The sequence below is a fragment of the Anopheles moucheti genome, chromosome 3, assembly GCF_943734755.1.
Source record: "Anopheles moucheti chromosome 3, idAnoMoucSN_F20_07, whole genome shotgun sequence".
NCBI classification, from domain to species: Eukaryota; Metazoa; Arthropoda; class Insecta; order Diptera; family Culicidae; genus Anopheles; species Anopheles moucheti.
The window spans coordinates 84841293-84953516 of record NC_069141.1 but is presented as its reverse complement, the minus strand read 5'-3'; the positions used below and the strand labels follow the sequence as shown (position 1 = coordinate 84953516).

General features: G+C 43.6%; 9 protein-coding genes across 12 annotated transcripts; 4 read left to right on the top strand and 5 right to left on the bottom strand.

Annotated features, from left to right (window-relative positions):
- Window positions 1-4213: 4213 nt before the first annotated feature.
- Window positions 4214-36862, bottom strand: LOC128300972 (feline leukemia virus subgroup C receptor-related protein 2). The gene is made up of 11 exons (XM_053037244.1): window positions 36810-36862; window positions 35831-36394; window positions 25514-26667; window positions 24860-24974; window positions 22114-22216; window positions 19859-20083; window positions 7421-7562; window positions 7007-7197; window positions 6256-6380; window positions 6068-6178; window positions 4214-5971 (listed from the first exon to the last, which is right to left on the bottom strand). Exons 3-11 carry the CDS (start codon window positions 25653-25655, stop codon window positions 5701-5703), a joined length of 1425 nt encoding a protein of 474 aa, XP_052893204.1. The 5' UTR covers window positions 25656-26667; window positions 35831-36394; window positions 36810-36862; the 3' UTR covers window positions 4214-5700.
- Window positions 36863-42907: 6045 nt separating this feature from the next.
- Window positions 42908-82148, top strand: LOC128300599 (uncharacterized). 3 transcript variants are annotated; one of them, XM_053036723.1, is made up of 18 exons: window positions 42908-43078; window positions 45555-45843; window positions 58043-58135; window positions 58212-58429; window positions 58529-58678; window positions 58909-58995; window positions 70523-70734; window positions 71661-71784; window positions 72788-72840; window positions 72927-73723; window positions 73909-73973; window positions 74231-76141; window positions 76201-76486; window positions 76556-76673; window positions 78856-79770; window positions 80119-80133; window positions 80612-80838; window positions 81141-82148. In XM_053036723.1, the coding sequence occupies exons 2-18, from the start codon at window positions 45734-45736 to the stop codon at window positions 81346-81348; spliced, it is 5589 nt and encodes a 1862-aa protein (XP_052892683.1). In that variant the 5' UTR covers window positions 42908-43078; window positions 45555-45733; the 3' UTR covers window positions 81349-82148. The 3 variants fall into 3 exon arrangements, with proteins under 3 accessions (XP_052892683.1, XP_052892684.1, XP_052892685.1); XM_053036724.1 differs by lacking the exon at window positions 58909-58995; XM_053036725.1 differs by lacking the exons at window positions 42908-43078; window positions 45555-45843; window positions 58043-58135; ... (1 more) ...; window positions 58529-58678; window positions 58909-58995 and adding an exon at window positions 66396-66492.
- LOC128300600 (uncharacterized) lies at window positions 53940-55602 on the bottom strand. Its single transcript, XM_053036726.1, has one exon. It carries the CDS (start codon window positions 55476-55478, stop codon window positions 55140-55142), a length of 339 nt encoding a protein of 112 aa, XP_052892686.1. The 5' UTR covers window positions 55479-55602; the 3' UTR covers window positions 53940-55139.
- Window positions 82149-82300: 152 nt separating the features above from the next.
- LOC128304720 (uncharacterized) lies at window positions 82301-82838 on the bottom strand. Its single transcript, XM_053041933.1, has 3 exons — window positions 82707-82838; window positions 82497-82634; window positions 82301-82437 (listed from the first exon to the last, which is right to left on the bottom strand). The coding sequence occupies exons 1-3, from the start codon at window positions 82836-82838 to the stop codon at window positions 82357-82359; spliced, it is 351 nt and encodes a 116-aa protein (XP_052897893.1). The 3' UTR covers window positions 82301-82356.
- Window positions 82839-83448: 610 nt separating this feature from the next.
- LOC128304434 (uncharacterized) lies at window positions 83449-84412 on the top strand. The gene is made up of 3 exons (XM_053041623.1): window positions 83449-83540; window positions 83621-84093; window positions 84161-84412. The coding sequence occupies exons 1-3, from the start codon at window positions 83516-83518 to the stop codon at window positions 84359-84361; spliced, it is 699 nt and encodes a 232-aa protein (XP_052897583.1). The 5' UTR covers window positions 83449-83515; the 3' UTR covers window positions 84362-84412.
- Window positions 84413-84620: 208 nt separating this feature from the next.
- On the top strand, window positions 84621-85927 carry LOC128304023 (queuosine salvage protein). The gene has a single exon (XM_053041145.1). It carries the CDS (start codon window positions 84621-84623, stop codon window positions 85800-85802), a length of 1182 nt encoding a protein of 393 aa, XP_052897105.1. The 3' UTR covers window positions 85803-85927.
- A 123-nt stretch (window positions 85928-86050) lies between these two features.
- On the bottom strand, window positions 86051-95016 carry LOC128302191 (V-type proton ATPase subunit C). The gene is made up of 9 exons (XM_053038950.1): window positions 94777-95016; window positions 93745-93902; window positions 93503-93656; window positions 89064-89250; window positions 88889-88987; window positions 88550-88805; window positions 88366-88463; window positions 88165-88300; window positions 86051-88089 (listed from the first exon to the last, which is right to left on the bottom strand). Exons 2-9 carry the CDS (start codon window positions 93883-93885, stop codon window positions 87994-87996), a joined length of 1167 nt encoding a protein of 388 aa, XP_052894910.1. The 5' UTR covers window positions 93886-93902; window positions 94777-95016; the 3' UTR covers window positions 86051-87993.
- Window positions 95017-96254: 1238 nt separating this feature from the next.
- On the top strand, window positions 96255-98006 carry LOC128304335 (alpha-N-acetylgalactosaminidase). The gene is made up of 7 exons (XM_053041512.1): window positions 96255-96605; window positions 96664-96838; window positions 96934-97028; window positions 97100-97261; window positions 97327-97539; window positions 97629-97790; window positions 97875-98006. Exons 1-7 carry the CDS (start codon window positions 96255-96257, stop codon window positions 98004-98006), a joined length of 1290 nt encoding a protein of 429 aa, XP_052897472.1.
- Window positions 98007-100863: 2857 nt separating this feature from the next.
- LOC128303155 (hydroxymethylglutaryl-CoA synthase 1) lies at window positions 100864-106954 on the bottom strand. Of its 2 annotated transcripts, XM_053040017.1 has the most exons (2): window positions 106946-106954; window positions 100864-102735 (listed from the first exon to the last, which is right to left on the bottom strand). In XM_053040017.1, the coding sequence occupies exons 1-2, from the start codon at window positions 106952-106954 to the stop codon at window positions 101356-101358; spliced, it is 1389 nt and encodes a 462-aa protein (XP_052895977.1). In that variant the 3' UTR covers window positions 100864-101355. The 2 variants fall into 2 exon arrangements, with proteins under 2 accessions (XP_052895977.1, XP_052895976.1); XM_053040016.1 differs by lacking the exon at window positions 106946-106954 and having other exon boundaries at window positions 100864-104082.
- Window positions 106955-112224: the final 5270 nt, after the last annotated feature.

The following is a 112224-nucleotide window of genomic DNA, read 5'->3' as shown; positions in this document are numbered from 1 at the left end:
TTGAGCGGATAAAACTTTAAACAAGCGGAAGTGGAAAAGTGTTTTCTTATCATTTAATTACATTTGCTGCAACTGAACTGCAAATACAACCCAGTGTTCGATCGATACGGTATGCTAGCTACTAAGGTGCGATTTACAGAATGTAACATTAGATCGATTCAGTCCTTGCAATGTGGCTTAGAGCAATGCATCAAAACGGGAACAATCCACAATAAATCATGCAACAGAGCATACACGCAAGACACTGTCCAAGACATGAGTGCAAAAGCCGAAGGTCAAAGCCATGCGAAACGTATCTTTAGATGAACGATATTCGCTTCCGCCTTCCGTGCGACTTCTCCAACCAAACACTTGTAACTTGGTTGTCCTAGTGGCAACTCTATCCAGACCGGGAACAGCTTGCCAGAAACAAAGATCAAATAGTAGTCAGGAAGCGCGATACTTCATCTTCATTGTTTTCTTGGCGCCGAGGACAATAGGGATAGGAGACAGTGCTGAAGTGGTGACATCATTCACCTGCAACAACATACACGCTTCACTTCATCCCTGACGAGGCGTCCCTTTCGAGAGATCTTTACAAGCAAAGCACAATGAAGCAGGCCTACTGCGTTGTACGGTGATCCTTTTGCATAAGATTTATGGCCGAGCGAAAAGGGCAAGCTTTAAGCATCCTTACACGCATGCGACGTTCCGTGGTGGTGAACGGAAGTACTTCAAAACCGACTGAACAACTTCGGACCAAGGTTGGAATTTCGGATCGAAACAGTAAGCATGAAAACACTGAATGGTGTAAGGTTAAGGATTGATAAATTTGTTACCATGACGATGATTTTATTTTTAGCACACACTGTACGTTGTAAGGTTGCAATAGTAAAAGAGGGACATCGCTCTGAATGCGCGGATGGTTGGAACTTATGGAAACAATTTTAATAGCGCCTAAACGTGGTTTTTTGTTCAATTTTTCTTTACGTCTCTTTTTCATTGTATGTTATTGTTTTCTACTGTTTTGTTGTTATTTGACGGATCTGGACCAGTTACGGTTTACATCGAATGTATTGCCGCCGCTTTTCATTAGCATTGTACCGTCTTATTAAACTTCTACGAATGGTTTATTATAGTTCTAAAATGAAGTGCAGATATAGTTAGTTACTGATTTCGTATGCTTATAGTAATAGATTTGTGTAATGTTTCATGCTCAAACTGACTGTTTTGCCGTTACTAGACTGGGATAGCTAGAAGCAGTTAGCGAGTGTTTTTAAACAGCTTTCTTTTTCGTTTTGTGCTTCGGTTTTTTAGCATAGCAAAAGTTCTGGCCTTTCAATATAATACTGACGTAGGGATTCTTGCACAACACGTTGTCTTTCTTTCGTTTACTGCTTTGCTTTTATTGTCTTTACTTTCCTCCTTCAGCTAGTCTATTTTCACTCTTTCTAAACTGTATCTTTTAAATGTTTTTTTTTCTGTTTTTGTTTCTTTATTTTTATCCCCTTATTTGTAACATACTTTGGTGCACTTTTAAAAACAGATTACCATTTACCAATGCTTGTTTTATTGCCTTTAGCTACTTCGCTTACAATACAAAACTAGCAACATGTTATTTTTTTTGTATTTTTTTCAGTTTATTATCTTGTTTCAATACTAGTTTGGCACCTAGCACAACGCAAACACACATGTTAACTCTGTCGGGAGCTTTTCTTTGGATTATTTGATGGTAGCTTATTTTTCTCATCCGCTTTTCATAAATCTTGCCGCAATTCACTTACAGTCGGTACAAAATACGGTAGGAACGTTGAAAGCGTATACAACGGACCTTTCGTGATCGGAATTTTGCTCGTTCGCTCTCTGCTTTGCTTGTCACCGCTTTGCTTTTCATTCCTTAACAAGTGCATTTCATCTAAAACAAACAAAAACGAACACTCGCACACGTATAAATATCCGATACGCTTTATGTGTAATACTTCTTTCAGTTTAATGTTATTGTTGGTATTTTATTATCTTGCTTGTGGATACTCCGACCTACAGCTAACATTTGTAAGCATTTAACAACGGTTGGTTTCTTTCTCATCTAAATAACTACTCTAGTTAAAATCTGTGGGTTTTGCACGTTTTTAGGTATTTGATGTGTATTGTCATTGGGTATGTTTGGTGGAGTGTGCGTGTACATGTATCGTGTGGTTTTGCCCTCTTCTTACGCCTAATTCCATCGACAACCATAGTACACTTATGGGACTGGATGGGAAATGGAGCTACCTCAACTAGCTAACACCGCATCACACAAATTTTCCCGCTCGAGGTTATTATCATTCAATTCTAGTCTTTCCAGTTTTGGTTTCTATGTTTCGAAGCATTTTTTCCTCTTGGCACTAAATCTAAACAAACTGTAAATATAACATTCATATGTTATTAGTGTGTGGTTTAGTTATTTATTTTACATCGGCAATAATCGTGCAAGCACACCAGCATACTATTAGATGCCACGGTAAATATCCAACACGCCTGTAATAATTTTATTGTCCACAGTTCTACTGGTAATGTCTTTCGGTTTGGTTTACTTGGTTTCACTAGCTTCCTACACTAAGTCTAACATTTTGTTGTCTTTATTTCTCTATACGATCAACATTCATCAACAGCTTGCAGTTATGTGTGTGCTGCTTGTTTTTTGTATTTGTTTTTTTTTTTGTATTTTTTTGTTGTTATCACAGCTAATACTACCGTTTTACATCGCGAGGGTATAAACACGCTTTCGTGGATGTTGGGTTTTTATGTGCGCTTGGTTTTGTTTATGCGTGACAGCCGTTTAATGGGTATCGTGCACGTGCACTCTACAGACAAATTTGTTCCGTACTCATTGTTCCCAAGCTTGCGTTGCAAATATTGTTGTTAATTGGGAGCTTTTGGAACATTAATACTACATGTATACACCCTAATACCGATAGGCAGCTCTTCTACAGGGGTTGCTAAGCATACCCCTTATTATTGTGCTGTTACATGGAATTCGCTCTACCGATATTTAAATATTATGTTTGCTTTGTTCATTTATTCAAATCTTACGATCTCTGCATTTATATTCGTTGCTTAAACATAAATGGTTTAAATACACAACATAAAACATAAATTGTTCATCTTATGGCCAAGCCAAGCCTTTTTCTTCCAATCCGTTCTGTACTAAAGAACGATTTTATTCCACTCAAGTCCTTTAAAACGGACAGACTGATACAAACCGATCCCAGTCGGGAATCTTCTTCTCACTCGAAGTCAATGGCTAGGAAAATTAATTACACTCTCATTTTCTCAATCGCTTGACACTTCTGCCCTGGTCAGCGGAGGTATTGCACAGGGCTTGCAAATAGTACACGCCTGACTTAGCAGAAACTTGTAGCAAGCATCTTATCCGAAACGGAGCAGAGTGTTTGAATTGACTTGTTAATTATCGTTTCCATGGTACAATGGGAGTTAGTGCAGAACGTTGTGCGAGCTAGGGCAAACCCACTTGTCCAGCTGTTGGAAGGGTTACTTCAACGCAACGAACCATGGAAATAGGCCGTTTGGAAGAAATTCAATTTGTGTCACACTTACAGCTTGCCAGTATCGAACCTTTCACGACCAAAACCCCTTAATGGTATTAAATCCTGTTGCCATGGGAAAATTCTCCCAGCGACGGGCTGGTTTTGGTTTGAAACGATCGCATTGTGCAAGGTTTTGCCGCTGTTCCGAGCTAAATCCAGCAGTAAGGATTATGAAAGAAGCTTGCATTGTATCGCTCTTGTGGAGTGAGTTTCGGGCGAGGAGTTTTTGGTTCGCTTTTGTGGATAGTGGAGAGAAATATATTCATCGTGTACAATGTTTAACAAGTCACAACCGAATCGTATTGAAGAAGGTCCATTTGCTTAATTTTAATTCACAATTGTATTGAGGAGTTGTTTTTTACCGATTTCATGAATTAGAATTGTAATAAAAACAAATTAGTTCTAACATTTACGAAGGTTGAAAAGCGTCATTGAATGATTTAATTTGAGCTTTTTCTGAGAATTCTAATCCATCTGTTTTCATGACCCTTTATAATGGCAGTACGTTTATATCAGTATTTTCATTCAAAATTTTTTGTTCTGCGTATAATGAATCTTGAATCTTGAATGAATCTTGATAATGAATCTTGTGAAAAATCTATATTAAGGATCTATAATAAGCTCATTAACGCTCATACAATAGCTGAAGCTCATTGTATTTCAAATGTTGAACGAAAGATTGATGATGTTATCCCAATTACCTTCTTTGTTTAACAAAAATTTGTATAGCGATTATTTGCATGATAATCTTTTAGACCATCTTTTCTTTTATTCTCATTCATTGCTGAGAAATTTAAAGTGATGAAAACTTTCATAATTTTGTAGTGGATTGTTCATTTACAAAATTTAATGATCCCGCTTAAAGCATGAATTACGCTCCACAGTAAACACCATAAACGCCTCAGGTTCTCGTAAGCGAACCGAGCTTCCGAAAATCACAAACCACAACAACGAGAGCGCTATAAAATGGTTTCCTATCTTGAAAAGGATTTCCTTTTTTATTTCCCACCTCATTTCTCCGCTTCTGAAGGTTAGATTTACCCGCCAGGAAGGATAAGATGTGTAGAAGCAATAAAATGAAACAGGATGACCGCCGGAATATAAAAATAAACAGATGTTAGTATCACTGGCGAACGACATCCTATCGAAAAAAATGGACAGTCCCAAATCATGGCTACTTGGATGGGATGGAAAATGAGAAGAAAAGCTCCGCCCGAATACGGTCTCTTTATCCGATTGGAGCTGGAGTAAACTTCCATTACAAAATCCTTCAAAAAGTGTAAAAGTGTAACGACCAGGAACGTCCTTTTAAAAGCAGAACAATAGCAAAGCGTGAATGCCTGTGGCATTTCATGGGAGCGAATCGGAAATGTTGGCCAATCCGGAAAGAAAAACTTAAGGAGATGAGGGAGAAAAGTTCAAAATTCAAACCATCGACCGGATGGAAGACACAACGATATTTAGAAACGAGAAAGGAAAACCGAACTTCTAATTGACGCTTGGTGGATGGTGCTGAGCCGTTCAGTTGTATGGAAAATTAGCTTCACTTTGGTAACTTGCACCAGAGGGAAGCCTTTCTCCGTTACGCATTACTTGTGCTTATCAATAAAAAAAAATCCTATGCATTGATTCACATCATGAAAGTTGGTGGTTTTTCGACCGGAAATCAACAGTAAAAGAGTTTTCTTGTCACGATGGAAAGTGCCGTAACATTTAGCTTTAGCAAAGCAAAGGTTCAACCAGTCTTTAGTCATTGTTTAACATCGCACACCCATTCAACCGGAATCGCCATCCGGGGAAGTTGTACGACAACTTGTTCTTTTCCGGGTGATTTGTTTTTGATCCTTAATGACTCACCACGTGCTCGTGCTAAAGTGTTATTCAAGACGGTTATTCAAGTGAAAATGGCCCATTTCTTCAATACGATTCTGACATTTGACTTTAACATGAGGAATTTATACGTATAAAACTGATTAGGAATTAAAACACTTACATAATAGAAAACAATGTTAACAAATAGCAACGCCAACTAAAGAGGAAGAGTCATCTTCTTTCACCGTCCCAACAAGAACCCTAACCTATTGTTAAACAGTTTCACTTATCTTAGCGATGGGTTGTTCCGATGGCACGCAGCTTACGGGTTGGGGTTTTGGGCAGCTTGACGCCTCAAATCGGACCGTATGACGGCGGTTACGACAGAACCGACCAGCAGCATCACAGCCATCGTTACGTTTGCCACGATGTCACCGTTCGTGTTGAGCAGCTCCGAGTAGAGCATGGTGAAGGTGATACCGAACACTTGGGCCGCTGCGTTAAGCAGCCCGGTCGAGGTACCTTCCGGTTCCGGGTACGTCAGCTCGGCCGCAAACTCGAACCCAACCGGAAGGTAACCGGTCATGAAGAAGCTACATAGAGAGATGAAAACGGGAAAGGCAAGCGTCGTTACAACATGGAAGGCAGGACTTTGCCACTTAGTGGCTAGTGTTCATGAGAAGACTTACCCCAATAGAGAGGATGTAACGTAAACCACCGAAATGTGACCAACCGACAGGGTGAAGGTGTAGATCCACATACCAATCATGGTAAAAATGTACACGGCCAGTGTGGTTTCTCTGTTAAAGTAACACAGATGAGAGTAAAATTAATAGAACATATTAATCTCAACCCAAACTTTTGTCACTGTACTTACTTAAATCGATGTGTCTTATCAAGAACGATACCGCAGGCGACAGATCCAAGCATACCAGCGAACACGATACATACACCGATACGCCCAGCATCAACCTCATGTCCGGGATAATGTGTCAGAACAATCTGCAACGACGCGAAACGACACAAAAAAACGGCTAATGTTAGAATGCTGCTCCATGATGCTTTGGATACTTTTGCTTGGATGGAGATAATTAAAAGGTCCTCCCCGTATTTAACGCATTTCATCAGTGACGCTGTAGCAGATGACAACCGTTGAGTGTTTCATTCCCTTTAAATTAAGCTTAATCCCAATTATGAGCGATCTCCTCTTCACTCGTGACAGAAAAAGTTATTTCACTAATTAATGGTAAAGCCCTCCCGCGGATGGGTAATGGGGTGAAGTCTGATGGATCATTTATCTTGGAAAAAGCAGATGGTAGCTTCCGGTTAGAAGAAGATAGGCAATTTGCAACACACGTCACAATGTCTATTAGCGCCCTCTATTGGTCGGAATCGTTACTAATTTAAAATAAGCTAGCTGAAAGTATTTTCCCAGTTTTATATTTCAGAATCTAACCATTTTCCTACGAAAAAGCTGTTTTGAATGTTAAATTTCATCTGTTTTGTTCATTATAAGTATTACAGAATTAAAGTATTACTAAATTTAATGCAATAAATGGCAAATAGAATTTAACAATTGGACCTTCAAATAGAATCTCGCATTGTTCTCTTAATGTCCAAATCCGTACCTGATTAAGAAGCGTGGAGATAGCATAGAACACTCCCACATTCATGCCGTACGAGATAAGCAGCAGCACGTAGTTCCGGTTGAGCATGAGCCGTTTGATCGAGTGCAGGAACGGTGACGATTGCAGTGGGTTGGGCGTTTTCGTGGCTTCCTGTGCAGCGGACGGTGGTGTCGGTGGCGCTGCCTTGAAGACTGTAACCATGGAAAAGGCGAAGAAAAACAGGAAGATGTTTTTAATTAACCATACACACCACAACACGAACTCTTCCCCTTCCTGCTCCGTTTCGTCGAACGTTCAGGCCGGCACTGATGAATTACAGAACTACTGTGTTTTCACTGATTTTTTTGTGTGTGTTTGTGTACTGCTTTTTAATTACACCAGAAAGCGCGGGCCCACTGATGTAGGGAAACTTACAGAACAGCACCAGCACGACGAGCACGGTTGTGACGCCGGCCACAATGTAAAACATCAGCCGTAGGTCATCACCAATGAGGCTGATGTCGTCATGGTTTTCCACCAGCATCGGTGGCACAAGGAACCCGACCGCTATACCGAGCTGAAAGTAAAAGAAATAAAGCGAGAAAAACCCCGAATCAGACTTATAATTCCAATGGAGAAAGAACAGACGCCAAGCAAATTCTGGCAGACCGTGCGCGGTGCGTTGTCGAGAGTAGGACTTGCTAGTGGTGTACCATCTTCCTTTCCTGTGCGTTGGAAAGATTTAAATTAAATCGAATAAATTTGCTTTCCATCCTTTTTGTCGTAACCTCGCGAACCGTACGCTTCCGTAAGACCCTTTTATGGGTTTGGATGGAGTTTTCCGCAAGAGTGGAAAAGCTTTAGCCGCATGCTAAAACGCCCCGAAGCGTCCGTTAGCTTCGGTTTAATTTGTCCGATCGTCCGGTGTGGAAGGTTTTATTTTTCCACACTCGAACGCTTATTATTTCCCGGGGTTTTTTTTTCTTCTAGCCCCGCCATAACCATTGTGCTGGGTCATGGCAGGTTAAGTGTTTTCGGAGGATAGTGTGGAAAACTAATTCACATTCTCATTTGTATACGTGTACGTGTCTGACCGGGATGGGGATGTTCCATAGTGGGTGGTTTCCTGTAAAATGAGATTGATTTACAGCCGGGACGGTGTGACACAGTCATGCCGAAACCGTACCGAAGGGAAAATGTTCCCGAAGCATAACAGCCTTTCGAGGGATGTGCAGTGGATCATGATTCGTAAGTTAATAAATTATTTGCAACAGCCCCATCACAGCTTCAGCCCCGTTCGTGGCGCCTTTGCGCCATTTTCACGAACTTTCCCATCCTGGATGAGCTGGTAAGTGGAAAGTAACGATCGTTTATGGGACGCCTGTTGACGGTTGGTGACTGGGTGGATGGCGTTTAATTAAACATATTTTAAATTATTCATACAATGTGGCGGGCATGTAAAGAGGGAGGTGTAACTGTTTGATGAATGTGTGTATCGTGACAGCTTCTGACACGCAGATTACGTATGGGCCATGTGTGACCCGGCAGCGTAATGATGCCGAACCGGGTGCAATCGATATTTTCTGCCGAATGAGCTAGTTATGCGTGTGTGCGGGCGTGTTTTAACAGTAATAAATGACATTGGTTTTAATTTCCACGTGATCAATCATCGAACGGAAACGAAAGGAAATTCCATAATTTTAAATTATCGTGAGATATTTTGAAATACAAAATGAAAATCAAATCGATTATAGCAATACTCTTGTATCAAACGTAAACAATTATTCGGCCAGGTGTAAACATTGGTGCATAAAGATCCAATCAATTTGTTTCGTCGTGTGAAGCGATCTTCCTGAAAAGCGACCTTTTGTGAGAAAAAATCTTTCATTTAATTCCACGTGTTCACATCCGTTGTATTATATTCCAAAGCATGCTACGTGACGGCACTTAATTATGAACGACATTACCTCACTAATCATTGCATGTCCTGTTGAGCGACAAATAAAGAGAGCAAATAATATAATCCAACATGCACAAGAACAACCGATATCGAGAATTTATGAAATCACACGTTTATGTGAAGGCTCGCACGACATAAATCTGACAAACAAACAGCACTTCTCCCATGGTCGATGGCAAATTTGTGCTTTGTTTCGACTGTTGTCAAATTGGGAAAAGTTTCGTGCCCAAGTGTGAGTGCGAGAGCCGACACGATTCTGTTGCACTATCTACCGAGCGGCACCAGACCAAGCTGTGATCTTGAAAAGTGAATTCACAACAGGTTCATGAATATTTATTGAGATAACTTGTCCAACGGCAGCAACGGCACAACCACAAAACAATCGGCGCACGTGACTGTGGGCAATACATTGTCCTGCTATTGGAAAAATGTTTATTTTTGTTTTAAAAGTAGAAATAAAACTTTTAAAACTACAGCACATACGCCTTGCTAAACGATACATCGGGTACAAGTTGCGTTACAAAGGCGTTCGGTGTACGTTTGACAACCGATAAATCAAATCGATTTTTTCAACTGTGGATCGGGTGGAAACGGAATTCAAAATCAGTTACCCATGCCAGCACGATGGCTGGTGAGATCTGTTACTGACGTTTTGGGGTTTTTTACGATCCGTACAATATCGCCGACAGCTGACCGCCTTTTGGATGGAATTGAAAACCGATTTTCATGCCTTAAACCACCCTTTATCGTTCTCTCACACACTGCCGATACAGTGTGCGCTAGATCAGGAACTTTTTTTGGCAAATGAGCAATAAATAATGTTAAAACATTACTACATCCACGGACGTGTTGAAAAGCTTACACAAGGAGGAAAAAAAGCGATATAATTTCCTTATTTTGGGGGCGTGAAAAACGCCGACCATTACAGACGTCTGGGAGAGGCATGTTTTTCTGGCGTTTAATGCGTAGACCTTATGATGGACGGTAAGGCATCTGCGGAATTCCACTTCTCATGGTCATGGTCGCCATGGCACTCGAAAAAGGTCGATACTTTCAATTTCCTTCCACTTACCGGTCGAGGCGGTTTCCGGTTTCCCGCCCGTAAGGTACGGAAGAACGCAGTAACATGAATCAAGTATTACGTCTAGAGTGGAAGATCAACGGACCCTTCAATTACCGATGCCGATGGGCTTCTTTTTTTCTCCTCCCTCTACCATTTGTAATAGTTCGAATCGAGCAAAGGCCAACCGAAGCAGAATTACTTCAGGATCTTATTTCCTGCAGGGTTACTGTGTTTTTGGTTTTTGCTGTTGTGTTTGGTTCGACCGACCCAATCGTGATGGCTGTTCCGGTTGCGATAAAACGCATGGCACGCCTTTCAAAAACCGAAAGCTCCACAACTTTTTGTGCTTTTCGTGGTTGAATGAGAAGCAAAAACTGCATTGAAAAGTCCTTCCATCGCACGGTTTTACTAGCTTCGGGTGCGTAAGTTGTTTGGGCGACAGAAAACCTGCACCATTCCATTTTTCATCTCAACACTTGTCATTTGGGCTATTTCATGAGGGTGTGAAAGCTTACTCTATAGCATTTTTTTTTTAGAGAAAAGAACAAAACCCTTTCATCGCATTTTTTTGTTATGAATGCCAGTTCACATGGCACAATATACGGACAGGAACTGGCAATTGCAGACAGTAACACTAAACAATTGCTATTTGTCCGGTTCGGTACGATCCGAGAATGCGATAGGGAGTGAAACGGATACCTTTTGTCCAGTCCCAGGATCAAGCGTTCAACAGTGGAAAAGAATGACGATTAAACTGATGATTTATGGTCGGTAAATTTTCCTAGATGAAAATCTGTGTCCATTTTGGAAGCTGTATCCTCGTGCGTGGGTACAGTATGTGACGTAAAACTATGATCAATGAAGCACTTTTCATTCATTGTAGGTGTAATGGAATCCATTGAAGATATTAAACTCTATTTAAGCTGAAATCGTTCATCGTTGTCTCTTACTACTAGAGTTCTTTGCTGAACTAATTAAAAGTTCTTAAAAATATAACAACAAATTAAAAATCCAGTCGAACATCTAATTCATGTTGAGAACACTTTTAGCACACAAAATAAGTAAAAGATGTTGATTTATAATAAAGATTCAATACATTATACAACTATTATACCTTTCAAGTGGTAAACACTGTATGGTAAGTTCGACCCTCAGAAAGGAACTGATATGGATGCTGATGAAAAAGTGAAGAGAAAACTATCGTTGACAAAGAAAGTTTTCTCCTCTTTCGCATTAATCGTTCCGATTACGTTAACTTTTCTTTTCTCGTTTTCCTACAGTATCTTTACTACTTAACCCCGGGAAAACACCCCATACAATCGGGTGTCTATGTGTGTTTGCAGACGCGTGGTATCTTCTTTACGCTCATATTTGTCCTCGGTTGGATAATTTTATATAGTACCACAGGGGTTTACACTGGGCAGAAGGGTCTTCAAAAGGACCAACTTTTCCTCTTTTACTGTTCAGAACATGTTCAGACAACCGATAGATAGATGAAATCTTGGAACGAGTTGCTCCACACAAAGCGCCATGAAATGGCTGTGGAGAAAATGAAACTAAATTTACTGCCCATGCAGGCACAATTTGTTGCAAATGCACTTTGCAATTTGGACGAACGATCCGATCGGATGGTGTGAGTGAAGGGAAAGGGTCCACATTGGGTGGCATTGCATTAGCTAAATGGCTTTCTTTTCGTTGGTCAATTTGTTAAATAATGTCCCTTCATGCAGAGCCTTTCTCACCGGCTCCAATGTTGAGGTATGGGGCTACGTAAGGTTGCTTCATGACGTATTTTCTCTTGGTGAGTTGCCTTGGTAACCCGCATTAAAAATAAAACTACTACAACAAACTCAGCAGTGAGTTGTTCCATAATCGGCTTTGTGTCGCAGTCAAACATTGCCATCGGAAGAGAATAGAGCCAGAGTAAGAAAAGTTTCTTGAGGAGCAAAAAGACCCCCGCACACATACACAATTCATTTTGTGCACCTTTCCATCAGGAGAATTACTCGACTCAATTTGACGAACTGAATGGAGCATTCATTCTCATTCCACTCCGAAAACTTGGCCATAGAACTGTTGCGCGTATTCACTGACGCCGTTTCTGTTTGATTCAATCTGTTTGATAAACACCTTCGGGCTGTTGCATTCTACTGCGAATGATGCAAGAACCCCGTGCCAACATAGTGAGTTAATGCGAAAGAATTCGCCCCGTCTGTCGAAATCCCAGACTCAATCCTTCAATTGAAGGTAGATAGCCAAAAAAAGCTTCTCTTAATAACATTTCTCGCACGTACAAAAACCGAACTCCCATATAGACTCGTTTTAATGCGTTCCTGCATCAAACTGTTCCTCCAGTGGAGAATAGTTTCAATTGCCATGAATTGTGCCCGGGGATGAATGGTACGCCGTATTTACGGTGTGTAATAAAATTGAATTTTCGGACCAATGGCAAGCTAGTGCGTTGCGTTTGCGATGGCTTCTTTTTTCCTGGGTTGTGAATATTGCTGCGTTAGGTAGTTTCCTTTTTTTGTCATCGTACCTTTTCCACAGAAACGATCAACAGATCCTATTGCTGTCCAAAAGTAAAAAATAAAATGATTCGAGAACCGAATCCATCAGCAGTGGAGCGTTTTTCGTTGGGAAATGAAAACCTCCCGCCGAATGCGTGATTGTGAAATGGATGTGAAATGAAAATGGACATCAGGGAGAAACGTTTCAATGCGATAAACGGACACATAAAATTTCCAACCAAGTCAGCCAATCCGTTCTCCATTTACTGGATCCTTAATCGATTGGTAGAGATGCGAGAACGGCAGGAGAGTGACACAATGACTCAATTAGATTATAGCTGAAATGATTTTACGCAACGGTTATCCGTCAGCGTTATGGTGATTTTTTTTTCTGCCGAGAATCGCTTGGTTGTTAGGATTATAAAACTAACCGTATTAATCTAAGGGAAATTATTTTTTCTTGGTTTAAACATTAATAATGTCGCAACAAAATGACCAGCATCTTCATTAATGCATCTATTTAATAAAATACTTGACCATTTTTGCTAAATATAAGCTAGAAATTCTGAATCCAGTTCTTATGATCTGCTCGTTTAAAGCACATCCGGACCATAAAGCTGTGGCAGCTGAATCAAGGATAAGCTGCTTTAAAATGTTTGGTAAATTCTGGAAACGGAGAAACAACTTTTGGGCGTTAAGATGATCAAGAAACCAAAGACCTGAACAGTACACGAACAGAACGCATTTTCAATCAATCAAACAATGGTCGACTTCTTTAGTGCTTAGACAAATAAAACTACTACCCCACCTGGATGTTTGTATTTGATACAACCGTCATCGGTGATCCATTTGTTTGCTATTGTCCCTACGGTCAACATACGTCCATACGAAACGTTTAGCGGTGTACCGAATGGTGTTCTTCCCTAGTTCATCATCATAACCATCATCATCAGCATGAATGGCGAGCTATCGAACGCAGACACATTCATGAATGGATGATGTCAACTTATTCCTCGCTCCCGCCCACCATCACGATCAACTCACTTGGTTCGATAATCTGCTTAAGTGGGTTCCCATTTCCGGACGGAGCTGTTGGCCTTACGATACGTGTAGCACTTGAGATCCTCTCGTGCACCCATACCAATACACACAAGCACTCAAACGGTCTACAGGATGTAAGCAATTTTTACGCATGACGGAAAAAAACGCCGCATGAAGCAACAAAAAGTAAAATAATCTCCCATTATCGAAACATCCACGTCCACGTGGTCGCATTGTCGCAAGGATGGAAAGCTATCTGGCCGCGAGCATAACGCAGAATCTGTCGACTCTCGCACGTATTGCACCCGGTTCGAGTGAAGCGCACTTCTTTCGTCGTCCAATTGTTTGATTCCGCTACATTTATCAAAAACAAACGAAGGCACGTGTAGCCAACAAACGACGGGAAAAATGGGCATTATTTATGGCTCCGGGCTTATCTGAAACGCTTTCTGCCTGAGCGGAAGCAAAATGGTGTATAAAGCACATTTTGTACAGTGATGTATTTGCATCTTTCATTTTCTGAAGAACAGTTGACAGAGTTGGCAATCTTGTTACGTGTGAGGGACTATTACTTATTCAGTGGCAGTATTACTGCACCGATTTTCAGGTTCAAAGCTAAATACCTGAAGAATAGTTTTTTTCTCCTTTTCATCTATGTTGGACCCACTACAAGCACTTAAAAATGATAAATATCTCCCCAGTCAATCAGATCTCTTTTGTACAGCTCTAAAGCTGTATTGATGCGCCATGATTGGCATTTCATTGAGGCAACATGCTGACGCATACCGACGATCATTTCTCACCGATGGAGACGCCTGGTTGATGACGCCTGGCATTTGTTGCACACGCATTTGGGTGATGGTTGGTGCGATGTGATTGCTCCTTTTGCTAAAACAGCTCCCACACACACACACACGGCTTGTCACAGGCGACGGGGCAATCAACATATAGCGATAAATCAGCTTTACCCTCCCCAGCATCCCCTATTATCTGGCTCATAATATGCTTATTGAATCTGAACACCCGCTTCAAATTCTGTCTAGCTTCTCAGAGGTAATACACAGCCCGCACACTCTTATTGCTTATGCCGCGCTTATTATGCTACGCGTGCACTGGTGGCGAACGCGTATGGCGTGAACGAGGATCATGATTTGCTCATCCGTTCAGCCGTGCTGCCTGGAGATGACGCTGATTGGTTTCGCGTGGGCAACGTGGGTACCGAAGGAAGCAAAGCTGTCCGACCTTGGCAGCAAACCGTGCCGTAATCTGGTCGACTTTTGGATAACTTGTGCCGTTTAACCTCAACGTAACACCCACGAGTGGGGCTTAATTAGTGGGCGAGTGATGTGTACGGCAATGGAAGATTCTGCGAGTGTTAACGTATGTTGCTCGCATGCTTCATTATGCGGACAGCTTAATGGGGAGAAAGTTAATGTATGAGAAATGTGGAAGATATGTTCTTCCCTTTGGATAGTGTACGCACACTTTGGGGAGAGATTTATGCAGTTGAATAATTATTACGTAACGGAGTTGAAAGTGGAGAACCATGCCAGGTGTAAAAACAAAGAGAAGTAATGTGTAATTAAGGTGAAGCAAGCTTAGCACGAAAACTACCGAATCAGTCATGTCAGTAGATGGAATGGAATTTAACAATGAAATCGTAGTTTCGGAAACATTACATTACATATAAATTTTAAAGCAAAATCTTCATAATACTTCCAATTCAGTTATTTCAGTATTTCTAAATTGTTTTTGTATCATAAGTAGACGTTACAATAGCATCATCGATCCAGTATAATATAGTCTAATATGAAATATAAATAAAACAACCACTAATGGATGGCGAAAAATTAGTACGTAAAGAAAAACGCCTAAAGGTATGCAAAGAACTTCGTGTGTTTGTTATATTTTTCAATAATGACTCCTAAACAAGCACACATCATAATTAACAGCAGTATGTCCTATTAAGTTCTTGGTTAGAACCGTTCCAATATTAAACAAATGTCCTTATTTCATCCTATTCTCTCACCCCTGAGGTGCCATTTTTAACGCCCAATACAATGCTAAATTCAACATATAATGAAGCAATTTGAATTTCAATTGCACCGCACATAAAAAAGAAAACAAACCACGCAAATAAATTTTATGGCATCAGCATGACTTTCTCGTGCAAGATCTATTCCAGCTATTAAATCGAATAGTGTTTGTGCTGCTAGAAAAGAATAAAAGCAAGCTTCTGTGTTTTCCCCCCTTCCAGAAAATCAATTCTTACCATCCTAAAAACACATGCACAAGCAGTGCAGAAAACCAATTTTCTTTCCCGAAGCACGTGCAAATGAAATTCAATTTTCCGCTGCAAAACGATTACGGAACCGAAACCATTCCTACAGTCGGCGATGGTATTCCTGGAAAAACGGGCTACGACAGTGCGGGTTTCTTCGTACGAAGACTGCTACGAATATCGCGAATTCGGTGCGGATTTCGTCCTGTTTGTGCCCCCATCATCCATGGATGGATGGGAATTGTAGGATCATCAAATTAGCATAAAAGCCGCTTCCGCATCTTGATTATGCTTCTTCGCGGTACCGTCAAATCACGCTCGTACGCTTGCTCGGTTGCTTCTGACACCGTTAGCGACAGTCCTAATTCGTCCTGCAGGAAACAAACACCGCTGGCGTATGATGGCGGTGGTATGATTTTTGCACTCCTGCTAGACAACTCGTCGTTCTCTATTAGGCTCGTTCACCTCTAAGAATGGCTATGCTTCTATATACATTCCCCTCAAGCAAGCATGTAACGCATTCACTATCGCGATCGAAGAAGATTATGAAAGTGTGCGGCTAGAGTGGCGAAGTAGAGGGTTTAATAAAGTTTTGTGTGGTGTTTGTTTTGGGTGCGTTAATAGAAGGGTCCTGGGGGTTTTATTAGCGAGACGATATTAGCTCTTTGCGGACTTAATCACACATCAACACCACCCCCGCCCTGAGGTGCTATTGCCATGGGTTTTGATTAACCGAAAGACTAAAAGACAAACCGATACAGATTAATCTTTCTCGTATTAGTAAAGCTGTCAGTGACATTAAGTTTTCAGACACACGCCCAGCAACTGTTGACGTGACGTGTTGTTGCGCTCTTATCAACTTTAAGACAGGCAAAAGCGAATTAATCCTTAGGCTTTAGATTTGATCTTAATATAACTTAGCGTCAAATGAGAGTAAAAAACTATACTAAATGGCAAAAAGTCCAACCATAACATGAAACTATGATTCGCACTAAAACACACAACATTAGCTTTAATCATGGCAGAATCAAAAAGAAAACAGGATGATAACCATCTCATCATCTCCTCGACACTTTCATGATTGAAGATATAAACCACCATTCCGCTTAAAGGCACTCCGGGAAAACAAGCATCCTCATTGAACTATTAAGAACTCTAGACCTACTTTATGATATGCTCATTATACGTCCAATTTGTTGAATAATGTTCATCATCGTCCTGCTTCGCTGTAGAAAGTTCATAGAACTATGTCCTCAGCGCGGAGAAGTGAGACTTATATTTACCACTTTTTTGTTCGCTTACACTGTGTTCGTTTCGCTCGAAGTGTTCTACGTAAAGTTGGGTGATTAACCGTACACTCTATTCATGGCCCGTTCGAAATATATTTTTGCTCTTGTACTACTTCCGCTGTACTAGTACATCACTCAAATCAGAAACTAAATCGTTTGTAGTCCTTTTGGCAGCACCTTCCATTGCTCCTCACTGTGGTGTAGCGTAAAGGAGTAGATAATGAAAATGAAGCATCTCTCGTGTTGAACTTGTGATCAACAACTTTCCACCGGCTTGCTTCTTGCTGCTAAGACCTGTTCTTAGATCCTCCAGCCTTGGATCCAACCATCCAACCCCCACCGACAGCAATCAACCATCGGTTGGGTCAGTGACGAAATGCCTTCCCATTTTCTTCGCCATCTCCATCACGGGCTGATTGGCTTCACCAAGCAAGGATGATAGCTGTGGGAAGGAAAATAACATCACACAAGGGATCGATGATAGACTACGGAAAGAATGAAACTTTTGTGCTCCCGCACCATTAGGCCATCCAGCAGAAAAGTCAGTAAAAAACAGGCGAGCGCTTTCCTGCAGCGTAATTTTCCTTTCTATCCCGCACGAGACCGTCAGTTCTGATAGGATTTTCACTCGATTGAACAACCGATTTTTCATCGTTTACTACCGATCGAAGGAAATGGTATTTTGGAACCGAAGAAGATGATGACGATGATGGTGATGGAAGGCAAAACTGAACGCAGCGAAATCGGGACAGTGAATCGAGAAATAATTAGAAACAAGCAAATTGATCCACGCGGCGTGGATCATCCGTCCGGCGTGACTGGAAACATCTGGAAGATAAATTATCGATTCAGCCGGAACGATGCGGAAGGATAATTTATTTATTGCATCAATAAGAATGTAATGCATTGCTGTAGCTGTGGGTGATTTATATTCTCACGACCTAGTGCAAACGAAACACAAAGGACCAATAGACAACAAAAAATCTTCTTTGAATAGCTAATGGACAAAGCAGAAATTTCTATCCGTTCTATACAAAACAAACCGTAGGGCAACGAAAGCGATTGAAAGTGCATAAAAATGAATACTAATTATGTTATGGTGGTATTGTTTTAATGAACCAGAAACCAAAAAAAGGATGTTAAGCCCACGACCGTATTAAAAGCATTTTAATTGCCACGATGTTCGTTTGCTTTGTTCCGTTTTTGTTGTGCTGCCGTTCATCGGAATGCATTTTAATTAATTAAGACAGTAATGCAATTACGTTTCTACTAAAATCGATGCAGTTCATGCAACATGGATTTTATTTTTGGTAATGAGTACGGCACAGTTTCAAATGAATAGAATTAGAGCAATTACCGTTAGAAGAGACCGTCCGACAAACCAAAATTTTATACATATTTCCGATAAATGTCTCTTCGTCACGAAACTAAAATCAAGATGGCGAACCATCGACCAACAGCGGACATCATTTTTATAGAATCAGTTAAATTTCATAACGAAATTTTCACTATTATCGTGAAAACATGGATGTAAAATGAATTCGTTTCACACCAAATATTGTCGAAGCACAAAATTTGAGCTATTCAACACCGTATTCTAGCAAAAACTTCAAACGCGTTCCGTGCGCGTACCACAAAACAAAACCACCGCAGCTGCATTTAATTGTCTTTTATATTGTCTGTGTCACCATTTGTTCGCCATTTGCACATATGTTTTGTTTTACTTTCTTTTATTCTAAATTTCCTTCATCTATTGTATAACCCGTGCTTTCCAGATTTTATTTTTATTGTCCCAGAAAATTGCGTTCCGTATGAACTTTTTGTTATTATTATTCGTTTGTTGGAAACCTCCAACACTTCGCACGTTCTCACACACTCTAACACATCGCTCACGAGACGGGAACAAAACGAGACAAAGTTTATGCAAGCTTTTCGCAAAACGTGCATATATTTTTGTTCCGCACTTGGCGCTCCCAGCAATGGATCTGAATGGCGGATAATTGCTTTTCACACCCGTGCAGGGATGGAAGATTGTACGTATCGCCGTACCGCCTTCGACAGCTTCATTGAATCTCGAACGGCGCGAAATGTGCAGAACCCGAGCACCGGCACCCGGAAGCGAACTCAAAGTGGTCTATTTTGTGGAGAACATTGAGGCGAGACAGTTTTTTTTCTTTTCTTCTTTTATTGCTGCTTGCTCCACTCAACAAAGCTCAACGACCAACATGCTAACCTCCTTACACGCTGTGTTTCGACAAAAGTTTCGCGTGGCGTCTCCGACGTCCGGGGCTTATCCCGGTGGTAAAGTGCCAAAGACTATTCTACAGTGTTTCGCAGAAGATTTATCTTCGGTTCGTTCGGTTCGGTTGTGCTGCCGTGCGTGGAAGAGATTATCATTTTGACCCAACTTTGGTTGGCTAGTAAAGCTGACAACCAGGGACACATTTAAATGGTGGCTGTACTAATGACACAGAAACGGTAACTGTGTGTAAGAAACCGCGGGGAGCGAGCTTTCCATGGAAGACTGCATATGCAGTCGGTTGCAACGAAGTGTGGTAATATGGTTAAACTTGTATGCCTATTAGATGAAAATTCTCCACAGAACTGGTATGAAAGCTTATGAAAAATTCCCAAGTCCATTGTAAGAAAGGAACTCGCTTCCATGTCCGATACGATCTAGTTTTATACTAACCAAACAATTACAATGTTGAAGAATAAATATTACTTACCTGATTACCGAACACACCGATGCTGCATGCCGACGACACCTGATCCGGTCCGAACCAGACGGCCGCCACCTTTGCCGGAAGCGACAGGATAAACACCTGTGAGGCGGCCACAATCGACTGGCCCACAAAACCCACCCAGAACAGATCCGGGCTGACGGAGAAACACTTGACCCAAGCACCGAGGCACGTACCAAGCACACCGCTGATGGCAGCAATTCGAAGTCCCTGGTGAGGGTGAAGATACAGAAAAACAGAAGCATGAGTTAACGAACTGCACAGCAAATGGTGCCGAGACTGGAGTGTCGTTTTCATTTCTGCAGCGAATTTTCCACCAGAAGATTGTTGGAAGTGTGTGATACGGATGGGAAAAGGTAGGGTAAGGATTTACTAAGTTACAGTTATAATGATTCTGGTGACGTTCGTGGAATCGAAAAACTATGGGAGTATTGGTGATACATTCGGACAGAAATTGTTAAATTATTATTTTTTTCTGTACAATTTTGAGCCTATTAGGTGAAATAGAGTTAATCTATAATTATTTAAATTACTATCATTATTCATTCTCCACAATATTATCCATTTTAATATGGTTTCATATTTTTATGACAGTTGTACTGGGATTATGCGTCCAGTCCAACCTTCTAGAAATGAAAAAAAAGGATAACCAAGTAATTCATTACGCAGTGCAGTATATGTTAAGAATAATGTTTACAATATAGGCAAACCAACTGTTTCACTCCATTCACCACTTGTGCTTATTCATTCATATTCAAGCCACAGCTGCAATGAAAAATGGTTGTCAGGAAATTTTTCTCTGCAACATGCAATTCTGTGGCAAGCATATCAACCCTACCCCATTGCGGCTGGCGTAGCAAGACAGCAAGAAAAAATGTACTGATTCACTTACAATTTGCCCTCCACTACGGTACAATGCTGTCCATTCAGAAGCATTTCAATAGTAACCACACTTGTCGAAAACCAAAAAGTAAAAAAAAAGTCCCTTACAGAACATCCAACAGGGGCCGTTTGGGACAAATAACTTTTGCATCGCTCCATTCCGCTTCGACATGACGCGAATGGGGCAACTAGTTGTGCTGGGGCGACCCACAGATACGGGGAGCAAGAGACAGATTTTATCTCATTAAAATAAATGAGGAAACATTTTCCGGCAACAGTGCGCGGTGACAGGCGTGCCCGACAGACGTGGAGGAAAGTTAGAGTTCTCTAATCCACACACGAGAAGCTTTTCGCTGCAGCAACCAGCCAAGCGCGTTGTAACAGAATGTTCGCCGTATGGTGTGCATTTATTTGCATTCGACATTTTCCGGCAGATAAGCTACAACGGTGCGGAAACATCGGTACATGTCCGTGATATCGATACGGTTGCAGGAAAATGGCAGTCCTCTTGTTGCCGGACCGTATGTGTGAGGGTCGACGTTATTTGAAACATGCTGGGAAATGTGCGATCGTTGCTGGATTTGATCGGGAGACAAAATTTACGTCTTGATATTTTGCTGATTGGCGCATAGTGCATAAGCCTGAACACAAGTGTGGAGCTATTTGGCAAAATTAATTTCAAATTTTGTTGATTTAGACGAATAGAAGATTATTTTCCATTACAGTTTTACATTGTACATTGTACAACATTGTAAATAACAGGACGTCGTTTAACCGAATCCATGGGAAATAAAGAAAATGAACACATCCTGGATAGCTAAAAGCACTCCGATAAACGATGCTTTTCTCCAATTATTGGAAACAAATAATTAAATAATTCTTCAACTGTGTGAGCGTGGTGATCGATATGGTCAGTAAACGTTCTAATTGAAAACCCATGTTATTGGTTAGCTGGAATTTTCTCATCAACAGCCCAATAGTGCAATGGAATGCAAAAGTTTTAGTTTTTTTCCCTCGGTTGCTCATGTTCCAGCACTCGCGTTCCATAATTGATTTTACGGAATCGTAACGCACTGCCGAGTGTGAGGACCTTCGCTAATAGACCTACTACTATCTCGGCTAGGCTTTTACGTGTATCATCAACCAAATTGGAGTTGTTTCTCCTCCCGACACACCTGCACATGACGCATCTCGCCACAACTAACCACTCTTCCGTTTTAATCTATTTGCATACTCGAGTAAAAAAAAGGCCGAAACAATTTTGACCACTTCGTATAACATTTCTGGCACATCAAATATGCGGCGCTACCCCATCGGTTGAACAGTTGCACTAAAAACTCGCGGTACTCGAAACTTACCAATTTATCCAAAATCCAGCTGGCCGGAAAGATGAGCGGAATGTACAGGATCATGAAAATCATCGACGTCCAGTCGACCCAGGTGCTGGTGATGTTGTAATATCTGTTCGCCGGTTTGCCAGTTCGTACCGTTGCGGTCCGTTGCGAGCCGACACGATGCGCCATTCAGGTACAGATGACAAACGTGTCCATGATTTGGAGGAGGTTTTTTTGTTTGACGATTTCGGTTCGGTGGTTGCAGACCGCAGACCCGTTACGAATCCGTCGCCATTCCGCCACGGCATGTAATGAAACGGAAAAGCCGACATTAGTAATTACTTACTGTACGTCACGAGTGCGCTGCTGGGTCATGAGTGGTTTGAAGTTTCAAGCGGCGCAGGATGGGATTATGGACTTTTAATTAAAAGCCACACCGCTGCGGTGTGGTTGTCAAAGGTCAACAAGAGAGAACAAATCGATCTACTCTGCATAGCAGCCCCCCATTTGGTTTGTCCAGTAATAGCTTTCTACTCGGAAGAAAAAGCGAAAATTGGACGTGCTCAGAGCTGCCTCGGTATCCTATAATCTAATATACTAAGGGTCACCGTGGAGGGCAGTGCAGATAACTGTAGTAGTCAGGGAATGTTAATCGAATCGATTGCCAGCTTCGATTGGAAGGGCTGATCCGATGGAAAATTGCTTCATAAATCGAGTTGCTGCGAAGCGAACTGCGTGCACGGTAAACATAACCGGTTCATAACTTTCCGACCCAAACCACCCGCTCGATCCCGGTGATAGCATTTCCACCAAAGGGATGCCCAACAGGATCGTTTGATGTGTGCGAGAGTGACCTTAAATCTGTTATCATTGGCCAGGGTGCGAGAAGGATGTGTTTTTGCAATCCGCGAAGAGCCTATAATTTCATCGACAGGAAATCCCGAGCGCCCATTCATTGGTATTTGTGTGGAAGTTATTGCTTGACCAGTGCTGACCTATCTGATTTCCTGTTCCAAGCAAACGGAACGGCTGAAATCGATTCCATTTCGCGGAAAACAGCTTATATTCGATGGGTTAATTAAGCGCTGCTTATAACGAGGATTTGAAAAGTTCCGTTCGTACATTAAAGGAGGTTTTTCTATAGTAAAAATTTTAGGACTTAAGATCCATAAGTAAGATATGGAATATTTTATTCGTAATATCTATTTCTTTATTTTTATAATTTAGGATAGAAATTTATTTCCTGTTATAAATTAAACCAACAAATTAAACACAATTTATGTTATGTTTTGCAACAGGGCGAAATTTTCATATTTGCTATTCAAATCATCTTAAAACGCGATCTATTGTTATCAAACGAACAAAAGATAAACCATTCTCCACGAAACGATGTGATAAATGATTCTGATTCTTTGCTTCCCTTCCTTCGCACAAATGGTGTTTGTCTTATTTTGAGCACATTTATTAAGCTAGAAGATATAACTGTTTCTTCAACACACTTTTTCTCGATCGTCACACTGATGCCACCTTTCCGATATGTTTATTTCCATTCCATTCGCTTCCGGCAGCACGTGCAAACTATTTGCGTTCCATCCACCCATCCCACCACCAATGTCAGGCATTTCCTAATTCATGTGTAAATGTTTTTCTTCTCCTTCCCCATCTGTGTGGGTCGAAGGCTAAAACGGTTTGCTCTTCCAAAAAACTTCCTTTCGCCTCCATACGATGAAAAACTGTTTCGACACCCTGAAAAGAAATAGTTCACACCCAACACAAAAGGGCTCGAATACCTCCATCAGGTGGAAGCTAAAAGGTGAATTTTCACTGCCGATTTCGCTCGGTACGGAATGGCAATCTCGCATCGGTATTATATGGAAGAATTCGCTCTCCGCTTTTTTCCTGATGTCCATTCGCTTGCTCGCACACCGGTGAAGCTTTATTTAAAATTCCTCCTCACGTTCGTAGAGCTTATCTTTTAAACGCGACCAAACGACACCACGCTCTATGGCTGTCCTTTGCTTACTGGCGTGCACGTGCACTCACACACTCACGCCCATCTTGAGATAACACCGGCAGATGTGTAGGTTGATCAATGCAATCGAAACCCATCATGGGACACTGGCTTTCCCAGAGGATACCTTCCACCCATTCCGTGGATATTATCAGATTGTAGAACGCTTCTTTTTGTCGATTGTTGTTTTGTTTACCGTATACATTTTCCCATTCTATCCCGGAACGGAACGCGATCAGCACTTTTCACCGCCTGGTCGTGATTGCTTTTCTTCGTTCGACGGCGAAAACGCGTAGCCCCAAACAGGGACGAATAAAAAAAACAACGACGCTTGAAGAAAAGATCAAGCTTGCGTTCTGTAAGCGCAAAGGTAAACAATATAATCTCCCAACCTTTCCGTGATCTCTTTCTCACACACACACTACCACAGAGAAGAGTGGCCTGAAAAAGACAAGTTTCCATTGGGTCTCCCCAAAGGCTTTCCCGATGGAGACGCCTGGTAGCGTGTAAGTTAAGAAGAAAAAATGCGTCTCTGTGGGAATGGATAAAGCTTCACGGAGCGATAGAATTTAGAGTAAATAAAAAAATTCTCCCTCAAGTAGAGCTTGGATGCACACCATCTCGTAACTCTACGGATAAAGATAGCGTACAATACGGGAAGATAGTTTAAAGGTCAAACTAGGTACGAACGATATGAAGTATGGTGGATATAGCCTTCGTTCTATGGTTCTCACTCGTGTAAAAGACCTTTTAACTTACCGCTGCACGATATTGGCGATGATACTGTACTGGATCCACTGCAGTGCATTCGAGGCGGAATACATCACGAAGATGGTCAGCACTATCCAGCGCCGTTTGTACATCCGGAACTCACCTGTGCATGGCGCATGGTTAAAAAAAACACACGAAAAGTATTAAAGAAAACATTAGTTAAACGATCTGCTGACGTACGGTTATGAAACACTGCAGTACATAAAAACCGGATTGCACTTTGTGCTTGGAGGGGTTTTGGTTGGCTTTGAAAATTTTAATTGGGTCTTTCATTAATTACTTAAAATAATGAAATGACTTATGACTTATTGTAGAACGCAATTTCGATGAACCTCTGTAAATCCTAGTGTTTGCAATGGGCAAGATATACATTTCATATTGCATACTTCAAGGCGTCTAATCCATGACCTTTTGTTTCGAATTGAAATAGAGGTATTTGAATGTTTTATAGACAATTGAAGTAAATATATGTTCATACCTTTTTCCTAATACTCTTTTATAGCCAATGAAATGAACTATTCTAGCACACTTCAACATGGGTTCTTTACATCGTTTGTAATGCAATATTATATAATGGTAACACTAAATCACTTTTGTCATAATCAGGTTTAAAGGCAATAAAAGTAAAAGGACTCATCTTACCTGCGGGCAGGGCTGGTTTGTCGAGTGTCGCATTCGATCCATTTGTTGCCGGTGGTTTGATCAAATCCGACGACTTGCTACCGGGCATGTACGCATCTGCCACGACCGTCACTTCCGGCACGTTGGAATGCTTCAGATCCATTTCGATGGGATGGGATGGTGCACAATCACGATGGTGATGACTTTTCTACTTATCAAAACTTTTTCTTCCTCGAGCTTTCGTGCGAAACTTTGTTAGTGTGTTTGTCTCCGCTTTTGGTGGATTCGTTCGTTGAGCTTGTTTTATAAACTGCCACTTCGTGACCGCGGCTCAACACCGCTCGTGTTCCGAACCGCTCCAGCAGTAAAGTGTTGCAAGAGTTATATTAAAAGTTGTGGTAAGGTACTGGATTTATTGTCATGTTACGTTTCGTTATAAAAATTTTACTCTTCCTTCGCTTTCCCTCATCCAATGTAGAGCCTCGTTTTGTATAGAGTGTGGTTTTATTCCGCCGTGCTTCTGGCGACAGTTGCAACACGTTTCATCTGAACTCGATCGATTCGGTTGCTATTTTTCCGCCCTACATCAGCGGCTTCATTCATTGGCTCTAACTGTCGTTTGCAATCAATATCTTGCTCAGCCTTATCGATTCATACCCGGAGTGGGTATAATTTTCACGCCTCTTGATATTTCCGCTGGCGTTACGTTACGTGTACGATCGCTCCACATCCAACTTACATATCATCAAGCCACCAGCCAGAGAACCGGAAACCCTACGCTCACAAAAACCGGCTTATTAATAATGAAACAAGTCTATTGATTTGTTTTCCTTGTTGCTGTTGCTGCACTTTCTACACCTCGTTAGGTGGGCATTTGTTGTACGGCGAGTCGTGTGAACGTTCGCTTAAGAGCATAAGAGCGTTGTATACTATATGCTAATCCCGGTAATGCGCACGAGAGCACGGTAGCGAAAGGTAGAGCGAATCTATTTTGGGAAAGTGCACTCCGGGCGATGTAGTAGTGGTTGCAAATCGATGAAAAGCGTTCGTTGCATTTCCCCCAAGATGGGTCAGAGGTAACAGCGCACGTACGTTAATGGATTTGCTGTTTCGGTGGTTCAAGGTGGATTTGAGGATGAGTAAAGATGAATAACGAGAAGGTGGCTGCTCGAAATCTGTAGGGAAAAATAGGAAACACAAAAAAGCGCATTACATTATAGGTTTATTGCGTTATCTTTATCATAAAGAAAAAGAGTCGAATGGTTGAAATATTTCTCTTTCAATTTCTCTAACACTGAAGTCACAATGGGAAGGATCTCTACGGTACACGATTAAATAGAGATCCGAAAATAAAGATTCTTCCTTCACATTGCACTCGTTTCATTTTTGGTTAAGAAGCAGCAAGATCGCAATTACATAAGAAAGACTAAGAACAACATCATCGTCATTTCATTAGCAGGAATCATGTAATAAATTCTCTCGCTTGTGTAAATTTGAACAGCTCACAAAACAAGGCAACATAATCCATACGATCCAGGAAAACGAGGAACAAAAAAACGGGGAAATTCTGGACAGCAACTCTGTTGCAATGGCCGCTACACGAAAGCTGACAGGATTGTTTCCATTATCACGAAGCCCCGTCCGTACATAACCGGATACTTAAATTTACAGATTGTCCCGCTACAATGACTGTTGAGCAATTTCCAAAAACGAGCAAAAAAGCTCATCTTTCAACAAAAACACACACATACACGAAAAAGTGCACGAAACTCAGAACTGCTGGTGCGACCATTAGTGTCGCTGTAATTTGAACAATCGTGGCACGTGTCCCATGGCAGTGCAATTGCTTCCACGTGATCCGTTTACGAAAAGAAAATGATGGTGTAAGCGATGGTTTGCTCACGTTCGCCGATGGGTCGTAACTTGATTACTGCACGGACGCGAGCCAATTTCCGTGACAAGACGATGCAACGGTGTCATAATTACGAGGAATGGCAGTGCATTTTTCCCAATGATAAGAGCATCCTTGCCTGATGCCTTGTAAGGATGCTACCGAAATACTTTATGGGAGGCACTTTTTTTTTCTTCGCACTGGAAAGAGTCTAATAAAACTGCTATTACTTCTCATTCCCTTCAGCGCTGTCAACAGCTGTGGGTCTGGTAGGGTCATTTTTCCGAAAAAAGCTCCCAAACACAACACCAAACATCATGGACGAAAAGGGAACGATTATTAGAAGTCGCTTCTACACCAAGGACAGAAACGTGTGGCCAACGAAGTGAAAGTTTTTCAATTTTAAATCAAATAAGTATTTGCTTCCCTTTAGCTAGATACTAGCGGCAACGTTACGTGCTACCGAAATGTCGGACGATTCAAGTTTAGATTCGAGAAGAAGAGCACCTTATTTGAGCTATTTCTTTGCTTGCCCGTGTTTCCTTGGCCACTCAAAAGCTGAAGAGTCAACAGTGCTTAAGAACTTTCCGCTTTTTCAGCTAAAAGCCGAACAACAAACCAACGAGAGTCATGAAAATTGTTGCAAACAAAAAATAAAGTACTGTCGCTCACAAAGATGTGGTGTTTTCTTTGCACAGTTTCCTTGCAAGGTCGTTGATTGCAGAAAAATATGCTTATTTGATTTAAACTGTTTCGCTAAGTGAATTTAAATTCGTAATTTGTAACTGAATCAACATCTGCTTAGAAACGCCTGCAATGGACTGTATCACGTTGATAGCGTCGCCACTTTCTAGACACCGATAGGAGTTATTATATCAATTAAGCGTTTATAGGGCACAAACAAACGTACACCGCACGATCTAATCACCGGCTAAAGTATGTGTCAGGTAACAGCATGATGATAAGGGAACGTTTGTTCTACACCGGACGCAAACCTTTTCCGAACAATTTCATTAAATACGCTACAATGTTCATAGATGGGAGTCTTTAAGGGTAACTTGTGGATCTTTCTCTCTTATAGCATACATTTTATTGCAAGGTTTATTTGCTTGATAAATACCCGGGACGAAATAAACGATCGTAAGGCTGCAACAATGATAATCAGCGGAGTTTTATCGCACGCATTGCACGCCAACGTCTTTCCCTGTTCAAGTCCGCCATTAGGCTAAACGATAGCAAATAGCTGTGCACCCTCACTTGACAAAGGGTTCGTGTAATGATATAATCAATCCAATCTCTTTATTCCTTGATTATAGTCTTCGTTTAGTAATTGAGTAGTACCACGTGTACGGCGCCGTAAGGTATGCAATACTTTGGTTTTATGTTTTATTTTAAAGACCATTCGAGTTTATAGTTCCCCTATAAGTGATTTGAACGCTCAATTGAAGAAGATTCTGAAGAAGTGTTCATAAAAATCCTTTAGACATGAGTTAGTGAAAATAAATCGAAAAAATACTTTTATTTTAAGTTACATGAGTTACTCAAAGTAACAACTCAACTAATCCTCTTAACCTAATGAGATTTGTTTTAAAACGTGTATAATAAAATGTTAAACTGAAATACTTTGCACCTACAAGTAGCATCAACCACCAGCGCTGAAAAAAATCGTTGGAAAAGTGCCAACCAAAATCGCTCAAACCGGCAGCGGTGGATGACGCTAATCTTCAAAACGAAAACATCACTTAAGACCCACAAAAATAACATTAGTTATTTTCAAATTAGTTCATACCACTTTCTCACCACTGTCACATTCTTACTACTCTCTTGCTTCTTTGCAAATGGAATTTGTCCCTTCTGGTGTACATTTGCCGAGTGCTATTTATCGTATCGTGTTCAACATAGAACGCTTAGCAAATAATACCGATCGTTAGTATCACGTTACGCACAGTTAAGTTGCAACCAACGGCGAATAAAAGCAGCTATTATCTCTAGCACTGTGTACTAGATTCGAAAACATTTCTTTGATTTAATAAAACTACAACGATAAATACATTTTCGTACAAATAACCGGCTTGAATAATCGCGTCGAGTCTTTGCCCAAATCTTCTCATTTCCTTTCACATGCTAATTGGGCCCACCAAGCATTTTTCTTTCCCTTCCTCACAACGAAAGATGAGATTAATCGAGACAGTCTTGGAATGATTTGTGTTTTGTTATTGTTCATTTCCGCATTGCATTCCACGCGCTTCTCACTTGCGCTGTTGTACCATACACATCAAACGTTCCTCTGTGCCATTCAAAGACGGCCTGTTTTGATAACTTTTGGGATACAAATTGCGCTGAAGGAACTTTAAGGCAACAGCAAACTTGAAAGGAAAGCATGATTCCACCCGCAACATTCCCTTGACATAGTTTACTCGAACTTGAAAACCAACGTCCTAACCGCTGGTCGTCCTTGTGGTTCCATTCAAAACAACCGCCAAACGGTGCTTCCTTCCGGATGGTGGATCTTCTTCGCTTTTGTGGGTGTGTGTGAATAGCTACTTTGTATTAGTTTTTTCTTGCCCAACCTAAATACCCTTGTTGGGCGGGTGAAGTTGAAAAATCCTTCACAAAATTGCTTTTGATCTTCGGCCGAGGTTTCCTTGTGCCTTTCGATATCAACCTGTTTTCCAGCGCAGTCGACGGATGATCGAATGATGCTGTCTGCTGTTTGGCAGATTTCTTACCGCAGTTTAGCTTCTTATGATATGAGATCATTTTCTTACCGGTAATGCAGCCTTTTAAATATTAGGGGTTGATTTTATAGGCACAAGACAATTATAGTTCTTCTTCCTCGATCCTTTTCATGGTTTACAAATACATCTACTTCAAATAGCATTTTGAAGATTGTACACTAAATCCGTAATAAAACTTTGTTTACAACATCCAACTGTAATTATAACACGAATCACAGTGGACAATCGATTGCAGAACTTAAGAAACAAATGAATCCTATTGTACGTTTGCTTTGGTTAATTATAATCATCTAGGTTCAAATTGCTTCTACAGCATAATATTTATTTCCCACGCGTACGTCCTCCGGGGTTTCTCGTGCTCTGCACGATTGCACAACAAGACTACACAAGACATTGGATGAGAAATGATCGACAAATACAGAGAAAGTAAACGGAAAACTCTCTACAAAGCAATCAGCTCGGCAAAACAAGTTTCCACTGTCCCACCGGAAATAGGAAAGAGCAGAACGAATTACATTCCATTTTTCATCCCTCTACACGTACTGCCGTGACTTGGCACCCCCGATCGATGGAGTCACTTGGTTATCCTGCACGGACGGGCCTTTGCAGTAAGATTTATTTACACTCAACTTAGTGCAGACTGTAGATGGGAAAGTTTGGTGTGTTTTTCTTTTCAACTCCTTCTTCATTCAACAAAGACTCTATTACTAAGTTTACCAATATTTTGCACTTATTTCTTAGATGGAAATTTAATGACGATTAACCCCACCATGGATAAGGCAATAGTTGTGTAGTTAAGGACTTTCTTTTTGTTTGATTGATTCATTGTTCGCAATTTGAAATTGGAAAGAAAGTTTATAAATGAATTTCACTTAACATCAGCGCTCGCCCCTCGAGGGGAACGTGAAACAAAAATTCTTCCCTTCGCTTGATTTATGCATGGCCATGTTTCCAATCGCCGTTCTATATGCTGCAGAAAATAACAGCCTCCGGTTTACAATGACAAAATTACGCTAGATAGAAAAAAAAAAAGAAATATGCGGCCGTGTGCAAATATTTGCATACCGGGCAGAGTACTTCGAATGTAACTTTTGCTGACGTCAACAGAAAGGTGGAAAACTCAAAAACTCTGTCCCGTTTCTTTGGAACGTTAAAGCGTTTTGTTCTTATTTTAATGAACCAGAAAATGCAAACACAGCACGGAAATGTATAGCGTAGAGTATTTCGAAGTGCCGAACGAGTCGTACAACGTAAACAAGGAAGTGTATTACATAAATGGCAGATTGCAATCAAACCTTCATTTGAAGTGCATCATTTGTTTGCTTGTTGTGCTGTCGCAATCCTTGAAATCGAATTTCCTTTGATGTAACCTTTTCAATTAAGCTCTTTTACATTCCCGATTTTGTTTTTCAATGGAGGAATTTAACAAATTTCAAAGGAAAACCAGGATCGGAATGATTCAAATGGAATAACAGGCCTTAATCTTTCAATGAAAATATTCATTCAACAAATTTCGCGAAACGGGAATCAATCATGAATTAAGTTGGAAAATTGAAATTATAATTAAAGTCAATAAAAAGCTATGTCAGCAATACGGCCTATATAACATATTTCCAACAATAAAAAGTGTGTTAAAATAATCAAATGTAATTTTAAATCGACGAATGGCATAATTTTATTACGAAATGACTTGTTTGTGATAAAACAAACAATAACTATGCAAGAACAAAATAATCATACAAAAAGAAAAAAACATAACCAAATAAATCATAATTTCAAGGAAAAATTCTTAAAGTTCAATAATCCTAGCACACTGAAAACCATTAATTAACATCATGAAAAGAAAATGCTTGCTAAATTAACTTTGCTTACCACATACAAAGCTATGGTTTGTTGCTTTGCCGCCATCAAAACAAAGTTCATAATCATCCTGTTGTTAATGGCGTCTTTGCTCAACACGAAACGAAAAGTTTCGCCACTTGAATGACACTGATTATGGGTTGTGTCAAAGTTTAAACTCTATCATCTTTTAACTCTTTCACCATGCCACAACAATTCACAACGAAGGAGTTGCTGCGGTGAGGAAAATGTACAGGCGGAAACAATGATGCTCCTTTGCTGATTGATACCCTGTCCTTTGCGATAGAGTATTCCCAAAATGTGGCCCGAGACCAAGTTTATTATAACGAAGCGTCACCTATAGCTGGTCTACTTTTTGGAGAAACCGTTCCTTTTTCAAGTTCCCACTACCTTATTCAATGGTACGGAAAGCGCTGCAACTGACAGTTCGACAGAACAGTTGGCAAATGATGACATACCCGAAGAACTCTGTCATATAAATGGCAAGACAGCCAACCATACGCGGAACCACCGCGTGCAATGGGAAATGGGGCGAGAATTAATAATTTTCCTTCATTGTTTGTCGTATTGTTTTGCCGTAGCTGGGTTTGTTTATTCACCTGTAAAATGCACAGGAAAGCTTTTCTTCAGGGAACGCTGAAAACCTTCAACGTTTGCGCACGACAGTGATGGATGGATAACCAAAACAAATATAAGTATCCGCAAAGAATTCATTTCCATGTGCTTCTTTTATTGCCTCCAACAATTTGGATCAAACTTCAGCTGATGTTTGCTCAAGACGAACGGCAGTCTAGCATACAAAACGTCACCAAAACCCATCCTGTCACCTCAGGATCTCTTTTACCATCTACCACCAAATCACCGGCGGTGGGTAAATATAATCCAAAACACAAAATAATGCCCACATTTGGAATGATGTCAACCGGCGGACGGAGAAATAATTTGCAATTTGTAATTTATCACCGTTTACCTAGCGAAAAAAGCTCTAGACAACTAGTACAGGAAAGCTTGACAGAAGAAAAATAGCGCTACCTCGATGGACAATATTCAACGCCTGCTGAGCGGACGTAAACTGCCTAAATTATTGATTTAGGCTATTTTTCATTATAAACTTTCCCGCCGGGAACTTAATGATTTAACGTATCGCAATGTTTGTGCTTTACTCCGAATGATGAATGAAATTTGGAGCTGATGGAGAATTTGTCCACCATTTTTCTTACCGTACCAATTTTGTCATCCCACCTACGTCAGAGTAATTACTTTTCCCTGCAACCTGTACTACGAAGCGCTCCTTCGTGACTCGTGCGAAAGATAAATTGTGTCAAATTTCTGTAATCGTAAATTAAACACCGGCAATAAAAAATACCGTACCTTTATTGGATGATTTAAAGTTTCGCACAATTGTGGCTATAAAACGGCATTAAGGCACGGAGATGGAAAATTATCTCGGGCTTGTTCAGGTGAAGAAATTCCAGCCGCGGGAACAGACGGATGGAAACCGGAGTGGTAAGTTTCGAAATTATTTCACCTAGACCTTGATGGTCTGTGTTGTTGGCGTTAGATTCGCCCATGGGAAAGCCAAACTCCCAGCCGGGCATCGTAATCGGGAGAGCACACCATAAACTGGTCTGATTACGGTACACCGATTATCTGGAGCTGTTCGCAATCCGGAGAATTGAAACCAATTGGTCGTGGTTTGTTTGTTTGCCGGTCACATTAGATTTGGGATGGTGCTTTGTGGGTGTGTGTGGTCATGTGCAGCACGGTGGATAAGCAGGAGTGTTGGAGATTAGAGCAAAGCTAGAAATGTTCGTATTAGAAATTGCTATGCTTTGCATGTTTTGCTCGGCTCTTTCTCTTAAGCGGTGGTGTTATCTTAATTCTTATTTAAAAGCTTCCCCTACGCTAAGGCTCCCTAAAGCCGCATAAATTGTTGCATTTCAAAACAGCCACGGTTGTACTGGGCGCATTGAGCACTCAATTGAAATGTATAAATGATTCCTGGTAGTTCTAGCTATATGAAATCGGCCTGTTCTACTGTGACATAAATGTACATGAGCTGTTTGAAAAATGTCACTATTGATTGGCACTGCATGCAAATGCACTTAGCATGCGACAAACTTGCAACAATTCAATATAATAAATTGATATGGGCTGTCCTTATTATGTTGAACAATAATAATGTTTCCCATTTTTCCGTCGGCTAAATCATTTTCCATCACAAAACTAACTGTTGCAACCGTCGGATTTATTTTTAAATGAAAAAAAAAATCGAAAATTTGATTGCTGATGGGCGATTCTCCACAAAACGGAGTAGAACCCCCAATACCCATCGAGACCAAGGTGTCACGTACATTGTCACGTTTAAAGATCGATTATGGGGTTTTTGTAGTAGACAGCACCCAAGCCACATCGGACAGGCAGTTTGCAATGATGCATCTACAATGTTGTTTTTTTTTCATTATTTTTGCATCAATTTGTGTGCAACGGAGAAACGGGAACCTTGTACTATCGTTATTCAATCTTGCGGTTACGATAACATCAGAATTGGAAGTTCAGACACGCGTGCCCTTGGAATAGGAATGTGGCCGTTTATAGTGAGATACAAGGACAACATCTAACGCATTAATTAAATACATATGTGCAAATGATGATTTCAATAAAGATAGCTATTTATGACTAAGAATCGGCTAGTATTGTACAGATTTGGCAAACCTGTTCCTAAACCTCGAATTCACTATTTGCCACACAAACAAGTCGCCTTTCCTTTAATTTAAAAATCGTTCCTAATGCGCTGGACAAACGTCGCAAGACTCGCCCTACCTTACCCACTAAATCGTTGTTTGTACGGTCACAAGCTTTGCGGTGTTGGTCTCTAAAAGTGATTCATGACCCGTTCATGATCGGCATGATTTGACTAAAAACTAAAAGGGGGGAAGCTTTGTGGGAAGCCACACAGAGCACTTGTTTGTTGCCGCTGCGACACACAGATTGCGCGATTGTGATGCTAAATTGTTTTCAGCTGCTGATTGCATTACGCCAACGGCAATTTGTAAGTATCCGGTAGTTTGCCGGACTCGGCAGTGAGTGAAATGGTTTGATAGTAGCCGCTAGGAAAACTGCACAATGATCCGTACTTTATCATCGCCAATAAAGCGCTTTGCCGTTAGCTATACACCGAAGGGTTTAGAGATACTTTGCTCTCGAACAGCTGATTTAACTTTATGGATGTGGATGTGAAATACGCTCAAAGCTGTCACAAATTTTATGGCTGTCTAATAAGCGTGTATCAACCGCTCAATATCAGTCTGATAGCATCATGCTCGTTATTTATTCAAGTGCTGTAAAAAAGTCCCCTCTATAGAAAGCGAAACAAACGATACGACCTTCCTGCCAGCTAGCTTTCAGACATCTAAACGCATTTGCTGCCACCTTCGTAGGTGTTAGTGCAAAGTGATCCTAGCACATCCAAATCACGAAGACAATGCAAAATCCCATGCAAAGTTATACCGACCTTACTTAAGCAGTGATTAACAGCAAAAGTCCCCGCTTTCGATTTTGTGGTACGATATTTGCATACAGCGATGATTATATTCCTACGGACGGTTCGTGATATACGCTTTTGGAAAGAGTAGAAAATTTAAAACCATTGTGGTTGAAGCAGCTAATGAAATAAATTCACATTTTATCATAAATCATTTCATAAACTTAAATAAAGTGAGAATTATAAAAAATAATATATAGCCTCGTATGGAATATAGCATAATTCAAGAACTATCTGTATAAAGTCTATCGATACCAATGCACAAAGATAGGGAAAAAAGTATCAGTTTCACTTCGCAAACTTACATTCAAAGACTCGCTGGAGCTCCTATGAAATCCGCCACTAAAAGCCAAACCAACGTCGGTAGACTTTACTCAGGTGAACCCCGCTGTTGTTTGTTTATTTGTTTTCTATGCGTGCCTTTAACTCCACGATCGCGTGGCTGGAGTCCCTTAAAACACACACACTCACCGTAAACACACTGTTCACTTCCGCACGTTCGTACGATCGCGCGTGGTACGTGGAAGGGTTCAGTACTTTAACCCTCTGCGTGGGGGAAGCAATAGTCGCGGCCTAATCAGTACCGGCAGGGTGCGTAGGGACGGGTGGCGAGAGATTCAAGTACGCGCTCAGCTGATGGAAATTGTTGCGGAATCATTCGATTCCGATATTGCGCTTATCAGCGTAACCGTCAACTTGTCGAGTGGCTGTCGCGGTGGTTTGGATGATGAGTGCGTAAGTGTAGTAATCGGCCCAGCTGCTTGTACAGCGATCGTGCCGAACGGTAGACGCTGCTCATCCACAATATCACACTATCGCTGCTCGATGCGCAAGGTCGTGCAAGTGTGTAAGTGCTCTTTTATATTCAACTGTTAGACACAAACGTTAGACACAACAAAACTTAAGCGACAGTCACACATTCACGTACGCTACGCTTTTGTTCAAAAATTAATAAAACACAATCATTTTCGCACCCAAGCTCTGGTATCCTGTGGTAATTCTCATCCAAAGCCGAACACTTCACCGTTTGTCACTTCGAGAATTCGAGAGTATGATTTCCCTTTGAAATTGAAAGCTCTGATTGTTTACTGCGGTAAATCTTAAATCAAAAACAAACAACACCTCCAGCGACAGTGCGTTTGAAGGCGACCAACAAGTGCAACTTTATTGCCACAAAACCTCCCGGTTAGATACTCGTGAACACACTTGTGCAGACGTTTTAATAGCACAGACAGACAGGCTGCCAGTCGTAGACAGTTGTAGCAAGTTGAAACAGAACCCAACCTCCAGAACAGGGACCCGGTTTGGAAAGCGGTCCGATACTAACGCAAAGCACGTGCACACCGGTTGACCGTTTGAAAGCGAATGCCACGCGCGCTTGCAGCGATATCGATAGAGGTTGTGGTTGTAGTCGAACCGGTTAGCTTGGGTTCGCCCGTTCGGACGGGATTCCCTCGCGGGTCGAGAAACTTGTGCATGAAAAATGCGGTTCTTCTGATACATAAACTGATAAATATTTAAATTATTAATAAAAATTACAAATTCTGTACTAGAAAATGTGTATAAAATCAAATAAAAAATGTTGCACTTCGCGTTTTTGGGGTGGAATCGGAGCCGTTGTGCGAGAGAGCGACCGGCTCCTTCCGCGTTCCTTCTTCTTCCTTTCACACCCCCTCGATGGGGGTGCCCATCGTACAAACTTCGGCAATTGGGGATTCGCCAGCCCGAGTCGATACCGAGAAAAACGAATTCAAATCATTTGCTCACGCTCATCTCACGCGCGTCAGCGTGCCGCACTCGACTCACTGCAGGTTGATGATGGTCACGGGTTAGGGTTTGGGGAGACATTGTTGCCATGGTCACCAAATAATCTTGACTTTGAAACAAAAAACAAAATGGGAAAAGGAAAGCTTGCACTCCCCTGCACGGCGTTTTTACACAGCATCACAGTAACAACGGACTTCTCACTACGGTGAGCTGCAAGACTTGACGGATCCCGCAGTACTGACCGGTTCACTTAACCGCCTGTGCGGTATGCAATACGCGATACACATTCCGATTTAGCGATGCAGCGAAGAATCAGTCACATGCAACCGTTTGAACGGTAAAAATAACTGCAACAAAATGTGCATCGTGATGCTGTCGAATGGATGCTGCCGCGTATGATGATACTGAAGTTGTTTTCTTGCTCCCCCTCAATTCTGGACCATGCGCAGCTGATACACTTGTACCTCTCACTTTCTGCTGTTGCTCTCGTGCTATCACAAGACGAAATGTGTTGATCCACGAATCTGATTCACCGCTGTTCTTTCTGTTTTTGTTTCGATCTGTCACGTGTTCCGTCGTGACCGTAGCACAAAACTCTCACTCTCTTCCACGCGGAAGTCTACTGCAACCCAGGAATCCCCTTTCATTTCATGCTCTATTTCATTCATACGCAGCACAAAACTTCCTTCAACATAACACACGCACACGTGCACGGATAGCGACACATCTCCAACGTGCTGTGCAAAACGGAAGCTGCGAGCCCGTTCTATGTTTATGCTGCCAAAGGCCCCCGACCGTGCCATGCTTCGGTTCGGTGTGCGTGAGCTAAAAATAAATGAATAAAAATAAACTCCTGCCAGCCCCCGTCGGAGGGAAAATACGACCGATTATGCTCCTGCTTGCCTGGCCGTCGGTGTTGGGAGGCTGGTAAAAATTTTCCCACGTATATCGAACAACAACAGCGATGTTGCCCGCCGGCTGGATCGCCTGGGGCTCGTTTGAAGAGCGTTACGCGTCTGGGGCTGGTTTGTGCTGCAAAACGGGATGTGTTTGCTTGTTTGAGAAGCAGCGAGAGAGAAAAACAAGGCGAAAACAGGATACCTTACACAAGGACTTTGGTAATTTATTTTTATTTCCAAGGACACAATATCCCGCTGGTGCGGTTCGGTTGTGTTCGTTTAAAGCAGCAAAGGGGGTTGTTTACGTCATGGAATCGGTAAACTTCTTAACGATTTTCACGTGATTTGGAACCTGCAGGGAATGTCAAGCAAATGTTGGACGTCATCTTTATCTTGGGGGAAGTCGATGGTATTTATCCAATTTTCATACAATGTTTTTAATTACTCCGTATAATTTAAATCGAATTGTTCGTTTAGTTACACATTTAATAAAATTAACTAACTGTACACAAAAAGACTTACGTGGTATTGCAATGACCCACTATCGATTAGTTACAAGTCAGACTAACAAATAATAAACTTTACAGATACTCCGATTTTCGACACTTTTCCGTTTGAAAAATATAATTACTTTAATTAAAAAAAAACAGCCATACATTTATTTGACTGCTTGGGCGTTTCTTTATTTTTATTATTCAAATTTTAAGAATAAAAAGTGCAAGCTTGAAGATTATCCAATCAGAAACACACCATTATTACAGCCGATTTGTAGAGTTCCAATAAACCACTGACGGTTAAATTAATACTCAAGTACACAATTAGTACTTCCACTTGACTTTTACAGCCACGAATGGGTTTATTTTATTGCCCCGTCTTCACCATATGGCCTCACGCACGGTGCGTAACATGCCACCTATACTCGTTGCAAATAAATACCACCATTACGAGCCGCCATTGTGTTGCGTTAGCTTAACCAGAGCATAGAAAGCGGAAAAAGACACCAGAAGCAAATCATAAAACAACCTTTGCTTGTAGGGATTGAATGTACGAAAACAACCATCCTAGAGGAACCCGATGTACGCGCCAAGCGTGCTCTCGGGTAAGCTGTTGAGCATCCTCTATTTATGAGCCTCATAAATCTCGCCATCGCGTACCATCTCTATGTACAGCCGGGAATGTGTTGTCAGGATTTAGAGCTTTTACTCCCTATAGAAGGTAAGAAAAATCCTATTCGCTTGCCCGGAATTGAATCGCGCCGTAAGCTCGATGATTTTGTCTATTTTTCTTTCATTCGAACAGTATACCAACAAGGATGAGGCTTCTCACTAACTGGAATTCAATCATAAATGTGATTTGTTGTGGGTGATGTTTTGTTATGGCTGCTAGATTGAAAATGTTGAAAGCCTGAACCATAACTGTCAAATTCTATGGAAGATTTATCATCTACTAGGGTGCGTTTGTGAGTAAATATAATTCAATATTGCACCCCCTTATAGGAAAACTTTCAAATGTTCAATCTAAAAACAGAACACGAGAAAATGTTTCGCAGGGATGAGAATTTTTAGATCAACACCAGTCTTTTTTAACTTCTAACCCTGTAGGAAGCGTACTTCTAGTAGCAATTTTGTGTTCTACATACTCCATTTTATGAGGGTGGGAGGGTGTATATTTCCATCTCGCCCCAAAAGCGTTCCCTTTTCCGACGTGAATGATCATTGCAACGAAAGCTTTTTCCGCCTTCTCTCGCAGGAAAACAGAAACACTGGTCGTTGCGTGCGGGCCAACGCTAATCAAGGTCTTACAAACGTTATATAGTGTATTTTCTCGCGCTCAACATCGGCACCAGGAGCGCATGCAGGCAAAAGAGTAACGTGTGATATAGCACCACACACGGCACGAAAGCAACCACGTGACATCGCAGTTAAACCGCGCCTGAGCGATTCTGATAGTAAACGGACAGTTGCAGAGAGAGGGAGAGTGAGATTTTACGCTTCCATACCGTTGCCATGGCGATGGACGCACATTCCGCGTGTTTGACAGACAAGAGAATGATGACGAATTACACGACGTAAACATTACTTCACACCTGGTTGATATATTCCACCGAAATGGATATGAAATTGTTTGATTTATCTCCTTTTCTTGGGTGGTGCACTCTTTCACGCCTGTTTGTAGGCAATATCATGCAGTTATTAATTTATTCCACATTTATGGGATTTTTAATGTCAAATAGAAAGTGAACGAATGCGGTAAACCGATAACTGCACGTCACTCATAAATTAACCCACCTATTGCTTGACGCGTGCTCAGACGCGGACCCAAATGCTACAAATTCCGTAGCGGGCAAGCATAGGAAGTCCACTGTGGATGGTTGGGTGAGTTTAACGTTTGCGTAAGCATGTGTCACATCACTGTTTAAAGCCACCCTCGCCGAATGCGTGATGTTGGAAGCAATGGACAAATGGAAAAAAAAGGGATTCGTCTCGAAATTCGAAAGAAAAGCAACCAGAAACCGTGCTTTGAAGATGAAAGAAAAATCGCCACTACACCGCTACCGTGCAGTGCAACGTAGGCAATTAGTTCACTTTACTTGCCACTGTTCCGTGCCTCCGTTTCGTTGCATATGCTGTAACCCTTCGGAGCCAGCATAACCACTCACTTTAAGGTAGCAGTTTCAGTGCTAAGCCGCGCATCAATTGTGAGCCGAAATGGCTGTCGTTGTTAGGGAGCTTTATTAGCGGACAGTGAAGCCTTGCTTTACACACGCACCGAGACGACCGAAACGGACGCGGAAAACTATAGGGTCTTCCCATTCATCTCCACCTGATAATCACGGCGTAGAGATTGATTTGCAGTTCAAGATTAAGCCGAGCAAAACGTGCACGAACGCACACCATCGGTGTTGGGGTTTTTCGGGGGAGAATGGGTAGTAAAAATCGCTATCGTTCGCTCTTATCAGTAATTTATAGTCCCTTCTTTGTCACCCTTTCATCTTAACCCCTTATTTCAAGCTGCTAAGCCTAATTTGCGTTCGCGCTTATTTCTGTCCCGAGTTCGCCATCCATTGTAATTGAATCTCCCACCTGCAGTGGTCTCTCCCCTCTTGGGAGCAATTTATTTTCCCACGTCACATCACACTTTTTCAACCGCACTGAATCGCGAACTACTCCGGATCGGACGGTGCTGGAGGTGGAGACAACACAATGTGTCGCCCAGCGCCCTATCGTTGGTGATTGCCGCCCGCCGGTAACCCTGAAAACCTTCAAGGAAGGGTGCAACGGGATGATAATGATGATGTACCGAGCTTTTGATTTAATTTTCCACCCGCTCTTTAATGTGGCCCGCTGTAAACTTAATAGTTTATGAGGCAGGAATTTCATTTGCGGATTTTGCCGTCGGCTGCAGGGTGGTGTTGTTGTTTGCCTTGTCTTCATTTGTACTACTAAGGCATTTTTAATTGTATGGAATGTTTAATTGGAGTTTAAATCTGAGCATGCGATATAAACAGGCAAAAATGATTCACCAGGTTCTTCTAATGTTGCAATGGCATAAATTATAGATTTGGAAGAATATAGCTGTTGTTACGGCAACTTTATTGAGCTTAATGTATCTATTTTTTTAATAGCTTATTTTGGGCATCCATAGCAACGAACGTCTTTCTGTGAACTTTATTGCCCAAACAGTAGCGCTGCGACCGTCTTCGCCGAAGGGCACTAACCGAACCTACTTAAAGAAGTCACCTGATGTAATCGAAAATCAAAATCCTCCCCAAAATGATTAACAATTCACTTTCACGAACAGTTGCCACTACCATTTTCCTCTCCTTTTTTCCGCGTATCGTCTTCAAAAACTGATCACGTCATCGATAGCTGGAAAAGTCGGTTAAGTGTCTCAGCAGGGTTTGAGCTGTTTGCAGCTGAGAGGGTGAGCTCTCCTATGCAGTGCGTAAACAGCAACACCACCAAAACAGCTAATCTAATAACACGCGTATGCTATTAACCTACAACTACACTCACTCTTGTATCTCCCGAGCCGAGATGAAATGCTTCATCTTATTTGCACAGCATGTGGTGGGAAAGGTATGGACGAGGGTTCGCTCGTACAACACACGTACACGATTAACTACACGCTTTACAGCAGCGGTAAGCGGCCGTGACCATGCTGAAACAATGCTGGTCCGCGGGCTTTGGCAAAAGGGCATGGAGGGAGAGCGCCTTCCTATCGTACACGGTAGATGTTAGCCCTTTGCCTAATTGCTCGGGAATGTATTGCTGGCGGTACGCGGTATGTGCTTGTAGATTTCTCATTTCTCCATTCTATCAGGAGTGGCTGTTGAACGGCGTCATCGCCAAACGGCAAACGGTTCATTTGGCTTGTTTGCATCCACGTTCACATGCGAACCGAAGCTACCGCTGGAAGGTACTGCTGGCAGGGTTGTTGCTGTTATCTTTCAACAAACGAAAAAAAAACCCTCCACTAACACAACACGGTTAGTGTCTTCCTATATTTTTAGGAACAACCTGCGCAAAGTGAACACATACCGAGGAAAAACCCACTCTCGCACACACTAAAGTGCCATCATTTTTGGCAACAAACTTCCATAAACCCCCTGCTTGACTCCAGCGGACGTCCACCGGTGCCAGTATACGGCAGAAGATCTCCCACTGCCGCTCGTAAGCAGGCTGCCCGCCGTAGAAACAAGTTTGGAAAAGCGGGCGGACGCGTTTCGTAGGTCAGAAGCTGTCCGGTAGTACGCCGGTGCTGACGCGTCTCGAGAGGAATTGGCAGAGTTGTTTCGTCGCGAGTGTTTCGGAAACCGTGAAACACGACCATCGGTACGGAAACGGCCTGTAACAGTTCGCCGAGCGTGAAAGTGTTAACGAAAAGGTAAACAAACGAAACGGTTTGCCAAAATGATAGTGTACTGCAAAAAAACAAAATCGCGTGTTATATAGATCGAGTGCTGCCACATGGCGAAAGTGTTCACTTAACGAACAAGTGACAAGAGTGAGGCAAAGTTTGTCGTAATATAGTATCGGTTGTGCCGAGTGTGTCTGCTTTTGCTGATGTTAGTGATACAGTGCGTTTCCAACTTCTTGCGTTGCTTGTCCTCATGACGATCCTAAAATTATCGATCAATTAGCGAAACGCATGGATCCATATTTTTGATAGCGATCAATCTCCCAGAAATAACCTTCAATGGGATGGTGTAAACCAGCTCTCCTTCGTGATTGTTTTTGACACAGTGGTATGCAGCTATTGCTGTTCGAAAATGATAAGCTTCCAGAACATAGCACAAACGAAAACCTGTGTTTTCTGAGTGCGTGAGTGTGCAGTGATCGCGACAAGCAAAGATAAAGACGAACGTGCAGACAGCTGTCAAAGATAAACGTGTCGACATAGTAGGCCGTAGCCGTACTTCTCACGGTGAACTATCTACACTTCCGAGTGGAATTCTTGGTGCAGCTGATGCGGTTGTGTGCCGTTCAGTAAAACCTCTTACACCGGCAATGATCAAACGTAATCCACTGGCGATAAAGTACGGAAGTTATCTTCTCGTTAACTACCCAGCAGCCTTCTATTCCTAGCTGGAACTCTTCCCGAGAGGAAATGTTCCAATTACAAAAAGCCTCAGCTGCTGTGATGTGAACGCTGACAGTGCAATTGGTTGATAGGATCGGGGTTGTGCGTGTGTTTATTTTCGTTTCGGAACTGTTCCACATTTTTCCCGAGTGAACTTCACCACGTAACGGCTCTTCGATGACAGTAGGCGGGCTCCCAAATGTCGGACATTTCTCGTGCGCTTAAAACGAAACACCGCTGTGAAGGTTGTGACCCCCTCCCGGTTTGGCCGTCAGTGCGAGATCTCGATCATCTGTACCGTTCTGGTTTGGCGGTGGCAAAAAACAAATGGGGCTTGGAAAATTCGCCCGCAAGGCCACCATCACTACCAGCACCGCCTTCGCCACCTGTGCCACCGTGTGCATCTCCCTCGGTGCAATTTGTCCGTGAGCCCGTGGGTAATAATGAATGGTGGCGGTCAGCTCCTTTACTATGGCTCATTATTGCATTTAAGGTTGGTGGTGTCTTCGTTTCTTTCGTTCGCCACAACCACTTTGCGCCCAGTGTCGTGTGCCGCCGCTTTGCGAAAAAAAAATAATAAAATCAGATAGATTTTTCATTGCGATTTCTTTTATATTTAACTCGAACGTTTTACGTTTCACAATGTGGCTCGGGAGTCTTCTCTTCGTTTTGTTCACCACACCTACACCACCTACAATCGTGGCAGTATTAGCAGCTCCCATTTTTCATGCTCGTGACGAAAACGTGAGAAAATTGCTAATCGTCGTCCCTGGGTTGGATGCATTCAGCAAATGCGGATCGGAATCCGTGGAATGGTTTGATAGAATCAGGGCGAAGAACTCACCGGGAGTAGTGCGACACAGTGGTTGGGCGGTGGGCAGTGAGAATAGTGAAAACTTTAATTTCGGTGCGATCCTCCAATGTTCCAGGCGATACCAACGTATCGCGCATTAGTCGGAAGGTATTGGGTAGTTAATGCCCAACGCTTGACGTGATCGCATCGGTGTTTAATTTCGGCAGTACGGTGCATGTCTTCAATTTGAATGTGCGTACCCTAGTTCGGGCGGGGGTTTATTACACCTCCATTACGCGGTCATTCGCTTGTGGTACGTTTCGTGGAGGAATGTTCAACAGTGACAGCTGATCAATGGAGTTTCTTTAAAGGGAGGCGAACAGTGTTTAAACAGAACAAGTTTATTGCGTGTGTTTTTTAGGGTCATGTGTTCCGATTTGATAAGTCTGTGAAACAGTGTATTAACAGTGAGTTCAACAAACAGGTGGTTTTAGTGAGTACACTGTAAGAGCGTCTTAAGTGTCTGGGGTTTTGATAATCCAAAATTCAATTTGTTTCTTAAACATAATTTAAAGCGTTCAACATAGCTTTTGTAAAGATGCTAATCAAATATTCGTGTTTGTTGCCAACAAATATCAAGAACGAAATTCGCATATTTCCATGCTGAAGATATCGGCTAAAAAAATTCCAGCCATTACGCCTAAATTTATGCTTTTGTTCTCTATGAGTGTGTGTCATAATTTTGTTTAAAAACTGTTTAAGAAACTATAAGCAAACGTTAATAAAAAAACTCATATTGATAGATCATTCAAAAACTTGCCCGTTCACATCACTGCACTGAAAACCCCTGCGTGTTAAATATAGCCTACCTTTAGGCGCAACTTTGCAGAGACCAACCGAAAACAGCAACGTATCCATTTCGATTAATTTATTCACAATTCCACAACCCCCGCGTGAATAAGTCTTCACACACTTCGTTTCTTCCAGTCCAGCAAACGAAAAATGAATTTCCCGTGCCGAAGCGCAGTGAAAAGTGTCGTATGCATGAAATCTACGCACAGTTCTGACATTTTTTGTGGTTTAAGCAACGCAACGGACCGGATCATCCCGGGCCAGTAGGAACCCAGTTCGAGACGAAACCACGCTTCCACGACGAAAGCAAAAAAATGATAATCGAACTGTCCAACTTCAGTGATAAACTGCGCCAGTACAGGCTGATACTGGAGAAGCTGACCGCCGAACAGCCAAACTATGAGCGGCGCAGGGAAAAGCTAAGGTAAGCTGAAAAAAAAACATTTATTTCCCTTCATGAGGCGTTTTTCTACTTCACAAGTCCACAGGAGACACACGCAGGCAAACACACACACATACTAGAAGTCCATTGCAAACTTTATATCGTCGTCGTTTGAAAAGTGTCGTCTATGAATTGTGGAGCAAGCACTCTAAAACAAAAAATCACACAAATGTTCTCTTGCTTTTCGATCACTACCATCGTCAGTTTTGCATCTTTCATGGTAGCAAAGTTGATGAAACCGCATTCAGATGCTGGTCCCATAGGGGGCCTTTCGCATGTTCCCGCTGCATTTATCGATTTCTGCGATGCGGACGAAGTCAGGTCAAGTGACAAGAGATGGTAAAGAAGATTTATGAGCTTCTGGTCAAATCGTGACTTCCGTCGCAACGGTTGATGGAGTTCCGGCTTGAAGACGGTACTTAAACATCCCAGCATCGTTTAATGCACCACCGGAGAATTGTCTTGGATAGTTTATTCTTTGCGATAGTGTGATATGCAAATTGAAGTGACTTATTCTGAAATTTAATTAAATATAATTTTTCAACCGATATCCAAATATAAGAGAACTTTATGCAAAGCACCCAGATGGATAGGAGCACATTATTAAAATGGTGTGTATTCTTCCGGATGCTGAATAGTGAACCAAATAAGTCGCCAGCTCTTTGCATGCAACAGTATAACCTACCAATGATCAGATTAGATGACCTCCGACCCAAAGAGGTCTGAGAACAGTAGAGATTTTACCTCGGAACGAGTTTATTGTTCAGTTGTTAGCGTCAGAATTTAGCATTTTCCTTCTTATGAAGGCTTATGACTAGGTCATGGCTGCTGTATAATAGCTCCTTAAACTTTGAGTTAAATAATAGTGGCATATTTATTGTATGCCAACGCATAATATGCTCATGTTGCTTGGATGTTGCACAGTTCTTGTTTAAAGACAAGATGCAATAGCATAACATTCGATCTTTTTTGGGTGTCTTTACTAAACATTTATTAATTTGTTTTTATTAAATGTATTCCCCATTTAAAATCTCTTTTCAATTAATAAGTCTTTTTTTTTACTTTTATTTTAATTATATGGCATTATAAGCTGATCACAAATATCTTCCTATTAATAATTCAACAAACCGATGCTCAGTACAGAAAAGGCTTCTTTAACATTATTCCAACTCATTATCTACTATTTTGGAGATGATAAACGTTGATATCTTTATCACTGACAAGTTTTGTTTTTCATTCGTACATATCAATCAACGCCTTAAGATATAGGTCTTAATTACACGTTGGAGCATTTCTAACCTCCCCACCGATAACTTAATGATACAAACCAATCAAATTCCAACCCTAACCTGACAATTGCCTGAGGCATGATAGCATAACGGCAGCAAGAAAAAAGGAAACAAACAATTCATTTACTCTTCGGTCCGATTTTACCCATCCGACGGGCACTTGTTGAACCAGTGAAACAGAAAATAAAACAAAGCGAAAACAAAACACATTTCTCCGTGCGTATGAGTTATGTAGCGAATGAGATCAAAAGTTATGCTAGTACCTTCCCCGGCAATCCATTTCTTCCAACTGTTGATCCTTTTCAGTCCGATCGCTCCCCATGCGCACGCAACACACATGTTCCGTGCCACCAAAATCTCACCCCACATCCCACCAACGTTCGTTCGCGCGGGTCGGGTCGTCCACTTTCGCTCATTTCCAATCCCAATTAAAAGCGAAATTGGAACTGCTCGAATATGTTCGAATGGCATTTCCGAATGGGACACCGGTGTGTTTGTATATTTTCGACAGGTTGGCCACCGCCGGCCACAGTAATATACTGTATTTTGGAGCTTTAAAAGGGGAGAAAGAGAATGAAAGAAACGCGCCATTTATAGCTCATCTTAGCACATAAACAGTTCAATCAAACACGCCCCAATAGGTGACAGCTTGCGAAGGGCGGCCGAAAGGAATTAATGCAGAAGAAATTGGTTGACGCAATCCATTTACCCCTAACCTCAACGCACCTGCTGGTGGGATCACGTTTCGCCGTTCGGGGACGGATCAATGTGAGCACGTGAGAAAGCGAACGGAACAGTGTCACCGAAGTAAAAGCTGCTCACAAAAAAGCAAACACTCCGATCTCATGACCGATCGAGTAAGATCAGCAGCAGACAGTCGACACACAGCCGACTTTTTCCCAACCCAAACACCGGGTGACTTAAATCATGCAGTGAAACGGTATTCGGTAGCAACATCTCATCTCAGTCTCCGTGTTCCGATCGACGAGACAAGGTTGATTCGTACCGCTACGAACAAACGTTTTGGGAAGCGTTTTAGTGCAAAAATACTTCCCCAAGATAAAAGTCACCCAAGTCCTTGGTTGCAAAAAGGCAAATGCAGGCTCACGCTCGCGCTGGTGTTCGCTGAAGTGATAATTTGTGTGCGGAACTAATTAGTAACTTTGCGCTTCAATGAACGGGGAGTGCTATATGAGTATATGACGCTTTGGGGGTTGAAATTGTGGGCGCACATAGCATTCCCGCTTCGTGGTGCTGTATGTGTTCGTGTGTGCGGGAAAGGTTGTTGGTGATAATGTGCAATCACGAACATCGCAAGATAAGCGCAGGTGATGCGAGATACTTGAGCCGGTGTGGCTAGGAACTGACGCGTTTCACCGGGGACATTGAACGACTTTAGGCCAACGGTTTGAGAGGTGCGTTTTGTGCGGACCCAGTTCGGACCCGTCGTCCGTGGATACTGTTTGTAGTGGACTTTGTTTAAGGTGCAAGATCTGCAGAAATCTAACCCTCGAAACACGAATTGTCTCAAAGATCGCTTGTTTCAAAAATAGTTCAGTTGGTGATGTTCATAAAGTTGCGACTGATAGTTCCTTTCAAATCGAATTCCATATTGTATGAAGTGATCTAAGACGTAATCAACCTTGAAAAGAATCATGTGATCTTCAGAGTTGAATGAAGTAATTCCATGCCATCCCAGTTATCATTAGTTTGCGTTGGCGTTTTACAAGACAACCACACCACCCAAGCGTTGTGCATAAAGTGAACAAATATCACGTGCTCTGGCTAAGTGTGTGGATTGGTGTTATCAGTGACAATGAGGGCAGAAGATGAGACCGGATACAGTGCATAGAAAAAAATGAGTTGATAAAGGTGGCAGATTCCGTACGAAATACGTATACCGCGAACTATTAAGGATACTTTTACAATTTTAGAATCGCTCGAGGCATTGGAATCGAAACGCACATAATTATCCAAGAGCAATGTGGACAGTGCAACAGAGGACTTGCAGCTGCAGGTTATTTTAAGAAGAATTATAGATCCATTACTTACTCGAACTGTCCAACGATAAATAAACCCGGATTTTGGTCCCCAATTTCTCAATTTTAAGCTTCATAATCCGGCAAATAAAACAGAAAAATGCTCTAAATATACAACACCGATAACATCGAGCCCCTTCCGAATGCATTTTTATGGTTCTTCCAAGTATGACATCATGGGGACGCGATCTTATCGCACTGATAAATGGAATACAATCGTAATTATCACATTGCTTAAAGAATTACATTTTTTATGTGACAATTAACTCCAAAGTGAACTGTAATTGCAGCAAGTCTTAAAGATAATACTATACACTTTACAATTACATTGGAAGTTGCAACTAAGGTGCTGTTCACATATAATATTTCTTATAAAGACAAATTAATTTCAAATAACGCCTTCCATATCATGGTGGGAAGTTGAAAACTCTTTGTCATTGCAATCCATTGTAAAAGCTCGATCAAAGATATAGAAGGTACAGGTAGACGTTAATAGAATTAAATCTTCCAATTACAAAAAAAAACACTAAACAAGATCCGCGATTAAATCCATTGTGATTGGTGCTGTAAGAAGTAATGTTTTAATTAAAGCGTGTGAGTGTAGTTGCAACCGATTCGATAGCGATCGTCCAAAGAGTGCAGAGTCAGTGTGAAACATAATTTATCCAACTCATTCTTCAACATTTTTTAAGACTTCCCGATGACAACTTCTGTTTGGCAACTGCCTTTTTTATATTCTATTGTAGCAGCGTTTTATGAGAACTGATTTTGTGGCCGAAATAGATACAAAGAAACCCCAAAAAACTGCCACAAATTGTTTAATATCCGGACGACAAAAAAACGTAGTGCAAAATGGACAATTAGCGTGAAAGTGATGATACGTGGTGTATTTGGGAATTTTCCCATACTCATACGGGAACGATGGAATGGTGATGGTTTCGATAACATGCCACATAACCAGCGCATCCGGTGGTTTTAGTACGACTCAAAAGCGAAAAGTGACGGTGAAATTAATCCTGTGCAATAGATACGGCTCACAAACCATTCAGCGGGCAGGCATAACTCACCGAACGTTGCCATGCTGCCGGGGGACATGTTTCTCGGCAGTCCGGGCCTCCCAGGGTCAACGATGAAGTTGACACCGGGCGTGGGGATGACGTTGCTGATCGGCATCGCCGGTAGCATCTTTCTCGTTACCCAAAGTCACCGATTGTGGCGCAGGTATGCTTCAACCCGGTTGGGATCGGTATCTTAATGCAAGTTTACTTTAGCGAAATGCAACCCATTGCATTGTGCAGTTGGTGCGTGTTGAAATCGTGCAAATATTAATCGTCTTCTGGTGGCCACCAATAGAGAAGGTCCTCATTGTTCATTTCATCTGCTTGGAGACACTTTTTAGAGGCGTAAATTAAATTAAAATAAATTTCATTCTGATTGCCACTCTTTATTTATCATTGTTGTGAGAGAAAAATAAAAATATTAGGTCAATTGTGATATACTGTTAGCCCTATTTTTAATTATGAGAATTGTTTGAAAATCGAATTACATAATAATTTTGGTTGAAAAAAAACCTCGTGGTTCCTGCTAGCTAGTTAAGAAATTAAAGATAATTTCATTACTTTTGTAACAAACAGTTTTCTACAAAAAAATCATCATATTTCAGTACAGCGAGTACAAATACTTTTTCCTCCCTATTTTAAATGTCAGTGACTAAAAAAACTTTAACTGAACATTGATGGACCTTCAATTATCACCCTTATGCTACCCTGTACACATATTTGCGTCACGTGCAATCGTTTCTCAGTTTCCGCAAAGCTACTCTATTATAGAGCATCCTCTCTTTACTTACACCGTAAATGGTAGCACACAAAAAACCAACCATGACCTTCACCGACTGCCAGCGCAATGGCTTCAGGTTCGACTGTTACACTTATGTTAGGTTCTGCACAATATACAAAATCCACACCCGAAACAAGAATAAAGTACACTTGACCCTCCGCCAGTTGTGGCAGTGGTGGTGGAACGCAATAATTTAAGCAAAACAATGATCAACACCAAATTCAACGCAGTAAAGCGGAAGTGAAGCTAACGGCCAAAGCCCAGTTTACCAGCGTATGTGTGTGTGTGTGTATGTGGGACTTGGTGCGTATGTACAGCTGTGTGCGTGTTCGTCACACATGACAGAAACTGACCGTTTGAAAGAGAGCAGCGTGGTGGATGTACATTTTCAACCCCTTTCTTTTTGCTTTGCTGCAACCCCTTGTTGAGTTCTTTTCACCGGCAACATTGCCGTTCATCGTTTACTGACGATCGTTTGTTCGGCTGAGAGGGAGTAGGGGAAAGTATGCGCCTCGAAACGCATGCGTTCAGCTGTATCAAGGTGATCACCTGTGCTTACTTTTAAGAAATATTTGGCCTATTTCTTAGGTTCAAATAAGTTCTAATTTGTTTTTATGACACAAAAATGGATCTGTATTTTCAACATGAAAGAATGCAGCCCGTATGTAAACCGAACGGTAACAAAGCGAACACAGACGATCGCTTGTTAGACTTTCCGCTTTGTGATCATTCTGTTCCGGTGTAAGGTAGACGACCACACCGAAACCAGCACAGGAAGTAACGATCGCACGCGTCCGATCGCGGTACGATCGTGTATTGTGGCTGCACAACCAAACATACAGTGTGGTGCATGTGTTTAACAAAAAAAAAGGAAAAGAACACAAACACCATTTTCCTTCCATTCCACTCATTTGTTCTAACAGCTCGCGATGGATTGTTCGCCGCGAGGGGAGTGCCGAGGAAGGATACATCAACTGTTAACGCACGATGTGTGCATGTCGTCGTGATGGTAGTCCGTTCCCTGCTTCCGAATCCGGAACCACCTACACAGCAAACGGATGATGCGTACGATGGAAAGAGAAAATGATATGTCGAGGAAAAGGAAAACCATCGTCCCGTGGTGGCCATATGAGGGTGAAACCGGTGGAAAGGGGATTAACAAAAAATAGAAACGCACACCTGGCTTGCTTGGGGGACTTGGAAAATGCACACGTTAAAGCGGGAAAGGTAACGCCGCGAACGGGATGAACGAGACACAGGTTCGTCGCTTGTACTTCCGAGCAGCCGCAGGCAGTCTCCGCTTAGTGTTCGTTACAAACGTATGCCAACTCCTATGTGTCCCAGGGAAGCAATTAATTTCAAGCGATCTTTCAAAACCGAGCCCTTCCGGTACGGGCAGGTGTGGAAATAAAATGTATCTGCAAGTACGCAGTGGCTGGTGAATAGCACATGCAAATAGTTGCGACAATTTCGTACTAAATGTGATAGTGGGTTTTAAAGTTGTTGCCCTAGATGCGAAAGAAAGCATAAAAATTTACGACGCATCGCTTGGCAAAATATAATCCAGTGTATTTAGTATTAACGATTACAAATACGGTGAAAATGAAGTGATATTACAATGTGTTCTAAAGGTGTTCTCAATTTTGGATTGCTGATGTAAGCAGTCTTGCTGAAGAAAGCTTTCAATTCAGTTGCTAGTGTAATGCTTTAATTAGAAGCGAGTCGATCCGTAGTTTAGTGATTGTTTTTATGCAAAACATACAGTGAATTGTACGGTAGAAACGGTACATTTAAGTAAAAAATAGTGAAGTGAACAGGTGTAGCGATCCTTTTCGCTTATTATCGTTTGCTGGAGCGCTTATTCTGCTTGTAGATCATAGTTTATCATTGCTTTTCTGTAGTGCTTTGCTAAATGTAGGTAGACTTTTTAGCTTTTACAATGTTTACAAAGATTTTTAGACCGTATTGCATTAAAATATGATGTGTTATTAACAGTTCCAGTAGTAGTGTGAATTTTATATTTTTGTTTAATACTATTTTTATAATTATTCAACAGCATTATGTAGGTCAACTTGTCACAACGCCAATACTTTGTCCAAATTAATCAAACTATTTTTTTTTTTGAGAAACAATATTATTTTGTTAAAAAAATGTGTGAAAGAATTTTTATTCACACCCCAAAAACAAACCATTTGACTGGTCTTCTTCCCTACACTCGACGCTAGGCTAGCGAAACGGAAGCACCTATCAATTACCACACTTCATTAGCATTTTGCCCGAGACGGCTACATCCGTCCCGGGCTTGTACTCAATGCCGAACAGGTAACACATGGTACCGGTGTGCCATAAGGTACCAAGTTCAACGGCATCGCCTGACACGTTCGTTCAGGCCGGGGGATTATTGCAGCGGAAATGGACTTTTACCAAATTTGTCCGTTCAGTTGATTGACCACCAGCAAAACACTGGCTGCCAATGTTCTATGTCGCATCACGAAACGTTAGGAAAAGCATCGAAGGAAATGCAAAATATGGTGATGGTTTTCATTGCTAAGCTCTTGTGTCCTAAGCATAGCGGTGTGCTGTGGTGTGAGCTTACTTACTTCCCTGTGATGTGATCAGAACACGAAATGCGTTGATCGAAACGATACTAACAGAGCGATAAAATCAAATAAACCGTGCTTAAAAGCTCTTCCCAAGCGAAATGAAGCATTGGACCATTTGTTATGGCAATGTGCAATTTGTCACCCTTGTTTGTTTTTGTGCTACAGCAGAGCTGCATATTAATTTGTCTGCTCAATCATTTCTCATTCCAAAATGCCAAATGCAAACGAGTTGAGGTTATTGGTTGATTAATCTATTCACTTTTGCTCATGAACTTACATATTAAGCTTTCCCCTTCGAAAGTAATATTTTACACAACCACACATCCAAATTTGTTCAACAGAGAAACTTTATTTTCATTCGATTTTCATATCAATCTTCAAACACTTAACAATAACACTTCGCTATTACGCAGTCTCGAACAAATGCATCACCGTTTTTGTCACCGTTTGCCGTAAAACTGGTTGCAATTGATTTTGTTCGTTAGTGAATTTTCTTTCTGCCGTACTTTAAGTGTCTACTGATGCAAAGAGTAGAGCGTACTATTTTAAATACACCTCAAGGTTAATTCGTCTCCAAGGCTTTTACCCAAACACGTACTCTCTCACAGCGGGTTTCGATGGATTCCGTGTTGCGTGTTCGCTCACAGCACAATCAACACGGCAACAAACATTTGTTATCACTTTGGGCACATTTTATTAACTAATCGTCTATACTACCATATCTACTGCACTATTGCAACCGCTTTTATTTTCTCATTTAACATCCCGCGTATTTTCAATAACATCGCGCGCAATACGACTAAATGCAGTGGCTTACTAAACATCATTGCGTAACCGGTTCCATTTCCCTATCCAACCTGTTTTGTACATTTTACTCTGGAATGGTAGAAGCGATAGATTAAGCGGTCCATTGTGATGACGAGCGTAACGTAACCTGGTTCAATTCCGGACGATGTTCTTAAATGAAATAAACCAACCGCAAATGCACATGATTGCTGTCTGCCTTCGCGACCGTAGTGCACGGGCTGACTGTGGCCTGCTCGTAATGATAACACAATCACAGTGTGTGCAGTATGAATAGGACTGTTCGCTGTATAATTTGTGATTAGCCTTTCTGGGCCAAAAATTTCAAGCTAATTCAAATTTGATTTTAAACTAAATTTAAATCGACATGATTATATTTTAATTAATGTTCTGCATATCTAAATTAATTTTCAATCGTTACATAAATACCTCACAATCCAAATCACACCTTTGTTCCACGATCTAGTATAACAACAAATCATTAATGCTTGCTTTCGACACACGTCCTTCACACTTCTATTCCATCACAGTTTACGCTATGCTTCGCCACACAACAGCACTGTGAAAAATTGTGGCCCCAATACGAGGAGTAAAGTTTCACGTTCACATAGACCAAATTTCCCTCGGCCGCTCTCATCTCAAGGATAGCATCCTCCAAGGTGATCACATTTATTTGTAGAAAAAAAACCGAACGAAACATTTCTTCACTCTTGACCCGTCGAAGATGAAGATTGCTCTGCTACTGTGGGTTGATCGCCGTTCGTACTCGTAGTTTGGGTCGCGGTAGAGCTGGTGGCGTTACCGTTGGCAGCGGTCGCCGTAGTGGCTGTCAGTACATCACCACTCCCGAAGGACGTTAGGGCGAGTAGCTTAATAAACACGACCTCGGCGGCACACAGCATAAACAGAAACATAAACACCGCTATGTTGGCCTGAGGTTGATGTGGTTGCCCCGTCGGCGAAAGACCTTTGGTACCGCCTATCGCAGGCGGAGGTTCCAGCAGGGTGGTCAACGTCTGGACCATCAGTACCGACAGTACCATCTTGTTGCTTCTCTCTAGCCGGCAATGTGCAGAACAATGGTTGATATGTGCGTTGATCGTTGCTGGTCGGTCGAGTGACCCAATCTAGACGCCCCGGTAAAGACTGCTTGATACGGAGCCTCAATTACACATTTCCGCTATCGCACCACGGACAGTGTTTCTACCTCGTTCCAGCTGTGCAGGGTCGCTTATCACTCGCACGCACCGAACCAACTGAACCAGCCTGCCACAAACGAGTAGGACGGAATTGAAACAACAAAAAACGGACCTAACTTCATTTGCATACGAAATTAAACGTCACGAGCGACGGTTCGTGGGTAGATTAAAGTAGGTCCATAACTTTAGACATTTACAAACACCTTTTGTCTACAAAACTTTCTGATTCCTGTGCGATAGACTTCTTTTTACAGAAGCGTTCCCTTTAGCAACTTCTTTCTCGTTTCTTTATTCACCCAAACTGGTGAGAAAGGTGAGCTTGACTCTGCCACTGGAACGATCACTTGCAATAACGGTAACGTCGACGTCAACGACGTTTCGTGGTGCTGAAGCAACTGAAACTGGTCAACGCGTTCGCGCTCGATCAGTCGGTAGGTCGGTCCGCGCACTGTCTGCCCTCAGTTTCGGTCTCTGAGATCCTGTCCCGCGACGATGACGGTAACTGCGTGCACGTTTTGGAGTCTTGTAACTGTAACCCTCGCCGTAACGGCGGATGACGAGATGATACTTCATCTCTCTCTCCCCGGAGTTCGAGCGCGAACGAGACGTGATCGAAAGTAAAAGCGACTTATCAGCTGGGTAAAATGCAACCAGCCGGTTTTAGCGCTAAAGGGGGTGGCATGGGTCTTAAATTGACCCAGCGGTACACATACGAATACGTGTGTATGCGACCCCAGGCGGCTACGTAATCGCGAGGTCTTGCAGCATAAGATGCGGAATTGGAGAATTATGCTGCAAAAATTATCCCTGCAGTGGCAATGATGGCGGCTGGTCATTATTTAGTAATTTTAGTTACTTTTCAGTTAGTTTTTTGCTTATTTTGCCCAAATGAATGACTTCTGAAAGTGCTTATTATTTAAATGGTGATCTCAGCTGCATAAACAAAAATGTTAAACGTGCTCCACTTTTATTTTTAATTTTCGGATAATTAACATCACGGACAGCTTAATCGATGAAAAATGAGATTGCTTCACACACTATTAGTAGCATCACTGTAATTAATGATCTTACCCTTAAAAAAACTAACAACCTTGAACATCGCAGATAATCGTTGTACGCGTTACATGTGAAAATTAATTGCGCCTTAACATGATGCAAGTGACTGATGCGTTTGATGAAAAGGGCCCCGTGGAAGCAGCGGGTTGATAATCCATGCACAACCAATAGGGGGATGTTTTACGATCAATTAATCTTTCACGGTGAAAGATTTGCTCAGGAAGTACATGAGCTGGCCAGCTGGAAAGAGTTGCTTTCTTCCGTTCCTAAGGCTACTTTCTTCACAACTGGGTGAAGATAGGAGAGTCTATCCATCTTGCTGCATTGTAACCGTTTATTACGATGTGCGTAAGATGTTTGGGGAAACAATCGTTATGTATATTAGGAGAAATGTTACGAGACGAGGAGATATTACCACTTAAGTCTTCGAATCTGATTTTCTCTACAGGAACAATCTTGCCAAGTAGTTTCTGACGCTGACGTGGCTTTGAATTTTATTCTCTTTCGTTTTTTAAGTACTTCAATTGATTTTTGCAAGTGACAGAATATAGCTTATTTATTTTAGGACATTTTCGAAGTTTGTCCTCTTTTATTGGCTTAAATTGATTTACTAACAAGAACCGGTTAAAATTAGATTTGGTTTCACTTTGGACAGTATTGGGATACAATCGATTTGTTTGTTATTTTTGTTTTTTCACACATTCACTCAACTTACGCCGACAATTGTCTAAAACGACATCAGTTCCATCACTGCAATACGATATACTGGTTGCTACAAGCCCCCGGTGATATTTGTATTTACCAATGGCGGTCATTGGGATGTTGAATGGTGCTTTCCTTAACAACTAATGCATGACGATAACGAACCCCTGTATCTAACGTAGCGTTGACGCACTTTCCGATGGCCAAACAGACAAATCGATGAGCGAATTAATCGACGAATGTGAACGGAATTAATGCTTCCAGGAATTAATGAACCGGTCCACAGGAAGGCGTCACCGAGTTGCAATCGCACCAACGATGCATGTCTAATTAATTGGCTGGCTGTAGCGTGTGGTGTTAGTTTGTTGATCGGAGTGAAATGTCACCCTATAGTTGATGCGAAATAAATTCTCCCGGTGTGATGAGGATTAGCCGATATTGAATTCAAAAATGTTGCTCTACAAATCAAAGAGATTAGCTGAATAGAATGTGTGACTGCGATTGAATAGATTTATTAGTAATATTGATAGATATTATTGAAATTAGAAATATTTACAATAAACAACCTTAGTTTATAACATTAATATAAACGTTTAGTCAAACATTACTATAATTTCCATCTCGTTCTCAATGTTCTCATCCTCTTTCAGCAAGCTCAGCCATAGACGGCGTTCTTCCCGGAAGCCTGATGCGGCAGAGTGCTACATGTGTAACGTAAACATCGAACTCGAAAGTACAGACAGGTAGGTGCTGCGTTTCGTCCAAACCCGTCCAACGAATCTAATCCCTTCTGATTGCTTTCATTTCCCAACCGCTCAGCTTCGCAACATGCCGCGGTTGCGAAAAACTGGTCTGCCGCGGCGAGAACTGCTGCCAGTGGGTGGAATCGATCGGCATCTGGGAATGTACCGGGTGTCAATCGAATCGCGTAATCCAGCAAAAAGCGGGCGAATGGTTGCTGAATCAGTTGACCGCCCGGCTCAAACAGCCCGGCCCGGTAGAGCTGAAGGAAGCCAATCTACTCGGGCTCGGTTTGGGTAAGCCACCAGCAGCGCCAGTTGCCATTTTCCATTTCGAATGCCCTTTTTGTTTGGCTGTGGTTTACATTCCACCTTGCATTTTCTCCACCCCCCCAGACACCGATGACGCGCGCAGTACGACCAGCTCGACGGTTTCGGCCAACCAGCGTATAAAGGTGCGAGAATTCATCGAGGAGCTGCTGTCGAGCATGCTGCACGGTCCACTGGACGATGTTTCCGTTGGGCAGCTAATGAAACATGAAAGCTGTAAGTACAAAAACGGGGAGTTCCACCCCTAAAATCCACCCCTGTTGCATTTAATACGGTCGCCCTAGCAACTGCTCGAATCGGCTCGAGCAGCTCGAATGCGCCCGGTTCCATGCAATGCAGATTGCCTAACCATCGCACATTCACGCGCGAAGCAAACCGGAAAGCCCGTGAGCTTTTCGCTTTTCTCAAAACATCGGACACTCATATTTTCTTGATTCACCCTACAGATATAAGACTTTTTCGCAAGTTCCACACACGTTTGAGCAGGTGTCTGTACAATCTTGAACTCTCGATCCATCACTCACTAATGTCGGGTAAGAAACAGTCAACCAGTGGCAACCGAAGCCGAGAGTCTTGGCACAATCTGATCACTTCACCTGAGATCACTCGTAGCATCCTATGTACACGCACCGGTTTCTGTTGTATGTCCAAGGTCTATCTTGCTTGTCGAATCATTCTTATTGCATGTTCGCACCAATGCAGCCTCCGCTGTTCGACGCTGCAAGTATTCTATTCTGCTATCTTCATTTATCCTATTTCGCACGCATCTTATTAGACCAATTTGTTTCTTCACTTACTTCCGCTTGCCACCTTCCAAGAACGCGATACCAAATCGCTGCCCTTGCTAGTACACGATCTTCGATCCTTATCGTGCTTATTATTTTCCACCGGGTACCTTCAGGCCTCTTTACTGCACCACGCGCAAACGATTTCTATCGCACCGGTCGGCGTGTGCTTGAACTTGAGTGCAATTCACACACAGCTACACGGGTCCGCGTTTACGCTCCGGAAGCACACCGCGGTGTTATAATTGATTACTTTATATGCCCTACGCTCCCGCCACGATCCGGCGTTTGTACTCTCGCTGGGTCGAAAGGGAGGCCACGGCAAGCAAGAGTGCGACAGGGGTGTAATTTTCTCAGCAAACTTATCCATGACCTTCGCCCAGCGACGTGTGCACGCGTCTACTCTGCTGGAAAGCGAATCCGAAACGATCCGATGTTTTCCGTTTCGGTACCGTTCACTTCCGCCCGTCGAACCGGGTGATCATAAATTACATTTTACAAAAATGTGTCACACCCCCTGCACGTAGAAGGAAGCTGCACTAAAACTGTCGTACACAAATGGGCGATGGTCAATCGGTGTAGACGGTACAGTGCGTGATATACGATTGTAACACTTGTTTTTTTTTTTATTTTTCAATTTCACAACAAAAAATAGTCTTTCGTTTCAAACATGTTATAAGTTATAATTGTATAACTATTGTATTGTTGTAGTCAAATATCTGTAGGTTCTGATATTTAGAATTTAAATTTTGCATTCAGCCCACTTAATTTCCTCCATAAAAGTGCTTTACAAATGTTCCACACTGTAGTCAGAGCAGGCCTCGAAACAACTTCTCCCAAAAACGAAAAAAACAGTTGGTCCACTCGGTACGGTCAAATTTCTCGGCGTATTTGCTGATGACTTGCCATCCTTTTGGGTTGGCCCTACCGGTGAGGACTCGCCAGTTCACGCCAGTTGAGCGCGAAACATGAAAACAATCCATCATTACGGTCAGGGAGCATACGTGTCACATCGTGTCACGTTAGCACGTACGATCAGTGCGCTCGCTATCGTTCAGCATCCGCTGAAACAGCAATCTCATTTTATCAACGTCAGCATGGGCTGGGACACAGGATTTTTTTTCAGATACGGATATAAACCAATCCAGGCGGTAGAACACTTCCCTCTTACATCGAAAATGTTTCAGCGCAAAAAAAGAAACACAATTTCTGAATCATCAGCTGAGGATTCAAATTTAAGTTGCCCGTTTTAACTGTCCGCATCAGGTTTCGCATTAATTTCAACGGTTATTCATCCCCTTGTTTTTTTTTTGCTTTCCTCCGTGACTCATTCGCATATCATTCAGGTGACTTTGGCAAATATGTGACGGTGCGGCATCTTCCCAATACCAATCAAGCTCTTCATTGTTTGATGTCTGGAGTGGCGGTTTTGAAGTTGTCTTAAAGAAAACCTGTTCTTGACGCACAGCGGCTCAGAACAAGGCGCAAGACGGTCGGGAGTTTCAATTTCTAATGATATTTTCATTCCAATTGTTGTCACAAACAATACGACGGAAAGGAAATCGATTCCATTATTCAATTCACTAAAGAGTAGATAGAAAATAGACGACACCTTTTGTGCCTTCATTTTATTCCTTCGTGTGTTGTGTTCAACATTCCAATCTCACCTGGTGGATTATTCAGGGGCGCAACATAAAGCTGCCCTCTTTCCTCAATGCACGGAATGACTCCTTCTTCTACTCCACACATAAATAACTTCCCTCATTTGATTCCGCTCATCCACCAATCGCATCATGAGTTGGCGTGAAATAGCATTACTCGCTGTAAGTAACCACTCAAACTACGCATTTCTATATTCGGTGCTGTAAGTGGTTGTGATTGATAAACGTCGCTGGCGCTGGTGCTGATAGAAACAATAATGATGATAACGATGATAAGCAGATTTTTTAACCCCCTTCCGTTTCACCGCGAATCCACTGCCATCACGTGGAATTTAACCATAGAAAGGTTGACAAAGGTCTATTCTGGACTCTCGTCTGTTTGGAATAATTGTTTACAAAGCTAATTGATAACACAAATGCTAATAGAGTGACATTTGACGACATTTCCCATTTTAAGTCTCTTAAATCGATTGGTAAACATATTTAAGCATAACCACACTGGTTTGTCAACAATCACCTGTGCCTTAATTGCATAATTCCTTCATCCATTCCCACATTTATTCCCGCTTCCGTCTTAACCGTCGTGTCGATCAAACCCCTTCGATAAGTGTCAAACGGTATCGTGCCATCTCTCGATCCTCCTCCTTTAGTTTCATTTCACCTTTGCATCCCTTGCAGCCCGGTAGGGGTTGATTATTTACTCATAGTTCCAACGCTCGTTTTGCATAATCAAAAGCCACGAACGGAAAGATGACAGCAGCCAGCCACAGGAACCGGCCTGAAAATGTGTTAACAGTCATCTCCCTTCGCTTTTCGCTGGCCTTCTTAAGGTCGTGGCGCGCGTTACGTTGATTGAAGATTGAAAGCCTTCCCGGTCACTTCACACAGACCCGGGAGAGAAATGACAAAACGTGCTGTCTATTTATGGACAACAGATTTAAGCATACCGGCACGTGACGTCTGCAACCAAAACTTTAGGCTCCACTGGCCGCTCAAGTCGAGTATGCAAGCACTATCTCGTGTGTCCGAAACGATCGACACCGTGCACTGCCACAAAACCGCAGACAAGTGAGCGCTTAAATTGCGCCTATTTCCGCCACCAAGGACTAATCCATTCGAGCTTCCACAAGCTCTCGCAATCTCTCTCGCTCCCCTTTCGTACGCGGTCTCTTACTTGGGGTGGGAAATAAACCCCCTTTAATGCACGCAACGTCAGGTGTGTTGTTCCGCGGAAGCTCCCAAACAAACCCCTCTTTTACCGCGGCCCAACGTCACGCATCTTTTCGGAACGATTAACCAGCGAGAGAGAGCCGGAGAAGCAGATTGCGGTAGTGCACAGCGGAATAAAAAATCGGACAAACTTACATCCAGCTGAAGTAGTTAAAATTAAGTTAAACTCAGACACAAAATTATTTCTTTTTTATGGTAAATAACTCAAGGGAAAATAAGAGCTTTTAGAAAACATTTTATTAGAAATTCTTTAATTATAAGCTTGAGCTTGAGCGTCTAGTTGTATTTTAAAAGTAAAAATTCAAAAAATGTATCCCGAAAAGCTTCTTTTTAAAAATCACCATTCGTTTTCGCACAAATATTACGATTTTAAAGCAATCGCACAAAATGTTGGCGGCAAATGTTTTGTTGCCACCCCCGATACCACTGTGCACGCGTGCGGTACCTGTTGCGGGTTCACCGATGGTCGCTTGTCGTGGGTCGGTTCAGTTTTTGAACGGGACGCGCACGATAACGGTGGCGGTCGACGCGGTTCGCGACTCGAACATCGGCCGGTAAAGTAAGGCAAACAGCGCAAGGTAGAGTTGGGCGCGTGATAATAAAAGTGTGTGCTTACTCATGTATATTTTTTTTTTTCGTCACCCTTGAAGTTGCGCGAATGCTCGTGGTGATCATACAGGAGTAATAGCGCTATTTAATCGCTTCGCAGCAGTGATCAAGTGTAGGATCAGAAAGGGGGACGGCAAACAAGGAGAGTGTAGTGGATCAACCCCTGTTTAGGGGAAGTTCTGATAAGCGTGTGTATTACAAGTGACCTCATCGGTGTAGAGGAAGCAGAAGCAATACACACCAGTGCCATGTGTAGCACTTAACCTGCGACTTGTTAGTGTGTGGGAATGGTCGGAACGAAATCACCCCTAAGTCGGACGCGATTACAGTGATTGGTACGAGATAAGAGCAGCGCTAACAGTGTTTCGTTCGAGCACCTGTGTGATGGTCTCATTCAAAAGTGGCCGTTCTGATTTCTTCCATTTTCCCTAGTCCTTCCGGAATGAATTACCATCGTCTTGGGTAGTCCGTTTGCAGTGCAACATGCCCACCTAAGCCCAATCGTTCGATACTTTTCTATCGATAACAAGAAACGTGCCTCACCGATTGCGATGGACGCTAGACGCTTATACACCGTGGCTACGTGTCCCAGTTACATCGCCGAAGGATTTATATCCTCTTAGCGCTTGGAATCGAATTTGCCACCGAATTTGCGCTTGGTCGGTTCCTCGATACGGTGTGGGACAAAATGTGATTGCCACAGCGGACCGACGGCACTTCACAGTTTTGGCATTGCATCGCGCATTGCGTACGCGATTGCAGCCGGGATCGTAAATCCTTCGTCTTTGCGTTTTGCACGCGGAGCACCGATCGATTGGGTGGTGGGCATCAACTCATAAATCGCATCCAACGCCGATTGTGCTGCGGGAAAGAAGTTGTGCTGGCCGTAAATTGAAATGATTGCCGTGTTTTGATTGATTGTGCGGTGGTTTTCACGGTATCACGTTGATATAACGGTGCAGGCGCCTTAATACTTTAGACGGGCCGGGATTTTCGTCGATAATAGGTTGGTTTTGCAATCACGAGCAAGTGGTTCATGTAGTACGGATGCAAATTTTGGGCAGGGAATTGGTGTTTCCTTATTGTGATACACTTTTGGTTCCGTATCTATTAATATTTCTTATCGCTAATACTCGAAATTTATGTATGTTTTACTTAATCTGTTAGTCATTCGAGTAAATGTTCATACAAGATTAATTACAATGTTCTTCCACAACTTCAGACAGCAATACTTTTCCTAGAAAAAATATCCATCCTAATAAAAGCCCGATTAAGTGAAACCACATTTCTTCATCAAACTGTATCAATCGTAACAATCGTTTCGTTATTGGATCATCCTCTTGCACCCGGCAAAACGAAACCCGACTAGACACACATTTTGGAGGACTTGCTTTATTAATCCCAATTAGTGACCGGTCAGCGGGCTTTCCAACCATGTGGAAAGTGGTGAAAAGTTACAACCGAGTGCAACCGAAATCGAACCGAAAATCGAAACGAACCAAATGAATAAGTCATCATAAACGGACAGAGAGTGTAGTAAAAGAGGATCGTCATCGTCGACGGCCGTGTCCTCACTCTTATCGGTCCAGACACGGTGCGCGCAAATGTTTGCATTTATTTATTTGTAGAAACATTATTGCATCAATTTTTGTATTGTCGACACATGGAGGGAGGGAGAGAGTTTTTTTTTCTCCCCTTCGAGGAAATACACTCACTGTTTAAGCCCGATTAACAATTTAACCGATCACACCCCATTAATATTGGTATAAGGCTTTTAAACCTTTCGCTTTTTGGACGCCCCACACACACACAGACGCGCCTGTTCGAACGGGATGCGTGTGTTTTTACCATCGTTTTTGTGGAAAAAGCCACCCATTCACTTCCAATGAATTTTCCGCATTATCCCCAGTGGTTTATGTGAGCGTTGTTTGGTTGTTATTGCCACCCACTGCCCGGAAGGAAGTGGGCACTGTGCCACTGTGTCTGCAGGCGATTTCAGTTCGACACCGAGTGTGGTTAATTTGTGGTTCAATTGTGCTTTTACGGTGTTCTGTTTTTCCCAAAAAATAGCACCACAACCCCCCAGACCCCCAAAGCAACAAGAACCATGTCATGAAATATTCACGACGAAGGTGAAAAGTTTTCTTAATGGAATAGAATTAATAAGAAATGCATTAAATCATCATTTTTATATTTTCACAAGCTTGCTCGAGCTAGACATGATGGGAAAGTTTGATTTATAGCAGCTTTTCTGCTTCCGCTTCTGAGTACGTACGTTACGTGTTGTATGAAACAATTAATGGAAGCTAAAACATCATCATTTCATTTTCGATTTTAACATTCTGAACAATACCTAGCATTCATTGGGATGAACAACACCTTTTGAACGGTCTTTTTGAAATGTTTTAATGTGAACTCGTTTTATACATTTTCATCTATTCGTACGTATTAAATTGAATATTTTACTCTACATCATGTGGGGTATTTTGGAGCAATCCCTTCATAAATCCCCCTTGAAAAACAGTGCAATCTTTTAATCCCTTTCCAGCACCAGACAAACCGAACCGTTCCTAAGCGTTTCTAATCCACTGCGGTGTTTTATCGTACTTCTTTTCACGGGGGAGACATTTTATTTAAGGGCAACGCATGAGAGCTGTCGTCATAGAGGAATAGAACAGGAAAGTGTAAATAAACCAAAAATTAATCTTATCGGCCCTTCTCGAAGTGTACGAAATCTATGCTTATCTGGCTTGATACGAATCACAACCGTACGGCCTCCGAACCTGTGTGTGGCAATTAGGGGAAGCTCACTGTGGGACTTTTTTTGTTGTTGTTGCTATCTTTACTATCACTATCGACACAAACAAAACTGATTTCAACCATGATTGCTTCGATTCGGCTCTAACCTCCACGGGCACGCCATATTGCTTGATTATTTCTGATTATGTTTTGAGCTTCCACTTGCCGGGTGGGAGCTTTCCCATAAGCATCACTTGAATGGCAATGAAACTTTTCCAATAATCCAGTGCCCTCCAGCCGCACATGCCCAGCCCATCGGGGAACCTCATCACCATGGCGGGAAACTATTACACTCCAGCCTTCCGCTTTCACGCTTCCGCTTTTATTCTAAATCCTCCCAGAAGGTGACAAAAATGGCCAGAAAATTTAATTAAGTTGTGCCTCCCGGAGCGGCGTTGGGAAAATCATGTTCACGCAAGACGATCCCAGGCAACAGCAATGCCGCGGAAAAGTGTCACAAAATAAGGCGATAAAGAAGTTAGGTGGGAGGCAAGTTAGGAGGGGCAAGTTTTGAAGGAAAATCTTTGAAGGCATATGCAAAAAGCATGACGACTGGGTGGGGAAGGAACACTGAAACCAACGATTTGGATGAGACCGACTCAGTTGCTTGATTGAATGCGCACTCGTGCCGGTTGTTCTCATGAAGCGAGAAGTTCATCTCAGTGCGGTTAGAAAAGTGATCGAACAGTTCGAAAAGTGATTGCATATAATTTCGAGTTTTTCCACCCCTTACTAGAAGCGTCACAGGAAGGGTAGCGTACATAAAAGCCACAACAAGTGAACTTGTGTGCATGTGTATAATAGTGTTGGTGGTTGGTTAAGTGAATTATTTTAAACAAATCAAAAAGCACAAAAATGGAATTCTGCAGCTGTTCGTTCCTTACCTGCTACCTACTCACCGCTGTCGTGTCATACGTGGCCGTCTACATCCTACAAGTTGTGCTAGGTAAGCTCTAGAACAAAAAGCCATACTGATGGCATCTCGTCTAAGTTACATTTAGTATTTAAGCAATCGTGTTTGTCTAATATGAGTCAACCGACTCACCAATTAGTCAATCGTTACGGTAAGAAATCGATGCAATAATGCAAATTGCACCGGATCGGCGCGTATCAAAACAGTCAAATGAGACGGACTAATTTGAGGCGCATAATGAGATATCGATTGCAAGATGCGTGAACTGGAGAGTTGACATTGGAAATATTATCCGAATCTAATTCTGATAAAGTGTGAAGGACGCTATCGTTTATGGTTCGGTACGCAGCATTAAATATTTGGTAACAAGAAAAGCGACATTGAGATACACTTTAGATTTCTTTTAATTTCCCAACTTATCGTCGCGTTTATCTCATGGTTTCGCGTTAGGTAATACTGGACACAATCTTACCCACAGTGATAAATCAGGAAGTAGTGATGCGTTCATCCTTTCGCTGAAATTTGCAATGGAAAAATCGCATTAACTTCACCTTTCGCCGGGGAAGGTCCAACGGAAAGTAAAACTCACACCACGGCGACGATAATCGAGCGCGTTAAATGTATTAGGCACATCTTCATGCTGTATGGTTATTCCGATATGGCTATCGAATAGCTAACCGTTTGAAAGCGTACCGCAGAAAGGTGCAATTGATTTTAATCTTATTTTCTGTTTTGTTTCTTCACACATCGGGAAGAGTAGTTTTGTGATTCAGTACGGAAATAAAACCCGATCAAGGGGATTAATTGGTTGTCCCCAGACACTTTGTACGAGTGATTCATAAGTCGATTAATGCAGGTACACTACATGGGGTCACTCTTTCTGATGCTGTCTTTCATGATTAATTTTAACATTCTTTGCCCCTTTAGTCATCTTACACAATGGCGACCAGTGGCATTCGATCGGGGGATGGTAATGACTAATGTCGTGGACTTAAAACACATTGGTCCCGTTGCTTGGAGCTATGATTATGTCATATAGATTCGTTAGATACTACTTTTATTGATTTAAACAAGAGGCTTTGGAGTACGATCAGTAAACTAAACATAATCAGATTAGTTAATGTCTCGTCAAGTACTAGTAGCGGTTAATCTCCTTAAAACTCCAATAAAACATCAATTTTTTTGATTAAACTCTTCAGATATTATGTTAACATTGAATGAAGGTTTTTGTAATATCTTCCCGATTAAACTATCTTTCCATGGTCCAGGCATCTAGCGATGCAGTGTTGCTATCGTAAATAAACCGCGCTAGTTTCAAAGAATTATCAATATTTATCCACCCCGACCACCTTACCGCGTCTGATCGTACCGAAATGCGCCCGAAATACAGATTAACCGTGCTCGAACATAGATTACGACGAGCGAAAATAAATTACAATCGTGGCGCCGCCCGATGTTTTATCGCTTGCCCGTCCTGAAGCGAACCTCGACTACAGAACGGCGCACCGAATCAGCGAGTAAGCTACCAAGATTAACGACCATTTTGCGCGACGGTGAACTTGACACCCGTACGCAAACGTACGCGATACGCGGTCACCTTTCGCTCTTCAATTTCGCGTGCGACCTTCGTGCCCTTCACGGGCCACCTGTGCCACCGGTTGCCGCTTCTGGGAGGAACCATTTGCATCTCGATTTCAATGCTGCGAGAATGCTGTTGAAAGAGACGCGAGCAAACGGACATTGAGGGAAATTAAGTTCGTACCGCGTGAAACAGGTTTTGCACTCACGAAGGACGAAGGACGTTGAAGGACGTTGCACGATGGAACCTGATTGCAGTTATGCTCGATACAAAATGGTGGGAAATGCCAGTTAAATGCCATTTCCTTCGATTGGCGAACGAATCAAATGAACCACATTTTGCATTTTATGCGATTAAAAAGCGATCAGTAAAGGTGCTTTGCATTTCTTCTTTCATGCTCTCTTTTTTGCGGCTATCGAAAACCAATTCCCAAACAAAAAAACCGCAACGGAGCAGGGCAACTCATGCGCGAAATCGGCATAATGCAATTGATTTCCCTATGCAAATAGTGCCGACACTAGTGAACTTCCCCTTTTGCTAAAGAAGGGACAAAAACGAAGATGGTACAGGTGCTTGTCGTCGGTCACTCATGTGGAAAACACGCAAGTGTGATTGAAGGAAGTTCCCTCCATGCTCCCCTCCTCCAAGCACACACACACACACAGATACGCACGCGGTCAATGGTAATTTGCGTGATCAATCGGAGCTAACGATCGACGCACCATTTGCGCAGTACGGAGCGCTTGGTTGTTGACGGTTGATGAGTTCAAGTGACCACGACAAGACACAGCACAAGAACACGGTAGCATGGTGGGCAAGAAAGACAAGAAACACTAGAAGACAAATGTTTTGGTCCAAAGTTTCACGACCGGCAAGCAGGCGGCCGGAACGAACGAGGCCGCTGGGCTGTGCTCCACTCGCTGCCGCTGTTTTATTGTTGCGTTTCCTTCGGTTTCGGTTTCTGTTTTGCCGCGTTCGGTCCATTTGCTGCAGTTTTCGATTTCGAGTTTTTACGGGTCGCTGAATATTCATTCGATGTTTTGGCAATCTTGCACAGTTTCATTGGATTGCGAGCCGAAACCGTTTGGTGCGTTGATGCATATTTTTCCAGTTGATGTGGAAAACAATATACGTAAATATTATTGTTCAAAAACTCAATCTTCAGGCAAGTAATCATTATCAACGATGTGTGAGTTTTGAGTGTACAATCTTACATCTACTGAGGTCAAAACGATAAAACTGTCACCCCCAAGGACATAAGCCCCCTAAAAGCTTGTATCAGCATTACGTGAAAAAATGGACGCCTTCTTCACGGAAGCACACAAACACTGGAAAACGGAACTGAAATTGTTGTTAGTAAACAATTGTTATTTATTTTGTTGAATTTAAAAGAAACAGTTAAAATTTGGTCCGAATTGGTGTTTTTTGTGGTCGTCATCTTTTGTGTGTCACCTTGCTCTTGAGGCTTGTTGAGCTTGGCCATTGACGTAATTAGTAGTTTGGATCGCGTCTGCATAAAAAATCGAGCATACAACGAGCTGAATAAAACTGATTGTAGTAAAAGCACAAACGAAAATAAAAAAGAGAAACAATCATGCACGTTCATCACACGACCCAACAGTTTAAGATGGACGACCACCGTTTGCCTTACGTCGACGAGAGGCGGAGGATTGTTTTTGTTCGCTAGCTTCCCCCCGTGATGTCCCTTAACGCACACCAAAATAGCAAAGAACTTAATCGAATCGAGCGTAGAATGCTAATTAAGGCAGGCTCATCAGGATGACTTTCATCAGGGATTGCCCTCTACCGGTAATTACACTTTGCACTCCACTCGGACCGGCGTAAATGTAACGAGCTTAAAATAGCCAACGACTAAAGCCACCAAGTCTACCCTAAGCTGGTGGCCAGATTAAACGATTCTTGTCGCATGTTTCGCTCACATACGCGACCAGATGTGCACGGATGCACCATTAGTGTCCTTCACCTCTTCGTTCCCGTCGGTTGCTAGCAGCAAACAACATTAACATTACATTAGTGGGGAGAGCGTACCAAAAAAAAAGGACCGGTGACTACTTGATTTCAACTCATAAGCAGAGTGATCTTGAAAAACCTTCTCTTTCAACCGTCGCTCCGTTAAGTGTGAAATTATTAATAGCATCCCTCGGTTCAGTACAAAACAGCATACCATGTTTCCTAGACAACTACTAGTACACACACAGCTACATCAACACTTTATCACTCACTTTGACGCACTTTTGCAATGTTTCTGTTGTTCTGTGTTCTGTGTTTTTTTGCATTCGTTTCCATCTTTTCTGCATGGTTTTGAGTTGTTATATCTTTCTCTTATATCGCTGACCTTCTTACAAATTCTTTGCTTTACTTTATATGACCTATTCTTTCCTTTTAAACGTTAGCTTAAATTGTCATTTATTGTTTTCATTCTCTCATTTTTTTCTCATTCAATTTACTTCTGCCTCACGATAGATCTACCACTATGGGAAGGTCAACAGCAGCATCACAGCCCGAGCGATCAGCACTTCGAGCTGAAGCGACTGGTACAGAAGATTCTGGAAGAGATCGCCAAGCTGCCGGAGCTGCTGAACCACAGTGGCCTTCCGCTACGGCCGGAAGAGCATCTGCCGTACTTCGATCCGAAGAAGTACGAACAGCTGTTGGCCACTGCGGTATTGAATAAGGTAGGTGTACAACTTCGGATTCCGTGGACATACGCGTCTTCTCCCACCGATGTGTTACGTAGCATTGTTATGCAGATTATCCGTTCCGTTGCTCATGTGACCGATTAACCAGTGACATTTGAATTGTAATTCTGGGTCGGAAGTCTCAATCTTCAGAACTACTAGAAAGGTTTATTGATAGCTGCAGGAATACGAGTCCCCATAGTTAACATAACTGCTGGCCAATGTGCTTGACACACGAGTCATGTGTTGGGTGTCGTGGACTGCCACTCTTACCTCCAGAAGCTTTCATTAGCAACCTTACTACACTTGTAAGGATTCCTCCCTCACCAGGGCTCGTGTGTCAAACGTGGAGCGATAACCGAGTGAAAGTAAGCGAACAAACAAACAAGAACGAGTCCACGACGAATTGGTTCGTGAGCAATTTTATACAATCAGTTCGTGTCCAGCCAGAAGAACCGCCACATCGGTACGCTCAACTTCCTGCAGGGAAAGTGTTGCAGTGTCTAGACGAGCGCAAACCAGGGCGGTAGTGTACAAAGCAAGAGTGACAACCGGTATTGGTTATCATTTTATTTGGTGTGAGATATTATCATCTCCATAAGTGCCGTGTTCATCAGACAGCAACCCTTTGATAGTTGTTATCTTACGGATACGGAACTACGCACACCACGCGGAGTACCCACTAAGAGCGTGGTGAAATTGGTCAGTTGTTCCATCTTGCCGTAGTGAGTGGAGTGATTCGTTGTCTTAATATTTCCGCATTGCTGTGTATCTAAACACGTCTTAAGTTTAGTTAATTTTCAACCAGTCTTGTAACAGTCAGCAAGTAACACTTTGTGGGAGCGCGATGCTCAGCGTGATCACGGTTATCGTCGGTACGATCTATCTGTTCTTTGTGATCGAATATTTTCTTCTCGCCCCAGGTGGTGGACGACTATCGGAATCCGAAAAACTTCACTAACAGCGGTGACGTGGCAGGGAAATCGAGCGGTGCTGCCACGCCGTTCGGTACGGTTGACATCAACCACAATCAGCTGTCCGAGGAGGGTAAGTTGATAATGATGATTTCAAATTGTTAGTGGTAATGTGCATTATGTTCTAAGGTGCTTTAAGTAGAATTCAGCTCCAGTTTCAGTTTGTAGCGCAATTATTTTCTTATCAATAGTCTTAATGGCAAGGGCAGGCATTTTCAACAAGAATTGTCTAGATGTAACATGATTTTACGTTATCGATTGGCCCCAAACCTTACACGAAGCGTTTGAAAATTTGATCCAATTATGAAACTTTCTTTCCTCAACAATGCCTACTTTCAAACATTCTGCAAGAATGTTTCAAGCCAAGCTCAAGACTTCATAACGCTTTGCCATGGATTACGGTGGCTTAGCCAGACGTTAGAATGCTTAATGTGCAAGGTTACCTTAATCGTTTGGCGCCAGATCAGTGTTACTTTCATTTGTGACAAATTTTAAAATTGCATTTTAAAACCAAGACAGACCGAGAGGGCAAAAATAATTGCATTAATGTGTTTGGCGATTTGTTAGCTTGTTGCGAAATGCGTGTGCCACGGTATCCTAGACAAGAACAAGGCAAGAACGGTGTTTTTGGGTAATGCAATTAGGTCCTTCCTTCTTCCTGCATGTGCGGTGCATCGTGCTAGACCCACAAGTGTCCGGAAGATCTTCCTGAGTCTTTCTCCGTGTGTTGTGGCAGTGATTTACCAACGATACACGATATCCAGCCATGTCTGCACGTGAGACACTTGTAATACTCGAAATAGAACCCATCTATTGGCCTTGAACTTTTCCCCAACACCCGAGAAGGTGTTGGTTTTAAGGAAGTGTTTCACTTTTCTCTGGCGTAGAACGCAGTTTCGGTTTAAAGGTCTTCCCCCACGGTTGAAACAAAGGTGTCCTCCGCTTCGGTCGTAAGACCATTTAGTGCTTATTTATGTAGTGCCTTTGCAATTTGCTTTTGCCAGTCTAGCACTTGTGTTCTCAAACGGTTACATCACTATCTTGTTTTTTTGCCCTTTTTTGCATGCTTCGTGCAGGCAGCCATCGGGGTTTGCTGAGCAAAGAATCACTCCGGCAGATGTCCGCAACGGTAAGTCGTACGAGTCGATACTTTATCATCTTCAATTTCCTTCGACGGTTTTCCTGATACTAACCTACAACCACACGCACCAATAGGCTGACGACGTCCAATTGCACGAAGGTGTCAGCTATACAGCCCCCGGAGAACGACGACTCTCCGATACAGACGAGTCGTACCTGAGCGATTACATCCAACGGCACAAAGTACCCCTGCCCGATCTGTCCGATACGACCGGTTCCGGTTCCGGTGCGGAGGACGACGATCTGCAATCACTCAAATCGAACGCCACCGATGGTACGTGGGAGGAGAATTGGCTTTTCCGCAAGCGGCAACTAAAAACGACCGAATCCTCGATCGCCATGCTCGTGCCATCGCCGACGGAAGAGGTGAAAGCACTGATCGGCGACAAGAATGCGGACGAGATCAGCGATCTTTCGGAGGCCGGCTCGGATTGCGAGGGGTACGAGTCGGATGGTAATGCGAATGCAGGAACAGCCCCAGAACAGCGTCCTGCGGCAGTAACAGCAACGAGCAGTAAGGATACTAGCGAGGGTATATCCTCCTCGTCCAAAACACAAGATTCGTTGGAGGAGCATCTGCCGCCCGACAGTCTCGTGTCGATCAACTCACTGCCGGTCAATGAGGATGTCCTGTCGGAGGCTACCAACAGTCAGCTGCTGGCAGAACAGTCGACACAGAACCAAACCAACGGTCACAGTGCCGTCGGATTGCAGATCGATGATCTGATCAGTATAGAACCGGTAGCGGAGAAGGTGGAAACTACCAATCCGGCCATTACGAATCCCTTCCTGGATGATGTTTTTGAGGCAAACAATAACGTCATCACCGATGATGTAAAGTTGCTACAGCGTACCGAGGCCGGTGACAATCGGTGAGTTCAGATACCAAGGGACCACCATTGTGGAGCTAGTATTGATTAAGTAGAGTTTAGTGAGCTTATTCTTGCAGAAGCTTCTTTGCATTGCCAGTATTTGTGTGATCGTCCATAGAATTTATTAACCATCACTTGTTGGGAATACTCTAACATTCGGTCGTCCTATTCCACATTCTTTCCAGCAGTTCCGCCACCGAATCCAACACCAACGGTTACGGTGACCGAAAAGAAATCCCAATAGATCGAGGTAAGTCATCCCGACCGCCGCAGGTCCTACAGTTTACCATAACCCTTCGTTCAACTAGCAGCACCAGTAGCAACCCAACCCCCGTATAGGTTTGGCCCCCTAACTAACCACCACCGCCGAACCCTGTCTGTACAGTCCAATGCACGCACTTTCCTTGCCCTTCCAACAAAAAAAAAACACTAGACAAACACACTACCGGTATGGAACACTAACAATGCTCTCACACCTCCAATCCACCTTAACCGTATTTTCTGCAGCACACCAAGAACAACAACACACGCATTCGTATAGTTCTCCATCAAATCCCGTAGTAACCGTAGCAGGTAGTAATAGTAGCGTTAGTGTAGCGGATAGCACAATTGGTAATGGTGCTAGTGAAGATAATACACCCGATAGCGACCACGGTGGAAGGTATACTAACAAACCTGAGTGTTTCAAACAACCGGAAGTGTCCCAACAACTGCTGCTGCTGGAAACACAGTCACCGCCGGACTCGCCGATACAGCAGGTGCTGTCACCACATCCGATCACGATGACGATCACGGATGTGTTTGATCGGCTTGCGAACAGTTCCCCCCTGACAGCCATCTCCGAGGAGCAACCGCCGGCCATCCTGCAGGAAGTGATTGAATCGGAACCATTGCCAACTGTGGAACCGATAGAGACTTCGCTGGAAGTCATTGCGGAAGAGTGTTCTCTACCGACGGAAGTGAAACAATCGGCACTGCTTCCAGCGGACAGTATGCAAACGGAACCGGATGACGATTGCGAGTATGGCACGGTGTCGGAAGCGACGAATAACAGTCTCCCGTTGGCGGAATCGTTCAATGGTTTGGAATCGTTTGACGCGTACGAACCAGCTACCGATGCCAGTCTGCTCACGGGACAGGACGATGAGTTCTGTTCGTTGATGGAAGAACACTATCCCGATCGAACGATGGCAGAAAGCTCACCAGAGCTGCTTCAAATACGGGAAACTCCACCAGCGGCACATTACGTGGGCAATCCCGAGCAGCTAGAGTTTGCCGAGCAGCTGAAGACACTGGAACAGACTTCTGTGGCCGTCAAGCATGATCCGTTTGAATGTGCCGTAGAAGACACGCCAACTCGAATAACGCTTCAACCAGATCTGGTGACGTTCGACAATAATGCCCCCAGCCCGGAAGGTCCGCCCGGGATTGGGGCCGTTACGGAGCAGATGCGTGCCTACTGTGAGGAACTGAAGAATATTCTTAACCACCCTGCTGTTGACTTGGCGGAAGAACCACTTCCACCCTACCCGGATCCCGAACCGGAGCAGTGGGAAATGGTAGAATCACCCGAGGAACTCGATGCCCTGGCCGCATTTCACGAGGAGCTGCAGATGGCCATAAATGATCCAACACAAACGGAAGTTCGCGCGTGTAAGGATCATGCGATTCGCGATGTGCCTCTCGTTGATCTAGACGAATCCTTTCCTAGTCCCATGGAAATAGCAGGTTTACAGATGGCTGAATATAGTGACAGCTTGAAGAACATAGAGTACGTACAGGAGGCCATTGTGATGGATGAAGAAGCGGCCCCGCTTCTGGAGTGTAGCATCGAGTCGGCAGAATCACCACAAGCGTTACGTGTGTCTTCACCGGAACCGCCGCCGCCGATGGTTACTGTGCTGCACACACCATCCACCGAGCAACCATCCACGACGGCAACGATCGAAAGCGAAGACCCTTCGGGCGAGGATCCGTCCACACACACGGAGGAATCGATCGAGTCCCGGTCGGAGTCCAAAATCGACGACACCAGCATGCCCTTCAGTGACACAGAGCTTCCCTCCCTCTCATCGCCATTTACTTCTTTCTCTACCAACACCACCACGCCCTTCATCAACTCCGCCACCATTAACAATTGCATGTCAACTAACCTCACGGAACAGGCATCGTCACCTAGCATTGACACTAACCCCTCGAATAGCAATCAAAGTATCGTATGCGCACCTTCTCCAGACACCGTTCTGGAGGAACCGCACGCACTGGACTCTGTGGCTGACGCTTGTTCGATCGTTGCAGCACAAAAAATACCCGACCATCAGCAGGGCACCACCAACGGAGCAGAAGATGGTCGGACAGGCCACAACGATACGGATGATCATGAGGCGTCCCTGGATGTGACGGACACGTTGATACCGGGTAAGTTCGTCTGGGGTTAATACGCCGGGAGTGGTTAAATGATTGTTTGCGAATTCCAGGATCGATTGCCGAGCGGGAGCATCTGAAATGGCGTAACGCTAAACCGATCGCCAACAATCCTTACTCGCCGGATGCACTGCAGCGTCGACTGTCGGAAAAGAGTCGACCTACCAGCATGATCGAGATCGATCGCTTAGTGCGGAAGGAAGCTGCCCCGGCAGCGGGTGACGCTGGGGTACTCATTGACGACGAGCCCACTCCACCCAAAGAACCCACTGACTCTGGCACGGAAAATGATCGTTCGTTACAGTCCGTTACGGGGGGTGTTTTAGCGGAAACGAAGAAGTAAGTTTGGTTTGAAGTTGGCTAATCACACTGTTTCAAATACATCCGGATGTTTGTGTCTGGTTCTAGGATCGGACGGGAATACTACATCAATGATCCCGAGCGTCTACGTGCGGGCGGTGCACCGGTGCAAACGCTGGGTGTTCAACAGCAGCAGCAGCAGCAGCACAGTACCGACGATGAGAAAGTGAGTCACCAAACATATTACACGCTTCCGACCGATTCCTACATCATGGATCGGTTCCTGAACAATGCACCGGCTGCCGTCGGTCGATCATCCTCCATACGATCCATCCGAAGCCTTCCCCAGAACGATCTGTCCCACAGTGGGTCGTCGACCCTACACCGGGCCGCATCCGTTGATCTAGGCTATCAAACCAAAACACCGTCCGCAGCCGGTAGCGACACGGCGGTTGACATTCCCGCCCACATTATCGCACAGTTCGAGCAGGAAACGCTACACAGCGACTACAAGCGGGACAGTTTCCGGGCCCGGCACGCAACCACCCGCCAGTTCGTGCTGAACCCAATCTTCGACGAACAGTCTTCGCCCGGTCCGGATGGGACCGGTGACGAACGGCCTGCCACTAATACGCTACCGCGCAAATCTTCGTCCTGTCGGCGTGTCGCCGGTGCGCCAGACAAACATGAAACGTCCCGGACTAGTTCGGGCGCGGTCGTTGAGACGGTTTTTACTGATCTGTGCACGTTACGGCGCAGTGCTAGTGTAAAGAGCCGGATAGAACAGTTTTCTGCTTTTCCCGTCGTTCGACGGACGGATAGTTACCGATCGACGTTGAGTAAATGATTGCAGAACAAGCGAGGGAACTTTGTTGTGGAACCGACAGAGGTCGCCACCAGTAGAGGTGATGTGTAGTGATGTGTGCCAACGAAAACATTTACTTATACTTTATCCAAAACCACGCAGAGATCGTGTTTGGACCTTGCTGTCGTAAGTGGACAGCGTATGTACTTTATGTACTTTATCGCTTTATTTTAATGTTTTAACGGATCAATAGTAGATCGTAGGTTCAGATAGAGATTACATACCACCAGCAATGATAGATGCTTAGCTAAGTTCTACATCGTACAACAGCACAAATACACGAAAACATGATAGATTGTTACTGTTAAATTTCCTATCAGCGTACATTCTGGGAAGTAAGTGGAGCCGAGGTTTAGTGCATGTGTTCATCGTTGTCCAATCCCTTCAACTTCCGCGGTATTGTTGTCGTTTGTCCTGTTCGTTTGCTGTGGTTGGTTGATTTGCCTGTGTTGGAAGAGTTGTTGTCCCACAAGTTTGTCGTGCGTCTGTGTCGTTATTGTCGTGGTTTAAGCATTTTCTAATTTCAGTACTCAAAAACAAAAAAAAAAAAACACTACATAGAAGAAGAAACGAGTGGTGACTCTAGCGCTACTCACGTAGGTCTACACTAACACGTCAGATCAGACGTTCAGGAAGGACGATCCAATTTCAGACCATGGTTTATCGATCCGATTCGTTCCCATTTATTCTCCCACTATTACCCAGAGGGTAAGTTACTCGTGCTCACATAATGTACTGCGTACCGCGGATCAGGTGTTATCAGTTGGTTCCGGGGTTAGATACAACCGCTTAGCTAAACCACACTCATCCGGAGTAGTTCACTAAAACCGATAGGACGAGGACAGGTAGAAGGGATTTACAACATCTGGGCATGGGACGTATTCTGTGTTATCTAAGGCATCCCCGCCCTACATGGGATTAATGTTAGTAGTGGCTAAATAGCGTGACCTCCTCATCGATCATTTACCTTCATCCATTGGGAACGTGTTGTCTGTAACGACACTAAACGGTGGGCAAACAGTTTCATCCATCATCCAACATGGCCGCAAACGAACACTTGGGACACAATGGCAATGGGACGACTTCCGCTCTCATACATGCATACATACCTCTCATCCACTGTAATCCTCAGAATCTAGCTACTAACGAAACGATTTATTTAAAGGAAGCACCTTACGTATCAAGGAATTGTGGGAAAGTAAGGGCCAATGATAAGACGCCAATGTTCTGGACGTAAGATGGCGATTCCTCGATACTGCTTCTAACGATCGGCTTAGTGCGGATCTGGTGTAAAACTTCGTCCAAAGTGCGTAACACACATACATATAACATAACAAGTAACCTATCATTGTATCTGCCGGAGATTATACACTACTCTCTGTACATGGTGTAAAGGAGGCGATCCAAAACTAATCCAATACTGCTGCTAATCAAACCAAAAAATAAATGCATTTTACCCCCGTTGTACTAATAGGGTCTTTTCGTAGAATTCGTACAACACCTTTTGGACGGAATGCTAATGCCACTTTTCTTACTTCCACAGTCCCTTCTGCTCGGCCGCAATGTGGATGATGGTGTAGCGGTGCAGCAAAAGCTGTCCGCAGACCCATCCGGCAACTCGCTGTACCGTTCGAGCAGCTTCGGCAAACAGCGAGATCCAAAGGTGGAAGATATCTTCGCCGCCCGTCCCATACAGGTGATGGCCGATGATCCGATCCTTAAGCAGGGTACCAAGTTGAGCTACCTCAGTACGCCCGCGCGTGAGATCTATCTCGTCCCGGTGGAGCCGGAACCGAACGGTTCGATGATGAGCATCTCGTCCGAGCTAAGCTCCGTCAACTCGCCAACCTCATCAACCGCCCGCCCGGAACTGGACAGCCTTACGTACAGTGAAGATTCGGACGTAACGCGCATCTACGATCTGACCACCGGCGAGGCGAAGGTGGTACGTGCGAACCAAATGGAACCGGAACCAGTGCACGATACCATCCTGCAAATACTACCTCAATCGAGTCCGGTTAAGCCGGCGAATGCTAGTCACGCAGTGCCACCAGGTACCAGTGCCGTATCTGCCCTAAAGTCTCAGCTATCCACCGGCGACCGGGCGGACGATCGTACCCACGCACGCCGTTCGCCCTTCCCAGTGAAACCGCTCTCACCGGAAACGATCAAATTCTTCGCCCCGAAACGCAAGCTTAGCTTTACCGGTAGCACCAACAGTTTGGTGAGTGAAACGGCCAAAGGATGCGAACAGGGCACTACGCACGTACTGCCGTCGATGCACTCGTCGCTTCACATTGACTTTCCTGCCACGCGAACGGTCACCGGTAGCGAGTTTGCGATCATCGAGAAGGACGTGATCGATGTGTTGCCCTCGGTGAAGGAACTGGCCAAGTGCTACAGTGGAAGCACGAGCGATGTCTCGACGATGCCACCCAAACCACTGTACAAACCAAGGGTAAGTATTGGGGAGCCGGTATGTGTGTCTGTGTGTGTGGGGGGGCTAAAGTTTTTTATCTAGTTATAGAGTTTTGGAGCTGTATTTTTGGCTTTTTACGGTTAATATTTAAAAAAAGCGGCAGCAATGTTTACATTCCCAGCCGCTAGCTGCAGAAGGTGCTTTAGTATGCACACGCGCTCGTGTGTGATTTAAATAGTAGTGAAAGCACGAGCCCGTGGGTTTTGTTGACATTGTCTCTTCTTTTCTTTCTTTGGAATGTTTTGCTTTATTTTTATTTATGGTTTTTATTTTACCTACGATGATGGCCATGATGATGATGATGATGATAATGATGGTGGCACAAAGATCAAACTTAGAAAGGTAATGTACAGTGTTTGCCTAATGTGAACATCTCCTTACGATCGTTCACCTTCCTTTGTGCATGTGTATATACGTGTGATTGTGTGTTTAATTAATGATCACATAACACTTAACTACTTTACACATTTGTAATATAATACAATAGACAAACCCGCCTGTTCAAAATCATTATAAGAATACTCTCATGTATATAATATTGTTCCACTTTTACAAACAACTCGTTCACATAAAAAAATACTACAATACAACCTTACAGAATATAATTACACACAAACGTTCTAATCCTGTTTCGCATCTACACTGAACACTGTCATGAGCATTGTTTCTCCCTTTCTACCCCAAAAGCGCATCGGTGTGTGTTTATCAAAAGTTCATCTACTATACTCCTTTACTCCCAATAAACCACCATAGTGCCTAGTGCCAGTATATTGATCGCTTCTTTCTTTCGCTCTCCTGGTGCATGGCCAACATCATCCAGGACTTTATCCGCCAGTCGTCCGATGTGCTGAACGAGGAAGGGATGCCGAGCGTCGATGCGAAGGGCCAGCGGCAGTACAGCAGCACGAGCAGTATTGCGGTGCGGGACGAAATACGCGAGATACGGAAGCTCAATCTGGAGGCGTACCGGCAGTCGACGTACTACCCGATGGCACCCGGTCACAGCATAACGGCGCGCAGTCTGTCCAAGCAGATCCGTGAGCATAAGTACGTGGTCGATCGGATGAGCTTCTCCAGTGGGGCACACTTTCGGCAGTAGTTGTTGTAGTTGTTTTGTTAATGTGTTTTTTTTGTGTTTGCTCTAGCTCGTAGTTTAGTAGTCAAACTAGTGATAATTGCATGTACGTTAGACGGTAGCTTAGTAGTAGACAAACAGTCGCTGCAGTTAGTAGTCATGCGTTCGATACTACAGTGATGGATGATTAGTTAATTGAGATATGTTCTTTTTTTAAATTCCACTTACTACCACACATACACAACACGCACACACGCGCGCGCTGATACTACAGGGCCAACAACGTAACAGACGATCATAAGGTGGGCCAACAGGAGGAACCGTTGCCGACAGGGGACGGTGATAGCAATGGTGAGGGGAACAGTGCGGGTAATGGTGACGATGGCCATACGTCACCGGAACGTCCCGGCAGTCCCGTACTACTTCCAGGCCATCTGAAGAATAGCATACAGTTTTTCGAAAGCCTCAAGAACAAATCGTAAACCCCCGAGTGGACATCCCCGGACTTCGGAATACCCTCACCGGTTGGAAGAGGAACTCACCCGATGTAATTTCTCCTCGAGTGGGAAAAAAAACGAGACGGAGAGTGTGAGAGAGTCGTTGTGCCATTTTAAAACCAGTCGCCTAGCGGGCCACCCCCAGTGTGTGGAAATTCATTTAGCCATGTAGTTTTTCATGTACACATACAAACCATACACAGCTCATCCATCATCGCTCAACGCTTCGGTAGGATGTATTCCAGGGCTAGATTTACTTGAAATGCATTCAGATGTAATGTGTGTGATTTGGGGCCATCTTGTTTCCTCTCGCCAGTGGCGACAATTTTCAAGACCCAGTAAGTTCTATCCATCGCGCTTTGTGCAAGGAGCAGCCTTCCGCATACGGGGATGTAGGAATGAAGGAAAAACATACCCACACACACACACACACGCACGAACAGGATTAATTTATTATTGGCTGCGTTTGAAACACTTCATTGGTTGGTTGTACAGTGATCCATCTACGATGCGTCTTTTAAAATCATCATTTGTTTTTTTTTGTTACATTTTTTTCACCCTTGGTTTAAGCGTCATTTCATTACCATTTTGTTATGTTCATGCACTGTTAATGAGTTTGTAGTTTTTTTTCTTTCTCTTCTTTTAACGTTCCTTTCTTTCCTGCATTTACCATTGCAAGAACAGTGAGCTTTCTGTTTTCACAAGTGGTTCATTCTCATCTTAGCGAATAAAGATGAATTTATGGATTTGATGGAAAATAAAGCATTTAAAAAACTAAACCTCAACCAATGTTGCGTTTAACTCAACACCAACTATCCGAATGTGTTAATAAAGTGGACTATTTATTTGCAAAAATTGATTGATTCGCGTTGCGGCCTAGGAATGGTTAGGAACGGACCACACTGCTCGCACTACAATTTCAATGCTGAATACTGAACAGGCCATGAGGAATACTCAAATACTACTGTAGTAATGCGTACACAGCAACGTGTTTCAGCCACGGTTGCGATTGAGACGTTGCATAAAACAGGCACGGAATGAGTTCAGTCGTACATCGATTTCACCTTCCTCGAGCTAAAATAAAAATAAAAATATTCCCATAACTCTGTTTTACTAAACAATTCTCACCTTACCTCATCAAATTTATATATTTCCTGGTAACACGAAGGTGAAATACATTCCCGAACGCACCGTGTCCGCTCGATGCCATCAAACTCCGTGCACCGGTTGCTTTGATCGCAAGCTGATTCGTACTCGCGAAACGTAAGCTCCTGCATGTGGATAGGAAACCGTCTCAATTAGAACCGGTGTCCAAGCCGAAATCGATACCGTCCCATACTTACATTTTTGCTCGTTTCCTTAAAATCATACTCGGGAAACTGAAACACTACCTTATCAACGTCAGCAGCCCATACTGTCATGGCGATTGTTATGATGGACAATAGGAAAAAGGATACCGAGGCAGAATTTAACATTTTGGAACGATATGCTCCTGATTATTACAATGTATAAGCGGATAAAAATACGAATCCGCCCCAGATTCAACAGCTACTGTATGGCAGATATTTGTTTACTTCCAAACACGCGATGTGAACAACAACAAAACGTTCCCTTCTGTGCACATGCGCACAAAATAAAATGCTGGTTGCTTTTCAACTCACAGCCCAGAACGGTTAAGATTTAACAACTAAAGTATAAATGAATGTATCAAAATGAATAAACAGCTAACTCCCCACATGGCAAATACTGAAAAGGCAAAACGATGGAGGCGCCATACCCAGGGTAAGTGATCACGTTTTATAACCTCCAAATTTTAAATCCCCGATCTGAACGCAACCCTGACCAACTGACACGTACGCACACTAGAATGAAACAGTTGGATGTGTTATGATTTTCAGATTTTTTTTATTGATCAATATCGGACCTTTATTTGAAATTCCGTCTGCGTTTGAAGTTTTCTTACTTCAGAAATATAGTAAAATCTTTTATATATTCTTGTTTCTTTTGCAATATTTATTATTAATCTGTTGTAACATAATTACCCGCACTGTACCCAGTGTGTTGACAGTTTGACAGCTGGTGCAGGAAAAATCAAAACATTGTATAATCGTGTGCGGGTTTTGCAGCGAAATTTGTTGATGGTCACGGAAAAATGTTCCATCACCGGCATATTTACGGTAAGTACGGGTCAAATCCTACACTGATTAATGCTTTGGTTTCTTATCATCCTGTCTTTCGCACATTTCCCACCTTGCAGGAGTCGCGTCGCTTGCACGCAGTTTTAGCCGCATCGCACTGAACGAACCATCGTCAAATGTGATTTTGCCGGCAATTGCCCTGAAAATTACGAACAGTGCAAAACCACAGCTTATCACAAATGGAAAGCAGGTGGACGAACTGCTTCCGATTTGTCCAATTCAATTGCGTTCTTCGATAGGAAAGTTCGAGATAGGCAATAGCATACGAAGGAATCCACTGATCCCGTTGAAAGAAATTATCGACATTCCGATTGTGTCCCGCATTATCGAAACACCTGTGCAACGTCCCGGCTTGCACGAACCGATCGGTGATAACCTCGCGGTAATACCGTCACTAGAGCTACCCACCGATACGACCGCGAAGGATGAACATGGCAAACAAGCAGCTCGGTTGATCGTCATCCGTAGGCGCAAAATGCGTAAGCATAAGCTGAAAAAGCTTCGCAAGCGCATGAAGTTCGAATGGTTAAAGGTGAGTACGGTTGAGTGATCAAAGGTACAATCCCCTCGACTTCTAACAACGCCATCCTCTATTTCAGCTGCGACAAAGACGAGAATTGAAAAAGGAGAAACTGTTCCAAGCAGAACTGATAGGCCAAATAAGGGAGGCGGAAAAGTTTTCCGCCGAAGCGTATGTGGCCAGTAAGCTAAAACAGGCTACCGATGTGCCGTTACCACGCTTTTGGAAGGGCAAACGATTGCCACAGTTCATCATAAAGCAAAAGTTAGGCTTGGAATAGATGGAGCTGTTCGTTGATGTGCAGTGAATAAAGTATTTGATTTATCGTGAACAAAAACGACTTCAAGTGATGCATTATTTGATAGTTTTTGCAATTGTAGATATTTTATTAAATCTAATCGTTGTCGTCTTGCTACTTCTGCGTTCAATTTTGTAAAATCGCATCCCAGCATCATATCTAAATCCTTAGATATAAACGACCCTATATCTAATGTCAAATAAATCAAATCAATAATTAGGAAAACATAAACATCAGCTGGATGCAGCATAGCGCGCGCTTTTTAGTTTTGTTAAGCCGGCACCACTTACCACGCGCATTATCGCTATCTTACGCACCACGTGCTTTCTACTTTGGTGTAAAAAGTAAACCCTGCAGACGTACTAACTCCGCTATGGCTCCACAACTGCTTCCTGCTGAATCCGGCGAGCTGATCGTAAAGAACGCCCGGTACATAAGCGTGCACGAGGAAGCCATCGACAAGCTGGCCGACCGAGTAATCCGAGGCATTAAGGAGAAGGAAATTAACATTGAAAACTTTTCCCAACACCAACATCATCCGACGGCAAAGGATCCGCATGCGGCCAATTGGATTTTTCTGATCGATACGCTGAACTTTTGCTTCTGGACACCGGGAGCGGATGCAACGAAATGGAAAGTGGATGGCGAGACGGGCTACTTCGCACTGTGTGCCGCTATTAACCGGGCAATGCGTGAAGGAATCGACATTACCAATCCGTCCTTCTATTCGAAAATTACGGTCGAGCAGCTGGAATTCATTCTGCGTTCCGACACGGAAGGTACGAAAGCACCACTGCTACAATCGAGAGTGGACTGCTTACACGAGGTTGGCGAGGTACTGCTCAAACGGTATGAGGGGAATTTTGAAAACTGTGTTCGCACCTGTGATGGGTCAGCGGTTCAGCTGCTACAGCGCATTGTGGAAGACTTTCCCTGCTTCCGGGACGAAGCCGTACTGAAGCATGGCGGTGATGACGGTGCATCACCGCTGGAGACACGTGTATCGTTCTACAAGCGGGCTCAAATCTTGGTTGGCGATGTGTGGTCCTGTTTCCGGGGAGAAGGATTGGGTCGGTTCGAAGACATCGATGCGATCACGATGTTTGCTGACTACCGGGTACCACAGGTGCTAGTACACTTTGGAACGTTAACTTACAGCGATGAATTGATGACGTTGCTGAAGGAGGACACACTGTTGGAGTACGGATCTCGCGAGGAAATTGAAATTCGTGGTGCTTCTATCCACGTGGTGGAACAATTGAAGGCGATGGTACGACAGAAACTGATCACGAGCTATCCTGACATCAATCCGAAGTGCGTGAATGCTATCTTGTTGGATCATTTCCTGTGGGATTATCGTAGAAAGCACGCGTCTGAGCTGGAGTACATCCCGTTTCACAAGACCATCAGCGTTTACTACTAAACCAATCGGCCAAACCAAGATTGGTAAGATTGGACCAGCCAATTACGTTGGTCCACCAGCTCATTGTGTATTTTTTTAAATCATACAATTGGCAGCTAAAAATAAAATATGGCTATACGCACGATCATAAATTGGTTAGCATGAGTTAATTGGCTTTAGCTAAATTTGGGTATTGTACATTTATTTATTTTATTATCTAACAATCCATTATTACAGCCCATTCAGAAGGAGTGGATCATATCGCCAAACGTTTTTAGTCTGTTGTACCATGTCTTCTCTCTCTGCAAGAACGGTCAAAAATCAGTTAAAAGTGATCTTTTAACCGAAATTCATTTCCGTTGTATAGTATTGACATGGCTTTAATGCAACAAGTCTTATTAAAATCAATATGTAAATCGAGTAGCACGATCAGTTGGTTTTCCTTGTTTAAATTGATATACTCACCTGCTCCATCCACAGCATTCAGTCGTAAATTTATGAAATCTTCGAAAAGATGTTTCGCTCATTCTCAATGCCTTCGATAGTAATCGGCCTTGTTTTAACACATTGAAAAGATAAATAATTCGTTTGTTTCGCTTGGAATGTTCCTATCATCATCATCATCGCCACTCATCATTATTATTGATTTTGTAACTGTTCCATTATTATGCGCTTTTCCATTGGACTGTTGGGTTGTTCCGTTTTGTTTTACAGTCTACATTTTTCCACCTGGAACTACGTTTTATTTACACGAAATATAATATACGATAACAAAAGACTATCTTGCTTGCAGTGTAATCCAATCGGCATAGATTTGCACAACTGCCTCGATATCCCTGGCATGTAAAGATAGTTTACCATAGCTACTATGCAAGCGTCTTTACACTCGGTTTCAATTATGATACTCATTTGGAATAAGGGTTCTTCTCCATACGGGCTTCACTTATGGAATAGTTTATAGAATTTGCACATTCAAGTAACAAGATTTTTGCAACACAGTCCTCACCATCTCCCAAACTCCTATTCGTATCGGCCAGTACTAATGACGGGAGGATTTCGGTTCACAAGGATGGCCTTATGGTACGCATCAACTGCGATTATTGTTCTGTCTGCTTTTCCACCACCAACCATGTGTGAGAGAGGGGTGGACTTTTTGTAAGGATCGGTACTAATGGAGAATGAAACGATCTAGTCAATGCACTCGCAATGGACGTTGGTCGATAGTGCTTGAACTCCAATCCAATGCGACAGTATGTACACATTCACGGACATGTAACTGGGTGCAACAACGACATACGTAAAAGAAACGATTTAATCTGCATTTAACACCACGGCACCATACTAATATTGATTTGCCCGATGACGGTTGGCAAATTGATTGTGACACGAGATAATACTTTGATCATATGCTAGTCAAATCGCTGAACTTGAGGAAGCTTTCGCCTTCGATTGTAACCTCGCACTCAACGTTATCGTAACAGGGAACGGTAAACAAAAGGTGTTGGTTTGGGTGTGCGTGTTCCTTACCGTTCCGTACACCAAACCAGCCAACGTTTGGGATGTTTAGTTGTATCTTTCTTGCCTGTTTAGTCGGTTACCGAGCGTTTGTTAATACACGGTCAAAGCACCTGATACGAACGCTTTCGTAATGCGATCTTACTACATTCATTTTGATCGTTTTGTTTGTAACATGCTCGCTTAACTATGCTCGGTTTACATACAGCTAATAAACACGACGGCCGAATCGGGGGAATAAAGGATAATACAATAGTTCGAAACAAGACGGGCACATACATGAACGATACGCGCACACATTGTGGCTTCACGTTCGGTTGCCCATTAAGCAATAATCAATAAAACTCATCAATAAAATAATCAACATAAACGGATCAATTTCGAATACAAACGAGGGAACAAATACCTGAAATCGATTTGCAGAGGAGAAGTAAGGGATGTTGTTTTGTTCCTCACGAGAAAAAAATAAAAACAAATAGTTTGTGCGTAACAGAGGGACTATGATAAATTGCTTAACAACAATTGCATAACATCATACAAGATAACGAGACAAAGAACGAAAAAAAGGAAAAAAAAACATAAAACACTATGTACGGCGACATAGGAGGTGCAAAATGGGGTAAAAGGAAACACGATTAGGTAGGATGAAGAAAAAGAACGGACAAATGGTCTACCCTCAGATACACTCCCGCTGTGTTTAAACCTTCGTTTCGACCATATCGATGTTAAGCTTATAGTACACGTACGGGAAGTATTCGGATTGTCCGAAACCGAGTCCAGGAATATCGACGTTCTGCAAGAAAAATAACGAATATTATTTTGTGTTGTGTATAATCGTGTTACAAGATGCACAATCTGAAGCACTTACATCCGCATTACCACCGGAAGAGCCCGCCGAGCCATCGAGATGACTGTACAGCTGCTGAAGTACATCGCGCAGACGCTTTGTGCTCTTCTTGTTCGGGTGGATCAGGATGGCTTGGAAATTGACTGGCAGTCCGTATCTGGGAACAGTGGCACCAATATCAATATCTGATGTATTTACTATACTAATTGTATATCTTCCTACCTCAGTACCGACTCAACGAACACACGCAGTGCCTTAACGTGCACCCAGGCACAGAAGCACTCGCTAAAGTTGACCTTCAACCATCTAACCAGCGGGCCCTAAAAAGATCAATAACGAAAATATGCAACATTAACGTTATTTGCCGATTCCAGCTTTCCAACAAACGCTCACTCAAACTACTTACGAACTGCTTCTTCTTGTCCGTAACCAGCTTCGTGATTTCGTTCTTGCCCGCGGCCAACTCTTCCTCATTGTAAACGAACTCACGCACGACAAACTTACGCTCACGGGCGTGCAGCTTAAATTCGTCCACGACCTTCTTGAATAGCGTCACCGTACAGAGTGCATAGTCTGCGTCCTGTGTGATCGTCTGCGACGAACGGGGCACGATCATGTCCGTGATCTTTTCGTAGTGCGCATTCCAGTCACTCATGTTGGTCCTTTCAGGAGGCACAAAAAAGCGGAATTCAATGTCTAGAAAACAAAACTTCTCGCCTTTTGAGCGATGTCTCCGTATACGTACTTCGGAACAATGACGAGCAACGTGGTCAAGTATTCCGAATCCAGAATGAAGTGTTCCTTCTTTACCAGATCAGCCAAATTACGCGTCAACAAACTGCCACTGTAGGGTAGAAAGTAGGGTACAAGCTTTTAACTTAAAACTTTCAAACAAAACAGCTATCCTCATCCGCACATACGTTTGCTTTTTCTCCAGATTCTGAAGGTTACCCTTCAGGTTGTTGTACGCGGCCGATTTCGTCTTCAGATCAGCATCGATTTGTCCGACTTGTTTGGAGATAATGTCCGCAATGTTACGCAGCGATTGCTTCGTCGGATACTTGGCCAAATCCCACTGGAAGCGGGTGATGTACAAAGCCAAGTCATCTAAAATTAAAGAACAAGTGAACAGAATGGGGAAGAAAAAACAAAGAATCAAGAATTAATTAGTAATGTGGCTACTTCCGGAAAATTGAAACAAATGTCAAAAAACATAAAAAATCTGTGTCGGTGCTTCGGAAAAGATCGAAACATGTATGAACCGATCCTGCAAAAACAAAACGAAGCCTAAATAGCACACATGTACATAAAGTAAAGAAGAGGTACAAGATACATGACGCGCGTGTGCTGTCGAAAATGTGTATGCATCATACAGAGAATCGGTATTTAAAAGAAATATAAATATACGCTTTCTATTGTTTGCTTACTATAATGTTTCACACTACAAATAAAATGTACAGCAAAACAAAGCGGCAGAATTTAAGGAAAACACATTATCAAAAGCGAGGAACTACTATAGCTTACACAAGTAGAATATCTAATATATGCCTGGTACGAATAATTGTGTAAATTTGTTCATTTTTCACTAAACTCGCTCAACGGTAGAAGCATCATTTTTACGCACAATCAAAATTTAATCATATCCTTCAATTGTGTTCACAACTTCAACCGCTACACTAAAAACGGCAACGAAACGGAAATGCTTGCAACAGTTTTGTCTTTGTTTTCCTTTCCAATCACATTTCTAACTAATGCATTAACGTTACTGGGAGGTAAAACATTTCGCATAAAACTTGAACGTTTCAAAAGGAAGGGAATTACGCACGGGGATTATTAGTGGGAAAGCGTGCGGCAATACGAAGTGTGCTACTAAGTTCTGCGCGACCAGATGGAAACATAGATGGAATAAAGGTCAGATTCCAAACTAAATATAGCCAGAGGGAACTAAATAACACGTTTAATACTGTAGACGGGCATGTTCAGACTGTCTGGAGGGACAAGCGCAGGATTATCTATTATGAGTTATCGAAATACCCAGTTATCATAACAATTTGAACAATATATTGACTTCGCTCTTTGACTGATTCAACAGCTATTGTATATAATTATAGATTAAAGCTAGCAAATCAAAACGTCGCCGAGAACTTAGTATCGCACCTGACATAATGCAAATGATAATAAAAATAGAAAACTTCTACTAAAAAAGGACGCTGCAAATAGTGCAAATAACTTTAACGAGACACTTGGAAATAAAATAATAAAACTCAACGGCAGGACATAATGGTTTGGACAGGCTGAGACAGACGGAGTGTACTCTCCATGGATGATGCAAGGGAAGTGGTATAGGTTGGGGTTAGTGTGTATGATCTGTTTGTGCAATTAGCACGCTTGCACTGGGAAAGAAGAAAGGACACGCAAAACATAAGAGCGCTTAAACAGCTTGCAGCAAACATGGCGATGATCCTGAAACGAACAAGGACTGGAAAACAGATTAAAAGAAAAAAAAGATAAATTGTGTGATACAGAAAGAGTAGCAAACAGAGCGACAGGTTAGAATAGTTTTATATGCACCAGAACACAACAACACGGGGCAAGGGTGGGTTGTGCAATAATTATGGAACCCAGCAAACAATTGCAACACGGGGAGCCGAACAGGTTGTGCAGGAAAAGTAAAGCCTTCTCTATCCGGGTACGTGTTCACAGTGAATCGGCAGCACAGGTGATCAGCGGTGGGCAACACAAAGGACTAACGACTATTTGAAGGGTGGACAACAGAAAATAAACGACCTGAAGTATGCAGTTTTTTTTCAATTAAACAAACACAACATAGGACAGCAGAGCAGCTAGTAGAAGTGAGAAAAAGAGAAAGAGAAATAGAAGGGTGTATTTGTGTAACGGGAAATTATGCATTAAAAAAGAAGGAGAAGAAGGAAATTGATCGCAACATTAATGAGGACCAGGTAAGCCTGACCTGGATTGATGACCGCCGACACCGACGTTGGTTGTGGCAGCTTTTTTGCAGTGGCCTTCCCCTGACGCAACCCATTCCGTGCCACCGTGGACGTGAAGGTCGTCCCAGACGGAGCAGCAACACCGCCAGTAGAGGAAGGATCCAGCATACCACCGCCGCCGTAAACCTCCGATACAGCGTCCTGTTCGGGACTTGATGCACGGTCATGTCTGCCGGTGGACGCTCTACCTCCACAGCAACTACTGCTGACGGGTGAGATGCGCAAACCGATCCCGGATGCTCGCCCAGGGCTGTGGCCGCCGAACAGATGGCTTGACGAGCGACTCCTACCGATCCGTTAAACATCGCCGGAGTGGTGAGGTGCGAACGAAAACGGAATGTTTGGTACGGTTTACACATTCGCCAAAGGATACATTCGCCTCTAATTCAATGCATAGAGTAGAAGAGCTCAAATAAATGTGTTTTAAACCGATCATCATGACGATCACCATATTCACACGTAAAAAACAGCGAACATTTACTACGAATGCGTGTGTTCAGTTCGATCGCGACAAGTGGGCGACGTTCCTTCAGAACGGTTCCAAATGATAAACTATATACATTCAGTGATACAGCAAAAGAACAACTGGCATCAAATGGGATGTAACATTTAAGGGACATACAGAGACAGAAAAGTACAAACACACATCAACGGTACTGTCCAATTCGGTTGATGATTCTTTTTCAGATGATGAGGTACATACATACATACGAGCGTAAGGAACATACATACAACCTCCCAAATATGTTCACTTTAGACTTAATGATGAACGATAATCAATTGGCAGCAATGTAAGCCCATTCATGAATGGGCTAGGAATGATACTGCATGATGTGGAAATGAAACATGAACTTAGTTTTACACCACCGTATACCAATCGAATGCATCTGTCCACCGGCGACGTGGGATAATGTGATGTGTCGAACCGAATGATCGCAAGTGAGACATCAACGAACAAACAACAGAAACAACGACAAGAACAACACAGGATGTGTATGTGATGATTGTTCAACAACAACGGTCACATTCTTCATCATCAACAACATCCAACACACAGGATGATGACCGGCCTATCTGCTAAATAGTTTCGCTGGGACCGTGACGGCCAGTACCTGGACTTAGTCTGTGAATGCTTGCGCCGGTGAAACCAGCGCCACTCGAATCCGGACTCTTCCTGCTCGTCATGGTCCGTCTCGGGTGCGCTGTGACCGCATTCGTCAGGTGGTCTCCCGGTTACCGTCAGGTGACCGTGACTACCGCTGCTGCTACTACCCTTACGACTTTTGTTGCTCGCATGCGAACTTCTCGGAGAACGGGGTGGCTTGATCGCTTGCTGCTGGCCATCTTTACTGCTAGCGCGATAATTACAGTTAGCATCACTACAGGCCACTGTGTAAATCCTATCGTAATCATACACTTGGCACACCACCGTTGGCGGTGTGGTCGGCGTCGTTGGTGTCGACGGTATCGGACAGGTACACACTAGCCCGAGCTCAGCACCGCTGGTGGTCAACGTTCCGTGATGATGCCGTTCCACCGAACAGGCCGATGAGGAAGAATTCGTAATGCTACCATGACGCGAGGAACTTGCCGTCGTTGTGCCACCCTCGTTGTGGCTATGGCTGGAGGAACGAGTTCGTGGCCGTTGGTCATGGTCACATGGTTGCCCACCGGCTTCATCACTCAATAGTGCTAAGCGTTTATTATTGTCCAACGCCAGTGTTGCCGGACCGGATTCATCATCCGATGAGATCGGGCCTTTTTTGTAATCCCCGCATCATAATGCACACGCAGATTGCGATAGGGCATAACACAGAGTGGGTTAAGTGTACGATAGTGTGCAGAGGGTGTTGAATGAATTGGTTAAGATACAGGTTAAGATTGGAAGGGCGCAAGGTGTAAGGGGTAAGGGTCGAGGATAGGGAACAAAAGAATCGATGTAACAGAACGAAAGTACAACAATATTTCAAAGATCGAAAGAATATTCATCGAAATCAAGAGATCACTATAGAACTAACTTATTTGGCGTTCGCTCAAAAGAAGCTGCTCATGAGGTTCAGAAGGCAAAAGAAAAACATTCCACAAAATAGACTAACGCCAATGGCAGCCACTCCTGCTATTGACTAACTTCGAACGACAATTGATAGGGTTGATTAATTTTTGTTTGCTGCGTTTACGCACTTTGTACGCACTCGACGAGATTCTACTTCATTGAGATATCAGTGTTATGGAAAAAAATGTATGCATTTACCTACGCGTCTACAAGAGAAAATCCTTTGCGAGTAATGGAAAATACAGCCATACTTCAAATAATAAGAAACCAACACCACATTCCAGCGTTTACTCACTGTTATTGGCCTGCAAGTTCTCATACAGCTTGTCGCGCTGATCTTCCAGCACGTCGCCTAGATAGGCGGCAATCTTGCGCGTTGTCTGCTCTACGTAGCCATCCAGCTTGCCCAAATCGTCGGACAGCCCGACCAGCTGATCGAGGGTTCCCACCTACAATAGATAGAAACGAATAAACCGCATGAATGGTGTGCTCTACTACTGTAGAAGATTTCCTGCTAGATGTCACCCATATTCATACCTTCAGGTCCGGAATGTGAAACTTAAAGTTTTCACACAGATTGTTCTGCTTGCTGGTAACATTGTTCATCGTTTCCCAGGTCTGCTGGCAGGTCTTGTCGCCCGGTGCAGATATTAACCAGTATTCCGTCATTGTGGACATTCTATCGGGGGCAACACCTGTAGCGGAAAGCAATAATCGATTAGTAAACTGGATGTCGCTCAGCTCAACACAGCCAGGGCCTAATCGGTCCTTTATGACTACTGATCAATATTTAATTCACTCATTCGTTACGGAGCCTCCCCGGTTCCCTTGACATTCGCGTGTGTCCACCGTGTTACACACGGGTTAGATTGGTTTGTTTTGAATCGATGACACTAAAATCGATACCAATGACAATCATGATGGTTTTGTTGCAGTTTTCTGGATATCCGTTGGTGGCTTCTTCTGGCTGTGGCAGACCATTTTCCCGTCACTTATGCAATGGTTCTGCGCCTTCACTTATTTACCAGTTATGTTGCTTATGGGGGAACCTATGCAACCTGGCAGCGAGCGAGAGAGATGAACAATACCGATGACCGCACGTGTAAGCGAGATAGTGCACTTGCGAAGCGAAAAAATGGTCAGCTGTTTTGAACTGATAAGTCACATGACATCCACCTTTTTCCTGGCTCAGGTTGCTCAAAACCTTCAATGCACAATATTTTCCGTGTTTTCCAGCACGCTCGCTACAGACAGAAACCGATGTTTGTTTAATCCTGCCACTGCACCATGCCCACACCAGCGGATACCATCACTTTCCGCAGGACATCCAGCGCTCTGTGCGGGGCACGAACGAACATTATCGATTTTCGTTACGCCTTTCTGGAATCAATATTCGTGTTCCGTGATCCAACCGTCGGTAACAGCTAAAACAAATTCTAAGCGATTCCTGCTTTTCACCTTCACACGGGACGGGAACTTTCCAATGCGGAGGTGAGCGGGAAAATTACCGTCCACTACGAGAACCCTTCAAGGGACCGTCACCGTTTTCGTCGGCAAGGCAAGACTCACCCTTTTCTATGCAAACTGTTCAACCACGGAACTGGTCCTCTGTGTGTACGCGGTTGAGATGGTCCCGGAATGCAACCGAACAGATCCTAATGTTCCACGGAACGGCGGTGAACGATGGCAACAAATCCGGACAGCACACGGACACGGGAAATCCTTACGAACGCAGGCAGCTCTCAGGCAAGAACACCAACGGCAGCAGATCTTCTCTTCTCCACCATTACAATATTCACGTGATTGCTTTCGGAGCGGTGCGCTTGTGTGGGAGAGTTTTCTGCGACGTTTCGCTACACAGCGAACGCGATTTGCACGAGTGTTGGTGGTGGAAATCGTTTGGAGCTGTCAAAAGGGTGCTCTCTCACTTGCGCGAAGCGAAAACTCTCCCGCATGCTGTTTCACTCAGTTATGTTTTGATTCGAACGCATCTCAACATGAGTTGCTTGAAAATATTACTAGCTTTCGAGTTTTCTTGATGTTGTTTATGTTTTCAAGGGATACAGGGTGCTTTTTCCATAATAAAACATATATTTCATTTTCCTTTTTCTAAATAAACTTGGTGTAATTAACACCTGTCGGCATCACAAGCTCTAATAATAGGATCTAGCATTTATTTCGTTCGAATTAAAGTATTTACATTAACTTTGAAAGATTTCAAAAACTCAATAAACAAGTGAGAATAATGCGGTCAAACAGAAGAATGCTTCTTGTTCGATAAGATCGCTAGTGATAAAAAATATCTACCAAGTTAATTACCCCTAAACATTCCTAGTCGATTAATGTTCAATTAGGATCGCATTACATTTGCCACGCTTTAGCTCACTAATTCATCTGAAAACTTGTTGATAAAGGTAGCACTTACGGTGATCTCTTCTCCTAATGGAGTTTACAAGCACCTCAGCATGTTTTACTCTAACTAAACAGGTTCATTACTTTCAGTAGTTTGGCCTTGAAACGCTCTTCGTTAGTCGAGGCAAAACAAATCGTATCGGAAGAGAATTAAAGCAATATAACTCAGGGCGAATCCCAATTCTTTACAGAATCAAGATGCGCGTTTAACCACGATCATGTACGCATGGCACCGGTCGGCTGTAAGCTTCTTATCATTCTTCACGCAATAAATCTTAAATTTGTTGGGAAATTCTCTTTGGCACGGACGGCAGGTACTTGTTGACCAACGACGTATCGATCCGATCGGCCAACTGTAATGGCGCACTAACGAAATTTGGGTCATCAAATTACTCAGCACTTGGAGGGGGGTCGTTGTTCTGAGGTGTCCTGCTAGGCATTTTATGGTCTCGAGTACCCGAGGAGTCAATAGACGTTGAACATGCATTGATAAAGCCGACAAACCTATCTTAATGGGTCAGATTAAAGGGTAGGTCACATTACTTCTTGTTATAAAATGTAGCTCTGCAAGAACTGGGAATGCTAGTCGTCTGTTAGGAAAGCGTGGGCATAGTGTGGACTATTGGTTGTGCAAGATGTTACCGGTTAAGCTATGTCCAGCTTTGGCAGGAGTGATCCTTGTTTGTTGTGCGACAGTAGTAGTTTATGGGCTGGACAATGGACTGGCACGAAAACCACCGATGGGATGGATGAGTTGGGAGAGGTATCGGTGTATAACGGATTGCGGAAAGTATCCGGATGAGTGTATCAGCGAGCAGTTGTTTATGAGAATGGCCGATCTGATGGTGTCCGAAGGCTATCGGGATGCTGGTTACGAGTACGTCAACATCGATGACTGCTGGATGGCAGACGAGCGAGATGAGGACGGTGTGCTGCAACCGAACAAGGACAGATTTCCCAACGGAATCAAATATCTAGCTGACTATGTAAGAATCCTGCCGAACCTAACTTCCGGTTCCGAGGTTAAAGTGTGCGTCTTTCTAGATCCACGAGCGAGGGCTAAAGTTTGGCATCTATCAAGACATTGGCACAAAAACGTGCGCCGGCTATCCCGGCATGATGGACTACTTCAAGCTGGACGCACAAACGTTTGCCGATTGGGACGTTGACTTCATCAAGATTGATGGTTGTTACGCTGACGTGGAGCTGATGGTGAATGGTAAGAGTGCGAAGCGAAGCAAAGAAAACGTTTTACTTTCACCCAGGCACTGTATTATTTTGCGCATTGTTCATCTGTTTTGTTACACGTGCCAGATTACATCAAGTTCGGTGCATTTATGAACGAAACCGGTCGTCCAATATTGTACTCCTGCTCGTGGCCCGCCTATCAGGAGTACAATGGTATCATCGTAAGTGTAGCTATTGAATTTCAATCCGTGTTTTGAAACCAGAGCAATGAATTGGTGATCTTTCGCTTTAGCCGGATTACGAGCAGCTGAAGGAAACATGCAACATGTGGCGTAACTGGGGAGACATTGAGGATTCGCACCAGTCGGTGGTGGAGATTACGAAATACTTTTCCGACAATCAGAACAGAATCGTCCCACATTCTGGACCGGGACATTGGAATGATCCTGATACGGTAAGCGAGGGGAAATTCCTTTTGTTGGAGGTTAGATTTTTCACGTCCGATCACCTTCCCGACAGCTGATTCTGGGAAACTATGGGTTAAGCTACGATCAGAGCAAATCCCAGCTGGCCGTTTGGACGGTGCTAGCTGCCCCGTTTCTCATATCGAACGATCTCGCAAAGGTGACGCCGGAGGTTAAAGCGCTACTGCTTAACAGGGCCATCATTAAGGTTAACCAGGATCCGTTGGGCATTCAGGGACGGCTTGTAAAGACCATCAACAAGATAGAGGTAAGCGAGATACCAGGCGCGCATGAAGATACAAAACAATCTCACATTCCGGCTGCTGTATCTTCCACGTCGGTATCTTCCACACACAGATCTGGAAACGATCCATACTGCCCAGGGTCGGTCATGAGCTGACGCAAGCAATTGCATTTGTTTCACGCCGGGCCGACGGTGCACCGTACACCGTGGCCGTGAAGCTGCGGGAAGACGTCGGTCTAAGCAACAGCACCAACATTAAGGGCTACAAAGTTTACGTAAGTGTAATGGAAATCATTTCCAGTTTACGCATGCATGTATCAGTTGAAATTTGAGTTTTGCGAATGTCATCTGCTTTGTAGGATCTTTTCGAACCGAAGGCGGTTCCGTTTCTTGTACGCGCCGGCTCCACATTTGAGACGCGGGTTAACCCATCCGGTGCCAACTTGTACCGCTTTGTGCCGCAGTTTGGAACGGATTTTATCAGCTTCTAGTGCGCTAGCGCGGAGCAATGCGAAGCAGGGAAGAAAGACTGAAACGTGTAAGGCCTGAGGCAACTCGGCGGTGTAGAACCACGTGTAAAATAAAGTCTAACGCGTAATAATCGTTATTGAAAGCGTACCATACTTGCTGCCCACACATTTCCGGTTTGTGGGAGGGTGGGTGGTGTGGTTTCCCTTTCTCTCTCCACCACTCCCGTTCTCCAGTTCCCGCTGTCACGCCGTGAAACTTCCCGTCTTCCGGCAACCTGCTGGGATGCCAAGGTCAGTTGAAGAGTGCCCGCCCGTATTCCTTTCCGTTCGTTCGTTGACCCACCGTAGCGAACTGTTATATGCTTCACGTACCTTCGCCCAATGTTCGACGGTTGCCAGAGCAGGAACGCTACCACGCACCACAAACCGCGTCCAAAACTGCATAAATTAGGTCTTTTGCTGCGTGCGCGAGTATAACGGTTGCGAATGGGAGGATTGTGATTTCGTAGGAAGGAAGGAAAGTCCGCTCTGCTCGTTGCATCACGCGAGAAATCGTGGAGAAGAAGCAACATCCGCTCTTACGTGGTGTTCCCGTATTGGATCCCTTGCTGATCCGTTCCGTAAGGGTGCGGAAAAGAAAACGCGGTGAAAATAAACAAGCGAAAATGGCAATGTGCAATGGTGTTTACTATTGGCCGCTCGTTCACCGTTTAGCTAAGCTTGCTGAATTAAACCACCGATCGGAAGGCATCAACGAGTGGTTAAAGAGACCACAGCTTCATGGACGATCCGTGCCGTTTGGGGTGTGTTGTGCTCACCGATTGTGCCGCCGATCGCACGCACCCGCTGAATGACACACTTTTCCTCACCAGAGAAAACCCAATGCTTGAACGGGACGGGCACATTTCGGAATGGGAATAAAATTTCACTATAGCCACACGCGTTCACGTGGCTTCAGTTGCGCGCCATTGGGCTTCACCGCTTTTGAGGGCGACTTGGAGATCTTTTTTGTTGTTTGATGGGTGGTTTTTAGATGATTTTTTTTCCACACGCAAAAGAACGAATCGATTGAACATTATTCAATGATAAACAAATGTTCGTACTCGAGTGGTGCTTCAAGAAGGCGACTCGATCATGCCTGCGTTTCTGTGTGAGTGAAGGTTATTTTGTATGGTTTTCGTTTTGGGTATAAATTCTGAGGCCAAATCAGACGGTGCACGCGGAACACTCGAGATAAAAATAAGTAACATCCGTCTGCTAAACGCTGTACGGTGATGCATATGCACGCGGCCAAAACTCCGACGGTACAACAATGCGTTGGATGGGATCAACCAAGCTGGGAGCAGTTTGCATTGGAATCGATCAGATTGTGAAGTCAAAAAGAGGATAGAAGAAAAAAAATCCATATGACCGAGGTGTGACATTCGATGTTCCGAACAGCAGATCATCTTCAAAATGGGTTATGACGATGTTTGAAATTGTATTATGCAACGGATATCACCTCCGAAGCAGTCACAACCGCTCTGCTGGAAGGGTTGGTAAATGTTGGAGGGTAGAAGGTGCTGTTGCTCTCTCATTCAAGGTTTGGTAAATACGTTTGATCTGAATCAAAAAGGGCAATGAAATCGGAAAGGATCCCTCACCAGCAATCAGTACAATAATTCTTAATACTTTAAATAAATAAGGAACCGTTCTGAAGCATTCGAATTTAGCTAACTAAATCAGCGTATCGACTGGCAAATGGTACGTGATAAGAACTGGTTGAGATGGACCACACTTCACCGTACCTTAGCTACTGGTTGTAAAAATCACGTGTGGTTTTTTCTGTAACCACTTCACTTTACGCATGCTGCTTTCGCTATCTCTCGTCGCTCAGACTAAAATGCGTCGCCGTTGGCGTGACACATTCCTTGCCGGAGCAGCCGTTCAAAGTCCAACCAACCCGGCGCTTGGGAAATTTGTTTTTTTTTTTTATCGCAATTACTTCGGTCTCAGCGGATGGCGTGACATTGCAACCGTTTGATTTTTATTTTATTTCAAGTGTGCTTTTAACCGTGTTTTCATGAGTCGTTAGTGTTGGTTAGTGTGAGCTTCCCCAACATTGAAAAGCTGGATCGTTTCAAGGTTAAGTGTGAAATTTTAACCAAATGAAGGTAAACGATTACGTTCACATTCGATATTGGATAAGCTCTGCGTCACGATGTCCAACGCTGACGACGTACCGCGAATGATGTTGTATTCTTTCGCTATTCGCAGTCGTCCGAAAATCTGGGCGATCTCTCCAGCGCCGAATAATTCTCTTCCAACAAAACCAGCTTGGAGAAATTCCAGCGACATCTTCATCCAGGGACATCAAGTTCACCGCAAAAGTATTCGGAACAGGATCTTGTTGGAGGTATTTTGTTGTTCGAGACAGGTGTGGCGTTTTTTTCATTAAAAATTCATCTTCCAAACCACACCACTCCGCGCTAGAGCTTGTGGCTTTGCGCTGATGATAAATGTTACAACACATATTTTAATGTGTTAGACGAGATCGCTTCGCAATGTTTTACCGGACTAGAAAGCGAGCTTCCACCAAAACAATCAAACAGCCAAAAACCCCAATCGCACTACGGGTGGATCAGCCACGGGAAGATGGGCCACGTAATATGCTGGGTGGTAAAGAAACCAGTTTTTCCCTACTGGGGAGATGGTACAGTGCGCGCGAAGGTCCGAATGTTGACACCCATCACACAGGGCGCGATCGATCACGCAACGATTGCGTGTAAGTGCAAACGACGACGTGTGGAGGACGTCCGTGGATTCGGTGTTGATCAACCGTCGTCGGGATGATTTTCTTTCTTTTTACGAAAATGAATCGAACGCACGATGATTGTCATACAGTTCACCATACATTTTGTCTTGATACTTTTCATCTCGTATAAAAAATGAACAAACGAATCATATTAACACAACCGATCGGACACCAAACCACGGGTGGAGAGAGGAAAAATTCGTACACGAAAAAAAAACACCACCGTGGACCGTGCCGCACCATTTTTGGTGTTTGTGTGTGTGTGTGTTTCTCTAACTATTCTAACTAATCCACTATATAAAAAAAACAACTTCATGCATAGTTATATCATCTTCCTGACTGGCTCAACTGGCTCTTCTGAATTAACAAACTCTACAGTCTGATCGGATTGCTCGGCGATCGCGATCGGAGCAGAAGCTTACATTAAACAAAGATAAACAAAAGTACACTCCTTGGAAGCAGCATCCCCCGGGCAACAGTCTTCGAAGGCGGAAAGGCGAAAGCGCGAGCGCGTATGTGTGTTAGTTTCGAGTGTTTGCAATCAGCTTTCGTTACGGCTCTGGTCATGGTGGTAGCTCACGAGGAAGGTTGCTCCGGTGGCACACGTTCGTACGTCCGTCGGTGCATCGAGTCGACCGCCTTCAGGTAGTAGGTGCCCGGGAACAGTACATCAACGGAACCGGACGGTTCGTACGGTGCCGCATGGTTGTTCTTCTCGCGCACCTCCATCAGCTTGGTAAACTCGGCCGGGTCTACCTTCGTTCGACGATCCAGCATCGGTTGAACGTAGTTGAGCTGACGTTTGAAATCGGCCAATCGCTCCCGGTCCGTTGTAACCGCGATCGAGTACATCGAGGACGCCAGCCCGGAACCGTACGAAAACACGCCAACCCGCTTGCCCAGCAGCTCATCCACATCGGAACCGACCAGCAGCGAAACCAAACAGCTGTACACGGACGGCGTGTACATGTTGCCGACCTGGCTGGCCAGATGCAGCGAGCGTTTCGTTTTGGCCGCAAACACCGGCGCGTACTGCGTCATGAACGCTTTCTCCACGTCCCGATCGAAGTACGTATCCTCGAGCCGCACGTTCGCGAACTGTTCGAATCCCGGGAACAGCGTGGCACGCTGGTCGGGCGGCGTTAGCACGAAATCGTTCAGCCCAATACGTGCCAACGACTTCTGCACCAGCTTGCAGTAAGGGCTGTGGAAGATAACCGCATCGAATGTGTCGAGCGTGACGGGCGTGACAATGTCCGGGTGTCGCTGGGCAAACTTCGTCCGGTACAGTTGATAGCACGCGTCAAGGGCACTTAGGTAGCACTGGATCGAAAGCTTCCCGTCCACGACGGGATACTCGGAGCTGAGGTCGGGTTTGTAGAAATCGTACGCATGCTTCATGTAGGTTGCCCGCAGTCCGCGTTCGAAGCGAAGCGGTGCATCCGGCCCAATAAGCATGGCCACCGCACCGGCCCCCCCGGTCGGACGGGCCGATCCCTGCGCGTACACTGCTATATCACCGCACACGACGAGCGCCAAACGGCCGTCCCAGCTGGACGATTCAATCCAGTTGATCGCGTTCAGCAATGCGGCCGTCCCACCGTAACACGCGTTAGTCGTATCGATCCCTTCCAGATCGGTCACACCTTCCGGTTCGAACAATTGCATCAGCACCGACTTTACACTCTTCGACTTGTCCACGATCGTCTCGGTGCCGACCTCGAGTCGGCCGATCCGCGACAAGGGAATCTTCTGCTCGTCGAGCAGCTTGCGTACGGCGGTCAGGCATAGGGAGTTGATGTCCTCCCGGTCGGAACAGAAGCCCATCCGTTGCTGGCCCAGCCCGACCGTGTACTTGCCGGCCGACACCCCATCGAACGCTTCCAGCTCCGTCTGATCGACGAACTGTGACGGGAAGACGATCTGTATTCCAACAATGCCGACATCCGCCGGCCACTGGCCCTGTCCGGTTCCGCTCTTGCTCATGGCTGACGATCCGAATGCGCGTGTAACTTTCTCCAAAGACGCTGACGCGAGAGACTGGGCAGCCACACAGTCCGAGCTTTCTTTTCTACGCTACGATTCGATCGCACGTTCACGAACCCTCGCGGCGGTTGAAGTCTTTCTTACTTCTTTCTCTCGTCTGCTTTCCACCACAAAGCGCGATCTGCTTTTTACCAGCTTTCCGTGTACACTGGTCTTCTTTTTTTCGTGGCTTTAAATCGTTTTTCTGCCTTCTTTGGTTGCTTCTGACACGAGTGGTCTAAAAAAATGTTTGTTCCCCTCGTGGTCCTCTCTTTCTCGGGTGTTGTTTGTGGGAAACAAAAGGAAAACCTATCGAGTCACTCGTGGCACGCCGTTACACACCAAAGCTCCGTTATACGCGCTGTTAGTAGGTCACTGTTCGAAACCGGTATTCAGCCACCGCTTTGGACACTCCGGATCAACGGGTATCTTGCTCACGTTCCACGGGATAATTTCTTAGCAAGCCACGTTACATAATCCACTTCGGAAAGCGGGTCGTTTGAAACGGATCAGCTAAAGGAAGTCTTCCTCACCGGCTGGACCGTAACAATAAATCACCAACGATGTACGACCGGTTCCGGCGCTTAAATCACAGCACATCCGCACACCACTGGGGTTATGTCATCCGGTGGTCGTAATCTCCACCGATGTGTATTATCGAAGCGCACCAGCGATCAAACAACCTGCGGCGGTTTCCAGGGCAACGATGATCCTAACATCCGATTCGGCTAGCACTCGCGCACGCAATAAAGTGTCGGAAGACCAGTTCCAGCTTTGCGTCCGACTCCGACCGTGTACGTTTCGAGACTGAATGATTCAAGCTGGTGCCGGCTCGCCGAAACCACCGTTCCGGTGCGAGCGTACAAACAAGTTTTACACGTTTGCTCTCTGCGCGAAGTCACGATGATCGCGGAAGAGGACGATTGCATTACTCCGGGCTCGTCTTCTGCTGGCAGAAGAAACTTCTTACCTTACCCCGTCTCCTACACCGGCCAGCCGGACACCTGCCACAACCTTTCCACTCACCTTCCGGCCGTTTCGGTAGCCGTTTCTGCAGCGACGTGTTTTTATGCTGTTGGTATGTAGCAAATTGCATGCTGCTGTCAAAATCTCACCTATCGCACCATCTCGTCGGTGCCACCCGCTGAAACAGGTCGATTTGCGGTGATGAATCAGCGGTTTTTTGATGATTCATCCACAATGCACGCCTGAAACAGAAGAGCGCATAAGTAAACTATGCAAATTTGCGCATTTGAACGAGATTTTCACGCAAGAAGCATTGCGGTTTGGTTATAAATCGTACGAGATGGATTTGTTTACGTTTGCCGGTTTCTTTATCGCCCAAACGTCACAATAAAGACAGCGCCATCTGCAGGAATGTTCTGAACTATAACCCCGCTGAATGCTGCACAATGGGAGAGTTTCCTGGAATTACAACAAAATTCCAAATTTTTAAAACTTGAAACGAAACACGTGGTTCAATTTCTTAACTGATTAAATTGTACATAAAATTGTTATAAATTATAAACTCAGCGGAAATTGTCTTTTATTTCCGCACATTATTGCACGGAATTGTTTGGTTGTCGTTAAATCCAGGTCGAAAATTTGTTATCAATAAACAAAAGCAGTCCAAGACTTAAGAGCACTATTTGTGAAAATTCCCACAATATGTTTAATACAGCTGCTGAATGAACATCAAAATAAGCAACAAAAACCCCATGTGTATTCTGCACGAAAGAGCACTTTAAGCTTGTCGATCATTTTAACGATGGATCATAAATTTTCAACCGTTGCCAAGTGCTTCCCATACGAACGATTTCGATGCATCCTCATGCTAATCGAAAGGAGCAGCTTTTGACGGATAGCGGATGCTTGAAATCATCTACAACACATCCCCTCCAACAAATGGCCATATGTGTACGGAAAGTAAGCTGCATGGTCCCGTTTTTTCCATCTCCGGCACCTTCCAAAACCCTCGTCAAATTACGATAAAAATGACAAAATAGCCCATTTAGGCATACGATAAGGTGCGTACGTGTCATAAAAGTAAATCACATTACTTCCGGTGTGAACTGTCAGGCACTGGGCGTCCGCGCTTTTATCGCAATATTCTGAATGTTAAACATAGCCCATAATCTTTACTCTACGCCACAGAGACGTTTTTCTTTCTCGCTTTTCGGCGAAACTGAATGTTCACAGATAGCGCAACCACAGAGATATGAAAGACCGGAGCAGGATATGTCCAGGGGACTCTATACGGTGGTTAGTGGGAATGGGATAGGGGAAAGTTGCCTTGTGTTTGTTTCCCCCCTGAGTTCAGGTTCAAGGGACCAGTCAAAACATAAATATGCGCCTGCGCCTGGGATCTCTCCAGTGCCGGTAATGCTTTTGCAGCACGTGCTTTTTGGCAATCCGGCCACTTGTAGGAAGCGCCTACAGTTCACGAAGTCTGTTGATTGGAGTTCATCCGAAATGGGACCGACCGTGGAAAGCTTGTTCCTTGTCGGGCCCGAAGGATGAATTTCAAGAGCGTAAGAGGCGGATGCAGCAAGAGGGGACTAAAATTATGTCGCATCACTTCTCCTCCGGAAGTTCATCCCAGGTTCACTGGAACTGCAAAGTTCGGCCATCATGTTTCGCAACATCCGCCATCACGCACAGAACAGGACACGGTTCTGCTGTGACGTGTGACGCAACCATTCGAGTTTGAGAAATAGCCCGGAACGGATGAGAGACGATTCGCTGTGCGTGTTGTGGCTTTTTTTCTGTTTGTTTGTTTGGAACGAATTTCCAGCAGCATGGGACGGCTTTAAATGTGATAAACGTGACCTTAAACCTGCTTCAAAATGTGAAGAGCCATATTTCACTCCATCTGCAGTGCTTCAGCATTGGGCCGGTTCGCCATTTCCGTGATCATGCCGTAGTCAATTCTCGAGTGAAGTGTCCTTAAGGGTGGTGCAAAGTTCGGGACAATTCTTGCGAAACACAAGCCTGGGAGGAAAGACAAACTGTTCCGGCGTTTTTTCGTTTTGTTTTTCCAACCCAGTCGTACTCTCGAACCGCGCTGGGCAGGGTGAGAAATGTGATAACACCAGAAAAGAAAATCAGGTGGGAATAAAATAAAGAAAGTGCTGGAATTATCAGCCCCTGGGTGGGTGGGTTTGTTTAACGGTGTTTGTACAGCCAGCGCAGGGGAACCTCCCGGAAATCGCCTCCAAGTGGACTCTGAAGTGAAAGGTACAGGACGATGTTTATCTTTCTACTGTTTGCCTCGGACGGGTGCCGAAATGTGTGCCAAATATTCTCCCAACGTTTGGTGGCACGGCTCCGGAAGCATCGGCGTAAACGGGACGATGACACGGCCTCACCGAAAACACCCCGCTGGACGACCGGTCTAAGGACGTGGATCAAGTGCGTCTGTAGCGGGGCCTCTGTTGCTACGCCCAGCACAGCCGGCGCTGGTCGTGTGTGCATCGAAGACACGCGAACAGCCGGTTGGGCTACACTGGCCAAGCTGTTGTTCCAGAAATTACTGCACCAGGCGTGATCGGGTGGGTGAGCTTTAACCCCCACGCAGTAGAAGGCCAACCGAAGGCGAGGCGTGTTACGTCGAAAGGAAAACAACGAAAAAAGGTACAACATGGAATTATTACAACACGGCTGGCAAACCACAAGTTCCCCGCAGAACGGGAGCCAACTTTTCAAAACGGCAGTAAGTTGGAATTTGCAAAACGAGCAGGTATAGTATGTGATGTGTTAATAATATATGGAAGCTCGTGGGGCCGCCTCCTTCGAACCATGTTTTCATCAGCCTTCTGTACTGTAGAGAAACACAATTGAAAAAGTTTCTTGTACTCCCACAGCCTGTTGTTGCGCGTTACACGATTGCGTTTTGTTCAACAACTTCGCAATTGCGGAGAAGAAGACATATTCTTTCAGCTTTGCTGATTCTACGAAAAATTCCAAAGCCGAGTGTTGGTGGAGAATTGACTATGACTTGAATTCCCATAGCTGAATATTTTGTTAAAAGTCCTTTAATGGGCTAGACATATTCGTCGATTCCCTTGAGATTTGAACTCAGGCCGGAGGTGGACTCCAATATCCACAAGGCTCCCGTACATAGGTTAAAGTTCGAATAAACATGTGACATTCATTGGACATCAAAGCACTTCCACACTTTCCACATGGCATCACACTCTTTCCATTCTGCTCCCATTGTGTCATTACGTTCCTGGTAAGATTGTTGTGTGTTGGTTCGATACCATTCGTTCTGTGTGTTTATTTTAAGGATATGTAGCAGGCGTCGAGCGTCGGATCACGTGCTCAATAATGGTTCGGCTTCTCGTTAGATCTTCGTCTCGCTTCAAGTCGCATTCCTTGGAAACTGAGAGGAAAAAAAAAACGAAAAGTCGTTCATGTCGCATGCCGTCTCGACCTGGGTGGGTGTTTTGTCTGCTGGGTGTTATTCAAAACGGGGCATACGACCAACATGTTTGACTCTTGTTACTCTCCATTATCCATTGAAGCTTTCTTTTGCCGTCGTAAATAAATGAAGGCGACAGTCGCTTGCACTTCTTTCGGTTCATTTTCGAGCTCGGCAGTTCCTTCTACAACCCACACGCAAGGCGGTGGGGGTTCGTACGGTTTACTATTCGATCCACTATTGGAACGGTAAGGTAAACTGGTACGTTTAGAAATAATATTACGCTTGTGCAAGAACCTCCGAGCCGTACGACACTGTATTTGTTGACGATGGTTCGGTACTACCTATCCCAACGACATGGAAGATAAACTTTGCTGTGACATTTTGAGGCAAGGTAAAGCTGTAGAGCTGCCTTGTCGTTGTGCTGTTTCCACTCTGGACACGATCGTACAAGGCGCGTTTGTGTGTGTGCTTTTTCAAGAGGAAACTTGTTATCGTAATATTATATTTTAAAGACTGTGAACAGTCAACCCCGCTACCTGTGCACCCATACAATTAATCAAACAAGATTTCCAGATGAATGTTATGAGAAGTGATTTGCTGCTCCGCTTTAAGGCATAAAGCGTGTGGTGGGCCGGTTGCCAACTTTTGCCGGACTGGAAACTTTTCAACCCATCCTCGTCCATTGGCGAGGATCAAATGAAGTGCTGCAGCAATAACAATTTGCATAAAATCAATTTCGTTTCGTTCTATGTTCACGCTCGAGTCCTTTCCATCAACCCTCACCTTGCCAAATGGCAGGAGGCACGCTTACGGTGACGCAAGTGCTAACGACGCTGGCATTATCTGGCGTCTTTTTGGCATCTTGGTGGTTTGCGGTGCAGTGCAGCATCGTTGAAAGCAACCACCACCAAGATCTGCATCCTCGATCGATCTTGCCAAGCGCATCTTGTTGCGTTTGCTCACCTTTCCTGCCGTCCCCGTAGCATGTCAATGCGTCAATAAGGGGATCTTTTTCTCGAAATTTGCAAACAAACAGTTGCACGGCTTGCATCGGTGAGAGTTTGCGGGACGATGAGCGACACCAAGAAACGGGTGTGATTTATTTGATTGAAGAAGATAGAGCACGACTGGTGTTGCACGAGCGGTAACGATAAGGATCGGAACACGCATCGGCTACGGAAAGGTTGCCTACACGTTTTGCGCACGTTCACCGTTGGTAGCAGATTGGATTCATTTGCGAAAGTGCTACCGAACATTCTTCAATGGCAAATCAATTTAACGATAACTCAATTTCATTTCAAAGGTACCAAATGGCACGGTTCGGAAGCGCGGGAAGGGTTGGTCCATTTTGCTCGATTAAGCTTTAATAAATTTGTATTACCCTGCTTTGATTGGGAAGGATGTGAATCATACGAAAAATATGTATGGTACACAGATGATCAGGTTATCGCCATGAAGAGAATGAAGAGAATTTAATTATGAAGTTGCAAATGTATGACGTAAAATTTAGGTGATGAATCCTATGTTTCCTATGTGCAACGAGATATTGGAAAATACAATGTGGCTATGCATCGAATTTTCCCCAAATTGTTCACTAAACATTGCTGACTAGTTCGTCAAATCTGCTTAGAGATAAAAATAAAAAAGAATTTTATTGCACTTTATCTTGAATCAACAAACTTCTTGAGTAAATGAATGCACTTGGGAGCACTGTTGTAATATTCAAAGCTGGGATCAAAATCCAGAAATTATTAATCAAACGATTATACTATTGAATGTGTTGAAGTCGTTTCTGTGATGATTGTATATTCATTTATTCTTTAATCAATATTAACCTCTCATTAATTGTGTCCACTTGAATGCTTCTTCCATGTAGTTTGTCTATGAGTTTATCAAACAGCTCACTGAACCTTGCCGATCCCAAATTACGAAATAACTAAGTAATATCGCGTCAACAGTTCTGTTTCGTTAATCTTTTACTCTTCATAAACAATGCTAGACTTTTTCATCGTATACGTGCTTCAACTATTAATGCAGATGACAATCGATGGCATTCTAAACATTTGCTATCATTAAGCCCGTCCACAAAGAAACTGCTCGTGCCACGAGAAGATAAAAGGAAGATACGAAATAGCAGCAGATAGTGAACGAAACACTTCTATCTCCATTATGTTTCCCCTCACTCATTCCGTATGCACCGCAAGTGATCATTAATGGATTTAATTTCTTACTTCTACCGTGCCAAACAGTGGGAACAGCGTCCTGCGTAGAGCAACGGCCGACACGCCGTGAATGACACCCGAGAGAAACGGGGACAAAATTAAACCAACTAACTACGATAAATGCGAAAAGAAAGTGCGACCGAGAGGACGAGAATGAGGGTTTGTTTTTTGCTGGCCACCGGTTTCGCACAGGACAGGTCGGGAGCCCATGTTTTCCTTCCCATTACGAATAATTAAACCTTCACCATCGGCATCGGATGCCGTTCGTCCGTAAGGTGGCACTCGGGAATAATTTTTCTTCACTGTTTGTTTCTGTACACCAATTCGTTCACGGCAGTTGCTGGCTGGTGTATGGAATCGTTACTTTCAATTGACATTTTTCTCATCATCGTGGTAATTTTGTTTTTTTCGTGTTTTCTTTTCCTACTGGGAATGAACGGCGTTATTCGTCTGGGTTGTTACATCAAACGGTGGTGTGTATTTTTCACTTTTGTTTTTAGCTGTGAACGGTGCTCGTGTAAACCAAGCACACACAGCTGCCACTTGCTGACACGGTGTTTTCTTTTAATTTTCTTAAAGTGTCTTCATTTCAGGTACTGTGGCATGTAAATATGAGACGGAACAATCCCAGAGCCGGGAATTTTTGGGGAACTGTTCCATTTGAACAATTGTTTTGCAACAAAACGAAAGCATGTTCGTTTTCAAATTTGTGCGAAGTTATAATGGAGTGGGTGCATTGTCTGCGCTTGGCAGCTCAAGGTTGGGGCTTGTTTTAGGAGCGTGTCCCTGGAAGAATACAATGTACATATCTCAATCTTCTGCGATACGGACAACTGGCCTGGAATAAACAGTTTCTCTGCTGAATTCTGGATACGGGCGATTGCATACTTTCAGGCGAATTGAACCTTTTACGTCGTTATTCTAATTTCATTCATGCATTAAGTGTGTGCGAGTTCTGGAAAACAATTTCAATTTCCATCTTTTGCTTGATTGAAGGTTAACCGTGTAGTGAAACAATAGTAATGTGGGCGAAGAAAATGAAAATGATTTCCCGCATCCATTCCATCCATCAGCGTCAAACCGTGCCACCATCGGAGCATCCAAACAAAGAATCTCATTTTAAAAATCCTTTCCCCGTATGGTGAATGCTGGCGCGTTGTCTACAGCCGTGCCAGTCGACGGCAAACCAATTACTGGGCTGCTGCAGAAGAGCGATGATCAGTTGCTGGCATAAACCGCACGAACGGCGAGCGGATGAGGACATGCAACAGTGATGTGATTTTCCTATCTCACTTGGCAGGGTTTCTTTGCCCCCGGTTTCGTGGTTCGCAGTGAAGGAAAATCGAAAGAAAACAAAGCACCGCTGGTGCTTTAGTTTCGTCGCCGCTACAACATTGTTTTCGAGGCTCTGCTTCAAACATCAGTACATATTTGCTCCGTTCCAAAACGAGCATATTTTTCCCGTCGAGTCAGCGAAATATGTTTTGAAGCGTGTTGGAAGAGAGGCGATAGGAAGGACTGGGGATTTTGGGGAGCGAGGAAACGTCTCCCGCTGTATTTTCTTGAGCATGAGATTTTTCTGTTGTCTCGACTTGAGTGAAGGTAACAGCAAAGGCTTCCACCGATGGAAAAGGTAACCGTTCGCCGTTTTTCTGTCAACGGGAAAGCAAGAAAAGCAACAACCGTTCGGCCATGGCGCCGCGTTGTGTTCGGCGTTGTGCTCAGCTGGTTGCGCCGAGCCAAGGAGTTCGTAATTGAATTTCCCTACCGACCCGGTTGTGGTGTGGTTCCCATCGGGCAGTTTTGCTACGAGACTATGCCCAGACCAACAAAAGCGCACAAACACAATCGATGCTACTGCCGGTCGACGGGCACAGGACGACGTGCTAGTGTAATTATATTATCGATTCATAATTTTAATTTAAAGAAAATAAGAAGCGGTGGCTTATTTTTATAGCCATGCTTTAGCACGGTACTCGTGACAGAGACGCGGCGTGTTTACTTGCTGCTATTTACTGGTCGGCGTGGTTTGCCAGATATGAACGGAGATTGTTTAAATAAAGTTGCCTTAAAGGGGCTTTGAGTAAAGAGGCACGCTTTTCTGTTGTGCGTTACAAAAATAAGACAAGTATTTTTGTTTGTCGAATGATTTCAAATATAAGATTCGCATTTCTGGTGGATTTTTAATTTACTTTCCCACTTAGTTAAGCTTCACAAAAAATTATAAAAAATTATATTTTCACAACTTCGAACGTAACTTAAAACGAGCTAATCAAATGGTAAATTTGAAACTGTCAAATTGTTTGCAAATACCTAAAAAAAGTGACTTTGAAAGGCACGTAGAATCGTTTCACTCTAATTTGCCCTCCATTTGAGGAATTTTACGCCATTTAATGTTACATCTGGACTTCTTACGCTTCGGAAAGCTCTTTGCTGGTCATTCTGTACAGGAGATGGCTTCCGTTGCTATTTATTTTTTCCTTCTCCAGTGTCCACTTCGCCACTAATGAAGTGGCTTCTGTTCAAATTCGGTTCACCCGGGCAACGGAATGGTTGGTGAGCAATCGTTTCGCTCATTCTTCCTCATATCTGAGTTGGGCACGTGTACGTAAGACATACAGCTCAATCGATCGAACAGCTAAGTAGGTTATTACTTTTCCCGTTTACCAGCTAATTGGTTCCAGATGATGATCGGGATGGAAAGCCAACGTTTCAAATGGATAAATGGTAAATAAATCAATAAATAAATAATTTGTGCAAAGAAAAAAGGAA

Bases quoted from the DNA above. Each gene is read 5' to 3' on its own strand.
- LOC128300972 (XM_053037244.1), bottom strand. From the start codon at position 25,655: ATGGATCTGAAGCATTCCAACGTGCCGGAAGTGACGGTCGTGGCAGAT. The intron at 7,563-19,858 runs GTAAGTAATATT...TTTTACTTTCAG, and splicing joins TCGGTGTGTTCGGTAATCAG to CTCGGTATAGCGGTCGGGTT. The intron at 6,179-6,255 runs GTAAGTACAGTG...TTACTTTAACAG, and splicing joins GATAAGACACATCGATTTAA to AGAAACCACACTGGCCGTGT.
- LOC128300599 (XM_053036723.1), top strand. From the start codon at position 45,734: ATGATAATCGAACTGTCCAACTTCAGTGATAAACTGCGCCAGTACAGG. The intron at 58,679-58,908 runs GTAAGTACAAAA...TTCACCCTACAG, and splicing joins GCTAATGAAACATGAAAGCT to ATATAAGACTTTTTCGCAAG. The intron at 71,785-72,787 runs GTAAGTTGATAA...TGCTTCGTGCAG, and splicing joins CAATCAGCTGTCCGAGGAGG to GCAGCCATCGGGGTTTGCTG.
- LOC128300600 (XM_053036726.1), bottom strand. From the start codon at position 55,478: ATGGTACTGTCGGTACTGATGGTCCAGACGTTGACCACCCTGCTGGAA.
- LOC128304720 (XM_053041933.1), bottom strand. From the start codon at position 82,838: ATGTTAAATTCTGCCTCGGTATCCTTTTTCCTATTGTCCATCATAACA. The intron at 82,635-82,706 runs GTAAGTATGGGA...ATCCACATGCAG, and splicing joins TTAAGGAAACGAGCAAAAAT to GAGCTTACGTTTCGCGAGTA. The intron at 82,438-82,496 runs GTAAGGTGAGAA...TTTTTATTTTAG, and splicing joins AAATATATAAATTTGATGAG to CTCGAGGAAGGTGAAATCGA.
- LOC128304434 (XM_053041623.1), top strand. From the start codon at position 83,516: ATGTTCCATCACCGGCATATTTACG. The intron at 83,541-83,620 runs GTAAGTACGGGT...CCCACCTTGCAG, and splicing joins CCATCACCGGCATATTTACG to GAGTCGCGTCGCTTGCACGC. The intron at 84,094-84,160 runs GTGAGTACGGTT...CCTCTATTTCAG, and splicing joins TGAAGTTCGAATGGTTAAAG to CTGCGACAAAGACGAGAATT.
- LOC128304023 (XM_053041145.1), top strand. From the start codon at position 84,621: ATGCAGCATAGCGCGCGCTTTTTAGTTTTGTTAAGCCGGCACCACTTA.
- LOC128302191 (XM_053038950.1), bottom strand. From the start codon at position 93,885: ATGTCCACAATGACGGAATACTGGTTAATATCTGCACCGGGCGACAAG. The intron at 89,251-93,502 runs GTGAGTAAACGC...CTTTAATTTTAG, and splicing joins GAACTTGCAGGCCAATAACA to ATGACTTGGCTTTGTACATC. The intron at 88,988-89,063 runs GTATGTGCGGAT...TCTACCCTACAG, and splicing joins AATCTGGAGAAAAAGCAAAC to TGGCAGTTTGTTGACGCGTA.
- LOC128304335 (XM_053041512.1), top strand. From the start codon at position 96,255: ATGTTACCGGTTAAGCTATGTCCAGCTTTGGCAGGAGTGATCCTTGTT. The intron at 97,262-97,326 runs GTAAGCGAGGGG...CCTTCCCGACAG, and splicing joins ATTGGAATGATCCTGATACG to CTGATTCTGGGAAACTATGG. The intron at 97,791-97,874 runs GTAAGTGTAATG...TCTGCTTTGTAG, and splicing joins TTAAGGGCTACAAAGTTTAC to GATCTTTTCGAACCGAAGGC.
- LOC128303155 (XM_053040016.1), bottom strand. From the start codon at position 102,765: ATGAGCAAGAGCGGAACCGGACAGGGCCAGTGGCCGGCGGATGTCGGC.